We start from the raw sequence: 144,179 nt of genomic DNA on the forward strand, positions 1-144,179 counted from the left end.
TAATCACAGCGCACCAACCCCTTGAACTGAAACCACTCCCATACACAGATGTGCCAGTCCAAAATCGGTTCCCCGATGAGCTAGGTGTAAAATCACAGTGTGAAGCAATGTAAAACAATATAAAACTGTATGATACAATATGAAACAAAATGACAGTTAGATGCTGCGGGTAGCCCAGAGTGCTATACAACACACTACTAATCTAATTCTGGAAGTGCTGCTTTATTCCAGGTGTGCTGTGTAGCTGTGGGAGACATAAAGTGGGGAGGTGGGAGAGAAGCGCAACAACCATAGTGTAGCATGTAAAGTGTAATTTTAATAGAAATATAAAAAAGCAGTGTAGCATCAGGGCCGTCTTTAATATTGATTGGACCCTGGGCAAAACTTTTCTTGGGGCCCCCCATGCAGTTTTACTCTCCACCTGTTCTGAGACATACAATAAATAGCAGCTAGACTCAAAATCAGTTTACTGAATAAGATCAGACAGCCGTTGCGATTGGTTGCCAGAGGTTACAGTATATCATTACCGCTCACTGACTGGTTGCTAGAGTTTACAGCACACATTATGGCTCACTGATTAGTTGCTAGAGGTTACAGCAAATAATTTCTGCTTGTTGATTGGTTGCTAAAGATTACTGTGGATATGACCCTCAGGGGGGCATGATATACATATCAATGCCGCTGGCCGCCGCTATTTACATATGAATGGCGGTAATTTGTGTGTAAACACAGGGTCTGCAGGTGAGTCATCTGTACACAACAATAGGGGAGAGCTGGGCAGCATTAGTAGCAGCACTTCACACTGAGATATTGGGACACAGCACAGGACTAAAACCTCAAGGGACGAGGTAATTTAAACCAGGATACTTGGCAAGTATGAGGCAGCTGCTTTGGGCCCCACAACAATGACAGGGCCCAGGGCAGCTGCCCCTTTTGCCCTGCCTTAAAAACGGCCCTGTGTAGCATGTAAAGTGTAATTTTAATAGAAAATATAAAAAAGCACTAACAAAGATAAAAGAGAGCTAAGCATGACAGTCAGGTAGCCCCTGGGACAGAGATCAGACACGCAACCAGGATGCTTTGCCTTGGCCACTGGCAAGGGAGTGGAGATGGAATCGAAGCAGGGAACCGCTGTCAGTGAAAAGCAAAAGCCATGGATGAAACACCGAGTCCAGGGTAAGACACCACCTTATGTAGTAGGAAAATGCTGGAGCTGGAACCGGAACACTTTTTAAAGCAACCTTGCTTCTTCAGCCTCAGAAGAAGAAGCAAGGTTGCTTTGAAACGCGTTCCGACTCCAGCATTTTCCTACTACATAAGTTGTCTTCCATGGCTTTGGTTTCCAGTGACAGGGGGACCCTGCTTCCATTCCATCTCTGTTTCCTTGCCAGTGGTCAAGGCAAGGCATCCTGGTTCCATGTCTGATCTCTGTCCCAGGGGTTACCTGACTGTCATGCTGAGATCTCTTTTATCTTTGTGAGTGGTTTTTTATCATTTCTATTAAAATTACACTTTACATGCTACACTATGGTTGTTGCGCTTCTCTCCCTTTTCCCCGCTTTTTGTCTCCTACAAGAATATGACAATCTATGCTTGAAAATCATATATCCTAACAGTCATATGCATATATATTTAGTGTATAGTGTTCTGTTTCAGGCATATTTCATGTTCAGAATATCTTAAATGTAAAGATCTGGAGTGTTTTCTGAATGCATTGGGCCTGTATGCAAAATATAGGTTTGGGCCCCACTGTAGGCCCACAACAACAGAGAACCATACCACACTTCTACAACCAACATATGTACATTTTCCAGATTCCCTATACCAGAAAACATTTATAAATAATAAACCACGCCAAATGCTGGGTGAGGCCAAATTCTGCTACCAATGGGTGGGTCTTAAAGGGCATGGTAAATAAAACCTAAGACCAGCAGACAAGTACAACACTCGGCACAATGATTAAAAAAATGAAACCTTTTCATTAAATTTGCATGTAAGCCCACTGTACAGAAAAGCTTTATAAAATAATCAGTGACTACTTAGCAACCGGGCAACTTCTACATCGAGAACCCCTTTTTCCATTAGAAGTCCCCCCTACATCATTGTCCCCCCTACATCAGAGCCTCCCCCCTCCTTACATCAGAGCAGAAAATCCTTACTGCATGGAGCACAGGGGTCAGGAGGAGTTATTGTGCAGAGTACAGGGGTCAGGAATGGTTATCGCACAGAATATAAAGGCCAGGTGTGTGTAACGTACAGAGTACAGGGATCAGGAGTGGTTATTGCTCTAAATGCAGGGTTCAGGGTTGTGTAGTGCACATAGTACAGGGGTCAGGTGTGTGTTACGTACAGAGTGCAGGGATCAGCAGTGGTTATTGCACTGAATGCAGGGTTCAGGGGTGTGTACTGCACACTGTACAGGGGTTAGGTGTGCATAACACACAGAGTGCAGGGGTCAAACGTACAGGCTAATGTACAGGGTACAATCAAAAATGACTCTTTTTCCCAGTAGAAACCCCCAAGTATATATCCTCCCCCAACAGCCCCAATTCCACATCCAGTACAGATAAACTTTCCAGACCACCATCTCAGTACACTTTCCCCTCCAGTACAGTCCCTTTCCTCCCCTCCCCTCAAGTACAGAACCCTTCCCACACAAATAAACTTACTCAACAGATGCAATGCAGACCCCAAATGCAGCAGTCCTCCCTTTGCCTGTGCTGTGTGACCAGAGCTAAGGAGGAGCCTTAACGAAGCATATAACTGAGCCTTAAGGGAGCATATACAGTATGTGTAGGTTCGAATGTTTAAAAAAAGCAATGTGTTATTGTAGGGGAGCTGAAAAAAAGGGTCAGGTGAAATGCAAGGGGCTCAGGAGAGGGTGTGAAATTTAAGCTCCCAGGAGACCAGGAGCGCACACCAAATGTGACTTTACAGGTCTGCAATTTGTATTTTGTCCATAATATGTAAGTTTACCAACTACATTAGCAGAGGGGCTGTGTTCCTGAGTTTAACTGCTTGTTTTACTGCGGCAGAATGGCACAGGCAGGCGAATAGACGTTACGTCGCCTCCGGAGCCGATGCAAGTGACACGGCAAGAAACTGGGATCTCTGTGTGTAAACACACTTGAGGGAACACAGTTAACCCCTTGATCGCCCCCTAGTTTTAACCCCTTCACTGCCAGTGACATTTTTACAGTAATCAACGCATTTTTATACCACTGATTGCTTTATTAATGCCAATGGTCCCAAAAATGTGTCAAAATTGTCCGATGTCCATAATGTCGCAGTCACAAGAATCGCAGATCGCCGCCATTACGAGTAAAAAAAAAAAAAAAGTAATAAAAATGCTATAAATCTATCCCCTATTTTGTAGACGCTATAACTTTTGCGCAAACCAATCAATATACGCTTATTGTGATTTTTATCGCCAAAATTATGTAGAAGAATACATATTGGCCTAAACTGAGAAAAAATTTGCTTTTTTTTTTAAAAAAAAGAGGATATTTATTATAGCAAAAAGTACAAAGTATTGTGTTTTTTTCTAAATTGTCGCTCTTTTTTTGTTTATAGCGCAAAAAATAAAAACTGCAAAGGCAATCAAATACCAGCAAAAGAAAGCTCTATTTGTGAGAAAAAAAGGACGTCAATTTTGTACAACGTTGCACGACCGCGCAATTGTCAGTTAAAGCGACGCAGTGCCGAATCGCAAAAAGTGCTCTGGTCATGAAGGGGGTAAAATCTTCCGGGGCTAAAGTGGTTAAAGACATCCATGCTATGTGTGCAGTCAGTATATACAATATGAGTAGCTTTTTACCATACAATACTTATTGTTCTGTTGTGCTATGAAGAACAATATTTTTTATGTTGGATCTATAGCAGAAAACAACTTCTTTTTTTGATTTACTAACATTGGAAAGTGCAAAATCAGGTGCAGCTCTGCATAGAAACCATTCAGCTTCCAGATTTTTTTCAAAGCTTAAAGGGTTTGTAAAGGTCTGTTTGTTTGTTTTTTTTTAAATAACAAACATGTTTTACTTACCTGCTCTTTGCACAGAGCTGCCCTGATTCTCCTCTTCTGCCCCCCCCCCCCAGTGCTCCTGGCTCCTCCTCTTCTCGAGTGCCCCCACAGAGAGCAGCATTCCATGGGGGCACTCATGCGGGCGCACTCCCGAGTCCTGGTGCTGCGTCCATTGACACAGACAGCAGGACTCGGCCCCGCCCCCCCATGTCACTGGCCAATGGCTCCTGCTGCTATCAATCTATCCAATGAGGGCCTGAGACAGCGGCTGGAGCTGCTGTGCTTGTCCCTGTCCCTGGAACGATCAGGCACAGGTAAGAAAAGGGGGGGGGGTCTAGGGGCATGCTGCACTAGAATGCATTAAGATGAAACACCTCGAGGGTTTACAACCCCTTTAATTGAACAAGCTGTAGTTAGAATCTGATTGGCTACCATGCACAGCTGCACCAGATTTTGCACTCTCCAGTTTTAGTAAATCAACCCCAATGTTTCTGTAGATTTCAAATAACAAAGTAGCCATTACATACACCACATTTCAGTCATGCTAACAACATCTTCTTATTCACACACAGTATGGCATGAGGAAAATTCAAAAACGATTATCAATAAAGAAACAGACAATGGAAAAAATTTAATTTAATTGGTTTCAAAAGACCATTGCATTTTGGTAAGGAGTTACCCAGGTAATTAACAATACCAACATAGGCCAAATTCAAATAAATAGTTATTACAGAAATCAAGTCCATCCAGCTTTATGCTGACCACCATCCAGGGCTGAGTTGACAAAGCCAGTAATTGTACGCTAGTTTCCCAGCCAAATTTTCTATCCAGTGGCTGACTGTCTCCACGTGGAGAACTTTGGAAAGGCCAGTAAGTGCAAAATCAGATACCTGACTACAGTGAAGCAACAACCAATCAAGAAGTTGTCCTCATGCAGGGATCAACCCTGTCCAACAGTATCTAAAGGATAGAAAGTAAATAATTAAAATACTCCCCCACCCAATAGAAAACGTTTTGCCCCATTCAGGAGTCCTAAACACTTTCCAGTAGAAGACCAGGCAGTGTCAAAACTCAAATAAATTCTCCTAAAAAAACCCTGATTCTGCACAAATGATCTCTGGCAAATTTATTCTATCTGGCGATCGCCTGTGTGTAATGACAAGATACATCTGTATATAGGTTAAATTATACAGACTAATGCTGTGTATCCTACATCAAGGCAAGCTCCCTGTAACCTGCATTGAGAAAATATATGGGCTGCTGCTACTACTGAACTGCATTTGAAAATGCTACTAGCCTGGCTGCAGTCACTTTTTGAGTCACTTGCCTACAAAAAAAGTATGCAGATCAGTTCTGACTTTCCTCTGACTATATTAGCTGCATGCCTATTCAAAGTCAGGTACTGAGTAGTGAAGCTAAAAATATCCAGGTTCCTAATCTAGCTTTTAATTCTAGAACAGCCTTTCTCAAACTTTTTACCCTAAAACAGGGTTTCTTGCCCTTTTTACCTTGAAGAAAACCTTTTCAAAAAAGTTTGAGATCTCAGGGAACCCCTGAATTAATGTTCACATCTACAGCGCACAGAACATTGGTGTGATCAGCCAACAACAATTATTTTTAGAAATTAAACTTGTGCTTGCTGTTTTCTGCTAATATGCTTAATTCTTGGTTGAACTTGAAATAAGCAGTGTGTGTGTGTGTGTGTGTGTGTGTGTGTGGGGGGGGGGGTACAGGGAGCCAGCTTGGCAGAGCACAGGGGTTTAGTGGGACAGAGCACAGGGAGTCAGCACGGCAAAGTATAGGGGTTAGAATGACAGAGTAGAGGAGGTTAGCATGGCAGAGTAGAGGAGGTTAGCATGGCAGAGTAGAGGGGGTCAGAAGGGCAGAGTAGAGGGGATCAGCAGGGCAGAGTACAGGGGTCTAAAGGGCAGAGTACATGGGGTCAGCAGGGTAGAGTAGAGGGGGTCTGCAGTGAAGGGTATAAGGGGTTAGTAGGGAAGAGTACAGGGGTCAACAAAGCAGAGTAGAGGGGGTCCACAGGGCTGAGCACAGGGGGGCAGGAGGGCACATTACCTGGAGGGCAGCAGATCACATTACACAGGGGAAACAGGGTACATTACATGGGAGAGGTACCAGACACATTACATGAGGGGCAGCAGGGCACAGTACCTGGTTGTAGTCCTACTCTCCTCCATTTCCTTACAGGCACCATCTCCTCTCATCTTTCTTGTCTCTCCTATTTTCACTCTGTGTTCTCTAAACCAACTTGAATGCAAAACGTTCCTCCCCTTACAGCCTTTTGTCCCTCTTACTCGTATACTTTTTATGGACTACAAATGTCTTTTTGGTATGTTGTTAAGACCTGGCTAGCTTCTCGCCTTCCAAGTGACTGCTTCTCAGGATAGGGACCTTATTGTGGCCTAACAGGGGAACCAGAAGACTATTGCCTCATATGTAGAAAATAAATCAGCAAAACTACACTACAGTGTTAGTAACTGTGAAAATCTCCAGTGAAATAATTGGAAATATATACAAATTGTGTGCAATTGTTATGCCTCAAAAATACTGTACAATATATATGCATATAGTTATATTCCCCAATACTACTGCCCCACTCTATGTGTTCCCACATGTGCCAACCAAATTATATAAAAAACAGTGCCGCACAGTATTATTATGTAGAAACAATGAAATTATACAAACAACGTGTCTATATTTTTTGGAAAAAACTAAACAAAACAAAATGTGTCCATAGTGATAAAAATGTTCTTCAATTATAAAGTAAATGTCCGTCACTATTTCTTGCTACTTATCCCCTGACTCTGTGATGCAATGCATTGGGAGGAGCTGATGTTATGCCATAAAACAGGAAGTTAGTGGGCCACCATCTTGCTTGAGACATTTCCCACTGACTTACTGTACATGTAAACTGTTGTGCACCACATTTTGTGCACAATTTAAGTTAAGTTTTATACTGTTGGCTTAATTTAAAATAAAAAATAGTATTTGGCATGCGGAGGGCACTATCTATTCTATACCTTTCTTGTTTGAGCATTCAAAATAACTGAAGGATTGCTGAGGATGGAGCTGGATTGAAAGACATCTGGACCAAGTAGAGGGGAACAGCACTCTTGGCATACAATACCCTGCTCAAAGGGGAGAGCACATGGGACCTGATGTTTATTGGGTCAAATCACAATGTGAGAGTATTGAAATGTTGGTGAAGGAATTTGCACAACACAAGGTGGAAGATAGGTTTCAGTGAAGTCACAAAATTCTGTTCATAGGTTTTACTTCTTTATCTGCAGTCTTCTCCTCTCTACACCCCTTCAAAAGAGAGATTGTGTTAAAAATCTTTCTTCATCTGTCAAGAGCACAGAGGAGGGGGTGGAGAGGCTGCAGTTACACTGCGTAAGAGCTGTTTGGAGGAAAGGAACATAACACACCCTCCTCCATACAGCAGAACTGTGTTGTAAATAGACAAGCTCCATTCTGAGCCAGTGGTGGCTAGTGTTTTTTTGAGGGGGCGGCAAACAACCACCCATCACCCCCCAGCGATACCCACCCCCATACCCCTGCGCTGTTTGCCGATCGGTCCGGCACTTACCCTATTGTGGCAGGTTGCGGGTGGCAGGCAGTGTGGTGCAGCAGCTCTGTGTCCTCTTCTATATGGTGGCTTCCAGCTTCTCCCCTCCTCCTCCTAGGCATCCAATAGGATCGCCTGTCCTTTCAGTCAATCGGGTGATCGGTGTCAAAACCCGCTTCCTGATTGGCCGGGAGGAGGATCAGTGTTACAACAGTGAATATTCATTCGCTGTTGTAACACACCTGGGTGGGATCGGAGAGCACTCTCTGGCTCTAATCGGTGCTTCAAAAAAACAGTCTCCCTGCATTGAAATCCATGCGCCGGTGTCCTGAAAGGGGCCAGATGGATAGGGGAGGGGGCGGCGATGGACAGGGGTGGGGCAGCGCCCGTGCACCCGAGCTCCCCTCCCGACACAAATTGATCTCATGTGTTCGGAAAACTTATCAGACGTGACTCATGCTGATAACAGAAGAAGGAAGCACCAGAGAGAAACGACACTTAGAGCTTTGGAGAGTGATAAGTAAACTCTACATATATATGTGCTTTTCTCAGATTCCATGAATGAGGTTTACAACCACTTGAAAGGGAGCCGTTAAAAAATGGTGTTTACTACTGGGTCGTGTACAGCTTGATTTAATACTTTATTGAATACAAAAAGAAGTAAAAAATTACTTGAAACTTCCACATTCCCTTCATTAGATATATATATAAATATTATGGTGTCCATTAGGGTTGTCCCGATACCGATACTAGTATCAGTATCGGGACCGATACCGAGCATTTGCACGAGTACTTGTACTCGCACAAATGCTCCCAATGCCTGATCCGATACCTGGTCGGCGGGCGGAGTCAGCGGGCGAACAGAGTCAGTGGGCTGAGAGGGTGGGCGGAGTCAGCGGGAGAAGAGGGTGGACTGAGTCAGTGGGCGGAGTCAGCAAGCAGAGTTGGTGGACGGAGAGGACGGGCAGGGTCAGCGGAATGGAGAGTGAGTCCTCACCTTCCGTGAACTAGCTAGGTAAGCTGTCAGGGGTGCAGGGCGCAGCCATATCAGGATCAGTGACCGGAGCCGTCACATTCGGTCGCTGTCAGCGGCTGAACATCCCGACGTCCATCTTGGTACACCCTGCACTCGGCTGTAGCCAGCAGTGGACATCTTGTTACACCCAGCCCATAGAGTTCAGGCTGGGTGTAATAAGATGTCTGCTGCTGCTTACTGCGGCCGAGTGCAGGGTGTGCCAAGATGGGCGTTGCAGCATGGCATTTCAAAATAAATTCTTTCTTCATGTCATTTATTGCTGCATTTCAGTGCCAGCCATCAGTGCCAGACACCTGTCAGTGCCCATAAGTGCCGCCTATCAGTGCCAGCCACCTGTCAGTGCCACCTACCAGTGCCATCTATCAGTGCCCTTAAGTGCCGCCTATCAGTTCCAGCCATCAGTGCCAGCCACCTGTCAGTGCCCATAAGTGCCCTGCGTCTGGAGTGACAGCTCAGTGCCTATTGTGAATGGAGCATTAGCAGTTTAGGAAGGCCTATTGAACAAGGAATACATTGACAAGAATGCGTTTTTCTGTGATTGCACAGTGATCATATGCTGCCCTCTGCTGGTATAATGAGTATAAAGTGATTATTGACTTGAAAAGTTATAACATTATAATGCCATTATGAAACATGGTGTGAAATACATTTTAAAGATACTACCTTGAGGCTTCAGTTATCACCTTTTGTCATTTTGATCGATTTTTAGACAAAAGTTAGCATAGTATTATAATGTGCTTATTATTGTTAATTTATATTTCTATATGGACTCAAAAAGCACTTTATCTGTTGCTGGAGCAGATGGCGAGGCAGCCATCCTGGGAATGCACATTAGAATATCATACATGGCCAATTTACTTACCATCATGTTTTTCTTTGGATGGTATGAAGGAAACTCACACAAGCACAGGGAGAACATGCAAACTCTATGCAGATAGCGTCCTTGTTTTCGTGCCGCAATACAGAAATGCTAACCATTAGTCCTTTGTGCATATTGTGCAGCAGTGGTGGCAGCAGCAGCAGTTTTATACATACACTGCCTTTAATCATAATCTGTACATATTTTGTGCTTTGATACTTCAGCATTCATCTATCCAAAAATGAACTGAGTTTTATAAAAAGCTGTGCATTTATTTTTTTTACATTGATGTCCCAGAAGGTGTACAATACAAAAACACAGCTCTGGCAGCAATATGTACCTTCTCCCAGTGCAGTCCCATGCAGTAATTTCTTTCCACCACTAGAAGTCCCCAGAATGCCCAATATCATTCAACTGGCTTCTTTTGAGTGCTAAGAGGGGGTAGGGAGTCATCACTACAGCACTCTGCACCCAGCACCAGAGAAGAAGTGAGGAGGAAGAGGAATCTGCTCATCACATGACCAATCCAAAGACATCTAAAAAAAATTAAGTATTTAAAGTTATCCGAGAGAATTTATAAATAATAAATTACCCTTGCAGTGCCCCCCTTCCAGCAAGGCTTCAAAAGTTGTAAAAACTAAGGATTAGAGGAATATTTTAAAAGTTATACCTCAAGCGGAGTTCCAGCCATTTTTCAGTTTATTAAAAGTCAGCAGCTACAAAAAGTGTAGCTGCTGACTTTTAGCCTGAACCTTCGGCTCTCTCCCCGCCTCTCCCCAGCACCGGCATTTGAAGTGTCGGCACCCGGCTGTGACAGCTTGCATTTTTTCAGCCGCTCGCGCACTACGAATGCGCGAGTCGCGCTGCACCTCCTCAATGGCCGGGCAATCTTCTGGGACCTGTGACGTGTCCCAGAAGATTTCAGGGAGGGAGAGGAGAACTTTCACTGGAGCCAACTAGGTGGCCCGAGTGGAAGTGGGAGCTGTTACCTGTCAAAACTAGGTACTTGCTCCCCCCCCCCCCCCAAGAAAATGACATGCCAAATGTAGCATGTAAGGGGGTGAGGAGTGCTTAAAGCTGAACTTCCACATTTCCACTTTTGGGTGGAACTCTGCTTTAACTTATTCAGTGTTCCCTCAGCCACCAGCACTCGTCTCCTTTCTCCAGTGCTCTGGATTGGGAGCGAGCCCTGCATTATACTTCATGGTTTTAGCTTGTGCCTGCTGGCCAGCCAGAGTGCCTTAGAGAAAAGGCTTTGGGGTACCGATGGCACAGATGGAGGGAGTCTGCTGGAGCACGGAATAAAGTAAGTATGAAAATTATTCCTCTACCCCTAGACTTTACCCTTGCAGTGAGGGGCATAGCCCACTGCAAGGATAATTTTCTTTTCCTGCCTGGAGCAGGGCTTTTGAATAAGGTTTGCCATACACGGTGCTAATTTCTTACGAAATTTGTACGAATTTTACAATTCATACAATTCCCCCATTAACACAGGCAGTGTTGACAGGTGAATCAGCAATTGTTGTCTCCCGGCGTGGTGGCAGGGTAAATATTGCTAGTGGCTATAACAGCTGTTAGCGATAATCGCAAGAGAATCTGGCAGGCTGGTTGGTCCCAAGTTGATCGATCAACTTGGTAGATTCAGCCTGCCCATTAATGGTTCAAACCGTGTATGGCTGGCCTAAAGCAGAAAATACACACCGAGGGGAGCTCCAAGGAGGAAGGTGGGACAGCTGGGAACAGAAGAGGGAAGCCTCTGTTTGGTTTTAACCACTAAAGGGTTATTCTCTCTATCTTCATCGTTATTGTTCTATATTATAGTATTCTCACCTTCCCGGTCATCTTATGTAATGTTTTATGTTACACGCCATTTGCTAAATGAGGAAAAAGTTAATATCTTCTGATATATGTACTGTATAAAAGGTTACTCGTTCACAGAAAACTGGAGCACAGATAGATGGAGGTGTTTCTCGAATCTCTTTTTTACAGGTTATGAAAGATCATACTTGATTTGTTAGCTTGGGTCATAGCCCAATTTTTCTTTATTTCGTTTGTGCATAGTTTGCCAAGACAAACACAGGAAAAGTGTTACAATAGTCCCATTGGTAAAAATGTTATTGTATTTATATTGTGTTTATCATAAAAGATTCCTTTTAAGGTGAAGTAACACTTCATTTCCACAATGTGTGTCAATTTTAAATATTTATATTAGTCAAAACAAAATATTAAAACATAGGTAAACACTATGAACATATTTTATCTGGTCCCTTTTAGGGCCCGTTCACACCAGAACACAGTATGGGAAACCCCTTCCATTCCATGTGTGTTTCCTGCACCATGTTCAAAATGCACTGCACTTGCGATCTGCAGCGGGTGTCAATGCAATGGTAATGACACCCCAAATGCAAGTCACAAGCACAGTGTGTTTGCCTGCATCAGATAGCATGGTACAGAAGTACCATGGGTGCTACATCCACCTCCCCTTAAAAAATAAATAGACCCTGTCCTCATGGGCCATAGCACAAAAACATCTCTTGAAACAAGAGTCCCACAATAATAAAGGATAGTGAAAAAAACTTTGTAACAAAAATTTGTATGTGGCATTCCACATATTAAACATTCTCTTAGTCACAGTGTAAACTTTATGTGCAAAAAAAAAGGGACTGGTGCCAGGCCTAATAAGTACCCGCCCTGGAACAGGTCTCTTACAGCAACATTTACATATAAAAATGTATACATATTTAAACAGCCTATCTAGGCAGAGCCCTACCGCTAGCTAACAGTAAATGGTTAGTGCACCAATATCACGAATATGCTATACTGTAGCTGAAGTGCAGATCTCTTATCACCTACAAAAGAACTTAGCATATCAACAAAAATATCACCGTCAAGGTTTGAAGCATTATTTCCTCAGAGATAATCCTTCAACAGATCAAAAGCATAAAATCCTAAATGTACTTTCAAAGTCCACAAACTACTTTACTACTGCCATGCCACCCAGTGGCCTAAAAGTACTATGACACCCCTTGTGGTCATAGATATACAGTACACACAAAATCTAGGCTGTAATAATTACAATATGTACAATAAATACAGCAATATTTACTCATCATCAACTTTTATTATTATACGCGTTTTATATATATCGCCAACCGTTTACGCAGTGTTTTACAATGTATAGGGGGGACAACACAATTACAGTACAGTTCAATACAAAAGGTACAGGAGGGCCCTGCTCGTAGAGCTTACATTCTAAAGGGAGGGGGTGGTGGTACAAAAGGTAATAGCTGCAGAGAATGATTTGATGGGGGTGGATTAACATTCTATCTACAATACCTACATTTATACACTTTCTGCATGGCAGCACTACTTCCTAGCCAGGGGTAAAAACACCTGCAGAAATATTTAATTTCCTAATAGTCACACATTTACATTCCGGCCATTGGCTCTGTAGGCTCAAAGTCCAGTCCAGTGTCCTTTGAGAAAATTGTTTGTTTTCTTCCTTTTGTTAAATTCAGCAAAGCAGAAGCAAGGGCAGAGGGTCCCCTCTCTGCATGATTCAGCAAAACAACAGGAATTTGCAGAGGTGGGTTGTCCCCTACTTTAAGCAACAGTTCAGTTCAACGTGTGGCAACTGCAAAAACAGAATAATTCCAGCAGGTCAGGAATAAGGGCAGAGGATCCCCTCTGCAGGATTCAGTAGGAACAAAAATCAATTCTCCAGGCATGACCCTTCCCTTGACTGGATCAACAGTTCAGTCTGTAATTCAATTTACCTGATAGTCAGCAAATGGTAAACCAGTCCATAAAGCACAATAACAGATGTAGAGCAAACAAGCACAACAGCTCATCCATTTCCATTTTCCAGACAGCACATAGGAATCAGGAGCCTTTTTGCTTAGCTCCCTATGGATCACATCCAGATGCGGTCCCTCTGTACTCTCCCACACTTGAGTGACACATTCCCTCTGTACCAGCACCTCAGGATCTGACTCAGGGGACCACTCAGCATCCTGACATTCTGTGCAATCTCCCCAGGACCACTCTGAATGAAACCCCTCTGAAGTGTCCCACTCTGTTCTGTGCCAAACTTGGGTGACCCTGGATCAATCTCTGTATCACTAGCTTTCCTAGTTGGCTCATCTTGTTCAGCAGCTAACTCCGGCTCCTCTACAGCACAGGACACAGGCATTACAGCTGCCACTGGCTTCTCCATCATTGAATCCATCGCAGCCTTGACCTCACCGGCAGATGCAGGTGACCCTGCTGCTTGTGGTATTAGCCCTGTCCATGGCTGCAGGTGTAACCTCACGTCTTCAATCCTGGCCCTTTAGATGTAGTGACATGCTGGGTGTGTAATATACATTGTGGGGGAGCCTGAAGCGTTGAGAGAGGCCTCTCTTACAGCCCTGGTTCTGGAGTCCCTGGTAGGGTGACGGGGAACGCCAGAGCTCAGGGCACACGAGTGCCTGTAAAGTCTCTTGCTGGCAGGTGCTGACGTGTATCTGGATTGCAGTTATCACAGGACCAGACACGCTGGTGGAGGAGCAGGAGTCAGTGAAGGATGCAGATAGCCTGGTGCGCATGCAGGATAGGCACAAGGCAGAGTCGAACAGTCCAGATCATCATCTAGCGGGCAGATCAGGTTCAGACGGCTGGAGAGTGGTCAGGAGACAGACCAGAGTCAGTAACAGCAAAGCGGATGAGCAGAAGGAGCAGGCAGAAGCGTAATCCAGGGACAAGCCAGGGGTTGAATGAAGCTCTACTCACAGGATCCTGGTACACAATCAGTCCTTAGGTGCAGCCCCTCGTAAAGTAGTTCAGCATTCAGTCCAAATGGCACTAAAGGCAAGCAGCCTTCCTCCTTATCTCCTCAGGGCTCCAGGCTATTTAACAGGAACCCAGCCACCATGTGGGCACACCTCCCCAGGGATTGGCTAGGCCTTGCGCCATATTCAGTCTTGTGATTTGAATTCTCCCTCCTTAAGCTCTAGAAACTTCTTCTAGCAACCTAACTAGGTGGGTGCTACACTAAAAGATTTGTAAAAGAAAAACTATTCCCTTTGAGTGTTGATTAGTATTGAATGTGTAGGCCTGCTTATCAAATTGCCATATGGGTACCCTTCCCCTCCAAAGAATTTAAAGTGGTTGTTAAGTCACATAAGCCCATTACTTGTATCGTCTCTGTTTTATGAAGATCTAAGTACCGTGTGTCAGTTTATTTTATTATAGTCAATAAATACCTTTTCTCACACAGTCGCTCTGCGGTCACGTGATCCCCCTTCGCTCTCCTTCCCTGATCTAAGGACAGCAGTGAGAGGGGCTGAGATTCCCCCCTGATGTCAGCCGACCAGCAGAGGGAGGTCAAGTGACCGCAGAATGGAGATGTGAAAGGAGGTACTTAGGATTATAATTTTTAAAAAACTGACACACAGTACTTTGGATCTTCATAAAACAGAGAGGATACAAGTAATGGGGTTATGTATTGCAGCAGAAATAGCAGCAGGAGGAGAGGGGAGGGGTAGGGAGGAGATCGGCTCGACTACACAGACCGAGCTGACAGGCAGGGAGGGAGGGGGAGAGGGAGAGACTGCAGGATGATGGAGGCACGTAAACTGACCACAGTATCAGGGATCAGCAGCCATGATTACCATGGTCAGTTCACATTATAGAAAGTTAAAGGAGTTGAAGGTCCACTTTCAGTAAATAAAATACTAAAGTTAGGTATTGGCGTTCATTACTTAAACATTAAATATTACCAAATAACCAATGCCGTCCCAGACTATACCAAGCTTGCAATCTGTATCAACAGTTTTACGAACAATGTTTTTATGAGTCCAGTTTACTTCCCAACTTGTCAGGGCTGGGCTCAGCCCTTCCTTCTCTGAGCTGGCCGCTCAGCTGTCGGCTAATTGCCTGCTCCTATCTCTCCACAGTTACTCAGCTGTTTATGATATTCTGCTCATCAGTCCTGCCTACTTAAGCTGTCCAGTCCAGAGGAGCTCTGCCTTTGCCTTGGTCACATGACAGAAACTATCTCCTGCGATCCTGTTCAAGACGTGCTTTGCTGACATGCCTTCTGGCTCCAGATCCTGCTTGCTGTTCCACTACATTGATCCCTGACTTCTGGCTTGGCTGACTATCCGTTCCAGTTACTGAACTTTGGCTATGTTTTGACTACGTTTGTTCTTTTTACTTTTAGTATTAAACAAGTGTGATTTAACTGTACTTCTGTCTCGGCCTGATTTCATGGTTCCTGACACAACTCTAACCTCATTCTTTTGCCATTTATATGATTCATCCCTAATGTTACATTTTTTGTATCTTAACTGTTTCTCTTTTATATAGATACTTTTTTTTTTTTTTTTTTTTGCTGCATCAGTGGTGGCTTCCTGATTGGCCTGGAGGAGGTTCAGTGTTACAAATAGTGAATATTCATTCGCTATTGTAACATACCTGGGTGGGCTCATTTGCATTCTCTGTGCCCCAAGCCCACCCCATTTTGAAGCCTATTAGAGCCTCTGACTCTAATTAGGTGCTTCAAAAAAAACACCCCCCCCCCGTTGGAATTCATGTGTCCGGCGTCCTGCATAGGGGCTGGGAGCATGGACAGGGGGTGGCGCCCGTGCACCCTTAACGGATGGGCCGCCCCTGTGCTGCATTGTTCTTGGTGAATTGAGACAATTTTTATGTTATTATGCTTCCACTTAGATCCACAGAGCTAACAGATCCATCAATATAAGCAGTTTGATCCACCAGTACAAGCAATTAGATTTACAGATCTGCCAATATACACAATTAATAAATTATATTTGATGAGGAAAAATATTTCCAAAGAGTAGAGTCCCATTTTGCCAGTTTCAATTTCATCTGGAGTTCTCTAGCTGTGCTTCAAGTAACATAACACATAACCAGAATGCAACAAGAGTTTTTATGTGAAGACACATGAAACGCAATCAGATGCAGTAAGATCTGAACGATAAATATCAGATATTTTATAACTTTCCACCAAGTGTAGTTAAGTATGGTTATTGGCACTTGCAAAATCAGTTTTTGCTGTTTTCTGCATTCTGTTATTTCAGTGTCCTTACACTTCTCTTAATGAGCACTGAATCCGCAGCAGAAACATTACCAATTAATGGCCCATAGGGGACTGGAGGAAAGATGCGTTTGCCAAGCAGATGTGGGAGATTTTGTTTGCTTTTGTGGTATCACCATCAGTGAGACTAAAACTTTTATACATATTCAAAATTTCACTTTCATATTCTCTATTCCTTTCATAATTAGTATAACAGTATTACAGATTGAATTATTCAACAAAATGCTGACAGTAAATTTTATCGTATAAGTTGGGAGAGCTAGATCTGTTAAATATCCAGATAGTGTTCAAAGCTTCTACTGGAAATGTTATTGTTTCATTTTCTACGTTTTTATCCATGATCAAGTTTGTTCTTAGAATGTTGCCACTTAAAGTGTTATTTCATTTCAACAAAATATAAAGCATCTAGCATAGCTGACAAGAGACAACACATAGCAGCATTACTTGAATTTGACATTTTTATAAACTAATGCAAAAATTACAAATTTTTGCTAATATACTGAATGTTGTACAGTGAAAGTCAGTAATTTCAAGAGGCACAAAGGAAAAACCCAGATTGTTGAGATACTGGTATTTACAAAACATTTACCACCATCACGTATGACTACATTAATACAATTTTATGCAATAGAATGTTAGAGGTGCTGGAGAGACAGGAAAGCCCACTTGGCACAATACAGAGGCACGACAATAGAACAGCTGGAACAGCAGGAAAACTGGAACAGCTGAAACACTCTGGAACAACTGGAACCCTGTTTAGTGCATGCAGAACTTGGCCCCAACAGCAAAGTCTCACAGCAGTTTTCTCCTTTGGCACAGATCAGTGGCCACATGGTCCTGGCAGGCTTTCAGCACTTAAGAGCAACAACTCCCAGCAGCAGCCCTGAGCTCTTGTACATACAGGTAGACATCTTGTGGATCTCTGCAACACTTGAGCCCTCAATTCCTGGGCTCCAGGTGTTGTAATTCCCAGGCATACACACCTTCAGGACACCCCCACTCTCCCTGTGGGTCCCGGCAAAAAACTCAAAGGGAACACATATATATACAGCCAATCTCTGCTACTAAGGTGAGGTTGTAGAAGACAGTTTCATGTCACAGGTCATACACCATGACAAGACGGAGCACAGCAACAAAGACACAGGATACATATACTGAATCAACAAGGTGTCTCCGAGCCAAATATTTCAAAGCAGGGGTTACAAGTTGTGCTGTTCAAGAAAGAAGTACAAAGAAGTGGGAAAAGTTGAGGACAATAGACGCAGTGGTCGGCCAAGGAAAGACACATCATGCTTACTTCCCTTCAACATCGGAAAATGTCCAAAAGTGCCATCAGCACCAAACTCGCAGAAACCAGTGGGACCCAAGTACACCTATCTATTTTTTGGAGAAGTCTAGCCAGAAATGACCTCATCCATCAAGGGAGGCATGTGATTGGCCGCAAATGTATTCTACAGCAGGACAACAACCCCAAACATCCAGCCAATGTCATTAAAAACTATCTTCAGCATAGATAATAACTAGGAGTCCTGGAAGTGATGGCCCCCACAGAGCCCTGATCTCAACATCATATATCTGTCTTGGTTTATATGAAGAGACCAGGGACATGCAGTCAGGGAAGGCAGGTAAGGCAGGGCCTTGAACATAAAAAAAAAAATTGGAGCTTTGAGGATCATAGCTCTGCGTCACAGAGACCCAAAATTTAGGGGGTATGTAGCCTAAGTCCTACCCCACCACTGATAAAAAATTTGGTACTCCTACGACCTATGGTTCCAGAGATATGGGGCTCCTTATCCTTATTCCCTACCCTGCTACACCCAGGAAGGCAGAGCTCTTCAGGCTCTTTTTCCTGCCGCCAGCCACTGCAGGGCCCAGCGCCCAACAGGCATCCCTGCAGTCCATCTCTGGGGCCATCTTACAGCTGTACTCCATGGTCTCCTCCCTATCTGCAGCAGTTTCTGATGTGGAGACCAGAGTGACAGCTCTGACCCGGTGCCCACCCACGACCCTCCCTGACCCGGTCACGGTCCCAGTGCTAGCATCTTCTCCTGCAGGTATGCCAGGGACTACATCTACCACCCTCCTTGCTCACCTTGTCCTAGCATGCCATAGGGCACCCCTGAAGGTCATGTGTTACTTGATGCAGTTAAACAAGTCGTGACTAAGCCAAACAGATGTCTATTGGTTGGGGATCTACCTCTCCACACACCTCACCCTTTTTACTGGCCATATTCCTGGTACACGGCTTCACAGCAGGATTCCACACCGGCCTCATCACTCTACCCCACTCAACTCATAAATGCAAGAACCTCCAGCCAGCGGCTATTGATGAACAGGCCATAGACTCGTTGCTACAGGCTGTACTAGACAGAGGTTTCATCATCTGCCCCTTTCGACAGTCACCATTTCAGACCTGGAGAGTCAGCCCTGTTGCACCTGTCAAAGGCAAGTTCTCCAATAAACTCTGCTTAGGGTACGATTTGTCTGCAGTTCATTCCTCCCACAGCCCGAGTTTGAATTTCCTGATTCCTTCAAGGAATTCTCCCTCAAATACACATCAGTCGACTTGGCCATCATTAAAATAGGTCCCGGCACCTGGCTATCCAAAGCAGACATCTCAGATGCATTCAAGCTTCTGCCTATCGAGCCATCCCTCTGGCGGTGGCACGGCATTAAGTGGAGAGATTCTTATTACTTTGCCACCAATTTGACCTTCGGGTCCAAAAGCAGCCCGTGGCTGTTCAATGTTTTGCCCAGTCCCTTACATGGATTCTATCGCACCAGGCCCTCTGTCAGACGGTCATCCATTACCTTGATGATTTTCTGCTCATCGAACAGCCAGGCACACCCCCGGTAGTCCTAGACAGGTTAAGAGTGGTGTTTAACAAACCTCAACGTGCCCTTAGCCGAACATAAAGTGGAAGGCCCGACACACTCCATCACCTTCCTAGGCATCACTCTGGACACGTGTGCCATGCAGGCCAGCCTGCCTCCTGACAAGCTAGCCCATATCAGGGCGGTCATCCGTGACTTACCCTTCCACACGGGTGTATTAAAAGGCAGCTGCAGTCCTTGTTAGAGATGCTCAACTTTACCATGAGGATCATTCCTCAGGGGTGGTCTTTTTTTTTTACGGCTCTTGATTTTCACACTCTAGTGCAAGACCCAGATCAAGTTCTTAAACTAGACCCAGCCGCGATAGCAAACTTAGCTATGGGGGACGAGTTCCTCACAAACCGGATCAGCATATTGATGTTCATCTTGTCAGCATCAGCTCTGTCACCTCAGGTAGTCACAGATGCAGCAGCCTCCACGGGCTTTTGCAGCAATTTTTGTCCGCCACTGGTTTGTCGAACCTTGGCCCCAGAAATCCCTTTAAACACTAGTTTCACTCTACCCTATTCTTCATCACTGTTCATGCTGTATCCCACCGAGGCAGCTGCCCAGGTCTGGGGTCACACCTGGACAGGACAAACGGTGGTCTACAATCAGGCCACGGCCGACATCATCAATAAGGGCAGACTGGTGCAGTTGTCACTCTATCACCAGTTTAATTTTTAATACAAATAAGTTCCAGGTGAATGCAATATCGCAGCAGATGCGCTGTCTTGTTTCAGTTTCATTTCACTTTCCAGCTGGAACCTGGAACCGACCCACGACTGCTCCTGTCCCACCTTGGTCACTGCTAACGATGGACTGAAGCCACACCTTGCCAATGTAACCCAGCTCATTAACCACTCCTTGGCCCGCAACACACTGAAGGCCTTTCACACTGCTTAGAACACCTACTGCAGGTTTTAGCCTCTGGCACCGGAGCAGCGACAGGTGCCTTTAGACACATCCTAGCCTAACCTAAAAATGGAGTTTATTATGCAAAATATTTTAAGGGGAATCACCATGGGGGTATTGTGCAGTATATAAAGGAGCTGGGGCATGAAAATAATTTTAATAAAGTTAACTTTTCCTACCAGGGACATTTTTAGCCTCCACCATACTTTTATTCTGGCGCGGATTCGTCCCAGCAGTGGTGACGGGTTAAGGTGGATGTACTCTAGCATTTCGGGGGTGACCTGGATTCCTAGATATTTAAAACTAGAGGTTAACTGTATTTGGAGTGCTGCAATGTCCTGGGCATTTGGGTCTGCATCTAGTACCATTAGGGAAGATTTAGTGCAGTTGATTACCAGCCCGGAGTACATTCCAAATTGTACTATGATCTACATGACTGTTCACAGGGAGTCTGATGTGTCTCCCAGTAGCAGCATTTTGTCATCCGCGTATAGCATGATTTTCTCTTGTAGTTCCCCAAACTTGAATTCTTGAACCTGTGGGTTAAACCTGATCAGGGCGGCCATTGGCTCAATTGCCACTGCAAACAAAAGCGGGGACAATGGACAGCTCTGTCGTGTCCCCCTATAGAGCCTAAAGGGTGGGCAGATGTGTCCTGCCTCTCTTATAACCGCCTGTGGGGAGCTATAAAGCAGCTTGACCCAGGGCAAAAACATGTCCCAGAATCCAAACTTGCTCATAACTGACCAGAGGTATTGCCATTCTATGCTGTCAAATGCTTTATGGGCATCTAATGACAGCAGTGCCCTGTCCCCCATATTATCTGGCTGGGCTTGAAAGTTAAGAAAAAGTCTGCGGAGGTTTATGGCGGATTTTTGGGGGATAAATCCTAATTGGTCTGGGTGTATGATGGAGGAGATCACCTTGTTGAGTCTAAGGGCCAAGACCTTTGCCAGGATTTTGATGTCACTTTGTAAAAGCGATATTGGCCTAAATGAGCCCGGGTCTAAGGGGTCCTTCCCCAGTTTCAATATAAGGACAATATTTGCTCTCTAAGGAGATGGGGCAAGATAGACTCGACATATAGTTTGTATATTTCAGTCGGGAGGCTGTCGTCTCCCGGGGCTTTAGAATTAGGGGATAGGGCAATCGCCTCTGTAGGTCCTCTATGGTAATAGGGGCATCTAACAATGCTTTTTGGGAAGCAGAGAGGCATGGCAGCCCTACAGTCTCCAAATATGTCCCCAGTTCTGCCTCTGTATAACCCACTCTGGACCAATAGAGGTCTGAATAGTATTCCACCAGCTCTTGCATGATTAGGTTAGGAGTGTTCACCATCTTCCCCTGCTTTGTGTGAAGAGCACCAATTGAAGGGGAAGTCTGGGAAGACTTCACAATCTTTGCCAGCAGGCGACCGGTCTGCTCCCCCTCCTCATAGTAAGCGAGCCTGTTAAAAAAACTTTTTTGTCAGCTGCTGATGTGGGGATATGGACCACCGCTTCCTGCGCCGCTAGCCATGCCTCCCTGTTTGAGTCGCTAGGATTATCAGTAAACCTCGTCTCAAGCTGGCGTACCAGCTGTTCCCCTTGTGCCCTCATTCTGGATTTAATGCTTGTCACTGCCTTAATGAGAGAGCCCCTCATGGTCCCCTTAAAGGCAGCCCAGGCGGTATTAGAATCAGGGTGGTCCACATTGTGCTCCCAGAATTCTCTAATTGCCTCTAGTAGGCCTTCATGAGAAAGGGGTAGGTTCAACCAAAAGGCATTGAGTTTCCAGGGGGCCCTTTGCAGGGTCGTGGCCGGTTTAGCGACTAATTGGATCAGGATGGGGGAATGGTCAGAGATGCCTCTGCCAAGGTATTAGATGTCCTGTAGGAAGCAGGACGTTTAGACTGTGCATAGGCACATATCTATTCTGGACAGGGATAAGTGTGTCTTTGAGAAACATGAAAACTGTTTCTGCAGTAGGTTACGGTCCCACCATGGGTCCAACCATCCCACCTCCTCAGTGAACTTCCGCACCGCCGTTCGGGCAATTTTGTGGTTGTTCCCCGGGGGCGGGTGCTTGTCCAGGACGGGGTCCATGTAGCAGTTCAGATCAGCCACTGCTATTAGTGGAAGGTCAGGGTGGCTTAATTGGAAGGCCAGGAGGGTTCTCAATGCCTCAGAGTTAAAGGGGGTGGGATGTATAGAGCAGCTGCAATACATTTCAATTGGTACACTTTAGATAGTAGGATAATATATCTCCCTTCAGTGTCAATCAATTGGTCGTATACCTGAAAGTCCACCGACCTGTGCACTAGTACGCTCACCCCCCTGGAGTAGGGGAAGTGCGTAGAATAGTACCCCCCTCCCAGCGAAGCATAGTTTACAATAGATTGCATGGGTGCGTTTCCTAAAAACTATGGATACCATGGTGCGTTGTGAGTGGGTCCTGGAGACCTCTAATGTTCCAGGACAATATGGGGACAGTATTCATCGGTAGGTACAGAAGTCAGCAATGAGACGGTAAGGGGAGACCCAGACCTCTTGTTCTCTGGGTGGTACTTGCTCTTACGTGGCCATTAGTAGAGCAGCCGTAGAGTAGTCATCGGGCATGCACAACATTGTGGTACAGGCACGGTGGGTAGAGGTGAGGTAGATAGTTCTGGAACCATAGCATCAGTTTGATTTGACCGCGAACTGGATTATTAGGCAAAGAACTTTAAAGTCATCATCACACACGTAACTGGACAAACAGTCGCCTGCCTGCGATTTCTGATTGAATCAGGCGGCTGGAACTGCATAGAAAAGTAAGGTGGAAGCCCAAACAACAAACTTAGGGTTTCCCCGGTTGGCATAGCCGGCTTCCCTCGTGGGGGGCCAAATAGTGCTTTCCAATTAAGGTGGTATTAATCGCACAATTCACATTGCTCACAACGCTGGGAGGAAAAAAGTGTTGAGGCTCCCAACCGGGTTGTCGGCATCTTGTACAGGAAACAGAATAAAGACGGTGGTCATATTGCTCACCTCTCTTTCATTGTCTTTGTCGATGGCAGTCAGTCACCCTCCGCTGCGGCTCTCCTGGTCTGGCGGATGGTGTGTTTATTGACATCTATCCATGAAGATGCGTCTGTCGCTGATTCCAAGAAGTGTGCTTGACCTCTAGCTGTGATGCAAAGTCGTGCTGGGAACAGCATGGCATACGGTGCTTGAAGCTGCTGGAGTCGCCTCTTAACGTCAGCGAATCTCGCTCTGCGCCTTTGCACTTCTGCTGAGTAGTCATGGTAAAAAGAGATGCGTACCCCATTAAAAGTGATATTGCTCCTTTCCCTTGGTGGAGTATGATTTCCTTGTCCTTATAATTTAGGGGAGCTTGGCCAGTATTGTGCGGGGTGGATGGCCAGGTGGGGGAGGTCTGGATGGTACTCTGTGAGCTCTCTACACTGAATAAAGTGCGGTGAAAGCTTCTCTCCCGAAGATCTCCAGCAGCAATTTTTCCACAAATTCTGTGGGGTCCCTGTCCTCTGTTTTCTCCAGCAACCCCACTATGCACACATTGTTTCTCCTCATGCGATTTTCAAGGTCATCAGACTTGATCTCCTTTGCCCTGGCCAATCTAGCTGTATTCTGGGAGTCCCTGAGTAATGGAGCCATTTTATCTTCAATGTCACTGATGCGACCCTCTGCTGCGGTGGTGCGTTCCCTTATCTTCTGAATGTCATGGCGGATGAAGCCCAGTTCCCCCTTCATGCCTCCAAACTGCTCCTGTAATGTGTGCACAGAGGCTGTGCAATTGTGCACCGCTCTGAGGATGTCAGCAAGAGTGGGTTGCAAGGGTTCCTCTTCCCCCCTTCCTCCATGTCAGTGTCAGGTGTGCCAGAGTCCCTTGAATCAGCTTGTGTCTGTGAGCTCAGCTCCCCTGCTAGGGCTGCATGCAGTATGGCTGGGGTGGCATCCATGTCTTCCTCCCCTCTCTGTGTTGTTTGCCCCACCATCTTCTGTGTGTAGTATCTCATGTCCCTGGGGGGGTCTTTCCTGGACTGTTTGGGGGTTTTGGGGGGCTTACTCACTTCTTTCTGCATGTCAGCTCCACGTGAGGTCCTGGGGAGCGATGGGCTGTTGCCATCTTGGAAATCGAGCAGGCCTCCAGTCTCCGTCTGTTTGCGGGTCATCATAGCTGCCAGGGTATCCGGAAGAGGTACCGGTGCTGTCTGGGGTAGGTCCTGCAGTGTTTTCGCTGAAATCTGGCGTTTTAGGAGGAGGATTATGTGCGGGAGCGCTGTGAGACACGTCCTCTCACATGCCGCTCTTGGCCACGCCCCGCAAGTGCCATCCTTGGTGACATGTCTAAAATCCTCACACATTCCCCATTTGGGTTTTTTGCCCACTCTAGGCATCCAAGCAGCCATCTACTTGGCCTTCTACGGTTTTTGTGGTCTAGCGAAATCACCTTTTATGGCACTGGCAGTCAGATACTGCTCAGACGTCACCTGACTCACTTTCAAAACCATTACATCCTTCATCTTGCTGTATCCAAAAACTCAACAAACTGGGTTGACATCAGCCTCTTTCAGACTAGTAATGCCTGATGCCCAGTAACGGTACTCGACCGACTACTGTTCCATCTACCCAGCCAATCAGATTGTAGCCCAATGTTGCCTCTTCTGACCTGCCCCCGAGTGGCAGCCAATTTATCAGGCATGTCAGGATCCTTCTAGTCAATTTGGGACTTGACCCTGGTCGGTTCTCGGGACATTCCTGCCGGATTGGAGCAGCCTAAGCGGCATCCCAGCATGTAGTACCAGACCATATGATCAAGAAATTAGGCAGGCGGAAGTCCGCTTGCTTCACCACATACATCCCAAATCCTCAGGTGAAAATGGCACAGGCATTTACCAAGCTTGCGCAATAATGACAGAACCAATAAAGAGTTACTCCCCTCTCCGAGTATTTTTGCCCCCTTTCCCCTCGGTCATAGGGCCACGACTATAAATAAGAAGGCCAGTATGGTGGCCTGAATTTATGGGAGTAGCCTGGGTGGTATTTAACCACTTCCCTAACGCTCATAGTGATATGACGGCGGCAGGAACCCTTTGTCCCTCTGGGCCGCGGTCATATGACGTCTTTTACTTTCTGAGCCTCTAGGGGGAGCGCACCCGCCACGTCACTAGGCACCCGATGCGCGTGCCTAGCGGCCACGATGTCCACCAGGCACCAGCGATTGCCCATGAACTCCTGTCAGAGGAGAGGAGACCGATCATATGTTCCTAGTACAGAGGAACACTGATCGGTCTCCTCCCCTTGTGAGTCCCCTCCTCCTACAGTTAGAAGCACTCCCTAGGATACACATTTAACCCCTTCCTCACCCCCTAGTGTTAACCCCTTCCCTGCCAGTCACATTTACACAGTAATCAGTGCATTTTTATAGCTCTGATCGCTGTATAAATGTGAATGGTCCCAAAATAGTTTCCGAAGTGTCCGCCGCAATATCGCAGTCACAATAAAAATCACAGTTTGCTGCCATTGCTAGTAAAAAAAAAAAATAACCATAAAAATGCCATAAATGTATCCCCTATTTTGTAGACGCTATAACTTTTGCGCAAACCAATCAGTATACACTTATTGCAATTTTTTATTTACCAAAAAAATGTAGAAGAATAAATATCGACCTAAACTGAGGAAAAAATTTGTTTTCGTTTTTCTTTAATGGGATATTTATTATAGTTATGAATAAGTAAAAAATATTGTGTTTTTTTCAAAACTGTTGCTCTTTTTTTGTTTATAGCACAGAAAATAAAAACCACAGAGGTGATCAAATACCACCGAAAGAAAGCTCTATTTGTGGGGAAAAAAATTATTCAAAATGTAACAGCGCTGAAAGTTGAAAATTTGTCTGGGCAGGAAGGGGGTGAAAATGCCCTGTATTGAAGAGGTTAAGCAGCCCATTCGCTCATGCTTCTTGTCGGTTCCAGTGCGCGATACCCTCCCTCCCTTTCCCTTTTTCAGGGCACATCTTAGTACATCCTTCTCCATAATCACCCATTACTTATCTTGGGTATGCCCCCTTTTCTTGGCATACCGATAAGGCGACTAATGCTCCATACACACGATCAGAAATTCCGTCAGAAAAAACTCGGATGGTTTTTCCAACGGAATTCCGCTCAAGCTTGCCTTGCATACACACGGTCACACAAAAGTTCTCTGAACTTTCGACCGTCAGGAACGCAGTGACGTACAACACTACGACGAGCCGAGAAAATTAAGTTCAATGCTTCTGAGCATGCGTCAAATTGTTTCCGAGCATGCGTGATTTTTTGCGCATCTGAATTGCATACAGACTAATGCATTTTCGGATAGGAACTTTTTCCAACTGAAAAATAGAGAACCTGCTCTCAATCATTTCCTGGCTGGAATTCTGCCAGCAAAAGTCCGATGGAGCTCATCGGTCAGAATTTCTGACCAAAGCTCACATACAACTTTTGCTGGTGGAATTTCTGATCGTGTGTACAGGGCATAAGGCACACTTCAGGTCTTTTTATGTTGTAATTCTTGTCGCATGTTTATGTGATCCATATCTGTCTCATAGGGCAACGACCATAAATATATATATAGTATTCAGACCCCCTTAAATTTTTCACTCTTGGTTATATTGCAGCCATTTGCTAAAATCATTTAAGTTCATTATATATATATATATATATATATATATATATATATATATATACAGATTGAAAAAAGATTGAAAATTACTATTAAAATTACGTTAACATTGGGTTTACTTAATTAAAGATTTCACTTAGCAAAGAAGACTCAAGCGCACTTTTGCTTGCACATGATTGAATGACAGATATCAGCAGAGCTTCACCTCATTCGCTAAGCTTATTTGCCTTTAGTAATCAAATCCTATGCTATTGAGGAAAAATGCATCAAATAATCTGTAAATAAAACTATAACAGCTCATTCAGGTGCCAGCTTCCTTTATTCTGCTGCAAAATTGTGGAAAAAGAAAACTGGCAGCAGAACAAAGAACAATATGAACATAAACGTCAACAATAATACAGAGAACAAGCAGAATTCTAAATAAATGGTGCCCTCAAGTAATAGAAAGTCAAACACACTGCTTGCACAAACAGGTTGGAAGGTTTACAGTTATATGTGATTATTTGTGTTTACAAACTTTTTGAAGTTGTAGCCAAATTTAATACACATTTGCTTCATATCCTAGGTGAGTCAGATTTCAAATGGCTGGGAAACTGAATCACTATATAATGTGTATAACATGATGCAAAGCTTATTTTACGAATTACGGGGCTTTATTTCAATATAAATTGTGTGTAGAGATCACGGATAGGGCAATCTGCAGTTCTCCACCGGGCACAGGCAGGGTCGCCTTATTGATATAAACAAATGAGGCAAATGTCCCAGGCTCGCCAATCCATGTGCTGGAAAAACCAAAGCTAAACTAACCATAAGGCCACCTTGATCTCAGTATGGTTGGCAGCACTGTCTGGTTGTCTTTACCAAAACAGCTATTTATTACCTCTGTGTAAATATACGAGGAAGATCAAACACCTCTGTCAGTTTATTTGTTGATTTAATTTACCATTACCTCTTGTTTTGCAAAATTTTGGATTTTCCATCACTTTCTGTCTCAGGGACAATGGTCACCAGGACAAATACTTACGTTCGACTAAAACATCGGTATTATCCCTATAGGGACACAACAAACATGTGGAAGAAGGTGCTCTGGTCCAAGGAGACCAAAATTGAACTTTTTGGCCTAAAAGCAAAATGCTATGTGTGGCAGAAAACCAACACTGCACATCACCCTGAACACACCATGCCCACTGTGAAACATGGTGATCGCAGCATCATGTTGTGGGTATGCTTTTCTTCAGCAGTGACAGGGAAGCTGGTCAGAGTTGATAGGAAGATGGATGGAGCCAAATACAGGGCAATCTTAGAAGAAAATCTGTTAGAATCTGCAAAAGACTAGGGCAGAGGTTCACCTTCCAATAGGACAATGACCCGAAACATACAGCCAGAGCTACAATGGAATTGTTTAGATCAAAGCATATTCATGTGTTATGGCCCAGTCAAAGTCCAGCCCTAAATCCAACTGAGAATCTGTGGCAAGACTTGAAAATTGCTGTTTCTAGACGCTCTCCATCCAATCTGACAGAGCTTGAGCTATTTTGAAAGAAAGAATGGGCAAAAATTTCACTCTCTAGATGTGCAAAGCTGGTAGAGACATACCCAAAAAAAAAGACTTGCAGCTGTAATTGCAGCAAAAGGTAGTTCCACAAAGTATTGACTGAGGGGGCTGAATACAAATGTGCACCACACTTTTCACATATTTATTTGTAAAATATGTTAAAAACCATTTATCATTTTCCTTCTACTTCACAATTATGTGCCACTTTGTGTTGGTCTATCACATAAAATTTCAAGGGGTATGAATACTTTTTCAAGGCACTGTACCTATTTACAGAGCGCTGATCGGCGCTCACATGACCTGCTGCCTCTCTCCTCTCTGGGCCTTATAGCTGCAGCGGGCAGGGCCGAGGATCCCCCGCTGATGTCAGTCAGGAGGGAAGGAGGAGAGGAGGAGAGAGGCAGCGGGTCACGTGAGCACCGATCGACGCTCTGTAAACAAGTATATAGCTTCATTATTTTTATAAGGCACAGACACAGGAGCACTTTACATGAGTAAACAGAGAGGATACTGTAAAAAATGTACAGTAATTTGAGCACCAGGAGGGGAGGGAATGGGCATGGACACAGAGCTGACAGGCAGGGAAGGGGGAGGAGGAAACAGGAGCACAGAGGAGAGCTGTGGATGACGGAGGCATGTAAACTGTAAGGCAAGTAAACTCAGCAGCCATGATAAACCATCGTCAGTTTACATAGGGGAGGACAGAAACTGGCAGGATCAGCCAGGGTTTTTAGGTGTTACAGGGGGCCAAATGACACTGCACAAGCACTGTGCTGTAAAACATGCTTTAAAGGAAAAGGATCTTTTTTTTATTTTTTTATTTTTTATTTAGGTTAACAAACACTTTACGGATTGGGTGGACTTTCTGCAATACTGTCTCTTTGAATATTCGAGTTCCACTCACCTCTAAAACATTTGTTTGGTCTTCTCTTTTTGCTTTCCAGTCACAGACTGAGGTGCTGCAGAGGAAAATCAGGTCTTTTGCCTTGATAGACAGAGTAGATCAATGTGAAGGAGCTTTATAAATCTCTGAAGTGTATAGACATAGGTAGAAAAGCTCCAGCATATATATTTCATCTGTATATTCAGCGTTTTGCTTAGAGTTCAGCTTTTAAGAGATCCTACTTTACTGCAGGTAAAAGAATAATAAATCAAGTATTTGCAGTGTGTGCAGTGTTTTTTTCCTTTCCATTATAATTTTATGGGAAGATTTTTATTGAAATAGTCTGATGACGGGGTCTTTTTAGTATAGAATATAATTATGTAAATGCATGCTGTATGGAGCTTATATGAACTCAAGGTCTCTGATTAGAGATACAACATGGTAAAATCATTAACGCTCAGGCCTATTGAATTATCTTTTGAAACTTTAATTTAGATTTAACCTGATATGGTAAATTGTTTCAGAAAGCAAAGAAACTTCAGAAAGTTTCAGGCAGGAACAAATAAAAAAGTGAAAGTGTGCTCTTGTTATAAAAGGGGACATAAATCGTGTTATGAAATCAGAGCAGGATCGCAACACAGCGGTCTGCAATGGCCTGATAGAGGTAGCGTGCCATTGTCTTCTGAAGTTGAACTCCCACGCGTGTTATGATGGCAGAATTATGAGCTCAGAGTTATATCCCGCAGACTACTTAGAAAAAGAACTATTGAGTGTGAAAAGGGTAATGCTGTTATATAGGCAACATAACAGCTGTAAATAACTCATTGATTATTAAAAACAAACATAAAAAACATAGGATTGTGGCCATAAATACCTAATTTTTCCCCTTTATTGACCTCATTAGTCTAAGCTTTTAACATACTGCATAATACGGAAAAAGAATGTTGCACACCTTGGTTCCGCCTTTGCCTCGTCTAATACGTACATATGTTTTAATAAGTGTGGTTATGCAACATAGAAAAATTACATTTGGTAACCAGAGCAGCAGAGCTTTGTACTGTGTTTTAAATAGATTATATAATTGGGTTTCTTAAAGTGTATTTCCACTTTTGCAGCCAAATTGCGATAACACCTACTTTACACCTTGTTACATGCTTTCATTCACATAGCATAACTTTAAAACAATATTTAAAAGTTACATCTCTTTTTAGATGCTCTTTTCTGGAAACTCCAACACTAAAAAGTCCTACTAGTCCTCTTGGTTTGGGAGGTGGCTGGGGTGCAGTGTTTGCCATGATTAACTATCTCTATACCGTGCTTGCAGATCTCATCTCAACCGTATTTAACCCTTTGTTAGGACAGTGTTTTTTTTTAATTGGGAAAACCAACTTTTATTGAATGTAAATGCACAGGTTTACAATACGCACATCACATCTGTAATTATCGGGGTTTAACATAATGCAATGCATATATAGGCTTCATCCTTCTGATCCATATAGTCAGTAGTAAACATTGTTAATAAACCTTTGGTGCAGTTTCCAGGTACTTCCTGGCCCACTATTGTTTGTAACTACAGATCTGCACACCCCCTTTATTGCACAGTCTTGCCATGACATTTATAAAAAAATTGGGAAGATTTATCATCATCTATGTACATGTCTCTCCATCTTCCAACCATCTGTCCCATACCTTTGAAATTTTTTGTGGGCATCCTCTATGTGAATATATCAGTTTTTTGTACGGTAGAGTATTGTTTATGTCCCTTTTCCAGCTCGATAACGTTGGAGTTATGGTTTGCATCCAGGTTCGAGCTACAACTTTCCTGGCCAAAAATAAAGTTTCGTGTATGAAAGAGGCGTGGAATTTATCTATGTCCGTGTCTGGTAAAAGGCTCAAAATACATAGTTTAGGATCCACTACAACTGGAGAGCCCATTGTATCATGCAGGAATTTAATCACTTGTTCCCAATATACTTGCAAAACGGGGCATTCCCATATCAGATGATGAAATGTTCCTGGCCCTCCATTACATAGAGGACAGGTTGGACTATGTGAGGATTGGAATCCGGCCAGTCTTTTGGGTGTCATGTAGGCTTGGTGGATAATATATAGCTGTGTCAATCTGTCCGAGAGTTTAGGCGACGTTGTTTTAACATTTTCGAATATTTCGTCCCAGTCTGTATCACTGATATCACCCACGTCCTTTTCCCATACTGTTTTAGCCCTCTGAATTACAGTCATTATCCTAGGGATTCGTATAGTGTAATACAAATTTGAGATCAATTTTTGAGGTTCGGGCCCCAGAATTATATCTAGAACCTGAGGGCGATCCAAAGTACTGGTATTGTTCCTAAATTGAGATCGCAAGGCGTGGCGGAGCTGCAAGTATCTAAACATCATGTGCTGCGGAACAGAGTATTCGTCCCTGAGAGATTGGAATGATTTGGGCTGCGCGTCAGTCATAACCTGGTGAAGATACAAAATTCCGTATCTGACCCAGAGTTCTGAGTCTGGCACATTTTTAAGTTCCGGCAGGTGGTCGTTAAACCACAAGGGGGTGTGGGAATGTAAATGTTCCATCTGGAGCTTTTTTAGAGTTATGTCCCATATTTTTTGATGGTGAGTCAGCATACCCACATTGTATCTGGAAAGTCTTTTACGCGTCTGCCCGCCTCTAAAAATAGCTTGTAAGGGAGACGCCACTGGATTCCTTGTATCTTCGCATACCAGTACTCTGTAAAGCTGCATTTCAGTCTTGTTGAAATAATACATATGAGACAATTGTGCTGCTATGTAATATTCCTGTAAATCTGGAAGAGCAGTACCTCCCATAGATGTCGGATTTTTAAGAACATGCCAGGCCAGTTTATGTCTTCCGTGTCCCCAAACAAATGAATTAAGGATGGCTTCCATCTTTTTAAAGACCTTGAGGGGGATATATAGGGGTGCATGCCAAACCATATACAGAATCTTGGGTAATAAAATCATCTTGATGATGTTTATTCGTCCCATTACCCCTAGAGGCAGTCTGGACCATGCTTGCGTTTTGGTTTTTATCATGGAAAACAGTGGTTCTACATTGTTATTAATATAGTCCCTTAACTCCCTGGTGACTAAGATCCCTAGATATTTAATGGTGTTAACTCTAGTTAAGGGTAGCTCTGGATATGTGGGGGGCGGTGGGAAGTGATCTATGGGGAGTATTTGGGATTTGTCCCAGTTTATGCGTAACCCTGAGAAGGTCCCCATCCTTTCAATAATCTGCAACGCCGCTTGAAGTGATGGGCCCTGATCTGCCAGGTATAGAATGGTGTCATCCGCATATAAGCCTATTTTTTCTGTATATGTGCCAATGCATAGACCCTCTATCTCTGGCGCCGCCCGTATGGCAATGGCCAATGGCTCAGCCGCTAGGGCATAAAGGAGGGGGGAGAGAGGACATCCTTGCCTCGTGCCCCTTTCAAGGGGTAACTGCTCTGATAACCAGCCGTTCACGAATACCCTTGCTTTTGGTGTTTGGTATAAAATCTGAACCCACTTGATAAAGTTCGGTCCAAATCCAAATTCCCTTAGACACTCCCATAAGTACGGCCACTCCACCGAATCAAAAGCCTTGGCTGTATCTAAAGCCACTACTACTCTAGTCCCATTATTGTTATGTTGAGCTTGGAGGTTCTTAAATAGCCTCCTGATATTCATGGCCGTATTTTTCCCTGGCATAAAGCCAGTTTGATCAGGGTGTATTAATGAGAGAATGACCTTATTCAATCGAGCCGCGAGTATTTTGGCAAGTAGTTTAATATCCACTTGGATAAGGGATATGGGGCGATAGGATTCGGGATAGAGGGGATCTTTCCCTGTCTTAGGTAGAACTATTATCTGTGCCTGCATAGAATGGGGGAGTGATCCATTATTAAAGATGTTTTGGTATAATTGTTTGAGTTTTGGGATAAGTATCTCTGAAAAGGTGGCATAGAATTCCAGAGGTAGGCCATCTGAACCAGGCGCTTTGGACTTGGCTAGTTGTGACATTGCTTCTAAAATATTGTCTTGTGTTATAGGGGCTTCAAGCATCTTTACTTGTTCAGAATTGAGTTTAGGAAATTGGATATTACTTAAATAATTTTGAATGTCATGTTGGGAATAAGTGCACTGTGATTTATATAGGTCTCCATAGAACAATTGAAATTGGGCCGCTACCCAGGGGGGGGGGGGGCGGGTCAGTGATAATGTCCCCCTGGGGGGTATTCAGAGATATCACCACTGGGGGTTTATCATTTAAGTGCACTAGATACGCCAGCAGCTTTCCTGCTTGTTCGCCATGTTCAAACACACGCTGCTTACAAAAGAACACTTGCTGTCTAGCTTTCTCTATATGTAACTGGGTTGCTAGTCTATTTTGTAGCTTTACTCTTTGGAGGTTTTCATGGCTGGGATCTGAAGCGTACGCCGCCTCAAGCTCCTGCAATTTATCAGTTGTATATTGTAATATAAGTATGGCTGATTGTTTAAATCTATTTATTTTAGACAACAGAATCCTGCGGGCCTGATTTTTAAATGTGTCCCACTCTATACCAGCGTTATCTGTAAAACACATATCCTTTAGTATATATTGCATTTCTTAAGTAATCCCCTCCAGGTCTGGCAACGCCGCGAGCCAAAATGGGTTCAGTCTCCATACCGGAGGCGGTATGGAGACCGTTATCCAGCACGGAGAATGATCCGAAAGGGCCCTGGGGGCGATTCCTGAACCCGTGACCTTGGGTAACAGGGTATTAGATACAAATATAAAATCAATGCGTGACATCGTATGGTGACTAGCAGAATGACACGTATATGCTCTTGCAGATGGGTTGTGCCACCTCCATACGTCAGTCAGGGCAAACTCCGTGAGTATACGGTTTAGTCTAGTGTGTTGATGTACCAGGGGCCCCATCCCCCATCGGTCTATCTAACGCTGGGTTCATGGGCATGTTGAAATCCCCCATCCACACTGCCGGGAGTGCTGGGAATCTGGCCATATATGCTAGTCCTTTCATGACTAAGTCAGACGTGAATGGGGGGGGGAACATAACTCGCCAGCACCAAAAGCGGATTACCTCCTATCAAAGCATTAAGGAATATATATCTTCCCTGCCGGTCCGACTCCAGCTCAACCAACTCAAACGGGACATTTTTAGCAATAATTATTAAAACTCCCCTGGATTGATTTGTGTGTGTGCTGTGATACAACCAGCCAACCCACGGTCTTTTTAAAGCTGTCTGTAAATGACCTGTAACATGGGTTTCTACCAGGGCTATAATACCAGCTTTTTGGGATTTAAGGAATGCAAGGGCGGCGGTTCTCTTAACTTTGTCCCGCAAACCTCGCACGTTCCACGTTACAAATTTAACAGTCGTCATGTGTTTTCTGGAGACATTTCAATGCGGTCGGACCAACAGGGTAAGACCAGGTCAATACACATCTCATAAATGCCACAATTTTGTTCCTGCACATTATATTTCTTCCCCTTGTTATATGCTACTCGTACTCCCGTGCATATTAAATACTTGACTATGATACGTTTCCCATAACTGTATTCCAAACATTTAACACACCCCTTCCCACCCAGCAGCACACCTCCCCAACTTGGTGTGAGCATGTGATCCCAAACTTTCAACATGGAATTTAACGTCCAGTAGAGCAATCTAACTGGAAGCACAAGTCTTGTAATATATGCTGAGTCTGATAAATGTTGAATTACCATTCTTTTGAGGAGCGAACAATTCACTGTCAATTGTGAAGTAGGTTGTGTAAAAGGGAGGTGCAAACAACACAGAGCTCCCTGTATATGAGCTCCCTGCAGCTCTTGCATATATCTGTTGCAGAATATAAGCAGGTTTTAAACCTGAACTTTGCCATGTGAGATACTCCACCATCCGTGTGTTCTCTCTAGAAGGCCGTAAAGTTCCATCAGGGTGTAGACAACCGACTGAGAATGCAGTGCATGACATAACTGCTAACCTGCACATAACATGCATTCTATGCAAAGGTGCCCATGGTCCGGAGGTGTATAAGCAAGGATTTCATGTCTGTTAGGACAGTGTTTAAATCTAGTTTACAACTGATGACATGAGATCTGCTAGCTTAGTATTGAAATGGTTAATTATGGCAAACACAGCACCTCGCCCCCTCATAAAGCAAGAGAACTAGTAGGACTTTTTAGTGCTGGAGTTTCCAGAAAAGAGCATCCAAAAAAAGAGCTGCAACGTTAAATATATATTTTTTAAAGTTATGCTATGAGAATGGGAACATGTAACACAATAGGTGTAAAGTGTTATTCCAATTTGGCTGCAAAAGTGAAAATACACTTTAAGAACCCAATTATATAATCTACGTAAAACAAAGTGCAAAGCTCTGCTTCTCACCAAAGTCATTATTCTGTGTTGCATAAGGGCACCTATTAAAACATATGGACGAGATAGACAAAGCAAAGTCAGAACAGAGGTGTGCAACATTCTTTTTCCATATTATGCAGTTTGGTAAAAGCTTGGACTGATGAGGTCATTAATGGGAAAAATAAGGTATTGATAGTCACAATACTATGTTTTCATGTTTGTTTTCAATAATCAATGAGTTCTTTACACCATACCTGTTACCATCACCATGTAAATCCAAGCACCAAGAGCTGCAAGCAGTAATTTTCATAATCTTCCTCAGGGTGTTTTGTTATGCAATTATCAACATTAAAGCCCAACTCTGGGTTAACTGGTTATTTAGGGGAGAAGAGAAGCACTTGAGGGTAGGTACAGTGTGGTGCTGCGCAGAGTCCAGGTACAGAGATACAGTAGTATGTTGTAATAGAATTTTGGCAATACAACTAACCCAGCAGGAAGGCAATCACAGGATGTAACAGAGATGTGTCAGTAGTAGGAGGTCTCAGGTGTGCCGACAGCAGCTGTTTCGAAGAGCGGAATGTGACCTGGCTGGCCTGTACCCAAGTGGGGAGGCTTTGAGGGAGGATGGCGTGTCCCTGCACTTTTCCTAGTCCACTGGAGCCTTTCCCTGATGCTAAGCACTGTCCCTGAAAGGTGACTGACCTGTCTCTGCTCTAGCTACTAGTAAAATGCTCACCAAATCCAGGAACCAGGGTCTTAGACTCTGCATGACCCAAGATGGCCACCAACGTCACGTGGGGTGCCAGCATCCAGTTGCATAGCTGCCCCATGTGACCCAGGATACTATATAGGAACTAGATTCCTCTTGACTTCCTCTCCCTCTGCAATGCCGCTCCAGTTGAGCGCCACCTGCAGTCAAGAAAGTAGAATGTACCCACCTACAAACTGACCCAAAAACTTGACTGAAGTTAAACTTTATTTTGTGGGAAGATTATGTGGCTTCCAGCAGACTAGATGCATATAGTTGTTGGGGGTGCTTATAGACTTTTGGCTCTTTTCTCTAAGTGTGTAGCTAATATCCTGCTTTATAACTGGAGGAAGACAGGTGTCGTGTACCTGATAGGAGACTTAAATGATGAGGTCAGCCTCTCTTGTATCTCCAGCCCTGGCCCACTAAAAGGTGGAACAGAGGGTATAGAGTGACAGGAGGAACACGAGTGCCTGCAGATGTTAATGGGAGAACTTGCAGCAGGAGATGCGGTTCCAAGGGGACTGGCAAACCAATGGATCAGGAAGAGTAGTAAGGTTCAGAAGCCTAGCACAGGTTAAAAGTGGCACTCCGCTTATGCAGTTGGTTTAGGACATGCAACTAGTCAGAGCAGGAATACTCAGCGGTGCATAGTGCTGGTACAGCAGACAGCCAAATGGCACTTGAGCAAGACAGGAAGCTAGGATCAGACACAGACGCATAGTCACAGGAATAGCCATGGTCATCAACAGGCCAGGTACCAAATTATGAGCAAAGCCGAAGTCAGGAATGGAGTCGGGTCAGGAATTAACGACAGGTCAGGAGCAAGCCAGATCAGCAACAAGGGAAGCATACAGGATAAATGCAGGACACAGGGAACAGCTGAAGATCAGTCAGCACAAAACATAGGCATGAGCATCCCTAAAATAGCCCATCTGGCGCCAACAGGAATTGTGCATGTGCTCGTTCGCGAACATGAATTCTTGTACACGGACATGTGCATATCTGCGCACTAGATTTCTCACAGGGATTCCTTGACAACAGATCAGGGAACATCTTCCCTAAAGGATTTTGCAGCTTTCTGAGAAAATCTGGGGCATGTTTTTAAGGAGCGTAGATGACAAATTTTGCATTGACCAGAAGCCAGAAATAATACTGTTCAAGTATGTGCCTGATACATTAATCATGTTGATCTGATACTCTGCATTGAGAAGTTATTAGTAAATTTCTGAAGCAAGAAGAGAGTTCTTTGTATGCCATTTGAATCCAACAGCACTATAAAAGTACCTGTGCAGGTGGAAGGTAAAATGTGGTTGGGACACTGACTAGTTGTGTATCCTAAACTATTGGCATGGTCTTCAGGATTTGGAATCTGAACTGTAATGGGAGAATATGGATGTGAAAATCCTGAGGCTTTAGGGGATGTGTGATTTCCACCACACTTTGCCTAAGACAGCCCATACATGAATACATTTTAAATCATTCAACCAGCAGGTTGGACGAAAAAACTAAACTAAACTAGACTAAATTCCTCCATCCACACATTCAAGGTGGATGAGGGAATCCTCCCTGCTGAGCTATTGTTTTCTAACATCGGAGAGACTTCCCCGTCTTTAGATTACACTGATGAAGCGGAAAAAGTCCGATAGGGTGGTTGTACATAAATCAAATGGTAGATCGACTTCTATATAACCACCAGTCCCTGCTGAACCTGCCAAATTTTGATCCATGTATGGCTGGTATACGGCCCACTGGACTTGAATTTCAGAGATCAAACCCAGTACTTCTATTCTGTGAAGGTACAGAACTGCCTGGCTCTCCCACTTCCAGCTGTGTATTTGTCTACAATGTACTGAAATGAAAAAATATCTGTCCATTTTCTTGCTGCCTCAGACTTCCCCCGCATTAATTTAGTATTCACATTTCAGGAAAGCTAACAGAATAAAAGGGTTGCCACTAAAAAAAAAAAAAAACAAAAAAAAAAAAAGAGACGCTGAGTAAAAGACCTCACCAGTTCATAAAGGGTAGGTTTTTCAGACAGAGGATGCCTTTAAAAAAAAAGGCTGTCCATCTATTCCTGCATATTAAAAAAAAAAAAAGTATGTTGAAAGCTCTCTTTTGTTTACATTCTCTACCTATGTTTGTAGCCAGTAAAGCCTTCTTAAAACAGAAGGCCTTCCCCTGCCATGAAAATCATTGCTTTGCACCCCACTGGCCAGATGCACATCCAAAACCACTAGCTGGTATAGTACAAATATAGCCAAATATTATAAGCCCATTTAGTCCAAACAGCATACAGCTGTTTCAGGCTTTTTGATTATTATTGGTGTAGTGCAGTGGTCTCCAAGCTGTGGCCGGGGGCTGAATGCAACCCTTTGCTTGCCTTTATCCAGCCCTTGCGGCACTATCCTTCCCACTGAGACACTATTCCTCCCAGTGACATCAACAATAGGGCATAATTCCTGCCACTGACATCAACAATGGGGCAGTATTCTTTCCGTTGACACCAACAAAGTGGCACTATTTTTCCCCTAATTCCAAAGATGGGGCACTATTCCTTCCACTGATGCCAAGACATTTTCTACTCTCACTATCCACAGTTCAGCCCCCCTAAATTCTGAAGAACAGCAAATTGGCCCTTTGTTTAGAAAGTTTGGAAGACCCTGGTCTAGTGTATGGAAACCATGGCTTCTCTAACCTGCATGGTTATACTGTACCAACATGTTTTAAATCTGCTTCCCATCATAAACTCATCATAGGAAAAACATCATTCAGTCCAAATATTCAGCCATCTATCAATTCAGTTTAACTATTTAAAGCTTAATGTCATCTATGGCTGTAGACCACAATGGTGAAAAATGTATAGATCTATGTTTACATTGGCTGCCTCACGCCTGTACAACGTTATGCAGAAGATCTGTATACCAACGGGATTGCATTTAAGACGTGTGATTCTAGTCCACTATACCTAAGCAAGAGTGACTGGACGTTGTGTTCTGACTTTAAGATGTCTAGCCAACAGATGTCTCAACTTACAACTATGCACATCTGTTGCCCTCCATATTGTGTCACTACCTCTGCAGGACATAAATTTCTTAGCAGTGTGATAAAAAAAAATTGCACAGGAGTATTCAAAGGTGCTGTTATATCTGTCATCAGTTTATAACTTATTTTACGTGACAGGAATAGAATTTCAACGTTAATTCTACCTTGAGCTGATATTTAAAGTGGGCCCAATTTTCACTTTTGAGTTTCACTCAAAAGTGAAAATTTGCCATGTTATAGGGAATATCTAGAGATTTGAACTGTGCCTATGCAGTACCCTGAAAAATCTACTTTTTTTTTCAAAATTTCTCTCCCTGGCATGTGAGTGTGCCTAGGCACTACTGTGTCTAAAGCATCATAGATTTATGTCTGCAGTGTGAACAGTGGTGGCCTATGCATTAAGGGCGCACGGGTGCCGCCCCCTCTCTCCTGCCACGCCCTCTATCACCGATAGATAGATTCATGCATTGCATGAATCTAGTCAGGTCCATAAATATTGGTACATTGACACAATTCTAATATTTTTGCCTCTATACACTACCACAATGGATTTGAAATGAAACGAACAAGATGTGCTTTAACTGAAGACTTTCAGCTTTAATTTGAGGATATTTACATCCAAATCAGGTGAACGGTGTAGAAATGACAACAGTTTGTATATGTGCCTCCCACTTTTAAAGGGACCAAAAGTAATGGAACAATTGGCTGCTCAGCTGTTCCATGGCCAGGTGTGTGTTATTCCCTCATTATCTCATTTACAAGGAGCAGATAAAAGGTCCAGAGTTCATTTCAAGTGTGCTATTTGCATTTGGAATCTGTTGCTGTCAACTCTCAATATGAGATCCAAAAAGCTGTCACTAACAGTGAAGCATGCCATCATTAGGCTGAAAAAACAAAGCAAACCCATCAGAGAGATAGCAAAAACATTAGGTGTGGCCAAATCAACTGTTTGGAACATCCTTAAAAAGAAAGAATGCAGTGGTGAGCTCAGCAACACCAAAAGACCCGGAAGACCACGGAAAACAACTGTGGTGGATGACCAAAGAATTCTTTCCCTGGTGAAGAAAACACCCTTCACAACAGTTGGCCAGATCAAGAACACTCTCCAGGAGGTAGGTGTATGTGTGTCAAAGTCAACAATCAAGAGAAGACTTCACCAGAGTGAATACAGAGGGTTCACCACAAGATGTAAACCATCGGTGAGCCTCAAAAACAGGAAGGACAGATTAGAGTTTGCCAAACAACATCTAAAAAAGCCTTCACAGTTCTGGAACAACATCCTATGGACAGATGAGACCAAGATCAACTTGTACCAGAGTGATGGGAAGAGAAGAGTATGCTCATGATCCAAAGCATACCACCTCATCAGTGAAGCATGGTGGTGGTAGTGTCATGGCGTGGGCATGCATGTCTGCCAATGGAACTGATTCTCTTGTATTTATTGATGATGTGACTGCTGACAAAAGCAGCAGGATGAATTCTGAAGTGTTTCGGGCAATATTATCTGCTCATATTCAGCAAAATGCTTCAGAACTCATTGGACGGTGCTTCACAGTGCAGATGGACAATGACCCGAAGCATACTGCGAAAGCAACCAAAGACTTTTTTAAGGGAAAGAAGTGGAATGTTATGCAATGGCCAAGTCAATCACCTGACTTGAAACCGATTGAGCATGCATTTCACTTGCTGAAGACAAAACTGAAGGGAAAATGCCCCATGAACAAGCAGGAACTGAAGACAGTTGCAGTAGAGGCCTGGCAGAGCATCATCAGGTATGAAACCCAGCGTCTGGTGATGTCTATGCGTTCCAGACTTCAGGCTGTAATTGACTGCAAAGGATTTGCAACCAAGTATTAAAAAGTGAAAGTTTGATGGATGATTGTTAATCTGTCCCATTACTTTTGGTCCCTTAAAAAGTGGGAGGCACATATACAAACTGTTGTAATTCCTACACCGTTCACCTGATTTGGATGTAAATACCCTCAAATTAAAGCTGAAAATCTGCAGTTAAAGCACATCTTATTTGTTTTATTTCAAATCCATTGTGGTGGTGTATAGAGCCAAAAAGATTAGAATTGTGTTGATGTCCCAATATTTTTGGACCTGACTGTATCTATGGCCACCACTGCCACCCCCTATTCAGGCACCCGGCCCCTTTCCTGAATTACAGTGGCGGGGGGTGTTTTTGAAGCACCTGATTAGAGCCATATGCTCTAATAGGCTTCAAAAAAGGTGACCTGCGAGCGCCATGCTGGGCGCTCGCAGGTCACTCAGCTGTGTGTTAGAAAAGCAAATGAATATTCGCTTTCCTAACTCTAAACCGCCTCACCGCCAATCAGGTGCTTGGGTCTGTTACCTGTCACCTGATTGGCTGAAACAACAGGTGCCGCTATTGGACGCCCAGCAGGAGGAGAGGACGGGAGATGAGGATAGCAGGAGATGCATGGAGGACCCCGCTCATCGCCGTCACCCACTGCCTCACCAAGACAGGGCAGACGGCGAGCGGGCAGGGGTCACACTAGGGGAATTTAGGGGCACACTGGCAGCATTTAATGGGCACACTGGCAGCATTTGATGGGCAAACTGGCAGCATATGAAGGGCACACTGGCAGCATTTGATGGGCACACTGGCAGCGTTTGATGGGCACAGTGGTAGCGTTTGATGGGCACAGTGGTAGCGTTTGTCACAGTGGCTACCTTTGATGGGCACAGTGGCAGCATTTGATGGCACAGTTACAGCATTTAATGGGCACAGTGGCAGCCTTTAATGGGCACAGTGGGAGCGTTTGGCACAGTGGCAGCATTTGGCACAGTGGCTGCAATTGATGGCACAGTGGCAGCATTTGATGGCACAGTGGCAGCATTTGATGGCACAGTGGCAACGTTTGAGGGCACAGTGGCAGCATTTGAGGGCACAGTGGCTGCAATTGATGGCACAGTGGCTGCAATTGATGGCACAGTGGCAGCGTTTGATGGCACAGTGGCTGCAATTGATGGCACAGTGGCAGCATTTGATGGCACAGTGACAGCGTTTGATGGCACAATGGCTGCAATTGATGGCACAGTGGCAGCATTTGATGGCACAGTGGCAGCGTTTGATGGCACAATGGCTGCAATTGATGGCACAGTGGCAGCGTTTGATGGCACAGTGGCTGCAATTGATTTTTTTTTTCAAAAAATGTTGCGCCCCCCCCGAAAACTTTTAAGCACCAGTCGCCACTGAGTGTGAACCTTTGGTACTGCAGCCTCTGGCTGCTAGTCTCAATAGAATTGCAGAGAGATTTAGTGATGTTACTATTGTGCTGCTTGCTGTTCTCATTGCTCATACCTTCCAACATTAGAACTTAAGAAAAAGGGACATCTCTGGGTGCGTACATGGGAGCAAAAATAGGGTGTGAGTGGAGACTCAGGGAAATCATGTTCCTCTGCACCCTCCACAGGCGTCTGATTGGACACTGTAATTCCCAGTGACCTTCTGCGGCCATTTTGGAGAGACCTTGCTAGGATTTGGCGTGCTTTTGCGAGTGAATACAGTGGGAACGGGACCCGCTTGTTAGAGAATGAGATTTAGCATCAGGAAAGGGTTCCAGTACAGGGAGGACAAGCATAGGGATATCGATGAACACCCATCAAGCACTGGTCAGCAGAGTTGCTGCTGCCACCTTCTTCAAACTCCCCCTTAATCTCCAGCCTTGCCAATCAGTCAGCCCAACTGCAGATGGCATCCCAGTCAAGTGGACCTTACTGCTAGTGTGCCTTACAGTGTTTGACCACAACTACCCACGCTACCTCGGTACCAACAGTGCATGCACCCTCATACTGTTAGGGCCTGTTCTGTGGCTGTATGAAGCATTATACCTACCTGATACTACAAGTGTTACTGCATCTGTAACTGCAAGTGTTATAGTTGAAGGGAGCCTATAGGCAATACCGGTGACTAGTTTTTTGTCCTATGTTTACATTTTTTGAGCATAGCTTTTACGGTTCTTTTTTATTCTAGTTTGACACAGCATTAGGGAGATTTCCCCACAGTAGTCTGTGGCTCCTCCCCATTGTCTAAGACTAAAACTAAGACATGAGCTGCTTGCAGTTGGTGTTTTTGTGTATTCTTTGCTTACATGATACAAAAAAATTTGTTGGATAGAGCATGACAGCATCTTTTGGCTAGGTAAAAGTTGCAGCATTTTAGTATAGTTGAGAATAGAGGTGAAGTTAGACACAAGAAAGCAACAGGTGATTTAAGCTTGTCTGCTCAAGGGTACAATCTGAAAGTATCAATTTTGCATAGATGCAGGCTTTATAACATGACGTTGATAAATGTTCTGTTTTAAATGCCACGTTATGCATTGACGTATCTTAGGTCCAGTCTGTCTAGACAGTAACGGTCCCATGCTGACGTAGCACCATCCACAGGCTGCTTAAATCGGAGTTCCGCCTAAATTTTTGTTTTAGATGCCATGTTATGCATTGACGTATCTTAGACCCAGTCTGTCTAGACAGTAACGGTCCCATGCTGACGTAGCACCATCCACAGGCAGCTTAAATCGGAGTTCCACCTAAATTTTTGTTTTAAATGCCATGTTATGCATTGACGTATCTTAGACCCAGTCTGTCTAGACAGTAACAGTCCCATGCTGACGTAGCACTATCCACAGGCAGCTTAAATCGGAGTTCCGCCTAAATTTTTTTTTTAAAGTCAGCAGCTACAAATACTGTAGCTGCTGACTTTTAAAATATGGACACTTACCTGTCCAGGGTGCCCGCAATGCCCTCACCCGAAGCCGATCTGTCCCTCGGCTCTCAGCTGGAGGCGGCGCCATCTTTGGTAAGGGAATCAGGAAGTGAAGCCTTGCGGCTTCACAGCCCGGTTCCCTACTGCGCATGCGCAAGTCGTGCTGCGCGTACTTACTGGTCCCTGCTGTCTTCTGGGAACTGTGTGTCTCCCAGAAGACAGCAGGGGGGACGGAGGAGGGGCCGGACATGGCGTAGATCGCCGCAGATCCTGCTTCGATCTATGCCCGGAAGTGGATTCTGCTCCTTTAACCACTTCCGGATTAGCCGCCGCAGTATTACTGTGGCAGGTTGGCTTGGCTGGGCAAATCAATGTTACCTTACGTCGCTTTGCCTTTTGGCCACTAGGGGCACGCGCGCACCTGCAGCTCGGCGGGCGCAATGACTGCCGGGCACCCGCGATCGCTCGTGACAGAGCAAGAACCGGGATCTGTGTGTGTAAACACACAGATCCCGGTTCTCTCAGGGGAGAGGAGACAGATTGTGTGTTCATACTAAGTATGAACACCGATCTCTCTCTTCCCCTAGTCAGTCCCATCCCCCCTACAGTTAGAACACACCTAGGGAACACAGTTAACCCCTTGATCGCCCCCTAGTGTTAACCCCTTCCCTGCCAGTGACATTTATACAGTAATCAGTGCATTTTTATAGCACTGATCGCTGTATAATTGTCAGTGGTCCCAAAAATGTGTCAACAGTGTCCAATTTGTCCTTTGCAATATTGCAGTCCTGATAAAAATCGCAGAAAAAGTAAAAAAAAATAATAATAAAAATGCCAAAAATCTATCCCCTATTTTGTAGACGCTATAACTTTTGCTCAAACCAGTCAATATACGCCCATTGTGGTTTTTTTTTACCAAAAGTATGTAGAAGAATACATATCGGCCTAAACTGAGGAAAAAATTATTTTTTTTGAAAAAAAAATGTGGGATATAGTAAAAAGTAAAAGATAGTGTTTTTTTTTTTTTTTTCAAAATTGTCACTCTTCTTTTGTTTATAGCGCAAAAAATAAAAACCGCAGAGGTGATCAAATACCACCAAAAGAAAGCTCTATTTGTGGGAAAAAAAGGACGTAAATTTTGTTTGGGTACAGTGTCGCACGACCGCGCAATTGTCAGTTAGAGCGACGCAGTGCCATATCACAAAAAATGGCCTGGTCATTGAGCAGCCAAATCTTCCGGGGCTGAAGTGGTTAAAGCATGTTATATGACACAGTGCTTGTCCTGTATCATTTGGCCCTCTGTAACACCTAAAAAACCTGGTTGATTCTGCCAGTTTCTCCCCACCCCTTTGTAAACTGACCATGGTGTATCATGGCTGCTGAGACCAGACACCGTGGTCAGTTTACGTGCCTCTGTCATCAGAAGCCTGCTATCTGCTCTCCTCTCTGCTCCTGTGTCCTCCTCCCCCCTTTCCTCTCTGTCTGTGTGTGAACCGACCCTTTCCCCTCCTGCTGCTCTCATAACACTAACCTGCATACACCATCAGCACTTCCTCCTATTGCAGTGTCCCTCTTTGATTTATAAATATAAATGCTGTAAATACCTCATTTAAAACATGGGATATTTTTCATATGGCCAGCCAGCTCTCTCCTCCTCTCCTTCTCCCCTCCAGACTGACATCAGCAGAGGAATCTCAGCCCCGCCTACTGCATCTCTCAGAGCAGGAAAGGAGAAAGCTGGCCAGTCATGTGATCGCAATCTCGGCAGTAAAATTAGGTATTTACAGCATTTATTTTTATAAATCACAGAGGGGGATACTACAATAGGAGGCAGTGCTGATGGTGTATACAGGCTAGAGAGGCTTAACAACCACTTTAAGTCAGTTCCTACTCTGCAGAAATCTGCTGTGATTTTGTGTACAAAACAGACCACAGGTAGGCAGGTGCAGGCTTTCCCCTATCCAGTAGGTGGCACTGCCTCAGTATACAGATACATTGGTGTCTTTAGAGGAAATTTCTCCCTCCGGGACTCCATAGGTGTCACAGAGGTTTCAGCTGTCTGATTGGAAGCTGCAAATTCTAATGACCTCTGGCAGCCATCTCGGTATGGGACCCTATAAATTAGGGTACCCACATCATTGGGGCTCGCCTGGATTGAGTGGTGGGTGAGGGAGAGAGACCCCACTTGTTAGGGAGGGTGTATAGCACAGGGTGATGTTCCTATTTGAGTAGAGTCAGCTCAGGGAAATGGCCTGTACACAGTGAACCTTCTGGTACCCAGACCAATGAAGTGGGGCTCCCCTCAACAGCAATAACATGCCATTTCAGAATACCACAAAATTCCACCCCTCCAAGGGAAGCCATTCCCCAGTAATACAGGTCCAAGCTTGGTGACACCGTATAATTATCAACTGCTATATTGTCTTATACCAATCACTATATTGTCCATTAAAACTGTCTTCATTACAGCGAAGCTACAGTATATTAAATATAAAAAATAAATGACAACATCAAAGACTGTGTGTGGGGTTTTAGCAGCATGTACTAGAACAGTGGTGTCAAACTCAAATTCATTGGGGGCCACATCAGCAATATGGTTGTCCTCAAGGGGCCAGTTGTATATCTAAAACCACTGTATGTATCTACAGTGTTCAGGGTTGCGCTTTGTACAAAGTGCAGGGTTCAGGGTTGCGCTACTCACAGAGTAGTCACACAGATAGTCACACAGGGCTCACGGGTGCGCTATGCACAGAGTGCAGCATTTAGGAGTGGCGCTACGTACAGAGTGCAGAGTTCAAGAGTGCGTTGTGTACAGAGTGCAGGGTTTATGGGTGAGCCATATGCAGGATTCAGGCATGCGCTACTTCTAGAATGCAGGGTTCAGGGGTGTGCTACGTACCAAATGCAGGGTTCAGGGGTGCACTATGTACAGGGTGCAGGGTTCATGGGTGCACTATGCACAGAGTGCATGGTTCATGGGTGCACTATGCACAGAGTGCAGGATTCATGGGTGCGCTATGCACAGAGTGCCGGGTTCAGGGGTGCAGCACATACAGAGTTCCGGGTTCAGGGGTACGTTACGCACAGAGTGCCTTGTTCAGGGGTGTGCTATGCACACAGTGCTGGGTTCAGGGATGTGCTACGCACAGAGTGACGGGATCAGGGGTACGCTACGTAGAGAATGCAGGGTTCAGGGGTGCAGTATGCATCTCATTTCCACCCCTCCTCCTGGGTTTTGACCTCTGAGTCTGCTCCCACTACTTTCCCAACATCCCCCCACCTCTTTACAGATCTGCCCCTACAGCTCCACAGCCCACATTCCCCCCAACTCCCCTTCCCAAAGCTTCCTCGCATCTCTACTAGGCAGTCGCCTCCCTGAGTATTGTGCTCGCGGACCTGTGTTAGCGGACCTGTGTATTCGGCATCCAGCTCCAGTAACAGTTTACTTCTGTCGCCTTGCAGGGAGATCTTTCTGTGAGATCTGGCCCTGCCCTGCCGCTCTGTGCCCAACTGTGAGTGACGCTGTCAGTGCCCACGGGCCTTATGTTTGACACCTGTGTACTAGATGATACTTCCTTTTCATCCATCACCGCCCACAAGCCAGTGGGGGCTGGTGTTTTTTTTTGTTTGGGGGGGCAGCAAACAACTGTCCCCCGTGGCACCTCAACCACTGCTGTTTGCTGGTCCACCAGCACTTACCCGATCGGCAGGCACATCAGGGATCATCGGGCAGGGGACAGGCTGAGGCAGGCATTTTGCAGCATCTTCCGTGTCCTCTTCCCTTCTGAAATCACGGCAGCTTCCGTTTGCGTCTCCTCCTGGGCATCCAATAGGATCGCCTAACCTTTCAGCCAATTGGGAAACGGGTAACAGACCAGTGCTTCCTGATTGGTGGAGAGGCGATTCAGTGAAAGAAAAGCAACATTTGGGTGGACTCTGAGCGCAATGCTCTGTGCTCTGAGTCCACCCTATTTTGAATCCTATTAGAGCCTATGACTCTAATCAGATGCTTCAAAAATACACCCCACCACTGTAATTCAGGCGTTCGTCCTCCAAAAAGGGGCCGGATGCCTGAATAGGGGGTGGCAGCGGTGGCCATGGATAGATTCATGCTATGCATAAATCTATCCATCATTCATAGAGGGGGGTGGCGAGGATAGAGGGGGCGGCGTCCGTGCGCCCTTACTACACGTGACGCCACTGCCACAAGCTCTCAGGACTTAAAGTAAAGTGCTTCTATGCTCTGAAAATATCTAGTAGAAGAGGGGACTTCGATACAGTATTATTAAGGAAGGAAAAATCCTAGATCTTTAGGCTTGGGACCAAATGAGTCTAAAAGTTTTTCTGGAACCATAAAATAAAAGAGGGAATATAATGCTTTTTCCTTGAAAAATAGTCTCCATAGGCTAGTTAATGTTAGTTAGGGATAAGCTTGATGTTCGGGTCGAACACAAGTTCGACTTGAACATCGGGTGTTCGCCAGTTTGCCAAACAGCGAACATTATGGGCATTCGCTGAAAATTCGAGCACTGCGGAATGCCCCATAATGCTCTGCGAGATCGCAGTGCATTGCTGTATGATGATTGGCCAAAGCATGCACCTGACCTGCATGCTTTGGCCAATCACAGCGCATTCTGCTGAGAGAGCCATAATTGGCCAAAGGCAGGGTGCCTTTGGCCCATCATGGCTCAGGGGGACTAAGACTGCGCCCCACACTATATGAGGCTGCTTACACGGCGGCCGTGTGTAGTGTTGTTGGCGTGGACAGAGAGATAGCTTGAGTTAGATTAAGCAGGCAGGTTATTCAGTTAGTGGCAGTGTATTTGATATATACCGTATTTATCGGCGTATAACACGCACCGGCGTATAACACGCACCCCAATTTAGGAGGGAATTTTAAGGAAAAAAAACTTTTAGGAGGGAAGTTGAAGGGAAAAAAACTTACATTTAAATGCCCTTCATTGCAGCCTTGTCAGTGCAGCCATGTCAGTGCAGCCATGTCAGTGCAGCCTTGTCAGTGCAGCCTTGTCAGTGCAGCCTTCCCCAGTGCAGCCTTGTCAGTGCAGCTTTGTCATTGCAGCCATGTCAGTGCAGCCTTGTCAGTGCAGCCTTGTCAGTGCAGCCTTCCCCAGTGCAGCCTTGTCAGTGCAGCCTTCCCCAGTGCAGCCTTGTCAGTGCAGCCTTCCCCAGTGCAGCCTTGTCAGTGCAGCCTTCCCCAGTGCAGCCTTGCCAGTGCAGCCTTCCCCAGTGCAGCCTTGCCAGTGCAGTCTTCCCCAGTGCAGCCTTGTCCCAGTGCAGCCTGGGATCCCCTGTCCCTGCTTCCAGGGCTTCAAAATCGCGGTCCGCGATTTGAAAATGGCGCCGCCGGCGCCGAAGTACACAGAGCCGGTCCTCGGCTCTTTCCGGCGGCTCTCGTTTACGTTCGGCTCCACTCGTAGTCCCGAGCGGAGCTATCCGAGTAGGTTCGGATAGCTCCGCTCGGGACTACGAGTGGAGCCGAAAGTAAACGAGAGCTGCCGGAAAGAGCCGAGGACCGGCTCTGTGTACTTCGGCTCCGGCGGCGCCATTTTCAAATCGCGGTCCGCGATTTTGAAAATGTGACAGCTCGGGATCGGCGGGGATCGGCGTATAACACGCACCTGCGACTTTCCCCTGATTTTAAGGGGAAAAAAGTGCGTGTTATACGCCGATAAATACGGTATATATATACATATATACAGTCAGTCAAGTATTTAGCATAGACTAAATATTCAGTGTTTACTCGATATTCAGTCAGTGCAGGCAGTGTATTAAAATATATATATATATGTAGCTCTAACTCTTGGTGGATCTGCTGGTTTAATCGGGCTTGTTACCTTCACTCTCCTTCCCTCTGTTTTACCGGCACTAGGTCTAGGGGTTCCGTTGAGTTTACCTCTGGACGATACACGCACCAACACTTGAGTACGTTTTCAATGCTTTATTGAACATTTTACTAAGGAAATAGCAGGAAAGAGGCAGAAGGGAAACTGCAGAAGAAACTCAAATATCTTCTCATAAGGTTCATGACAAATGTCCTGGTAGGATTTGAATATTATAATAGAATGCGCTCCCCTCGTGGGACACACTCCTTGCTCGCCTGGATAGGCCTCTCTCACTTGCCTAGCAGCCAGTACGTATCACGAACAAAAGTCTCTGCCACAGACTTGTTTGGGGATAAACCGGTACGATCCTCTGCCACAGGATGTATTGGTTTTCTGCAATGAACGTCAGTCACAGTGCTTGAACCTTTAAGCCAACCCAGCAACACTATACTGTATAGTTACTTTTGGGATACGTCCTCCAACCGAGTCACCAGGCCCCTCTCCAGACCAGCACGCTGCGTGATCCTTCCATGACGGGTCCTCCCCTAGGATCTCCTCGGTTGTCCAGCTTCCTCCCTTTGGATAGACAGCTCAGGACCATTCCTCGGCTGCTGCGATAGGCCCCAGACAAGCTTCTGGGCCCACCCCTGCGCCGTAGCCGGAGGCCCACAAGATTGCCTCTCTAACGCATACCTGTCGGCCAGGAGGGCCAGCAGGTGGCTGTAAAAGGAACCCCACAATATGGCGTCTGTCCCATAAATGCCCTCGCCCAGAATGCAACTCGGAGGACCACCTCCACCAAGTTGTCTCCGAGACAGAAGAGCATCCATACCCTTCGACACGCTGCCTTTACAACACTGACCAGTAACAACAGCGATACCCACCGGTCAGTCCGGAAACACACATAACGTCAGCCAAGCTGGAACAGAGGCAAACTTAACCTATTTAACGAACAAGTTACTAAATTTACCTAACATATGGTAGATCGCGAATCTACCAGTGCTACATACTCCCCCCACTACAGTAGACGTTGTCCCCAACGTCTGTCCAAAAACAGTAACAGTAACTCCCAAGCCTGGGAGTAAGTATTTTTTTTTTTTCAAATATAATTTTTATTGAATTTTTGACAAGGAAAAGAGAAAACAAAAACAAATAAGAAAAAAGAAATTTATAATAATAATAATCAATATAATACATCCGTGGTCTTTCTATTAGCATTCTGACAAATACCGTCATCATATATCCTTTCCATTAAAGTGTTCCATTCTATCTGCATGGAAACTGACCTATGACATCATTTATCCTCTTTAGATTCGTGAATCCGTCTTGTAGTCCATAGGTATATCAACCACCCTACAGTATTACAATATAACCGGAATGACATCTTCCCAATATTTGGTTATTCTTACATATTTCCATCATAGTTGGTGTGAATAGAAAGTTGTCTGTTACTGAAATAATAGACCACTTATTGCACAGAAAAAAAAAAAAAAAAATATATATATATATATAAGAAGTAAGGGCAGAGTGGAAGGGGTGAGAAAGGGAGGGGGGGGGGGGTTTATAGATAGACGCTAGCGCGATGGATCCGGCCAAGGTTCTATCCCGTAGCCGCTACCTAGTTAAGGGGTTCTCAAGAATTTAGTAAGGTTTGTCCTTCATCTGAGAAAATATATATGTTCCAGGATAACCAGTTTCTGGAATGTTTGTCTTGTTTGTGTTGGGCAGTCAGTATTAGGTCTTCCATCTTTTTGATTTCTTCAACTCTACGTAGCCACATTCCCACCGTAGGGGGTGTACTCTGTTTCCACAATAGTTTCTTATAACTTTGATAGACAAAGATAGAGGAAAAGACAGTGGAAAGATACTAGAAGACTTACATCTATAAAACACTATGTTCACATCCGCAAACAAAACCATCCTACGATTGTGCATAACCTCACTATCTATCTTAGCTGAAAAGCCTCCCAGCTTGACAGGAGATCCCATAATTCTTGAAAAGGAAAACTTATTAAACACACACACATATATACATACTGTACAATATTAGGAGCAAAGCCTAATTTTTGGAGAAAATGAGCCTCTCTTCCTTTTATCCATATCGGAATAAACTTAAGGAGTCCATCCCTGTACTATGATCTCTCCAAATAAAGGAAAAAAAATAAATCCGGCTAGCAAAAAAGAAGTCCTTGGATTTAAAACACCGAGCAGAATATGTAAATCTTGACCACGCAGATTTCTATACACTGACACTAACTAGCTAACTACTTGCAAAGTTCTTTTGTCCAGAATTACCAATAAAACGGGGGATCTGGCAATGTCAGTCTTTTTCCCGTTTTATCCACGGTGGTAATGAAATAAACAACATCATCTTTTACGGGCCTGCAGATAACCACCTTGTCAGCATAGATGTGCCGACCGAAGTTCCAGTGCATGAAACATCCACTAAAACATTCATCCATCTTAGCAGAACATCCAGTCTTTCGGAAAGGCTTAGGCACAGACAAATAGTCCCTAACAGCTTCACTGTACCAAAGTTCCCGATTAGTTTCAATCACCTGCATTATGTCCTGGGGCACATAGGGGAACTCCAAACCATACCTGGCAGCGACACGCTTCTTTAACATCCTCTGTAAACGTGCAAGTTTGGGCAAAGATCTGTCTCTCCCCATACCAGGCGGCACACAAGAATCCAATGATTTGCTCACCATAGACCCAGCCGGTGTCTGTAGTGAACAAGCATTTTTTGGCAAAGTCCCGGTAACTTTACTGTGCGGCTCCACACAGCGTGATGTCTTCCCAGAACTCAGGGCTGTCCATTCAGGGAAAGTCATAGCAGAGGCAACATCTTCACTTTGTGACCATAACAGCTCTTGTGACATAGTCTCAAATAAGTCATCATCCCCAGAAAGATCCGACATGGATTCTATTTCCGAGTCTCCCAACTCTTCTGCTGGTAGATATTTACTCACAGTCCCAGATACATTCCCCATCAGTGGCTTACCTGTTCCTGACGTGGACTCTGGTAGCTCTGGTTCAGGTAACCTCTGAGGTAGACCTCGACCACGGCCGCGGGAAGCCTTCACATATCCCACCTTCCTTTGAGTAGGTACGACAGGAGTACGTGTAGTGGACGCAGAAATCAAAGTAATGTCCCCTGACGAGACGACAGCAGCAGTGTCTCTTTCCGGAACATTGTCAGTAACAACAGGCGAAGCGACGGCCTGCCATTCTCTCTCTGTAGTAGTAGCAGCTTCTACTGTGGCGATACCTGTTGCCCAATCCATCCCATAAGCACGGGGCGATGTGGTAGGTTTCTCCACCACAAACAAGTACTCTCCACATTGCGGACATTGGCCAAATGGACGGAGATGCACGGCCAATCTTTCACATCGGTGGCAGATCATGCCCAATCCCTCAATATCTCCTGAGGTATACAGGACAAACCTCCCCTGCGGCTTCAAACGAACTCCAGTATCCGTAAGCAGAGTTCCAGATAGCACAGTATTCATCACGGTGCTTGTAGGGAACATTCTCGGTCCCATGATTGGCTGCATCGCTGGAAAAGACATGGCCACACTCTGATCTTCTCAGCACGATCACGAGGCCTTTCCTCTCCACTGGCGCCAAACTAATACACGCGTCCCATGCGGTAACAAGTAGGGTAGGCTCCTCCCACTTGTTCTTCTGGTCACATAGCTCCTGGGCCTTCACTGGCGCCCGCCATCTACGCATTCAGAAATAAAGTCCTGCAGTTTAACCTTTTCTCTTCCTGAAGGATTTTTTCAAAGTCCAGCTCTCTCCGTAAACTACCGTTAAAACACTTCTCTGGGTTGCGAGAATTGACGGTCAACAAATCCCAGACGAGCCCCCACATGTAGCACTAACTCTTGGTGGAGCTGCTGGTTTAAGCGGGCTTGTTACCTTCACTTTCCTTCCCTCTGTTTTACCGGCACTGGGTCTAGGGTTTCCGTTGCGTTTATCTCTGGATGATACACGCACCAACACTTGAGTACGTTTTCAATGCTTTATTGAACAATTTACTAAGGAAATAGCAGAAAAGAGGCAGAAGGGAAACTGCAGAAGAAACTCAAATATCTTCACATAAGGTTCTTGACAAATGTCCTGGTAGGATTTGAATATTATAATAGAATGTGCTCCCCTCGTGGGACACACTCCTTGCTCACCTGGATAGGCCTCTCTCACTTGCCTAGCAGCCAGTACGTAGCACGAACAAAAGTCTCTGCCACAGACTTGTTTGGGGATAAACTGGTACGATCCTCTGCCACAGGATGTATTGGTTTTCTGCAATGAACGTCAGTCACAGTGCTTGAACCTTTAAGCCAACCCGGCAACACTATGCTGTATAGTTACTTTTAGGATACGTCCTCCAACCGAGTCACCAGGCCCCTCTCCAGACCAGCACGCTGCGTGATCCTTCCATGACGGGTCCTCCCCTGGGATCTCCTCGGTTGTCCAGCTTCTTCCCTTTGGATAGACAGCTCAGGACCATTCCTCGGCTGCTGCGGTAGGCCCCAGACAAGCTTCTGGGCCCACCACTGCGCTGTAACGGTGTGGGCCTCCGGAACGGAGGACCACGAGATTGCCTCTCTAACGCATACCTGTCGGCCAGGAGGTCCAGCAGGTGGCTGTAAAACGAACCCCACAATATGGCGTCTGTCCCATAAATACCCTCGCCCAGAATGCAACTCGGAGGACCACCTCCACCGAGTTGTCTCCGGGACAGAAGAGCATCCATACGCTGTGACAAGCTGACTTTCCAACACTGACCAGTAACAACAGCGACACCCACCGGTCAGTCCGGAAACACACATAACGTCAGCCAAGCTGGAACAGAGGCAAACTTAACCTATTTTACGAACAAGTTACTAAATTTACCTAACATATGGTAGATCGCAAATCTACCAGCGCTACATATGTACACACACACACAGTCTCATATATATATATCTATATCTATATATATATATATACTCTGCATCTGGTGTAGCCTATATCTACTGTGCATTCTGTGGTGTACTGTTTCTAATACACCTCAGACAAAAACTCAGCGCTCGTTTGAGGAGAGACCCTGGACACAAATCAAATAAATGCGAGTCTCTCAATAGGAGGGACAAAGTCCATAGCAACAATCTCTAAGATGAAGAGGGAGAGAAATACATGTACCAGCACTAAGGGCAGCCAGTGTGAAGAGCTAGAAGCAGTCTCTGCAATGCAACAAAGGAAAAGAAACACAGCGCCTCTAAATGCAGTATTGGTAAACCATTTAATGACAAGTCAAAAGTGAAACTACTCACAAAGGGAGCATAAACACAAGCATGATAGTAATCCTGAAGCAAAATCCGGGGGTGGTTTTCTCCTAAACGTCGGGTGTCTCTGAAGTGCAGCTGACAGCTTTGCAGTGAGCTCAGCTCTCCTCCCCCTGTTTTCTAAAAGCTCAGACAAGCTTTATAAATTATGGACTTTGAATGGATGTAGAAAAGAGAACACTGCAGATAAACAGGTACAACTTATGTAGGAGGATTCATCTATGTGTATCACCTGAGGCCAGTCCATTCACTGGGTATATGTAAGAGTTTACAACCACTTTGGGCAAAGCAAAACATGGTAAATCACAATGTACAGATCTGTACTAAAACGGTTTTTCTAACGCTATAATGCAATTTATCAATAAGTTCACATCGGCATAGTACCCATCCACTATTTGTATGTGATGAGGTTTCTCGGAAGTATCCGCAGACTGACCTAGCAGAGTTTAATGAAATGTGGGGATTGTTACAATGAAAGGAGTAGGCCAGGCCTTTCTTATTAGGGAGGATCGTAGAGAGAACTGATGATGGAAACAGTGAAATTATATTCAGTTCATGCTGCCAAATTCTTCCTCTGGATATAAAGATAAAGAATCAAGCTGTGTTCAATTGTTATTACAGGCCGCTCTAGAGACCAGATAAAAGATCATGAGCATGTTTGGCATAAGATAGGTCCATTCTATTAGGAATACATTTTATTCTATTTCCTGGCCAGGGATTTTAAGGCTACAGCAAAATAACTAAATGTTACATGTGAATGCAGCTCCCTGGATTTTAAATATACTAAATATATACATATATTTAGATTTAATAAATGTTATGCACTGTACAGTATACTGTATGTTCATCATTTAATTTACCCATACATTTTTGCTGTGCAGTCAGTATTTTTGATATATCTGGCACTAAATACCAAACCCAGTCCTGGTAACAGTTCTCTTGGGCTGTAGTATGGCTGATGAGAGTGTGGCTGATCCCTCCAGTGTCAGCATCTTCCCCTTACTTAGCCCATAGTGACTGATTGACAAAATGAAATCGCTAGGGCCTAGTCAAGGGCAACCGATGCCCTAAGCACAGCCCAACAATAGTACCCTCCCACAGCCCACTCCATTGTTTAACATTGATATGAATATTCTTAGTACATTTGATGACTTGATGAATGTCATTCAAAAGTACTTCAACATTTTGACATTTTGTTTGCTTTCATTAGATTTTGAAAGGTGTGTAATTTCCCTAACAAACAGCACATACACTCTTAGAAATTTGTTTGAGAATAAATTATATTAATATTATATACATATATATATATATATATATATATATATATATATACACACCTTGTGTGTGAACTACATTTTGAATTGCAGTGGAGCAACATTAGGAGTATCTTTTTAGGTTAACAGAGGAAAAGGAGTGCCTACATTGTAAGCATAAAAGCATAACAGACTAATTATACATATAATGATATGACTATAGTGGCAGCCCCGGCGTGCGCAAGCGCCTCCTATTGCTCTTTAAGTGGCCGATGTACACCTACGGCAATTTGCGCAGCCGTGCCAACCTTCCACAGTATAATGACGGCGGCTGGTCAGCAAGCGGTTATGCAACTGAGGATCAGAGACCATTAACCCCTTCCCGCCGACCGTACGCAGATATGCGTACTCGGCTTTCCGGGGTTATACCGGGATGATGCCCGCAGCTGCAGGCATCATCCCAGTACCGTTGTTTACAGCGGGCGATCGGCTACCCGTGTATAACAACCGATGCGGCTAAAAGCCGCTCGGTTGATATACCGGAGGAGCGGGAGGGGACATCCCCCCCCTCCCGCCGCCTCCCGTCGCTGTTACCGGGCCTCCCGTGCGATCAGGAGGCCCGGAGTCCAATCGGGTACCTTCGGCGGCTGGGGGCGGGCTGGAACGAAGCTGTGAGCGGCTTCGTTCCAGCCTACTCGTTGTAAACGCGGAAGCGACGTCATGACGTCACTTCCCGTTTACTCAGCTGCCAATGGCGCCGAATTTAAAAAAGTACACAGTATTCAGAATCGCCGTTTTCGGCGATCTGAATACTTTGAAGTGTAAAGGAGGGATGGGGGGTCTTTTAGACCCCCCATCCCTCCATAAAGAGTACCTGTCACCACCTATTACTGTCACAAGGGATGTTTACATTCCTTGTGACAGCAATAAAAGTAAAAAAAAAAAAAATTTTTTAAAAACACAATTTATAAAGTAAAAAAATAAATAAAATAAATAAAAAAAAAAAATTTTAAAGTGCCCCTGTCCCCGCGAGCTCGCGCAGCGAAGAAAACGCATACGGAAGTCGCGCCCGCATATGTAAACGGTGTTCAAACCACACATGTGAGGTATCGCCGCAATCGTCAGAGCGAGAGCAATAATTTTAGCCCTAGACCTCCTCTGTAACTCAAACCTGGTAACCGTAAAAAAATTTTAAAGCGTCGCCTATGGAAATTCATAGGTACTGTAGTTTGTCGCCATTCCACAAGTGCGTGCAATTATAAAGGGTGACATGTTTGGTATCTATTTACTCGGCGTAACATCATCTTTCACATTATACAAAAAAATTGGGGTAACTTTACTGTTTAGATTTTTTAAAATTCATGAAAGTGTCCCTTTTCCAAAAATTTGCGTTTAAAACACTGCTGCACAAATACCGTGTGATAAAAAATATTGCAACAATCGCCATTTTATTCTCTAGATTCTCTGCTAAAAAATATATATATAATGTTTGGGAACTCTAAGTAATTTTCTAGCAAAAAATACGGATTTTAACTTGTAAACACCAAATTTCAAAAATAGGCTTAGTCATGAAAGGGATTATACTGCATTAACCTCATGTGTCTCTTTTCACTCATTAGAGGCAATTTTTTCTATAGTCTGGAAATCTGTGCATGCATTGGATTTTCTGTGTATTGAACTTGCTTAGGAGACTACAGGGACTGTCGTTTCTAGAATTATCCCTGCTGCTGGATTTGTTGTGCTGTTATAGACTGTGTTTGATTTCAGCTGTGCAGAGATAACTAATTACTGCATATCTTGCGACTGCCTACAGATATAGCTACACTACTCACATTTACGCAACATATTTGAACAAGAATGTGTGCATCCATTACAGTCAGACAGTGAGCAACCTTCTGTTCCCCAAGAATAAGATGAAGCTTATCCGCTAGACCCAAATGCACAGCCAAGTCTTCCCTAATGGCCCATACACACGATCCGAACATTGTACGACCGTTTTCGCTTAATAGTCACAAGCAGAATTTGAATAGGTAGATAAAGTAACTATACTGACTAAACGAAAATCGCACGATCTGGAATCGTACGAGGAAGATTTTCGTGCATGTGCGATCGAATAATATCGGATAAACTGTCATGATCGGATGTCGAAAGTAGTGTACACACGATCCGAAAATCATAAGATTCTTCCTCGGACGACCGTTTTCGCCCGATATTTGGATCGTGTGTATGGGCCATAAATCTTAAAGCATTAGCCCGCATTTACAGAAATAATGTAAAGGTGAACGAACACTGGACACCCTACCCACACCCCCCCTGGTCTCCGCTGTACTTACCTCCAGGGTTGCTGGGCTGTCAGCAACCCTGAAGTTGCTCCAGCAGTCCATGGATTTGAAATTCCTGTTCTTCTCCCTCTTTTCCGGACTACTGGAGTGGCTGTGGGGGTGCTGACAGCTCGGTAAGCCTGGAGATGAGTACAGCAGGGACTGGGGGAATGCGGGTGGGATGTGCTGTATTCATTCATTCACCTTTACATTTTTTCTGTAATTAAATGTAAACTAACTTTTTAAGATTTAGGGAAGACTTGGCTGTGCATTTGGGTCTAGCGGATATCTTTAACTGTTGAAAAAAAGCTTCATCTTGGGGAACAGAAGGTCAGAAGGTTGCATCTTCCTGAATGAACCAGATCGATTTTGTTTGGACAGCGCTGTCACTGTGACCGATGTCAACCAATTAAAATCATTCTGGTCTGGAAGCACTAATGGAGAAGAGCAGGGATATCAAAACCCCAGACTACTGAAGTGGCTGTGGGGGTGCCGGGGGGGGGGGGGGTGGGAGTGTCCAGTGTTAGCTCACCTCTTCATTTTTTCTGTAAAGGTGAAATAACACTTTAAGAAGCAAACAAGGCATAAATTATTTATCCAATCTGTGGAGTAGGACTATGCAATACATAACATGCTGATGATGAAACATGTAATGTTGCAAAGTGACCAAACAGTACACTTGCAAAGCTAAAAAGAGATCATGAAAGCTATAAGAGACTGAGAAATAATATTTACTTCTATCAAGTATTACAACAGAAGAAGAGTCTCTTCAAGAGTTAAAGGGGTTGTAAACCCTATGCATTAAGGTGAAAAACCTTCTGACACTGACCAGCCCCCTAGCCCCCCCGTTTTACTCACCTGAGCCCATTCATTCCCTCGGCGGAGACACGCTCTTCCTCTCTGCCCGTTGTCTCGGCTCTCATCAAATCCAATGATGTGGGTGCCGGGGGCAGGGCCGAGTCCTGCATTCTGTGTGAATGTACACAGATGCAGGACTCAGGAACGCGCCCGCACGGGTGTCCACCTTAGGCGAGCCTTCTCCAATGTGGACACTCGATGCGGGGAGGAGCTACCAGCACCACTGTGGAACCCCAGAAGTCGAGGATCGGGGCCACTCTGCGCAAAATGAACTGCCCAGTGGAGGTAAATATGACATGTTTGTTTTGTTTTTTTTAAAAAGAGGGTTTACAACCCCTTTAATATAGCTTTACTGCCCTTAGCAAAAAAAAGACACTTTGAATTTTTGAAAGGCCAAGTCATTGATAGACGACAAGATATCACTACGCCATAAAACTTCATCCCATCACTCAACCTCTTTCAAGCACTCATTTTAGAGATCTCTATGGTCCCACCCACTCTAACCATTTCTATGATCATGCTTTCAGCAATCCTCATTTGGTAGTCAACCCATAGTGGTCTATTTTGAAGCAGAAGCAGCAAAGTCAAAAGTTTATTGCATTGAAAGGGAAGGGGCTCTTAAGGCCAAACTGCAGAAGCACCAGCTTAAGCTCAAAAAAAAAAAAAAGGTTGTAAAGACTAAGGCAGAAGCATAGCTAGAAGTCCTTCAAACAAAGAAAGGACAGACTAGGCTTAGCCCAGAGTTTTTGAACAAATCACACAGGAAGAAGAAGTCCAATGCCCTATTTTGACAGCCCCTGATTACCCTGCAAGATGGACCCTGCAATTCCTCCAAAGCCAGAACAATGAGCAGTGAAGGCTCACCATTGCAGCTTTGCCAGTGGAGGCTCACCAGTGGAGGCTCACCAGTGCAACCTCACCATTGCAGCCTCACCAGTGCACCCTCATCAGTGCAGCCTCACCATTGCAGCCTCCCCATTGCAGCCTCGTCAGTAGAAGCTCACCAGTGCAGCCTCATCAGTGCCCATCAAATATTACAGCAGAGTACAGTGTGTATAATATATAATTATGGGCCTGTGTCTATAGTTCGGTAGTAATTAAATAAAGAAAGTAGGGGCAATTAGTTTATCTGTTGTAGCTGGAGAGGGGAGAGATTTTGACCGGTGTGTATGGTGAGGGGAGGGGAGGGTGGATGATATCTATACTTGGGAGGCACTTTTGCATTTATACACTCCTGACCCCTGCACTCTGGGTATTACATACTCCTGACCCCTACACTCCGGGTATTATATAATCCTGACCCCCACACTCCGGGTATTACATACCCCTGACCCCTGCACTCTGGTTATTATATACTCCTGACCCCTACACTCCAGGTATTACATACTCCTGACCCCTGCACTTTGGGTATTATATACTCCTGACCCCCACACTCCGGGTATTACATACTCCTGCACTCTGGTTATTATATACTCCTGACCCCTACACTCCAGGTATTACATACTCCTGACCCCTGCACTTTGGGTATTATATACTCCTGACCCCTACACTCCGGGTATTACATACTCCTGATCCCTGCACTCTGGGTATTACATACTCATGACCCCTATGCTCTGGGTATTACATACTCCTGACCCCTACACTCTGGGTATTACATACTCCTGACCCCTACACTCCAGCTATTACATACTCCTGACCCCTGCACTCTGGCTATTACATACTCCTGACCCCTACACTCCGGGTATGACATACTCCTCACCCCTGCACTCTGAGTATTATATACTCCTGACCCCTACACTCTGGGTATTACACACTCTTGTCCCTATAAGTCCCTCCCACTGTTAGCTCAATTTGGCCATAACCACTATTCACCTAATCATTTCTCACCTCAGACTCAGAAAAACTTGAATAATGCTACATATTGTATTATATCTAGTATGTGTTGTAATGTTGTTCATTGTGGTAAATATAAGCAATGATTTTCCTTGCAGCCTAAACATACTGTATGACAATACTGGAATCTTTGTGGCTTTGTGCTGGTGAGGTGTTCTTCAGAACTGTCTGGAAAGACCACACACATTCCATTTCATAACCCTCTTGATGGAAAACTTGTTCTTGTTGTTTAGAAAAATGAAATGTCAAACACTGTCTTTTGATAACAGTTGACATTGTCCTGTAGACTGTGAAACTTCAGCTCATCACCATTCACCACCCAAAAAACACACCTCATTAAATAACAGTAAGACTAATTTCTTTCCCAGAATATGATATGAAACAATGACTATTGAGGAGATCTTAAAATGTGAATTGTTACATCATCCTTGTGAATGTCTGGGATCACTGCCCCAGGCCATCTTATCCTGTGCTGTACAAGATGAAACAACAAGTACAACTAATCACTAAACTGCAGATGTTATCCCTGAAATACTGCGGCTGTGCCAAAGCCACAAACCATACATTAAACTGAAGGCTTTCCCATATACTTTATTTGTTATGCTAAAGACTAAAAAAATACGATTTAGATTTATTTTATGTATTTATTTATTTGTTTGAAGCAAGGTCAAATTGAAGTACTGCATATTAATTTTTACTTCTTTATGTCTTGTAGTAAGAAAATGGTACACTTCGGGCAGTTCTTTACACTTTGGTGAGTCATTTTGCTTCTTTTTTGTGAATAGCCTGGAGTAATTCGATCTCTTTCAGTTCTGCTCTATTTACATCATGTACACAACTGAATGATTCACATGGGGTACATACCGGGCCTCCCTGACTCTAGCTCATATGCCCCATGTGGGTTAGAGACAGTAAGCTCCATTCACGGGAACCAGATCGCATGCGTTATTCAAGTGTTTTCCCAAATTCGGACATTGTTGAGACTGTTCCAGGCCTCCCTTCAGCCACTTGTAAAGTGGTCTGGAGAAATGTTTCTTCAAAGAGACTCACCAACAGGCACAAAGATCTGGCATGGATGGCAATCCAAGGGGGGTTGCCAATCAGGACATTCATGCATGCCAGAAACCTGTGCAGATACAGGCACTGCCCCTTTTGCATCATCCAGGAGGAAACTGCTTTGCATGTTTTCTGGGAGTGCCCCTTTGCACAGGACCTGTTGAGGGCCCTGGAACCTGAACTCAAAGACTTTGTGCCACAGACTGCTATCACACACTTTGATGTGTTGAATGGACTCTTCTGTGGAACTCATTCACAGGAGGACATTGACGGTGCCTGGCGGGTGCTGTGTTGCTTTAAGGACGCTTTGTGGTGCGCCAGAAAGCGCCTCATCCACCAGCGGGAGAGGATGTCCATCGAGGACTGTCGCAGATTGGTTCACAGTCTGCTCAGAGACTATCACTTGATGGACTTCAAGGAGGAAGAGGAGGTCTGAAGATCCTCCCCCCGTGTATTATTTGGCAGTTCAATAAAGCTTCGGGTCTGTGAACTCTTTTTTCCCTCCCCTACCCCACCTTCTCCACCCCCCACCCCCCCATCACACCCGTTGCCCATTTTGAATGTTACTAGACTGTATGACCTGACTTTTTGTGACATGTTGTTGAAGTTATGCTTTCAGGGTAATGCAGCGTCATGCATAATGTGATGTTTCGGGGTATTAGTACTCTGCACAACACATTAGGCATCATACCGCAGGATGAAGGTAATTTATTTGTATGCTTGGCAATGTATTGTTATGTAGTGTATTTATACGCTGCGTCGCAGTACAGATTGGAATGTACCCTGTTTAAGTACTTGTTTTTTGTATATTTTCTTGCAAAATAAAGTATACATTTTCAATCAAAAAAAAAAAAAAATTCAAGTGTTTTCCCAAATACTGCATGCGAGCCTGAAAATGTCACTATTGCTTTATGTGGTATTTACTGCAGAAATAAAAAATGCTTAGTAAATACCACATAAAACAGGAGTGAAAGTCAATACACAAAAGAAAAAAACGTAACAACAACAACATGGTTGTTAAGGACACCGGCGGCCGTCTGCTCCTTAAAGAGGAGTTCCACCCAGGGGGGCCGTCAAAAAAAAAAAAAAATTAAAAGTCAGCAGCTACAAATACTGCAGCTGCTGACTTTTAATTGGACACTTACCTGTCCCTGGGTCCAGCGATGCGGGGGATCGAAGCCCCGCTCGTCCCACCCCTCCGCTCGTCGGCGCCGGCATTTCAACTGTGGGCGCTGGGCTGTGGCTTCACAGCCTGGCACCCACTGCGCATGCGCGAGCGGCGCCGCGCGCCATGATTGGCGCTCAATCACCTGGGACCTGTAATGGGTCCCAGATGATTGACAGGAGGGAGGGAGCAGAGCGGAGCCCTTCCTGTGCCTGGGGGGAAGTGATGTCACCAGCCCAGGCAAAGGAACAGGCAGATTACGAGGGACCACCTAGCAACAGGCATTTAGAGGTAAGTGAAAAAAAAAAAAATATCCAAATGTTTTTTTGTTTTTGTTTTTTAGAATTTTTCCAGGTATTTTTGTTTTTTGGGTGGAACCCCACTTTAACAACCGGCAACACAGGCTTTCACTACTGAAATACCGCATGACTTCATGATGTTTAGAGATAACAATTGTACAATCATACTAACATTTGTATAGAAATATCATATAAAATATAACAATGTATAATTTAATCCAGTGGTAGAGTATTTTACTAGTAAAACCAACAAGATGGCTTCGTCATCAGCCGATCATTATCACAATAATCTATTTAGAAATACTCTGAATTGTGTAGAAAAATCTATTCTTTAATTTGGGAAGAAGAATGAGATTTATTTGTGGGTCTCCAAGGAATGCCCTTAGAAATAAGTATAGTAACAGAAATGAAAAGAAAAGAAGAAAAGGAGGATAAGTAAAAAAGGGAGAGAGGTATTAACTATTCACATTTCTCTATGTATTCAAGGTCTATCACTATATGAAAGTGGCAAAAAACTTTTTGGAAAACGCTGTGCGGCATCTAACTGCATACTCGGATGTAGTAAGATACCGTTTTGTGAATGGAGCCCACTGATGGGCAATCTCATTAGAGCTCAGAATGATCTTTATTGAATATTTTTTTTGTAGAAAAAGAATTTGATGAAGTTCACTGTAGAGATCTTTCTCACACACTTACAAAGTTGGGTTTCGAGGGTACTATACTACTAAAACTGGTGTGCAAAATTTGGTGCAGTTGTGCATGGTAGCCAATCAGCCTCTAACTTCAGCTTGTTCAATTAAGCTTTGACAAAATAAAACCTGGAAGCTGATTGGTTTCTATGCAGAACTGCAGTAGATTTTGCGCTCTCCAGTTTTAGTAAATCATAAATCATAAAACAAAAGATACATGATATTTGACAACTCAATTCCCTTATGGGGCGTACACACGGTCGGGCTTTTCGGCTACAAAACGCCGACGGACCAAATCCGGTGGACAATCCGATCGTGTGTGGGCTTCCCCGGACTTTGAGCGGACTTTTCCAGTCGCAAATCTGACGAAATTTAGATTTGGAACATGCTTCAAATCTTTACCTCGTAACTCCGCCGGACCCAGAAATCCGCTCGTCTGTATGCTAGTCCGACGGACAAAAACCCACGCTAGGGCAGCTATTGGCTACTGGCTATCAACTTCCTTATTTTAGTCCAGTGTACGTCATCACGTACGAATCCGTCGGACTTTTGTGTGATCGTATGCAGGCAAGTCCGTTCGTTAGAAAGTCCGCCGCAAAGCCGCCAAAAGTCCGTTGAAAGTTTGTCGGATGGGCTGTCAGACTTTTGTAGCTGAAAATTCCGACCGTGTGTACACCCCATTAGATTTGGGCCCAACATAAAATAAGCTACCTTGGAATTGCTTTTACTATACCCTCCTTATCATTTGCAGAAAATAGCAAATGTTTACCTGTCAGGGAATCAACACTCTTTGAAGATACTGGCTGGTTTCCCACCTATAAACACCTTCTATAAAAGCTTTGGATGGAAATTTTAAATTCAACAGATCATCCAGGAACATCGCTGAGTAAGGTGGCCCTCACTGCTGAGCCTGGAGATCGAAGGTGTCTGCTGAATATTAGAAGGTGGACGGTTCATGGAAAGTCATCGTCTCTGGTTGATCTGAGTCCAACTTGGCCCGTAGTGGCCGCTGCTAGAGGTGAGAGGCTGGGGGAACAGGTGGCGCACTGCGGATGGGGATTGGATGAAGTGGACATTAATCGCTCTTTTTTGCACATCGATTTTTTTTTGCACTTTGCACTTTTTTCACATATGAACTGTCTTGAAGATACTGTACACATTTATTTTGTTGGTTATTGTATCACTGCGGATGGGGATTGGATGAAGTGGATTGCTCTTTTTGCAAATTGATTGTTTTTTGCACTTTTGCACTTTCTTCACTTATGAACTGATTTGAAGATATTGTGTATTTATTTATTTTGTGGGATATTGCATCATATCACTGTTTGGGATTTATTTATTCACTTACAGCAACTTCTAGGACACTTATTGGCCATTTATCTGGTCATTTTTTGTTTGCACTTTGAAGATTTTTTGTTTCAACATTATTATTGTGTTGATTTTTTTTTGCTCGAGTTTGCACTATTGAGGCTTCATTATTGCCTTTGATTTTATGTTATCATCGCCAGGTGATTGGATTTACACATCTAGTATTCATTTTGAAGTTTTGAAGATTCACTGATTTTTATTGATTTGGTCAGCTAGCGCCACATAATGTATATTTTTAAATCTTTACCTAGCAACTTTGAGGAAAGCCCTGAGCCTAGGTTCACACTGACTGCTGGAATTAAATTGTGGGAGTTCAGCTGAAGTACATCTGTGCGGGTGTCGATGCAAATGGAAATCGCATCCCCAAATAGCCAAAAGTAGTACAGAAACTACTTTTGGGAATTGGTGCGGCCCTGCAAATGCTGCGTCGCATGGATTCGGATGCTGCCATTGCCGGCAAGTGCTGCCGATTTGGCATGCGATTTGACATGTCAAATCGCATCAACGTGAACCAGGGCTAAATAACAAACTAATTATAATGGCTCGGAAGATTGGCAGTTTTTAAAATGACTCTGCCCCAAGCGTTATATATTCCTCCTCCCATGAGTTATTTCATAGACATTAAAGTGACGTTAAATTTGATTATAAAAATTAAGATAAAATCTATTAAAGTATGTATTCCTAACTCAAAAAAGTACCTTCAATAAGATACAATCATCTACTCAGAGCTAACTGTAATTTGGCTGCATTGGGTTACTGCACTTTGCATATCCCAATCTTAATTAACCAATAAAAAAGGAAGTCTGATTATTCCATCAGAAGCTGTCATGCAATGTCATGTCTAATGACTACCCATATGGGAACATGCACTAGGGCTAGAACAATAAGAACTGGCCAACAATTTTCCAACTCAGTTTGTCAGCTTCCCAGAGATGAGAGCTGTACAGATTGTATGTGTGATTGAATAGCTTTTCTTTTTTTTTGTCTATTAGAACTTAATTTAAGATATTTTTAACTCCACTGAATACACTTTCTTCTAATTAGGGTTGCAGAGATCATACTGAATTAAAAGGCGGCTTTATTACTTTATGCATCAATAAGTTCTGATGTCTGCTAGCCATCAGTTATACAATACAGAACTGTGCATGGGTACAGCGGGATATGGTCTATGTTGATTTCCTGCAGATACCTGGTATTTAATTGAATGATCTCATGCTATTCACCAGACATTGTGCAACTTCTCAACAAGAAATTCATTGAAACTGTATCAATCTCACACATCAAATGTCTTCTGTAAAAAGCCATTTTCTATAAAAAAAAACTTGATTGAACTAATTTTAGAACTACATAATCTCTTATAGTTCATACTGGGAGCACAGCTGAATATTATGAAAGGTACATTTTTGAATTTGTCCTAGGGGGAACAAGCTGGAGTGGAAAAAGAGGACACGTTGCATAATGGTGCACAAAACTCACTTCAAATACAAGTGCTGTGTGTTTTAACTTAAAAACTTACCAACTATAATAGATATATATATTGTGCAAAAGAGCAAAAAAAAAAAAATGAAACATAAGAATACTTATAGAGTCTAGGGATGGGCTCAGGATCGTAGTCCCAACCCACCTGAGCAATCCCTCCAGGAAGCTGTCCCTGCACACCGCTAATCGTAGGCAGCGTGTGTATGTGCAGCTGCATGCTGGGAAATGCCTCACTGCCTATGATTGGCGGTGTGCAGTGAGAGCTTCCTGACGGGATTGGTCAGGTGGGTTGGGACTATGATCCGAACACACCTGAGCTCATCCCTAATAGAGGCTAGTGTTACAGTTGTTGAACAGCCACAGGTGGTGACTGACTGATATATTTCCATATGTAGCTGCAGCATTGTTGCTATGGGAGACATCAGCACAGCTTTACACTAGATTGAGGACATTTTGCAATCTGTGTATTGACACATTGAGCCCTGGTTCACACTGATGTGTTGCAGGAAATGCACAAGATTCACTCGGTTCCCTGCATAGCATCGCACTGCAAAGCAATCACACGACACCCATGCGATCTGCTGCAGGTGTCCAAGTTAGATTAATGGCACCCTGAAATAAATCACAAAAGGCAGTGCGATTGGTATGTGTGCGATTCAGGTGCGAGGGAAAAAAAGGTCCTGCGATTTAAGCCATACTAAATGTATGTGTAGCACCCTCCTAGTATAGGTGCTAGGTGTAAATAGTTAGATTAGTGTAGTTTGCCCCTCTGTCTAATGGTGAGGCTAGAGGTAAATCTAACCTCAGCATTTCTGCTTAACGAAATGCTGCAATTAATTAGTTAGGACTGCTCCTGGTGTTCTGGTGCTGTTCAGTTTATAAAAGATAAATCGTCCAGCTTGATATTTTTAGAACCAGGTCTGTAGGTGATGTGGAACTGAAATCTGGAGAGAAACAGAGCCCACCTTGCCTGCCGTGGTTCAGTCTCTTGGCCGTTCTTAAATACTCCAGGTTTTTGTGGTCGGTATAGACCAGAATGGGATGTGCAGCACCCTCCAGTAAGTAACACCACTCCTCCAGGGCGGCCTTGATGGCCAGAAGCTCCCGATCTCCTACATCATAATTTTTCTCCGCTGTGGAGAGCTTTTGTGAGAAAAAGGCTACTGGATAAAGTAGGCCTTGGCGCCTTGCCGCTGAGAAAGCACAGCTCCCACTGCAAACTCTGATGCATCCACCTCAAGGACAAATGGCAGGGCAGGATCCAGGTGTTTCAGGATGGAAGCAGAGGTAAATAGTTCCTTAAGTTTTTCCTGCTCTGTTAGTGGGAAAATTCTTCCAAAGGGGACTTCAGTTCCTGGCAGAAGCTCTATCGGGCAATCATAAGGTCTGTGGGGAGGAAGGGTCTCTGCCCGCTTCTTGCTGAACACATCAAGAAAGTCCCTATAGGGAGCAGGGATTGCCTGCTGTGATTCGGTGTCAATGTCCAGACAGAGGAGCTGAGTGGGTTTTACGGAAGTGCTGTGCAAACAGTGCTGTTGGCAATATCTGGAGAGGAACTTAATTTCCCCAGTGGCCCAGTCAATGCTAGGATTATGGGCCTGTAACCAAGGCATTCCCAGGATGATGGGGAAGAGCGGAGAAGAGATGGCATCCAGGCGTAGAAGTTCCCAATGGTGAGTGCCCATCATTTCCATCAAAGGGACAGTCTCCTGGATGACAGGACCAGAACAAAGGGTGGAGCCATCAGCAATGTGTACAGCAAGTCCCTGAGTCTTTGATTGGAGAGGAATGCGGTGGTTAGCAGCAAAAGTCAGGTCAGTGAAGCAACTGCATGCTCCGGAGTCAATTGTGACTGAGACTGGAAGATCCTGTTCTGGAAGCTGTAGGATAATGGAGAGAGCAAGATGAGTAGCAGGATTAGGCAAGGTAGATGCATACTTAGGAGAGGTTGGAAGGGACTTATGTGTCTTGTTAGGGCAAGATCTCACGTAGTGACCCGGTTCCCCGCAATACATGCACAGATTGTTGACACGTTGGCGCTACCGTTCTTCCGGAGTGAGATGGATGGAGAAGACCGAGCTGCATAGGTTAGGGGGTGTCGAGGACCGGAGAAGATGGTGCACGAAGACATTGTCCGACAGAGCTGTTAGCACTAGGGACCTTAGGGAGGACCCAGGCAGGGCAAAATTGGCTGGTGGACCTCTCAGAGCGGCGCTCCTTTAGGCGTTGGTCTATTTGAACAGACAGATTAATAAGGTCATCCGTGCCAGCTCGTCTTTAAGCGAATCGGATAGCCCCATACGAAATTGATAACGCATGGCAGCGTCATTCCAGTCCGTATCACAACTTCAGTGCCTGAATTCCAGCACATAGTCCTCTGCAGGTCTATGCCTTTGTTGTAGAGCATGCAAGGCGGATTCAGCTGTAGCTTTTAACTGGGGGTCATCATATAGCTGGGACATAGCAGCAAAGAAGGCATCCAGACTATCTAGAGATACTGACTTTTGTTCCAGAAGGCGATGGGCCCAGGTCTGTGGTTCACCAGACAAGAGAGAAATCACAAAGCCCACCTTAGTCACTTTCAAGGAAAAGGTACGTGGTTGCAAAGCAAAGTAGAGTTCGCAGGCGTTGCGGAAGGACCTGTATTTACTGCGCTCTCCGGAAAATCTTTCGGGTGTAGGGACCCTAGGCTCAGGAGGTAGCATTACTACTTAGGGTGCAGGTGAGAGTCTGGCAGCAGAAGCACCTCGAGGGTTAGCAGGTGAAGAAAAAACCTGGACTCGTTCTTCCAACCTAGTATAGCCTTCCTGAAGGCTCTTCTCAGCTTGCATGAGACCCGCCAGGTGTCTATACAGTTCCTCCATGGGAGAGGTTCCCTGCTCGGGCTCGGACATGGCTGTCCGATACTGTCAGAATTCCACGTACCTGACCGATGAGCCCGATACAGCAGGGGAAGGTCTCCCTTACGCGTCTGGTTTGTGGCCCCTGGTAGTATGAATAGGAGGCACGGAAGCACAGAGTGGTATGAGAGCCTGGCGGGTGACTTGCGGAAGTAGAGGCCCAGGATCCTGATGCAAGTGGGTGGGAGATCACTAGTCAGCTGGAACACAGGCAGTAGATGCAGAGCAGGAGCAGAGCAGGCAGGTCCAGTCACAAGCAGAGTTGGCAACAGGCGGGCAGCACAGTACAAAGGAGCAGGCAGGTTCAGAGTCCAGGTCACAGGCAGAGTTGGCAACAGGCAGGCAGCGTAGTACAAAGGAGCAGGCAGGTTCAAGGTCAAGGACAGGCCGGGGTCAGATGCAGGCAGAAGAAAGAGAGTATCCAATGGACAAGCCGAGTAGTAAGGAGGTCAGACGTCAGACAGGTTAACGGGAACACAGATACTGGGAGCTGCAGATCGGACAGCACCGAGCAAAGTGCACAGGCAGCTTAAATAGGGCGATTGGCGCCAAGCGCCATGTGCGCGCCGATGCACACAGGTGCGTGCACATGCACACCTGCATGCGCCCACATAATAGTGCGCATGGGTGCGCGCCTGCGCACACCAGCACGCATCGGCTCACACCAGCGTACCCGGCACTGAGCCTATTCCGGAAACTTCTCTAACACCAAGCCTCTTTAGATGTACTTTGTTTCACTCCACTTGAGAACATCAACAAGTGCAACACCTTAAAGTCAGCCAAGGTCTTAAGAGCTCCATCTATACTCAGGACTCTGGTCATAATACTAGTGGATACAGGTTGTGGGTTAATTCGGTGCACTGAGTCAGGTATTGTGTTTAAGCAGGCCTGCTGGGACTGTGGTGCTGGGGTGCAGAAGGGAGACAATAGCCATAGAGAACAAAGTCATTCCTCTGTCCTCCTTCTGCCTGGACTTAATTAGCCCAATTTAAGTAGAGTTAGCAGATAATTCATTGAAGTAACATCCCATCTATAATCTGTTATTCTTGTGTGTTTACCTCTGCTCTCTGGGTCATTTCACTTAAAAGAGTGCCCTGAAAGCAGACGGATTTGATCTTGGAGATTTCATATTTTCTTACTACTCAATATTACTGTTATTGTTTGTTTCATTTTCTTTAAGCAAGTTGACAGATACTTTCTGTGTTCACTATAACCTGCATCCATAGTATTTACACTACATTGTTGCCAGGTGTGCCAGTAGGGTTGAGTCTGTTCTTAGGGTTGAAGAAGCAGAGTAAAGTACCAATAATATTCAAGTGGCTCCTGCGGGGGTAGCCCCGCATATCTTTAGGTTAGATAGCAGGTGCATGTGTGCTGTATGCATATTTGTAATACTGTACTCTGTATGTCTTGTTTTCCTACAATTGTAAGTAGTTTGCATGTGCAGTATTCTTGTTTAGTAAATGTACATTAACCCCCCTGGCGGTATTCCCGAGTCTGGCTCGGGTTGGATTTTTCATACCAAAAGCGGTAACCCCGAGCCAGACTCGGGCTTGCATCGCAGGATCCAGGAAGAGCATACTTACCTTGTCCCCTGGTTCCTGCGATGTCTCCCCGCTGTGATCGGCGAGCCGCTGTGTCTCGCTCGATTCACAGTGCCGAGCTCCGTTCCCTGCGAGCGTTGCGACGCACGGGGACGGAGTTCGGCGGTAAATTCAAAAGTGAAACACACAGTATAGATACAGCATACTGTAATCTTACAGATTACAGTACTGTATCAAATAACTACACATCCCCTTTGTCCCTAGTGGTCTGCCCAGTGTCCTGCATGCAGTTTTATATATATAAAACTGTTCTTTCTGCCAGGAAACTGGAGATTGTCCATAGCAACCAAAACTGTCTCTTTACATCAAAAGTGGTTTTAGACCAGCTAGAAAAAAGCGATAATAAATTAGAATCACTCGCAGAATTGAGCGATAGTGATTTGTGAGGAGATCCGTCATCAAACACTAAAAGTAACAAAAGCTAAAATTCTGCAACTGAGCAAATTTCAGTGTTTTTGATTTGATTACATTATTGAATAATTTTTATTATTATTATATTATTATTTGTTATAATTATTTATAGTTATTTATTATATTATAATTTTTTATTTCGTTTTTCAAACTTTATCATACCCGGGATGTCTACTAGACTCTTGTTTGGACAGATTCAAGTGAACTATTCCTAAGAATTACAGGCCTACAATATAAAACGCCAAATTTCTGTGCAAAATAATTGTACCGCTTTCAGCACCTAAAATCAGAAATAATCATACCGCCAGGGAGGTTAATACACTATAGGGTTTGCATTTTATTGCTTTACTGAAAAGTAACTGAAAAAGATACAATCAAAGCAGGCAACCAATCAGCTTCTATCCTTCATTTTCAAAGCTTAAAGTGGAACTAAACTTCGCAATACTTACCTTTCTTCTTAACAGTCCAACGTATTTACTAAAATTTTAAGAAAATACTTTTTTTTTCTGCTGTGTTTTCTGTGGGTCAACAAATCCTTATTATAACAGCATAAATTAAAGCGGTAGTCCGCCCACCACTGGAAAAATTAAAAGCCAGCAGCTACACATACTGCAGCTGCTGACTTTTAATAATTGGACACTTACCTGTCCTGGAGTCCAGCGATGTCGGCACGCAGCTGATGTTTCCATCAGCTGTCGGGTGCATGCCACCTCCATTGCGAGTAAGGGAACCCAGCAGTGAAGCCTCATGGCATCATGCTGGGAACCCTACTGCAAATCCGCGAGGCTCCGCTCCTCTCTCCTACTGGCCCAGCGGCTGGGGAAGGAGGAGGGAGGAGGACAGAGGCCAGGCGGTGATGTCAATACCCACAGCTGAGGCTCCCGGAAGTGGGAATAGGATACCTGTATTCCTGTTCCCCCCTCCCCCCTCCCCCCGCCCGAAAGGTGCCAAATGTGGCACCAGAGGGGGGAGGAGTACAACGAGCAGAAGTTCCACTTTTGGGTGGAACTCCGCTTTAAAATAGGGCTGATTTACTGGAGAGTGCAAAAGCTAGTGCAGCTCCACAAAGAAAGCAATCAGCTTTCAGGTTTTTTGTCAAAGCAGTCAGGAACATCTAGCACTCCTGCTCCTCATTCCAGCATCTAGGTTTTTGCGAAGGCCTTCCCCATGTCTTTTTCGACCTACAGGCTGATTGATATGGTCAGTCTCTGGCTGGAAACTCAAACCTGTTATAAGCCAGCTAAACCCTCATTTGGATGCTTGTGATAGAGTGTGATACGTGTGTTGTTCCTGATCAAGCTCCCTGTCTGTCTGCCCTGCTCTGCTAGATTAGATTTCCCTATGTATGACTTTGGACCGGATTTTGGACTATTCTTTGAACTCAGCCTGCCTTTTACCTGGACTGTCAAACAACCACGCTATCTGTCTGCTAACCGCAAGTATCTGTTTACTTTGCTCAGTTCGCACCTGCCCTCGTGTGGTGGCCAGGCACTATAGCATGGTGGATAAGTCCTGGGGGCAACTGAGTATCGATAGGCCTGCTTGCCTTATCTGACAGGGGGCTGCTATAAGTGAAGAACACAGTAGCCAGTTATAGTGTCTGACCACCTGCGTTGGGGTAGAGGTGACAAAAGCTTAATTGAACAAGTTAAAGCATTTGTTAACCCAAAAAAATTGGATCCTGCATGTTAAATTGCACAGTGATTGTCCTGTGTCATTTGGCCCCTGTAACACCTAAAAAACCTGGCTGATCCTACAAGTTTCTACCCTCCCCTCTGAAAATTGACCACGGTGTATCATGGCTGCTGAGCCTGATACAGTTTACGTGGTCAGTTTACGTGCCTCTGTCATCTGCAGCCTGCTATCTGCAGCTCTCCTCTCTGCTCCTGTGTTCTCCTCCCCCTTCCCTCTCTGTCTATCTGCTTGTGACAGTGCCGCCCCTCCCCCCTCCTGCTGCTCTCATAACACTAACCTGTATACACCATCAGCACTGCCTCCCATTGCAGTGTCCCCCTCTGTGAATGATTTTTAAATATAAATGCTGTAATTACCTAATTTAAGAGCCGAGATTGCGATCACATGACCGGCCGGCTCTCCTCTCCTCCTCCCCTCCAGACGGATGTCAGCAGGGAAATCTCAGCCCCGCCTGCTGCATCTCTCAGAGGAAAAAAGGTGAAAGCTGCCTGGTCATGTGATCGCAATCTCGGCTGTGAAATTAGGTATTTGCAGCATTTATTTCTATAAATCACACACAGAGGGGGATACTACAATAGGAAGCAGTGCTGATGGTGTATACAGGTTAGAGTGGCTTAACAACCACTTTAAGGTTAGGAGCTGAATGGCTATGCACAGCTGCACCAGATTTTGCACTCTCCTGTTTTAGTAAATCAACCCCAATGTGTTCAACCATTATATAAAATAAAACATACTACATCACGAAAATTAGGAATGTTTTTCCATTGTAGTACTGCAGGCACAGAAGGGGGAAGAGGAAATCTGAAAGTAGATGGAATAGAGCATATAAGATTACTGGAACACCCAGTGGACAGTCACAGCAGGTCCACAAAATGGGAATGTTATTCGCTTCCCCTTCTCACAATTTCAAGCTATTATTTTAGGAATAAAGCCATCACCTTAAATACCAATGTACTGAATAAAATCTACATTGAATAGACAATAGGAAAATAATGAATATTTTATGCACAGGTGTTAAACTATACAGTATGTGCAATAATAAATTGGCCAAAAAAAATGACATTCTGTTTATCTGGCATCCTCTCTTTTTGGCTATATTACTGAGACCTTGAACGATGGTTATCTGCAGATTTTATGTTTCCTTAATGTAGTGCCACAAAGTATAATTTTACTATACTGCAAGTAGCCTAATGTAATAAACCACTGGATACAACTATTGAGACCTGATATTAAAGATTATCTTGCAAATGCAAATTGCACCTTGGGCAAAACTTTTTTTTCTTTAGTTTTGAATAGAGTGGAGAGGGGTGAGATGACCTGTCAGGCTTGTACTGCTGTTTATGTCCCCACTGTGACCATGAAAGAAAGACAAATTTTAAAACTGTACACAGAACAAGAGGCAGGGGGCAAACACCTGTTCCAGGGACAAATCTCTAAGGCTCGATTCACACAGGGGCAACACGACTTCAACGCGACTTTGCAACGCGACTTCAACGCGACTTGTGGATCCGACTTTGCCCTGCGACATGTGTCCGACTTTCAATGAACGGGGATCCGACTTGGATCCCCGCCACTGTGTTTGGTATTAATCTTTAGGGGGAACTCTGCGCCAAATTTTAAATAAAAAACCGGCATGGGTTCCCCCTCCAGGAGCATACCAGGCCCTTGGGTCTGGTATGGACCTTGAGGGGAACCCCCTACGCCGAAAAAACGGCGTGGGGGGTCCCCCCCAATCCATACCAGACCCTTATCCGAGCACGCAGCCCGGCCGGACAGGAATGGGAGTGGGGACGAGCGAGCGCCCCCCCCCCCTCCTGAACCGTACCAGGCCGCATGCCCTCAACATGGGGGGTTGGTGCCTTGGGGGAGGGGGCGCGTTGCGGGCCCCCCCCCAAAGCACCTTGTCACCATGTTGATGAGGACAAGGGCCTCTTCCCGACAACCCTGGCCGTTGGTTGTCGGGGTCTGCGGGCGGAGGGCTTATCAGAATCCGGGAGCCCCCTTTAATAAGGGGGCCCCCAGATCCCGGCCCCCCACCCTAGGTGAATGAGTATGGGGTACATCGTACCCCTACCCATTCACCTAGGGAAAAAGTGTCAATTTAAAAAAAAACACTACATAGATTTTTAAAGTATTTTATTAGACAGCTCCGGGGGTCTTCTTCCGACTTCGGGGGTCTCTCCGGTTCTTCTCCACGCTCTCCGGATCTTCCTCCGGGCTCCTCCGCTCTCTTCTGCCGCTCTTTTGCTAAAGCGGAGGAGCCCGGTCTTCCGTCTTCTGCCCTCTCCTCTTCTTCTGATGTTGACACGACGCTCTCTCCGGCTAGAATGCTCTCTGTGCGCTCCGCTCTGACTTATATAGGCGGTGACCCCGCCCCCTTATGCCGTCACAGTCCCTGGGCATGCTGGGACTATGACTGCATAAGGGGGCGTGGTCATTGGGTGATGACCACGCCCCCTAAAACGTCACAGTCCCAGCATGCCCAGGGACTGTGACGGCATAAGGGGGCGGGGTGGTCACCACCTATATAAGTCAGAGCGGAGCGCTCAGAGTGCATTCCAGCCCCAGAGAGCGTCGTGTCAACATCAGGAGAAGAGGGCAGAAGGCAGAAGATTGAAGACCGGGCTCCTTCGCTATAGCAAAAGAGCGGCAAAAGAGCAGAAAATAGCGGAGGAGCCCGGCAGAAGATCCGGAGAGCGCGGAGAAGAACCGGAGAGACCCCCGAAGAGAGGAAGGCAGCAGACCGGGCTCCTCCGCTATAGCAAAAGAGCGGCAAAAGAGCAGAAAATAGCGGAGGAGCCCGGCAGAAGACCCAGAGAGCGCGGAGAAGAACCGGAGAGACCCCGAAGTCGGAAGAAGACCCCCGGAGCTGTCTAATAAATTACTTTAAAAATCTGTGTAGTGTTTTTTTTTTAAATTGACACTTTCCCTAGGTGAATGGGTAGGGGTTCGATGTACCCCATACTCATTCACATAGGGTGGGGGGCCGGGATCTGGGGGCCCTCTTATTAAAGGGGGCTCCCGGATTCCGATAAGCCCACAGACCCCGACAACCAACGGCCAGGGTTGTCGGGAAGAGGCCCTTGTCCTCATCAACATGGGGACAAGGTGCTTTGGGGTGGGGGGGGCCGCAGCGTGCCCCCCTTCCCCAAGGCACCAACCCCCCCATGTTGAGGGCATGCGGCCTGGTACGGTTCAGGATGGGGGGGGGCGCTGGCTCGTCCCCCACCCCCATTCCTGTCCGGCCGGGCTGCGTGCTCGGATAAGGGTCTGGTATGGATTGGGGGACCCCCCACGCCGCTTTTTCGGCGTAGGGGGTTCCCCTCAAGGTCCATACCAGACCCAAGGGCCTGGTATGCTCTTGGAGGGGGAACCTATGCCGGATTTTTATTTAAAATTTGGCGCGGAGTTCCCCCTCAAGATCATCTGAGCACAAGTCGCATGCCGAAGTCGGATCATGCGAGACGGCGATCCGACTTCAATGATAGTCAATAGGCTGAAGTCGGATCAAAGTCGGATTAAGGTAGTACAGGAAGTACACTCTGAAGTCGGAGCGACTTCAGTAGTGTCTATTAAGACGCTCCCATTCACTTAAATGTGAATCTCTTTCTGGGGCGACTTGGGGCGACTTGGGGCGACTTGAGGGCATACAAGTCGGATCCCAAGTCGTCCCAGTGTGAACCGACCCTCAGAGAGGAATAACCATTACTTTGGGAGAATCCCTTTACCTTGTTGTGTGTCTGGTACAGACTGGGAAAGGAAACATCTCCAATAGTACATGTAGCAAGATCCCAGTCCTCCTTTAGTCTAATGAGAACCTCCAGAGCCAAGAGCTGCTGACATCCTTCTGTATAGAGTGGGTTGTAAGACATAGTGGGTGTAATGCAAGGTAGATTCATGGGCGCCAGACAATTCTTGAATGCAAAGAGATTTTATTTCTCTTGAACAGAACTTTGGGAGAGAGGGTTAGGGCCGGGACACCATTAGGCAGTTGCAATGTTAATTGGCAGACTCAGAGACTTCTTTAGGTAGACAGCCATGCAGGGAAAGGCATCCAGCAAGACACCACATCTGCATGTGTAGGAATGCTGTCTCCTATGGCAACAGTCTTAGAACAGTTCCTAACACAAGTTGTAACAAACTTCTTTACTTTCTCTACAGTCACTTCTTGTACTGTAGGTTCTCAACCCACTGAGCTCCCAGTCTCTCTCACTAGACCTGCTGATTCACTGCCATCGAATCCCTTGAGCTCCTCCAATCTTCTCTTAAGTACCCTCCTCAAGCGTCACCCCTGTTTCTCTGCTGGGTCCCTAGCTTGACACTCCAGATACTTCTCATGCTACACCCAACTGGCCTGCTCGGTCCCTGGCTTGACACACAAGGCTACTCTGCATGCGTCACCTTCCCTGGCTGGGTCCCTGGCTTGACACCTGCTGAAGTTTCCCAATTCTTCACCGTCCCCGGTTGGTGAGAATACTGCTCCAGTACTTGCTTCACCTACTCACAGTGGTCCCTGGTAATAAGGTGGCTGGTCCCTTAGTGGCGACAGGTTCCCCTCTACCTAAGACCACAACAGGTTCTCCAGCCGGCGGAATCGTCACTTCTGGTTGGACTGCAAGCCGCAATCCCAACCCTACGCTGTTCTCTGGCTTCTGGATAGGCCCTCAGGAAGCCTAGCAGCCAGATGTGCCCGGGATAGGCCCAAACCCTGGCCTAGCAGCCAGGGCAGTATAACACACGTCCACCCAGACAGCCATCCAGGTGGCACAGAACCCCGATCACCTGACTCCACCCAAATATATATGTTCTCCTAGCAGGCCAAGGGATTTAAGAAAACCCCTGCCCATTGGCTGAGATACCTCATACACTCCTAATCTGTCCTTGCTTTACCCTTTTTGTATCTAATGTCACCAGGTACCCTGCCATCTAGCGTCAGAAAAGTGCAGCAATTCCAGACTTAGGGTGAACTCAATTGATCCCTAACATTGAGCCAGGTTAACTACACCTGACAGGTAAATTTAGGGGCAACCTGCCTAAACATCAGGGTACTACATCAACAAACAGCAGAAAAAAATAACCCTTCCTTACTCTTTTGCGCCATACTTCATACAATTATCTAGAAAGGTCTTAAAGCAGACCTAGCTCCAAAGGGTCCGCTTAATAAATCTTGGCCCACTACCCCTTCTATAAACACCCCAATACCCCTTGCACCTTATACTCTGATGTGGCACCTAGACAAGGGAGACAATCCTTTCCAAATATTGCAAGATGAAAACTACAGTACTACTTAAATGTCTTTATGTGAGATTTGAGATACACACAGTTCCCAGGATCTCACAGGAGGACCATGACATGATACTCTACTGTGAATAACTCAGTTGTATAGTAAGTACAATATATTTTTTCAATTTTCTCCACAAGTGTTTTTTTAGTATAGGTTTAATACAACACACTAGAAAGCGTGCGCAAATATTTATTGAGTGGGCCATTTATATATTTAAGTGTAAGGTCCACTTTTATTTTATTAGATATTGCCAAATTTGAGGCATACAGTATGTGCATGAAATGGCACAACTTGCCAGTTAATCGCTTTGTAACTACAACTGAGGTGGATTTTTGTGTTAGGTTGAATAGGGCAGGATTCAAACCCAACTAGATGTTTAACATTCTTTGTGACTCTGTGGAAAGTCTCTTCCCATTTCCATATGGCCATGCTTAGCTTTTCAGCCAAGAATGACCTGTCCCCAACTTAGGATTTTTAGTTTGGACATATTACTACAGTGAATAAACAATAGAGCAACTTACACCAGTGCTGTGTCACCCACCCTCTAGAGTAGTGGTTTCCAAACTTCGGCCTGGGGGCAAGATGTGACCCTTTGCTTGCTTTTATCCGGCTCTTGGGGCACTATTCCCTCCACTGTCAGAAACAGTGGGCCATACTGACACCAATGATGGGTCACTAATCCTCTCACTGACACTATTGCTCACACTGACACCAATGATGGGGTACTAGTCCTTTGACACTAACAATGGGACACTATTGCCCCCACTGACACCAACAATGGGTCACCAATCTTTTCCCGACACCAGTGATGCGGCACTATTCATACCACTGACACCTATGATGGGCACTATTCTTTCCACTGACACCAATGATGGACTATTTTCCTTCCACTGCTACCAACGATGGGGCACTATTCCTCCCACTGACACCAATGATGGGCACTATTCATTCCAATGACACCAATGATGGGGCACTATTCCTCCTTCTAATACCAAAGATATGGAACTGTTTGCTCCGACTGACACCAGGTAATTTTCTACTCCTACTGACCGGCCCCCTAAAGTCTGAAGGACAGTACACTGGCCCTTTGTTTAGAAAGTTTGGAGACCCCTTGGAGAGTTAGCTTTTATAGCTATTATGAGAAGTCCAGCTGAAACAGCAGGTTTTACAGGATCCTAAGGACCTTTAAATACCTGGTGGAATGTACCGTTTTTTTGTTTTATACTTAATAAAAAAGTTTGTAAACAAAAAAAATAAATAAATACCTGGTGGAAACGAAATGTAATAATCCTTTTCCTTTTGAATCATGCTTTAAAGAGAATTATCAATCATGGTTTTATTATTATTTTTACTATTTACCTACATTTTCTTCCTGTCAGGGCATAAGTGTCAGGATTGGAAGCCATGGAGATCTGCCTCCTACTTGAGCTGAATGCTGACAACAGATACTCAAAAAAAAAACCTGTCATTTCAAAAAAGTTGTGTCAGATCATATGAAAGAGGGTGAAAAGGATGAGTTTCCTGACCTTCCTCAGCAGCAGCCAAGGTAGTATTTCAGTTATCAGATTTGAGCTCAGGCAGAAGTCAACCTCTGTGAAGACCTTACACCCTGACTGACACTGAGCTGACATGTTTGCTGCAAAGGGGAAAATACACAACTATTGCAAAAAAGGAAAGTCTGCACTAGTGTAACAAACTTAACTTAAAGTGGAGTTCCACCCACTTTTACAACTCTTCAGCATCCCTCATTAAACTGTGCACTGTAAACGAATTGGATATTTTAAAAGAAAAATGTTCTCAGCACCTACTGTATATCTGCTCTATTCATTTTTCACATCCTCCTCCCTGGCCGTGGCCTATCGCATCATTTCCTGTTTGCAATGCCTCCTGGGAAGGCAACTTCCTCTGACACTGCCATTGCTATGGAAACCTGACCTGAAACCTATTACACTGCTTGTGCTGCACTGAGCATGTGCGAGATCTGCAAGGATGAGATCCAGGAAGAAATACAGTCTGGCTTCAAATGCCCACACTTAAGATGGCCACGGCCTTCTGTAAGTTTATAAAATAACAAACTACTGCTATAAACTAACAAAACAGACCTTAGTTTACAGACTAACTTTACTAGAATACATTAAGCTTGTGTATTATAGGGGTATTTTTATTTAAAAAGTATAATTTCGTCCGGAACACCGCTTTAAAGAGGAACTGCAGTCTGCTCACATAATTTGTATTAAAAACATCTTTGCCATTCTGAAGCTTCCATCCAACCACTTGCATATTATTTTATATATACTGTAATTCTATACCTGCCAAATATGCTGCAGAAATCTCCCTCCACTAATGCCGCGTACACATGATTGGATTTTCCGACGGGAAATGTTCGATGGGAGCTTGTTGTCAGAAATTCCGACAGCGTTTAGGCTCCATCGGACATTTTCCGTCGGAAATTCCGACAAACAAAACTTGAGATCTGGATCTCAAATTTTCCGACAACAAAATCTGTTGTCATAAATTCCAATCGTGTGTACACAATCCCGACGCACAAAGTTCCATGCATGCAGGAATCAAGCAGAAGAGCCGCACTGGCTATTGAACTTTTTTCAGCTTGTCGTACGTGTTGTACGTCACCGCGTTCTTGGCGATCGGAATCAGAAAGATTTGTGTGACCGTGTGTATGCAAGACAAGTTTGAGCCAACATCTGTCGGAAAACCACGGATTTTGCTGTTGGAATGTGCGATCGTGTGTACGCGGCATAAGTCTGGCTGCTGCCATTTTATCTGTGGGCAGCTGAAGCTGCTGCCTGTTCACTTCCTGGATTTACACAGACACTCAGAGGCACACCTCCAGCTCTGCAGCTCTCAGTGGCCCTCTTATGGCTCATCCCCCCTCTCTTCCTCAAGGGTGACAGAGAGAGCTGTGCATGATGTCATAAGCCTAGGCTAATTTTGAGACAAGAAACAGGAAGTGGGCTGTACAAGGTATTTACTGGCAGAAAAAAAATGTTTTACTATTCAATGTTGTAATCTATACTGCTATTGGATACAATAGCCATCTCAGGTGTATGAGCTGAGTATGGCAATCATTGTTTATAGGCACACCTGGTGCATCCGTGGTTCTGATACCTCAACACCAGATCACACACCAGATATTAACCTATACAACATTTTTTAACATCTTTTACATAAGGATGAATTGAGAAATACTAGTGACAATTAATCCATAATAGCAATGATAGCAAAGGGGTAACTCGATCTTGTACAGCCTACACAGTACAATACCTTTTTAAGGTATTGTACTGTGGGTGGTCACATTAAAATGCTCCATTGTTCATAGGTCAAAGGGCAGAGTTCTCAAAGAAATAGGTTCCTCTGGTAAAGTATAACCTTTAAGACTGATTTTGACCAACCAGACATCTCCCAGATATGGCTCACTGATTTAAATGTCTGGGTAGAGTAACAGAAATATGTTCTACCATATCTAATTCTAGCAGATAGATCTCTCACATACAATTACACCAAAAGTATTGGGATGCTTGCCTTTACACGCACATGAACTTTAATGGCATCCCAGTCTTAATTCGTAGGGTTCAATACTGAGTTGGCCCAACCTTTGCAGCTAAAACAGCTTCATATCTTTTGGGAAGGCCAGGCTCGCAGTCCCCGCTCTAATTCATCCCAGAAGTGTTCTATCAGGTTGAGGTCAGGACTCTGTGTAGGCCAGTTAAGTTCCTCCACCCCAAACTCGCTCATCCATGTCTTTATGGACCTTGCTTTGTGCATTTGGTGGAGGAGGGATTATGGTGTGGGGTTGTTTTTCAGGGGTTGGGCTTGGCCCCTTAGTTCCAGTGAAGAGAACTCTTGAAGTGTCAGCATACCAAACATTTTGGATAATTTCACGCTCCCGAGTTTGAGGGAACAGTTTGGAGATTGCCCTTTCCTGTTCCAATGTGACTGCCTACCAGTGCACAAAGCAAGGTCCATAAAGACATGAATGCGGGAGTTTGGGGTGGAGGAACTTGACTGGCTTGCACAGAGTCCTGACCTTAACCTGATAGACCACCTTTGGGATGAATTAGAGTGGAGACTGCGAGCCAGGCCTTCTTGTCCACATCAGTGCCTGACCTCACAAATGCGCTTCTAGAAGAATGGTCAAACATTCCCATAGACACACTCCTAAACCTTGTGGACAGCCTTCCCAGAAGTACATTGTACCCCTACCAATTCACAAAAAAGTGTCAAAAATAGTAGAAATGACAAGAGACACTTTGGGAAAAGTTCTTTGCCACGTGACGTCAGAGGAAGGTGGGTCACCTGTTTCGTTCCGTCGGGTGGCGCGAGATGGATCTACATTGTGGGACATTTTTCTTTTTTTCTTTTTTAATAAAGGACCTGTCCCAAAGTGTCTCTTGTCATTTTTACTATTTTTTACACTTTTTTTTGTGAATTGGTAGGGGTACAATGTACCCATTACCAATTCACATGAGGGGGCGGGATCTGGGGGTCCCCTTGTTGAAGGGCCTGGCATGGATTTTGGGGGGACCCCCATGCAATTTTTTAAAAAAATTTGGGTTCGGGGTTCCCCTTAATATTCATACCAGACTCAAAGGGCCTGGTAATGGACTGGGGGGGGGCATGCCGTTTTTTTCAATGAGTTTTTATCTATAATACATTACAGCCGCAAGCAGTTTTAAATTACTTTTTTTTCCTTTAGAAATGTCATTTTGCTGTGGTATTGTTTTAAACACAGGAAAAGTGTTTACTTTACAGGCATACTATAGACATAGCCCAGGCACGATATTTAAAGGAATATTTCATTTTTATTGTTTCACTTTAAGCATTATTAAAATCACTGCTCCCGAAAAAAATGTCAGTTTTTAAAACTTTTTTTTGCATTGAAACATGTCCCCTGGGGCAGGACCCAGGTCCCCAAACAATTTTTATGACAATAAATTGCATATAAGCCTTTAAAATGAGGACTTTTGGTTTTTCATGTTAGTGTCCCATAGACTTTAACGGGGTTCCGCGGCTTTCGAATTTGCCGCAAACACCGCATAATGTTCGCTGTTCGGCGAACACCTGATGTTTGAGTGGAACTTACGTTCGACTCGAACATCGGCTCACCCCTATTCAGGACAAGGTTATAAGATATTGCTCCTTTGGGCAGTGTTCTTTTTCTTGTTGAAGACCATGTAGTTTTATGCGTTTCATAAATGGGGGTTTAGCAAGGGTTTTCTAGCCTGGATAACAGTTCCAAACGCCGAACCTACTGCGGCCATTAAATACACTGGATTTAGCTTGCCCAATTTCCCCATACCTCGCAGAACTGGACAGGGCTACCCCCTGTCCCCAATTCTCCTAATTTTGGCCTTGGAGCCACTTGTGGCTGGCATCTGAAATAACCCATCTATTCATGGATTTTGCCAATGTCCACCACATGATCATGGTGTCTGTGGATGACATTTTAATACATTTCTTCTCCCTACACCTCACTTTAACCTCCCTGGCGGTCTGATTATGTCAGTATTTTTGAATGTCAAAGTGGTACATTGTTTTGCATGGAATTTTGTTGTTTTATGTTGTAGGCCTGTAATGCCCCGTACACACGGTCGGACATTGATCGGACATTCCGACAACAAAATCCTAGGATTTTTTCCGACGGATGTTGGCTCAAACTTGGCTTGCATACACACGGTCACACAAAGTTGTCGGAAAATCCGATCATTCTGAACGCGGTGACGTAAAACACGTACGTCGGGACTATAAACGGGGCAGTAGCCAATAGCTTTTGTCTCTTTATTTATTCTGAGCATGCGTGGTTCTTTGTGCGTCGGATTTGTGTACACACGATCGGAAATTCTGACAACGGATTTTGTTGTCGGAAAATTTTATAGCCTGCTCTCAAACTTTGTGTGTCGGAAAATTCAATGGAAAATGTGTGATGGAGCCTACAGACGATCAGAATTTCCCACAACAAGGTCCTATCACACATTTTCCATCTGAAAATCCGACCGTGTGTACGGGGCATTATTCTTAGGAATAACTCACTTAAATCTGTCCAAACAGTAGATGTCCTGGGTATGATAAAGTTTGAAACACAAATAATAAATTATAATATAACAAATAATTATAAAAAATAATAATATTAAATACATTTTATTCAATAATGTAATCAAACCAAAAACACTGAAATATGTCCAAACAAGGGTACAATATTACTAGTCAATGTAATACTAGACACTGCATATTGGTTTAGTAAACATCCCGGGTATGAAACATTTTGAAACTTGGGACTGCACAAAGTCTGACGTCACAATCAGGACAATGGAACCTGGTTTCCTTTCTGATTTTCATTCCACTGTCATCTTGCTTCAAGCAACAAACCACACATCCTTGTAGCTGCTGACTTTTTCTCAGTTGGTGGTATGTAGTCCATGAAGTGACGACCAGTCAGGCGTTCCGGGTTGACAACGCCAACAGCACGATGTCTAGCTCTATTCACAGCCATTGATGGTGTTTGGTGGTTCACAAAGATACATTCGGCAACTTTCCAAATTAAGTCAGAATAAATCACAGGCTTGTCACTCTTTTTTTTAGCAGAATGTAAGCATTCCACAAGCATTGCTCAAGATACCTGAAGATCTTCTTGTAGTACTTCTTTTGCTGTTTCCTCATTGCTGGGTAGAATGTCATTGCTTGGTCTGCTCTGTCGACACCTCCCATGGTGGAGTTGTAGTCTATCACTACTTGTGGCTTCGTGATTTCTTTCCCACCTTTCGTTCGTACCATAACAATGGAGGTATTATGAACTGTACTCACGCCATCGCAGTGCCATAATTTTGCCTTTCTGCCAGGCAACCATTTCTCCAGTCTTCAGCTTCTTATTGCCAAACATTGGCGGCACGTCGCGTCGGTTAGCCCTAATGATTCCAAAGGCATCTGTTTTGTTTTACATAAGAAAGTCATAAAGTTCAGGAGATGTATACAAGTTGTTGTTGTTACGCAATAGCCCTGATTTAGCAATGGCTCAATGAGTGAAAGAACGGAAGATGTTGCCATTCCATAGTTGCTGTATTTTGGATTTAATTTTGTTCCTTTTCCAGTGTATATGACTACATTCCAAATGTAGCCAGTTGACAATTTGCATAGCATGTAGAATTTTACGCCAAATCGGGCTCTCTTTGTTGCCATTAGACTTTCATCTATGCTAATATCTCTTTCTGGCACATAGCTCCGTTGGACATTCTTTAGAGTTATTTGAGATACTTCCCAAACTTTCTTTAGTTTTGGTGAAGGATGAGTAGTTTCATCAAATTCTTCATTGTTTTCGAAGTGTAAATATTTCATGATCAGGGAAAATTTGTACTCTGACATGACCGTGCCAAAGAATGTAGTGGCAAGTAATTTATTAGTTGTTCAATACCACTTCTGCAGGGGTTTCCCCACCACTCCCTGAAGAATTATTAGACCCAGAAATTTACAAATGTCATCTTTGGTCACTGGTTCCCACTTTCTGCTTCTTGGAAACTTCAGATGCGTAGTAGCTAATTGTTGCTCTTTGTACCGGTTTGTCTTAGTAACAATTTTTTCAATAACCTCATCGGTCAGAAATAATTGTAAGTATGCCAAGGGGTTGTCCTGTTCAACGTTTACTTTCATACCAGATGCTCCAGTAAATGGGAATCTTGGGGGCGCTGCCTGATCCGTACCACAGTCAATAGAGCACCAAGTTCGCACATCACTGAGCTCAGTTGCAGAATCTTAGTTGTCGTCACTTTCAGTGTCTGATGACTAATTTCCCCAGGAATCACTATCACTCAATTCTGCAAGTGATTCTAATTCACTATCGCTGTTTTCTAGCTGGTCTAAAACCGCTTTTGACCTAGAGGGACACTTTTTGGATGCCATGGACGTTATCAGGTTTCCAGGCAGAAAGAATAGTAAAAGAGCATGCAGGTCACTGGAGAAAGCACTATGGATATTAGTTTGATACAGTAATGTAATCCTAACAGATTACAATGTATTGTGTGTATGTCATGTTTTGAACTTTTTGGATTTACAGCCCTGTTCTGCCCCCCCTGTGTTGCGGTGCTCACAGGGAAGGGAACCCAGAAGACGGATGCCGGCATCAGCCAGAGGACGAGTGTGGCTCGGGGTTACCGCTTTTGGTATTGAAAATTAACCCCGAGCCACACTCGGGATTACCGCCAGGGAAGTTAACAACCTTTTTTCAAATTCTCTCAGACTCTCTGACTGTCAATGAGGCCAATTCAAAAGCCTTGAATATCACCTTAAACTCCCATTCACATAACCTAACTTAAGAGATTTTCCACTTTCCCTGGCCTTCAAACCCTTCCCTGCTTGGGCGTCCATATCTCCTCCTCCCTTGATGCCATCTACAAAGCAATCTACGTGTCCCTATTTAGAGAGCTCTCACTCCTACCAACCACCTGGAGATCATATTCACTCTCCTGGTTCGGTAGGATTTGTACGATTAGGATGTCCTATCCCCACAAAATTTTTGTTATTTTTTGATTCTCACGATATTCATCCCTGCCCACATTCTCAGCGTTGAGAAATGGAAAATGTTAAAGTGTATCTGGGGTCATTGCAGGCCTCCTCTAGCGATTCATATATTATACGGCTGTAAAACACTTGATGGCCTCAGTGTCTCCAACTTATCTAAATACTACTTAGCAACACAAATAGTTCGCTAAGCATCAATCCATGCCACCCTCAAACTCCCAATATGGTCATATCTGGATATTATTTACTGCTCTCCTATACAGATATTTAACTTAATATGGATTCCCCCTAACTTTAGGCCCCCTATCAATGACTCCACGTTTTGGCACTCATTGCAACTTCAGGTACTCTGGCCCTTATTTCACCCCACTTCCCACTCTCTGTTTTTTTACATAACCCTATGTTTTCCCCGGAGTCAGATACCCTTTTAGCTTTTACCTGGTAGTCCACTAGAGGTATTAAGTACTTACATGACCTTTACTTGTTAGTTGGTGTTAAATCCTCCACATATTTGCAGGGACACTGGAAACTCCCCATCAAAGAACTCTAGATTTCTAGAATCTCCAACTTTGCAGGTACGCTCTTAAAAGCGTTAGTCCAACTCTCAACTTTTTTTCAAAAGCAAATGCAAAAATTTCTCACGTTCAAATGGCATGATCTCTCTTTTATGCACAGCTCTGACCACTACTAGGCATGATTTTAAACCACACTATATATAACTGGGAACGTGACCTAGGCCAATCACTTGATCTCTCTGACTGAACAAAATCTGGTCAGGTGCTGCCACATTTTTAACTTAAATTATAGCTCAGGAAAATGCCCATAAGGTGCGGTTTAGATGGAACATGACTCCGGAGCAGATGGATGGATGTTGGGAAGTTTTCTTTGAATATTAAAAATGAATTAAATAGAATTTTTAGTTTGTGGTGTTCAGATGCAGTGCAGTTCTACTTTGATACTGGAAGGCTGACTCCTCTTCTCCTTCAATATGTATAGAAAGAGTATGAGGAATGAAAAGAACTGTCAAGTACCTTGACTGTGGAGATCAAGCTGGAGAGGGGGCTTCCCTTGCATCTTTTATTCAACACACCTAGTAGTGGTTACAGGAGATGTAAGGACAAAGTGGCATGAGGGTGGATGTATTGGGCTGCATGAACTGTCGGTTGCTGGACACAGATGACTGTGGACCACCAGACAAGGACCAGAGGGTGGAACACGGTGACACTTGAGGAGAAGCCAGGACACAAACCAAAGGTCATTAACAGTCGGACAGTGAGACACAAGAATGTAAGGCAGAGGCACAGTCAGGATACAAGTCGAGTTTAGTTCACAGCCGGGCAGCAAGGTACTGAATCAGAAGACAGGATAAAGAGTCCAATCACAGGCCAGAGTAACAACGGGAATTCAAGGACAGGTCACAAGCAACCAAGGTCATACACGGGAAGGCATACAGTATGTAGTCAGTCAAGTCATGTCAATAGGTAAGTCAGGAATTAACTGAAGACCACTGAGCAATCTGTTCTTGTCACAATTCAGCTTAAAGAGACCATTTTGCGCCAGTATCATGACGAGCGTGCATGTACACCTACACACACGCTGCTTAATGTGCACCCTAATATATGTGCATACGCATGTGCTTATACACGCTATAGTCTTCTTGTGCATACTTTACTTACAAAATTGGTATTGAAGGCCTAGTTGGTAAAATAATTAGCAGTTTCTTTGTGCTAAAGTAAAAATTAGCTATTTGTAGGACTGTTGGAGTTACTGTAGGAGTTACATTTTTCTCTCTTTTTTTTTTTTTTTTTTTGCTTCTTGAATATATTTCTTTGTATATATGTTTATTGTTAAGGTGCATATAATTAAATTGTTTAATTATAGCTCATGGCTTCTCATTTATTCTTACTTAATTGTGTTTATTTCAATAGCTATGCCTTTGAAAAATGTGAGGTTTAAAAAAAAAATATATATATAAATTGTTAACGACATGAATTTTTTAATGAACCCCGCCCAGCAGTTCCAGAAAAAATAGTTAGGTATGGTAACATATTGCAGCAAACTAAACGTTAGAGGCATAAGTGTTGACAAAGTGTTGTCAAAGTGAATACTGGATATGTGTAGTGTGACAATCAACGCCTAGATGGTTCGTGGATTGGCCTGGGACAGGAGGTATCTGTTGCCAGGGTGATAGAGGCTTGTTTGCTAAAATAGGCTCTGAAAATTGATTTTACTATGAATCTGGACCCTGTTCTTTTGAGCTCTGGGGCCTGGGCAGGGAGATTGAGAGTGGGCTCCTTGGCCACCATTCCATGTAGCTTTAAACCAGGAAGTGGAGGTTTTAGAATGGGGTTGTACATCTGTAGGTTCATTAGTGATGTGAAACAGACAAAGAAAAAGCTCTTTGAACAAGTATACTCCTACATTTATGTACAGTATGTCATGTTGGATATATACCTGCGTGGGAAGACAACTGTATGCACTGTTTTGCTGAAGTAATAAAAGTGGGCTGAAAGGACCCACAGAAAATCTCTATACTAACCAGAGCATCAGATGCTACAGACAAATTAAGGGGTTACGTTTTTTAAAAATCTATTAGTACCTATACTAATAAAAGACATTTCCTTTAGTAGAGACCCCGACAGTCCAAAATATTATCCCATAGGATCAGGCAGACCACCAATAAGCATACACAGTCTAGCTATTCTACTTGGAAGTGGGTTACTATTTTCTTAAAGTGGGAGTAAACTCCCATGTATGATTTTTACCTATAGGTAAGCCTATAATAAGGTTTATCAATAAGTACAGTAAACATCTCCTAAACGTGCACCGTTTAGGAGATATTCACTTTAGATGCAGCCAGTGACATCACCAGCGCATGCGCTGTAAAGGAATAGCATACCCGTGCCATTCCTTCAGAGCCATGGTGTAAACAGCAACTCCTGCATGCATGACGTCATGGCCAGCTCGGCCATTCATATCGGCAAAGTCCGTAAACCTGAAAGGAAGACTGGGTGAAGATGGAAGCGCCTTCAGCGGTGACAGCACGCAGCTGGAGGGCTTCGTTTTCAGGTAAGTCTGTCATAATGTGCTAGTAGGCGATGCCTACTAGCACATTATGACTTAAACTGCCTGGGGGCCTATTTTTTTTTTTAAGGAAGTTTGCTGCTTTTTTGCTTTACAGTAATGTGTTGGAAAAAGTAAAAAAAAAAAAAACTCCTCCAAGCATGTTTTCATTACAGAACCAATACTGAAGATGACAGGCTCCTTCTTTGTGGTGATGTTGGCCACATGGAGTGTTCAGTTATAAGTTGCCCAAACCTCAGCTATCCAGTTTTTTATGGACACCAACAAAAGTGAGCCCATTCCAAGACAGGGAAAGTTTTGGATGTTACAATTAATGTGGCAAATAACAATTATTGTCATTTGTCAATCTAGCCACATTTCTCTGGAGGATCGGGGTGTGAAATGTTGTTGTGGCAGTGGACAGGGGAAACCAGGGATGTGGGATATGTGGGTAATAAAGGGGTGAGTAATTGGGCAATACAGTGAAAGAGGAGGGGAGTGTGAGTACACCTGTAACAGGGTGCCCATTTACTCACCATGCTCCAGATGCAGGTCCTTTAACTTGATTTCACAAAACTCCCTGGGTTCCTGGACATGCTTAGGGGAGATACATTTCTCTGCTTCCCTCCTTCATCAGATCAAAGAGGCCACACCAAATGAAGCAGAGGTAGCTGGACAAGTAATCTGCAGACAGATGAGAGGCCCTCCATTGTCAGAACCGATGTGTGGGAAGCCAGGTGGGAACTTAATAGTAACTATGCAGCTTCTCTGGAAGACCCAAATGATCTTTTGGCTGATACCTGTTCTTTTAAACACCTAAGGTAGAATCTGTTAGCATACAAAAACAGGTTATAAGGGACTTTCAAATGTGCACCTCATGAAAACCTCAAGTAAATTGACATAAAAATAAAATCAATAGTTATAGTTATAGTTATTTTTTATTGCAATACATGTTAAAGGGTTTGACCCACGTGAACATTGAAAAACATAAGGACTAACATATACATCTACAGTATAAAAGAAATCAGAACTATCCCTCCACGATCACAGACATGAGTAGTCTATGTGTTTCGCGGGTGTTCCGCTACTTCAGAACGTAGGATGTATTCACATGTAAGTACTTACAGTAAACTCAGTCTATCTATATGTAGAGCCTACCCCACATTTCCAGGGGCCTGGTGGTGACCCCCAGAGACAGGGAGGGCCAACATTCCTCCTCAGGGATGCTTGAACAAAGAGAAGTTTATTTCTCACAAACAGGAAAATGTGGGAGAGAGGGGATGGGGCACAGGACACCCTAAGTCTAAAATAGTAGTGATCAGCAGACAGGCAGATTGGCAGACTCCTTAGACAGAAAGGTGAGATAAGGCAGAGAGCAGTACAGGAAAAGAGCCTTTAACTTGAATCAGCACATCTGTACTTTGTAGAATAGGCTGTCTCCTATCCTATAGAAACTGAACTTAACTCACGGCACCATATGCAGATTCCTTTAGATGAGTTCTCTATTGAAGTCCTCCCAGCCACTTCATAGTCCCCTCATGAAGAGTCACCTCTGGTGCTTCCTAAGAACTCCATCCATCTCAGCATTGCCTCCAAGTAGTGAGCAGGCTCTTCCTTGCAGAAACTTGAGCACACTGTCAGGCCTCAGGCTTTAGGCCTACCCAGCAGCAGCTGTTCCTCACACACCCACCCAGACCGCAGTCTGGGCGGAGAAGACCTAGATCACCTGACTCTATCCAAATAAATACCTTCTCCCAGCATGCATAGCGGCCAATACTGATTGGCTAATGTCCACCTTACCACCTGCCCTCTGGATCATGTTCCTTCACATATGCTATGTTCACCCTCTGGCTCTATGCTACACTCTCTAACCCACATCTTCAATCTCTCCCTCTCTTCTGGCATCTTCCCCAACTCTCTAAAACATGCACTTGTCAGACCCATACTTAAAAAGCCCTCACTGGACCCATCCAATCTTAACAACCTACGCCCCATCTCCTGGCTCCCCTTCTTATCCAAACTCTTTGAACGTCTGGTCTACAACCGACTGAGTGTCCACCTTGCTGATAATAGCCTTCTTGATCCCCTTCAGTCTGGATTTCGTCCTCAACACTCCACAGAAACTGCTCTCCTAAAACTAACGATCTACCAACGGCCAAAATCAATGGACACTATTCTGTACTCCTACTCCTGGACCTCTCTGCTGCCTTTGATACAGTTGACCACCCCCTCCTCCTCAAAAAACTCCACGCCTTTGGTCTCCATGACTTTACTCTTCGTTGGTTCTCTTCCTACTTATCCAACCGCACCTTTAGCGTTTCCTACAACTCTACTTCCTCTTCTCCTCTTCCTTTCTCAGTTGGGGTCCCCCAAGGTTCTGTTCTTGGACCTTTCAAACTATACCTCCTCCCTGGGTCAGCTGATAGGCTCCCATGGCTTCCAATACCACCTCTATGCTAAAGACACCCAAATCTATTTCTCTACCCATCAGCTCACTCCCTCTGTCTCCTCACGTATCACTAATTTACTATCAGATATATCAGTCTGGATGTCACACCACTTCCTCAAACTAAATCTATCCAAAACCAAGCTTTTATACGATCCCTGAAAAACCCTCTCTTCAGAGAAGCCTACCCTACCCACACCTAACAACAACTGTTTTTTCATTTTCTCCATCAGCTCACCCCTCCACAGTTATTACCTTTTGTTTCCACTTGACCCTCCCTTCTAGATTGTAAGCTCTAACAAGCAGGGCCTTCTGATCCCTCTGCATTGGTTTGTATTGCACGTGTACTGTCTGCCCTAATGTTGTAAAGCGCTGCGCAAACTGTTGGCGCTATATAAATCCTGTATAATAATATTAATTGGCTGAGAAAGGTATGTTTATTCCTAACCTGAATTCACTGTAGGTCATCATACTAATGCCAAAGGCAACAGTGCCACCTACTGGCAAAAGGAAGAAACCACAGCTGAAACAGGCTTAGGAGGAAACCCATTTGATATCTAAAGACTACAGATTAGCCAGGCTAGATAACACCCAGCACAGCTAAATGTATCTGTAACTCTGTTTTAGGATGAGGATGCTACATATAACAATAATAAATAAGTAAACAAACATTCAAGAATATATGTGACCCATAGTTTATTAGTGTGCCGCTCAGGCTCGATTACTGTGGGGAGTAGTGTGGGTGATGTCGCGGTGCCAGCAAGAGATGGAGCTCGTCCCAGCTCCTGTAGTCACTGGAAGGAAGAGAGGAAAGATCCCTGGTACTGCACATCCACAGAGTCCTATGGTGGTAACTAGAGAGACAACCTCAACCTGGGCTCCCGCCAGGCCATGCCCCCAATGCGTTTCACTGTGCCCCCAGAGCTTAGCCCATGACTAAGCTCCTGGGGCGGAGTAAAACGCGTTGGCAGCATGGCCTGCCAGGAGCCCAGGCTGAGGTTTTCTCTCTCATTCCCACTATAGGACTTCGTGGATGTGCAGCACCAGGGATCTTTCCTCTCCACATTCAAGAATATATCACATTCTACATATTGTAAAGACAAAACATATCATATTAACTGTCTGATATGTTGCGGTATGGAACGAAAAAAAAAAAAAACTCACAACACCAAGGCCGGCCATAGACGGTTCGAATTCTCAGCTGGTTCAATAGGAACAGATTCAAACTATGTATGGGCAGGCTGAATGTACCAAGTTGACCGATTGATCAACTTGGGTACAACCAGCCTGCCAGATTTTGCATGCGATTATTGCTAGTGGCTGGTATAGCCGCTAGCAATAATCACTGTCTTCTCCTGGCGGGGAAGGCTTCCCCTGCTGGGAGAATACAATGGCTCGGTGGGAGGGATTCCCCTGTGAGCACTGTCTGTGTCGATGGGGGAATAGAGCAAATTTCTTTCCTGCAACCTGTGGTTGCAGGAAAGAAATTTGCTTTGTTTATGGCCTGCAAAACATTGCCAAACCACATCCATACATACTTTTATCTAAAAACACACATTTCCAAAATAAGGCCAGCAAAGAGATAGCAATAATAATCCCCCTTCCCCCTGACCTGTGGGGAGTCTTGAGGAAATAATTAAATGTACAGTAAAACCTTGGATTGCGGCCATAATTTGTTCCAGAAACATCCTTGTAATCCAAAGTACTTGTATATCAAAGCGAATTTCCCCATAAGAAATAATGGAAGCTCAAATGATTTGTTCCACAACCATTTTTTCATAAGTCCTTCATTTTATAGCAATGTGATAGGTTGTGTAACCATAAAATGTCCATCCACAAATGAAAGTCTCCACAAGGGGATTAGAAGTAAAATCCAGCAGGAGCTACAAAGTATAAAAGAAAACAGAGGCGCCTCTAAGTGTAGCAATATGGTTACATTTAATGAAGGTACAACATTTAGCAACTCACATGGTTGATGATTAAAAGAGGCACGTCTAAGTATGCAGGCATCCGGGGTAAAGCTGTCCACGTCCTCCGCAACGCCGGCTCTCACAGCTGTCAGTCTGCAATCGTGACTGGGAAGACTACAGTAGACTAGTAGTAGAGCGACCTGAAAGCAAGACTTGAACCGCTCGTGGAACGCAGCGTGGAGGGGATAATGTCAATGGCGGTGAGGAGGATGGTCTATGTGGACAGCTTTACCCCGAATGCCTGCATACTTAGATGTGCCTCTTTTAATCATCAACCATGTGAGTTGCTAAATGTTGTACCTTCATTAAATGTAACCATGTTGCTACACTTGGAGGTGCCTCTCTTCTCTTTTATACTCAGTTGTGACATGACGCTACTTGTATATCAAGACATCGCTTGTATATCAAGTCAAAATGTATTTAGAAATGTTGCAAAAGACTCTCAAACCAAGGTTTTACCATAATAGGGTAAAGGAAAAGGAAATGTTAGCTAATATCTCCATATATAAAATGATCTGAAAATGGGAATAGTAGATATACTGTATATAAACACCAACAAAAAGGTAAATAGCACTTGCTTATAGCGAATGTATCTCCGAGAGTCAGTAGTTGTAAGAAAGAGCACCTCAAATGTCAGTGTCCAACATGCTGCACATAGAGAGGTGTCTCCCTAACTTTCATATGCCACTATAAATACAAACTGGAGGAGATCCACAAATATGGTAATATGGTATTATAATAATAATAATAAAAAATGGTGCGCTAATTCAAGAAGCTAAGCAGCAAAAATAAACAAATATGCAAGAATGACTATCCCTAATTAAAAAAAAAAAGAAGCAGTAATATGTGATAATATGCGATAATGTTGTGAAACAATAATGAAGCACACTAATTCAAGAAGCTATGAAGCAAAAATAGACAAATAGGCATAAATGACTATCCCTAATTTCAGAAAACAAAAAATGAAGTAATATGCGATAATATGTGAAACAGTAATACAGTGCGCTAATTCAAAAAGCTATGCAGCAAAAATGCATGAATGACTATAACTAAAATAAAAAAAAAAAATGCAGTAATATGCGATCATTTGTGAAACAGTGATAAAGTGCTCGGATCAAAAGCAGATATTCATCTGAATGTACATAAAAAATTATAATAAAATAAGTCCCAGATAGTAAAGTGCACGTGTATCAAAAAGTGATGAGATGGGAAGATCAAGTGCCCAAAAAACTGTTCTTGAAAGTTGTGAACACAATTACTCCCACCATCCAGGTATCCACCAGGAGTGTGCCCTAGCAGCTCACCTTAAACAAAGACCCCAAAAGGTCTAGTGGAGCTTTGGTATACATATCCTTAACAGCAGTTCACGTTCCACTCTTCTCTCCTGTCCTGCATCAAAATCCACAGTGGGTCTGACAAGGCTTTAATATATGGATCCTTTATGGATCCACTCTTCTCTCCTCTCCTTATTGCATAAATCCAGGGATGTGGTATATGTCTCAGTAATCGGAGATAAATATCCGCTATGCTGTATTAGATCTCCTCCTCTCCTCCATTCACAGGCCATACAAGACAAACAAGAACTCCATAGTGTAGTAATTTCACAGAAGAAATGGTTTTATTAAATCAGAATACCTTATATCTAAGTTAAAAGCAGGCAGTATCAATAAAATCCCTACTTCCAATCCCGGCCATGACCGGAAGTGATGCTCCTCCTACTCGTTACGTCACTGGTCGCGTGCCTTTTTCAAGGATCATTATTATACAGGATACAGTTTGCGCAGCACTTTACAACATGAGGGCAGACTGTACAGTTACAATACACTTTAACCACCTCAATACAGGGCACGTACACCCCCTTCCTGCCCAAGCCATTTTTCAGTTTTCAGCGCTGTCGCACTTTGAATGACAATTGCGCGGTCGTGTTACACTGCACCTTAATTAAATTTTTATCATTTTTTTCCCACAAATAGAGCTTTCTTTTGGTGGTATTTGATCACTTCTGCGGTTTTTATTTCTTGCGCTATAAACAAAAGAAGAGGGACAATTTTGAAAAAACACAATATTTTTTACTTTTTGCTATAATAAATATCCAATTTTTTTTTTTTTTTAACAAATTTTTTCCTCAGTTTAGGCCGATACGTATTCTTCTACATATTTTTGGTAAAAAAAAATTGCGATAAGCGTATATTGATTGGTTTGCGCAAAAGTTATAGCGTCTACAAAATACGGGATAGATTTATAGCATTTTTATTATTTATTTATTTTTTACTAGTAATGGCGGCGATCTGCAATTTTTATTGTGACTGCGATATTGCGGCGGACACATCGGACACTTTTGACACATTTTTGGGACCATTCACATTTATACAGCGATCAATGCTATAAAATTGCATTGATTACTGTGTAAATGTGACTGGCAGGGAAGGGGTTAACACTAGGGGGCGCTCGAGGGGTTAATGTATTACCTAAGGAGGTGATTCTAACTGTGGGGGGAGGGGACTGACTGGGGGAGGTGACCGATCGCTGTCCCTATGTACAAGGGACACGCCATCGGTCTCCTCTCCTCTCTGACAGGACGTGGATCTGTGTTTACATGCACAGATCCACGCTCCTGCTGTGTTACCCGGCAATCGCGGGTGCCCGGCGGACATCGCGGCCGCCGGGCACGCGCACCGGGTCCCGAGTGACACGGCGGGCGCGCTCGCGCGCCGCCGGCGGCGCGCGCGCGCCCCCTAGTGGCTCGGGAAGGCGAGGACGTCATATGACGTCCTCCCAGAATAACAGAAGCCTCGTCCAGCCGTCATATGACGGTGGGCGGTGGCTTAGTGGTTAATACTGCTTTTTAGAGCTTACAATCTATGAGTGGTATTAGTATATACTGTATCGTTAAAGGGGTTGTAAACCCTTGTTTCTTTTTTAAATAACAAACATGTTATACTTACCTCCACTGTGCAGTTCATTTTGCACAGAGTCCCCCGGCAACACTGGTAGCTCCTCCCCACATCGAGTGCCCGCGTTGGAGAAGGCTCTCCTAAGGTGGACACTCGTGCAGGCGCGCTCCCAAGTCCTGCTTCTGTGTCCATTCACACAGAATGCAGGACTTGGCCCGCCCCCAGCACCCGCGTCATTAGATTTGATTGACAGCAGTGGGAGCCAATGGTTGCGCTGCTATCGATCTAGCCAATTAAGAGCCGAGACAATGGGCAGAGAGGTAGAGAGAGTCTCTGCCTTGTGAACTAATGGGCTCAGGTGAGTAAAACGGAGGGGCTGGTCAGTGTCAGAAGTTTTTTTTTCAACTTAATGCATAGGATGCATTAGGGTGAAAAAACACGAGGGTTTACAACCCCTTTAATAACATATAGGAGCAGAGGAGGTATCAGCGTAGGACTCTAGGAGGACAAAATAGTGTCCTCTGCTCTTTGTACTGATTGACTTATTAAAGTACAGATTTCATGGATTGACTTTACCCCATTTTAGTACCCCAGTGTGACAAGTGAGCTACAAACCATATAGGTTTTCCACAGTGTTTTTGACTTCAAAAGAGCTTGTTATCGCCATTAGAGTTTCCAGTTTGTTGTACAGTCAGTGTGTAATAAGCACCAATGATTACCACAAAAAAAGTGAATAAGATGTTATCTACTTGTGCACGCTACTTGGTCACAAGGTAATACATAGTACAAACGTTGTGAAAATTGGACGAAAAATACCGATTGCAGAGCAATTGTCCGATAATCTGATAATTAGTACAGCTTGAAAGACGATCACGACAGTTTATGCAAAAATATCCGAAGGGACAAGCGTGCAAAATTTTCTCGTACGATACCAAAACATATGATTTTCGCAGTACAGGACTCATCTGTAAAAAATTGGAAGACCAAGACCACGCATGCTCGGAAATGAAAGAATACAGTACAATACAGTACATTACATCTCTTCCAAAGTTGTATTTTCTTGTATGAGAACTTTTGTAACTTTAGTAACCTATTGGTTTTTGATATGAGACTAGCATACAAAAAAAAAATGGACGATTATTTGTCCGATATTCTTATCGTGTGTACAAGGCTTAACACCGAGGACTCATTGGGTTTGAGGTTGAGCAGATTTTTCACTATTGTCTCCCTTGTTGAGACATTTGCTAGTCTTTTATATTGTGTATGGCCACCCTATGAGCTCCCCACGGCTTTACAGGCATCTGTTAATCCTTCATGATGATAAGATGTGGAATATAAACAATATGAAGTATAAAACCAAAACCGTAAACCCTCGATTTCTAAAAGCTGTGCTTTTCTACTATGGTGTACATTACCGCAAATCCAAATCATTCACTATGCAAGTGCCAATTTCTTGTCAGTCTTAGTTCATGCAGGCTGTATGTAATTTAGATAAAAGTCAGGAAAAACAGTGTATATAGTTTACATATATGCTGCTAAGTATATCTGATTACACAAGGGCTCTCTGGCATACACAAACACTACTCTATTTGAAATTCAATTTTACTTTCTTTCCCTGCCAGTCCTAATAAGCCTCACATGGCCAGACCTCAGCAGAGAATACTCTTGAAAAAAGTGAATGGAAAAAACAAGTTTGATTCTCATCTCTTCTGTACATATTCCATATTTTTCCTTGCCCAGTCCTCCACACATCATGTCCCTTATAGAATATCAATAGAAGACCAAAGGGTAAACGTTATCCAGGGTTGCCAACCTCCCGCAGCATTTTTTACTGACAAAACATGGAAAATTTACTGGCGAGGCACATTTTTTACTGGCAACCTGAGAAATTATAGAACTCCTATTGAAAACTAACACAGTGAATATTTGAACAGTATAAACATACTATGGAAACACTGACAATACCTATAACAAAGTAATTTGCTTGATTTACATTTAAAAAGTCAACACAGCATGAAATTATTAGCCCCCTGATATTTACTGGCAGTTGTAAAAAAAATTGCAAATTTTTACAAACTGTCAGTAAATTTACTGGCGGTTGGCAACCCTGGCGTTATACAGGAAACTATCTTTTTTCGCACATAGAAGCTGTGAGTTTGTTTTAAAAAAAAAAATCCGGGTTGAACAATATACCATGAAAAAGGCAAGAAGATAAGGAGAATTTTAGCTGTTCAATTTAATGCAACATGTCCCTTTTTTTAGTGCCAGCGATAACAGTGGAAATTCAAAGTCTCCCTTCCCATACCCCACAGCCATGATCTTCTCCTGCAGCAAAAGTAAATACCAGCCTGCTCCTGTGACAGGTACTCATCAAAAGTCACGCCTGCCCTTTCCGCCCCTGTCCTTCATTCATAGAACCTGCATTATAGCTTCCATGAATGAAAAGCGATATATGAATGAGGACAGAAGGATGAATGAAAGGCCATCCTCCTCATTTTTATTTTATGAAGCTATAGTACACCTTCTGTAAATTGAGGGGGGGGGGGGGGGCTGAAAATGACAAGCATAGAAAGCATTCTTGATGAGGTCCAGCACTGGTATTAACTCCTGCCGTACCTGAAGATTATGGCTGCAGACAGGGCCAGGACAAGGGGTGGGCACTAGGGACGGCTGCCCTGGGCGCTGTGGTATCATGTAAGGTGGGGCATGCTGCATAAAGAGTGCCTACCCCCAAGCTGGCAGGAGTACTGAAAGAGAGGGAATATTTGTTTGGGGAGAATTGTGGCTTGCAAAGGGAACTTATGTTTGGGGGTACTCATGCAGATTAGTGGTCACATTTTTTTGGAGGGGAGGGATGGGATTTTTGACAAAATGCTCATACATTTTTTAGGGGGGGGGGTTGTCATTTGGCATCTTTGCCCTGGGCGCTAGATGACCTTGTCCCAGGACTGGCTGCAGGGTATGTGGGGTGGGGGGTGGGGGGGCAGAAAACTTCAGATTCCCACTATTACAGCCTGCAGCATCACAAGCAGTGCTTTGGATTACATGCAAGTGGTGAGGTTGATTTACTAAAGGCAAATAGACTCTCTTGTCTCTTGTGCTAATTTTTTTAAAACATTTTTTTTACATAAACTTAGGTTTTAAATGAACAATAGTTAAACTTTAGATTGCCCAGAAAGAAATGTCTAGCCATTAATGGAAGCTTTGTCCATTGCTGACTTTTGAATAGTTTTCTTTCATTCAAGTGGTACAATTTTTATGAGAAAAAAGGTTACATAATGAAATATATAAATATGTACGAAAAGTGCTGTGTGCGTTTTTTAATACGTCAATTTTTTTTATATCCGTAATACTGTACATAACTCTTACAATTACCACAATGTATATTCTTTAAAACTTTGAAGACAGAGGCCATCCTAGGATAAAATCTGGTTTTAATTTAACATCCAGGCACTGGGTTATATAATTCTATTGTCTTCTTGGTGCCCATTATGAGGATATTGTGGATGCTGAATGCCAGTGAAGTGACTGTCGTTTTGGTTGAGGCACAAATGCACATGTTAAGTAATGAAAAATTCCAGTTTCTAGCAAGCCTTAACCACAAGTGAAAAACATTGAACTGCCAGATAGATAGATAGATAGAACACACCCTTTGCATACTAAACCCACTGAAAAAAAATATATTATTTCTAAAATATTATCTTATTTATTTAGCCTTTCACTGATTTCGTTCAAATATAGGGATATTAAACTCAAAAACAAATACGTCATATATTGCAGCTTGTCAATCCTTAAAAGAGATGTATGGGGTTTATTTTATTTAAGAATCATACCTAGTTGGATGCACCATCGATCCGATGCTGCATCTGTCCCCCATGCACCAATAAAGACTGAGAAACAAGCGATCTAACACCGCAGATCGATCGGTTCTCCCAGCTCCCGACTCTGTCAGTCATCGGCTCTCTGCTCTGCCCCCCTGCGCTCACTGGAGCGCTGGGCTGTGGAGGGTGCGGGAGAGGCCAGCTTCGGCTCTCAGGAGCTTGCTGTGAGGCTGAGCTGAGTGCCGGTCCAGGCAAAGTGGGCAGATCCCGACTCCATTGTCTCGATCTTTCATGAGCTCTGTGATATCAGCAGACAGCGTACTTCAGCCCACTGTCTGCTGAAAACGGGTCACAGGAATGCATAACGAACAGCTCTCCTGTGATCGACAGGAGGAGTACAACCAAATAAGCTTTGGCTGTATACTTCTCCTTTAAATGTGGTGGCTGCATTAGTTTTCTTTTTCATTAGCCTTTTTCATTTATTTTCACCCAGTGATCTGGGCAGTAATACACTTCCTGTCTTAGGGTGTCTCCACTCTGCAGAATTGTCCCCCAAGGAAGAGGATAGTGTTAGATGTACTAGCAGATTTGGATCAAATTGACTAACAAATTAAAGCTGAACTCTAGCTAACACTTAGGGTTCATGCACACTGGGCTTAAAAACCGCTGCTTTTACCAGCATTTGGCTTTTTTTTTGTGGTGGTATATAGAAAAGTGAGTACACCCCTCACATTTTTGTAAATATTTTATTATATCTTTTCATGTAACAACACTAAAGAAATTACACTTTTCTACAATGTAAAATAGTGAGTGTACAGCTTGTGTACAACTTGCCACCCGCCATATAGCAAAATGATGTCGGTATAGTGGTTGTATTATCCTGATCGGACGTCATATGACGTCTTTCAGGATAACAAGCCAATGCGCACCCCCGGGGGTGTGCATCACGGCTGACACACTGCAACTCCGATCTAGGTAAAGAGTCTCTGATGGAGACTCTTTACCATGTGATCAGCCGTGTCCAATCATGGCTGATCACAGTGTAAACAGGAAGAGCCATTGATTGGCTTTTCCTCACTCACGTCTGTCAGACGCGAGTAGAGGAGAGCCGATCGGCTGCTCCTCTGACAGGGGGGGGTCTGTGCTGATTGATTATCAGCGCAGCCCCCCCCCGAGGATGCCCACACTGGACCACCAGCACCACCAGGACCACCAGGGTTGCCAATCAGTGCCTACAATGGATGCCAATCAGTGCCAAACAATAATGCCTGCCAGTCAGTGATGCCCATCAGTACCATCTATTAGTGTACATCAGTGCCACCTATCAGTGTTCATCCATGCCCATCAGTGCCCATCCATGCCGCCTATCAGTGCCCATCCATGCCGCCTGTCAGTGCCCATCAGTGCTGCCTTTCAGTGCCCATCAGTGCCACCTTTCAGTGCCCATAAGTACCACCTATCTGTACCTATCACTGCTGCATATCAGTGCCGCCTATCAGTGACCCATCAGTGCCGCATATTAGTGCCCATCTTCAGTGCCACTTTATCAGTGCCCGTCAGTGCAGCCCCATCAGTGCCCATCAGTGAACGTGAAAACATACTTATTTACAAAGTTTTGTAACAGAAACAAAAGTGTACGACAGTGTATGACTTTGTCATTCAAAGTGCAACAGCGCTGAAAGCTGAAAATTGGTCTGGACAGGAAGGTGTATAAGTGCCCTGTATTGAAATGGTTAATGTCTAAACCGCTGGCAACAAAAGTGAGTACACCTCTAAGTGAAAATGTCCAAATTGGGCCCAATTAGCCATTTTCCTTCTCCAGTGTCATGTGACTCATTAGTGTTACCAGGCAGTGTTGCCAACCTACCAGACTGAAATTTACTGACACAACACCCAAAATTTACTGGCGCGGCCAAGTTTTTACTGGCATATCAAAAAGTTACAACATGGAAGTTTTAAGTGCAAATTTCAGTTTTTTAGGCTAGAAACAAGTACAATATGCAATTAGCAAAGTGATCTAAGGTAGATATTAAGGCAAAAACATATTTCTTATTTTATTTTCGATATAGTAAATAAGTAGCTCAGGGACAGGAATTGAGAGGGCAAGAAATTAAAATGGGCGAGACACACACACATGAAATTGACTCTCACAGTGACACTGACAGCAGTGTGCAGTAGCACAGATGATGATGGCACCTCACCAACATGACACGTCCCCTCCTGAGTCACAGTGACCCTTTCTCCATGCCAGGTGGTCCATTCAGTCCACTCCCGATTTGTCTTCCTCCCGTTTCGCAGACCTGCACATGAGGCTCTGGCTGCTCTGTTCTCTTTCACCATGACTTCACATAACACACTGCCGACACAGTCCAAACACACTGTAGCAGGCACTCGGATGGTCAAATTTTTTACTGGCAACCTTCTTCTTTCACTGGCATTTACTGGCAGGAAAAAAGTGTCCATTTTTTACTGGCTGCCAGTAAAAATACTGGCGGTTGGCAACACTGTTACAAGGTCTCAGATGTGAATGGGGAGCAGTTGTGTTAAATTTGGTGTTATTGCTCTCATTCTCTCATACTGGTCACTGGAAGTTCAATATGGCACCTCATGGCAAAGAACTCTCTGAGGATCTGAAAAAAAGAATTGTTGCTCTACATAAAGATGGCCTAGGCTTTAATAAAATTGCCAGGACTCTGAAACTGAGCTGCAGCATGGTGGCCAAGACCATGCAGCGGTTAAACAGGACACTGAGGACAGGTTCCACTCAGAACAGGCCTCTCCATGGTCGACCAAAGAAGTTGAGGGCACGTGCTCACCGTCATATCCAGAGGTTGTCTTTGGGAAAAAGACATATGAGTGCTGCCAGCATTGCTGCAGAGGTTGAAGGGTGGGGGGTCAGCCTGTCCATGCTCAGACCATACGCATCAAATTGGTCTGCATGGCTGTCGTCCCAGAAGGAAGCCTCTTCTAAAGATGATGCACAAGAAAGCCCACAAACAGTTTGCTGAAGACAAGTAGACTAAGGACATGGATTACTGTAACCATGTCCTGTGGTCTGATGAGACCAAGATAAACTTATTTGGTTCAGTTGGTGTCAAGTGTGTGTGTGGTGGCAACCAGGTGAGGAGTACAAAGTCAAGTGTGTCTTGCCTACAGTCAAGCATGGTGGTGGGAGTGTCATGGTCTGGGGCTGCATGAGTGCTTCCGGCATTGGGGAGCTACAGTTCATTGAGGGAACCATGAATACCAACATGTACTGTGACATACTGAAAGCATGATTCCCTCCCTTCAGAGATTGGGCCGCAGGGCAGTATTCCAACATGATAATGACCCCAAACACACCTCCAAGATGACCACTGCCTTGCTAAATAAGTTGAGGGTAAAGGTGATGGACTGGCCAAGCATGTCTCCAGACCTAAACCCTATTGAGCATCTGTGAGGCATTCTCAAATGGAAGGTGGAGGAGTGCAAGGTTTCTAACATCCACCAGCTTTGTGATGTTGTTATGGAGGAGTGGAAGAGGACTCCAGTGGCAACCTGTGAAGCTCTGGTGAACTCCATGCCCAAGAGGGTTAAGGCAGTGCTGGAAAATAATGGTGGCCACACAAAATATTGACACTCTGGGACCAATTTGGACATTTTCACTTAGGGGTGTACTCACTTTTGTTGCCAGCAGTTTAGACATTAATGGCTGTGTGTTGAATTATTTTGAGGGGACAGCAAATGTACACTGTTATACAAGATGTACACTCACTACTTTACATTGTAGAAAAGTGTAATTTCTTCAGTGTTGTCACATGTAAAGATATAATAAAATATTTACAAAAATGTGAGGGGTGTATATATATATATATATATATATATATATATATATATATATAGTATGTTAAGTTAAAATGTGTGTCTGAGACAGGGGGATCCAGAGTCTAGTCTAGGGAGGGGCACTGCCAGAAAATATGTTTTTTTGCAGGCAATTTATTGGGGAAATGGCTGGTGTTGGCGCTTCAATCATCCTGGCACCATGGTTTATATGGTGTCAGGATGATTAAAACGCATTATTTATATTATTACATTATTATATAAAATGAAATAGTTCAACTCACCATAATGCAGAATTAGTGGGAGCCTTTAGTGTGTCACTTGCCACTGTCACCTGCTAGAAGTTGCGGATTGTCACTTGCCACATCACCTGCCACACGTTGCGGATTGTCACTTGCCACGTCACCTGTCAGCAGATGCAGATTGTCACTAGCCACATCACCTGCCACACGTTGAGGATTGTCACTTGCCACGTCACCTGCCACACGTTGCGGATTGTCACTTGCCACATCACCTACTGTCACCAGATGCAGATTGTCACTTGTCACGTCACCTGCCACACGTTGCGGATTGTCACTTGCCACGTCACCTGCCACACGTGAATTGTCACTTGCCACGTCACCTGCCAAAAGTTGCGGATTGTCACTTGCCACGTCACCTGTCACCAGATGCATATTGTCACTTGCCACGTCACCGGCCATGCATTGCGGATTGTCACTTGCCACGTCACCTGCCACACGTTGCGGATTGTCACTTGCCACGTCACCTACCACACGTTACAGATTGTCACTTGCCTGCTACAATTGTAACTTTCTGTGTCACTTTCCTGCTAAGGTGTGGATTGTCACTTGCTGTGTCCCAGAGTGAAGTCAGGCAGCAGAGAGATGATGTATAACAACAAAACCTGGGGAATGCCCAGGAAAAAACTCCAAGCCTACTTACCACCAACTAACAGACAACCAATTAACCTGTCTAACAGTACGCGTTAAAAACAGAGGTTCAGTCCGCACGCATTTACAAACGCATACGTAAGCCACAGAGCCACGTCAGGGCACCCTGTAATCTGTGGTCCTAACACTAAAAATGTGGGAGTCCCCACAGTGGAGGCACATACATTCTTATGGTTAAGTGAGGGCAGGTGGACTGAAGGCAGCCCACCCCTTCTTAAAGGTACAGGACACATCAGACACCCAGCTAATAGCACAATGGCTGCAAAGGTGCTGGTGCGTTGCTGGACCAATACACACCCCAACGTGATTACAAAAACATTGCCACCACCCTCACTTATAGCTGGCTATTGCAGTAAGAGGCACTGGAAGGCCACAAACAGATATGATGTAATCTCTCTGCTGCCCGCAGCTGCCTGCACATTGAGGGCAGAACTGCAGGGATGCAGGGCGGGCACCAGGCAGTAAGAGATGATGTCCTCTCTCTGCTCCCCCACCCGCTGACCCGCTGATTGGCCAGCAGCTTGCTCAACCAACGAACCTCCCGCACGCTCACCCACTGAGCCGCCCAGCTGCCCGCCCGCCAAGCCTAATGCCGCTTCACCCACCGAGCCGCCCGCCTGCTCACTCACTCGTCCACCGAGCTTCCCCCCTGGCCGAGCAACTAATTTCTCAGGGGGGGGCAATTGCCCCATTGCCCCCTCCCTGGATCCGCCCATCGTCTAAGAAGAAACATATGCAATACATGCACATTTCCCGTGTTATGTCTCATTATAAATACTGCAAGTACAGAAAAATACCTTTTGATCTCCCAGAAATCCATTGAGCTCCTAATTTCCTGTTTGAACTGACAACACAGTGCCTCTACTCCCAAGTAATGTTGTCATCCCTATCCAGTTCTCTACTTTTATGCAATAGAACAAATCCACAGAGGTGTAACTATAACCTTCAGTGCCCCAGTGCAAAAAAAACATGAAGAACCCCTCTGACCGTCAGGACCCTTTCCATCAGTCCCAGGGCCCTTTCCATTGATCCCAGGGCCCTTCACACTGCTTGCGACTTATGACACATAAAGTCCCATGACATGTCAAAACACATTAATTTCAATGGGTGTCATCTTAATCAATGCAATTCAATTTGCAGTAACAAAAAAAATGTTTCTGCACTACTTTTCTGCAACTTTGGTAGGATTTGAGTGCTATAGACTGCAATGTTAAATCACAAAAATCACAAGCAAGTCGCAAGGAAGTTGCAAGCAACTTACAAGGAAGTCACAAGGAAATCACAAACAAGTTGCAGGACTTTTGGGTCACAGCAGTGTGAACTAAGTCTTACGGTCCCACAGTAGAACCCTTTCACATGTTCTGCAGTGGACCCCCATCCCTGCTGCCCCCCCCCCACAGTGGCAGAAAACCAGGGCCCAGTCGCAAGTGCCCTGGTAGTTCCCCCACTGCAAATCCCCCCATTCTCATATCCATTTCATAAGAAGGAAGTGTTCTGTAATCCACTAGGAGCATGCACTTTACCACTCCTTTGCCTCTGTTCATTAACTATTTTAATACCGGACACTTTTAGGCCCGTTTCACACTGACATGACAAGTGTTCCGACTTTGGAGCACTTGTCACATCAGAAATCGGTTCCCATTCAATGCAATGGAACCGTTCTAATTGACTTGAGTCTCTCTGACTTAGAAAAATGTTCCTGCACAACTTTTGGTCCGACTTTGGTCCGACTTGCATTGACATATTAAAGGGGTTGTAAAGGTATACATTTTTTCACCTTAATGCATTCTATGCATTAAGGTGAAAAAACTTTTGAAAATACCGCCGCCCCCAGCCCCCCGTTTTACTTACCTGACACCTCGAAACTCGGCCGCTCGCTCCCGACCTCCATTCAGCCGATCAGCCTGGTCACTGGTTGGCTATAGTGGATGGATTGAAAGCAGCGCAGCCATTGGCTCGCGCTGCTGTCAATCACAGCCAATGACGCGGCGCGCCGGGGGCAGGGCCGAGTGATACAGCGAGCGGCTGTAGCCGCCGGCTGTATCACGGGAGCGCGCCCGCAATAACTAACCACCATGCGAGAGAGCTCGCATTAAGATGGTTAGTTATTGCGGGGAGGAGCTGAGACAGCCGCAGAGGGACCCCAGAAGAGCAGGTTCGGGGCCACTCTGTGCAGAACGAGCTGCACAGTGAAGGTAAGTATAACATGTTTGTTATTTAAAAAAAATAAATAAATTACCTTTACAACCCCTTTAAAGAAGTCGCATGCAAGTCATGCAGAAGTCGCTTTGTGGTTCGGCGTGACTTTGAAGCCACAGCAGTGTAAACCTGGGCTTACCCCCTTCCAGCCCAGGCTAATTTTTAGCTTTCGGCACAATATTAGGAGCAAAGCCTCATTTTTAGAGAAAATGAGCCTCTCTTCCTTTTATCCATATCGGAATAAACTTAAGGAGTCCATCCCTGTACTATGATTTCTTCAAATAAAGGAAAAAATATAAATCCGGCAAGCAAAAAAGAAGTCCTTGGATTTAAAACACCGAGCAGAATATGTAAATCTTGACCACGCAGATTTCTTTACACTGACACTAACTAGCTAACTACTTGCAAAGTTCTTTTGTCCAGAATTACCAATAAACATTTTGTTTTTCTTCTTTTCTGTTATAACATTTTGCAAATAAATAATCTTTCTTCATAAATGTAGGCCTAACTGTATTCTGCTACATTTGTTTGGTGAAAATAACCCAAATCAGTGTATATTATTTAGTCTGTAGGAAAGTCCACAAACTATGGTATATACTATATCTGAAAATCGATCAGTCCTGATGTACTGATGGCCTATCTCATTTCTTGAGGCACGAAAATGCCAGGACAATACAAATATCCCCCAAATGACCCCTTTTTGGAAAGTAGACAGTCAAAGGTATTTAGTAAGAGGCATGGCAAGTTTTTTGAAGTTGTAATTTTTTTGTCACAACTTTTTGGAAAATGAAGAAAGTAAAAAAAAGCAGGTAACAGATCGTGCTGAAGCATGGCCTTGTGCGTTTCTGGGAAGATGTCACATGACATCCTCCCAGAATAATGGTGCTCCCGCCCAGCCTATTGTAATATGAGGGGTTAAAGAGGTTGTAAACCTCTCTGTGGAAGTTGTACCTATAGGTAAGCCTAGAATAAGGCTTACCTATAGATACTGTAAATATCTCCTGAACGTGCGCCGTTTAAAAGATATTTACTGTGTTTTGCGCCGATGATGTAATCGGCGCATGCACTGTAAAGAAATGACCCTTTGTGGCGTTTCTTCACGAGGGAGTGCCGTGACTGCTGTGACTGTGACATCACGCGGTTCGGACCAGTCACAGAGCCGGAGTCTGTGGCCCCGGAAGCAAGAGGGACAAACATGAATGCAGTCTGCAGGGGACGGGGACGGGTCAGGCTTCATTTGCAGGTAAGTGTCACATAATGTGCTAGTATGCAATGCATACTAGCACATTATGCTTTTACTTTGCGGGGCAGCTCTGGAAGGTTTACCCCCCTTCATGACCAGGCCATTTTTTGCGATACGGCACTGCGTTACTTACTGACAATTGCGTGGTCATGCGACACTATCCAAATAAAATTTATGTCCCCTTTTCCCCAAAAATAGAGCTTTCTCTTGGTGGCATTTGATCACGTCTGCGGTCTTTATTTTTTTGAGCTATAAACAAAAAGACAAACAATTTTGAAAAAAATAAACAATATTTTTTTACTTTCTGCTATAAAACATATCCAGTAAAAAATATAAAAAATCAACTTTCTTCATCAGTTTAGTCCAATATGTATTCTGCTACATATTTTTGGTAAAAAAAATCCCAATAAACGTATGTTGCACAAAAGTTATAGCGTCTACAAATGATGGGATAATTTTATGGAATTTTTATTTATTTATTTTTTACTAGTAATGCTACGTACACATGATCGGAAATTCGGCCAGCAAAAGACCGATGAGAGCTTTTGGTCGGAAAATGCAACCGTGTGTATGCTCCATTGGACTTTTGCTGGCGGAGTTCCCGCCAGCAAAAGATTGAGAGCAGCTTCTTAATTTTTCGGTCGGAAAAAGTTCCTATCCAAAAATGCGATCATCTGTACAAATTCCGATGCGCAAAATTTCTACACATGCTCGGAAACAGTTCGACGCATGCTTGGAAGCATTGAACTTAATTTTCTCGGCTCGTCGTAGTGTTGTACGTCACTGCGTTCTTGACGGTCGAAATTTCAGAGGACTTTTGTGTGACCGTGTGTATGCAAGGCAAGCTTGAGCGGAATTCCGTCGGAAAAAAAACATCCAAGTTTTTTCCAACGGAAAATCCGCTCGTGTGTATGCGGCATTATGGTGCCGATCGGCGACTTATAGTGGAAGTGCGATATTGCAGTGGATAAATCGGACAGTGACACTTTTGACACTTTTATTGGAACCAGTGACACTAATACAGTGATCAGTGCTAAAAAATATGCACTGTCACTGTACTAATGACACTGAGAGGGAAGGGTTAACGTCAGGGGAGATTAAAGGGTTAAATGTGTTTCTAGGGAGAAACACAAGATCACTGCCTTTCCTTGTCACAGAACGGCAATCTGCCTTGTTTACATAGGCATATTGCCGTTCTGCCTGTGCCTCCAACAATCGGCGGGTCCCAGCGGACATCGTGTCCACCAGATCTACTGATTGGCTCCTACTGTGTCCAATCACAGCGGGAACGGGTCGCCAGCAACCCCAGACCCAGAAGTGCAGAATCACGTACTCCCCAGGACTCTCCCTTTCCACTGGCTGAGACAGCAGCAGACGCCATTGGCTCCAGCTGCTGTCAAAGTCAGTGAGCCAATGAGGAGTGAGGGGGGTTGGGCTGGGCCACAGCTCCATGTCTGAATGGACATACCGAGCAGCAGCTTAGCTCGGGTGACCCCATAGCAAGAGCTGCTTGCTGTGGGGGTACTCAGCAGGATGCAAGGGCCAGGAGTGTCAGCGATGGACCTGAGAAGAGGGGTATTGGGGCTGTTCTGTGCAAAACCACTACACAGATCAGGTAAGAATAACATGTTTGTAAAAAAAAAAATGAAACTTTAGTATCACTTTAACTAGAAAGACATTTATTCCCTGTACCCCTCCTTTGGGAGGGAGGTTAGGAGAAATGACCCTCTCCAAACAAGATAGTGCGCTACTTGTATGTAAATAAGAGAAATAAAACCTTTACTAAGTGGAAGGGTGGGCTTGATAATGAAGTTGGCAGTGTCTTCACCCAGGACAGGCCTCTGTGAACAGAGAGGATTCCTTTCCTGAGATATTAGCCAGTAACCTAATGTGTGTGTGTATATATATATATATATATATATATATATATATATATATATATATATATATATATATATTTATATATATATATATATATATATATATATATATATATATATATATATATATATACCCAGAAGCTACTGAATGGGCAACAAAAGTAAACTAATAAATATAGGAACACTTGCCTAATAAACCATGCTTCTGCTCTGGATTAGTAGCAGTAGCAGTTTAGAATATTAAAAAATTAGTATCAGCTCCTTACTAGTACAGCATGTGGTCTCGGATCCTCTTTTTCTATTTACTTCCTCCCTCTGGGGTTTCTAACCCAGCCCCACAGAGATACAGGGGAGTGATGTACAGAAAACAACTCAGTGACATTAGCATCACGGCCACTTACAAATACACACAGTAGATGGCAGCAGATTCTTACTTTCCTATTCAACCATTCCGTATTAACAAAGCTGATTATATATTGGTGTCCTGGGACCTCAGCTCTCCTGCAGAAATTAATGAACATCAGCAAAAAGTAATTCTCTGTTAGAAATAGTGACCATAAGCAACCCGATCTCACCCCTGATAACCCAATGCAACACTTGGCAATAACAAGTGCTTCTAACATTAGAAGACCTCGCTATTTTTTCCTACACCATGCAACAAGGCTGATCCTTCTTAAAGAGGAAGTAAACCCTGATGGCATTTCTTTTAACAAGCAGCCTAGCTTACCATGGGTGATCTCAGGTAAAGGTTCAGACTTGAAGCCCTAAACTCTTATTTGAAATTAGAAACTGAACTCTAAGCAAACAGAAGAAAAGCCTATAAGTGAGCTCTTGTACTTGTCAAAGCATTTGCATTTCTATTCATCCTGTTGTGAGATTACACAGCACAGCCCTTTCTGGCAGGGGGGAACCCATTTTTCTCTGCTGCAGTTCAGTATCATATACAGGTCTTTTTCTTCCCCCACCCTTGGGTGAACAGTGAATAGAGAAGCATCAAGCTGATGGAATCATCTCTGTACCCTCCTCCTATCAGCATGCTCCTTACACTTCAGCAGTTTTGCTGTACTCAGACTGCAAGAGGATGATATTGGTCAAATTCAGCTGCTTACGCTGTTTGTATTTTAAAGTTTTAGAGATGCATTAATTATTACAGAGTTGCTTCGGTTTGTGTCTTTTATATGTGCCAGGAGTTCCTCTTTAGTGAATTGAGTGCTGTAATCAGTGAACAGTTTCCCCTTTTCAAACAATCCACTCAAAGGTACAACATAATATTTTATATTTACGTAGATTCTGTCGTGTTGAACCACTCATTCAAAACAACATTCCTCTGACAATCGTCTTACAGACATTCAGCACATCCACACTAAATCCACAAAGAGCACACTGACGTTTCTGAAAGACAATAGTGTTATATAACGCACCGCCTTGGCTTTAAATCAAAAACACATTTTATCCTTTAAAGCAAAGCTGTGCAGTTGTAACAGATTAACAACAGGAACATAGATATGATGGCATAAGTTGTGTGCACTTTTCTGGTATTTTAACACTTTTTCATTTTACTTCACCTGGAGCCCCTTTTGCCATATTTTTCATATGCATGCCCCTGATATACATCCCACAGTGCAATGCTCGGGCCCTGACAGACATACAGTAAGGCATGGGGGTCAAACTCAATTTCATCAAGGGGCCGCATCAGCAGTATGATTGCCCTCAAAGGGCCAGTTGTACCTGGGGTGTACTACATGCAGAGTTCAGGAGTGTGCTACATACAGAGTTCAGGAGTGTGCTATGTACAGAGTTCAGGAGTGTGCTACATACAGAGTACAGAGTTTCAGGATGAGCTACGTACAGCGTGCAGGGTTTAAGGGTGTGCTATGTACAGAGTGCAGGGTTTAGGGGTGCGCTACATACAAAGTGCAGGGTTTAGGGGTGCCCTATGCAAAGAATGCAAAGTTCCAGGGTGTGCGTCATGCAGAGTTCAGGGGTGCACTACGAGATTGCTCTCTAACGCATACCTGTCGGCCAGGAGGGCCAGCAGGTGGCTGTAAAATGAACCCCCTAATATGGCGTCTGTCCCATAAACTGCAGGACTTTATTTCTGAATGCGTAGGCGGCGGGCGCCAGTGAAGGCCTGGGAGCTAAGTGACCAGAAGAACAAGTGGGAGGAGCCTACCCTACTTGTTACCGCATGGGACGCGTGTGTGTGTGTTTGGCGCCAGAGGTGAGGAAAGGCCTTGTGATCGTGCTGAGAGGATCGGAGAGTGGCCATGTCTTTTCCGGCGATGCAGCCAATCATGGGACCGAGAATGTTCCCTACAAGTACCGTGATGAATACTGTGCTATCTGAAACTCTGCTCACAGATACTGGAGTTCGTTTGAAGCCGCAGGGGAGGTTTGTCCTGTACACCTCAGGAGATATTGAGGGACTGGGTATGATCTGCCACCAATGTGAAGGATTGGCCGTACATCTCCATCCGTTTGGCCGATGTCCGCAATGTGGAGAGTACTTGTTTGTGGTGGAGCAACCTACCACGCCGCCCCGTGCTTATCGTATAGATTGGGCAACAGGTATCGCCACAGTAGAAGCTGCTACCGCTACGGAGAGAGAACGACAGGCCACCACTTCGCCTGTTGTTACTGGCAATGTTCCGGAAAGAGACACTGCTACTGTCGTCTCGTCAGGGGACATTACTTTGATTTCTGCGTCCACTACACCTACTCCTGTTGTGCCTACTCAAAGGAAGGTGGGATATGTGAAGGCTTCCCGCGGCCGTGGTCGAGGCCTACCCCAGAGGTTACCTGAACCGGAGCTACCAGAGTCCACGTCAGGAACAGGTAAGCCACTGATGGGGAATGTATCTGGGACTCTGAGTAAATATCTTCCAGCAGAAGAGTTGAGAGACTCGGAATTAGAATCCATGTCGGATCTTTCCGGGGATGATGACCTATTTGAGACTAGGTCACAAGAGCTGTTATGGTCACAAAGTGAAGGTGTTGCCTCTGCTATGACTTTCCCTGAACGGACAGCCCTGAGTTCTGGGAAGACGTCACCTTGTGTGGAGCCACACAGTACTGTTACTGGGACTTTGCCAAAAGTTGCTAGTTCACTACAGACACCGGCTGGGTCTATGGTGAGAAAGTCATTGGATTTTTGTGTACCGCCTGGTATGGGGAGAGACAGATCTTTGCCCAAACTTGCACATTTGCAGAGGATGTTAAACAAGCGTGTCGCTGCCGAGTATGGTTTGGAGTTCCCCTATGTGCCCCAGGATATAATGCAGGTGATTGAAACTAATCGGGAACTTTGGTACAGTGAAGCTGTTAGGGACTATTTGTCTGTGCCTAAGCCTTTCCGAAAGACTGGATGTTCTGCTAAGATGGATGAACATTTTAGTGGATGTTTCATGCACTGGAACTTCGGTCGGCACATCTATGCTGACAAAGTGGTTATCTGCAGGCCCGGAAAAGATGATGTTGTTTATTTCATTACCACTGTGGATAAAACGGGAAAACCACTGACATTGCCAGATCCCCAGTTTTATTGGTAATTCTGGACAAAAGAACTTTGTAAGTAGTTAGCTAGTTATTGCCAGTGTAAAGAAATCTGCGTGGTCAAGATTTACATATGCTGCTCAGTGTTTTAAATCCAAGGACTTCTTTTTTGCTAGCCGGATTTATATTTTTTCCTTTATTTGAAGAAATCATAGTACAGGGATGGACTCCTTAAGTTTATTCCGATATGGATAAAAGGAAGAGAGGCTCATTTTCTCTAAAAATGAAGCTTTGCTCCTAATATTGTACAGTGTATACATATGCGTGTGTGTTTAATAAGTTTTCCTTTTCAGGAATTATAGGATCTCCTATCAAGCTGGGAGGCTTTTCAGCTAAGATAGATAGTGAGGTTATGCACAATCGTAGGATGGTTTTGTTTGCGGATGTGAACATAATGTTTTATAGATGTAAGTCTTGTAGTGTCTTTCTACTGTCTTTTCCTCTCTCTGTGTCTATCCAAGTTATAAGAAACTCAAATACTTACTCCCAGGCTTGGGAGTTACTGTTTTTGGACAGACGTTGGGGACAACGTCTACTGTAGTGGGGGGAGTATGTAGCGCTGGTAGATTTGCAATCTACCATATGGTAGGTAAATTTAGTAACTTGTTCGTTAAATAGATTAAGTTTGCCTCTGTTCCAGCTTGGCTGACGTTGTGTGTGTTTCCAGACTGACCGGTGGGTGTCGCTGTTATCACTGGCCAGTGTTGGAAACGCAACGTGTTGAAGCGTATGGATGCTCTTCTGTCCCGGAGACAACTCGGTGGAGGTGGTCCTCCGAGTTGCATTCTGGGCGAGGGTATTTATGGGACAGACGCCATATTAGGGGGTTCGTTTTACAGCCACCTGCTGGCCCTCCTGGCCGACAGGTATGCGTTAGAGAGCAATCTCGTGGTCCTCCGTTCCGGGAACGCCGCGCAGGGGTGGGCCCAGAAGCTTGTCTGGGGCCTACCACAGCAGCTGAGGAATGGTCCTGAGCTGTCTATCCAGAAGGTAAGAAGCAGGACAACCGAGGAGATCCCAGGGGAGGACCCGTCATGGAAGGATCACGCAGCGTGCCGGTCTGGAGAGGGGCCTGGTGACTCGGTTGGAAGACGTATCCTAAAAGTAACTATACAGCATAGTGTTGCCGGGTTGGCTTAAAAGTTCAAGCACTGTGACTGACATTCATTACAAGAAAAAACGGTACATCCTGTGGCAGAGGACCGTACAGGTTTATCACAAACAAGTCTGTGGCAGAGACTTTTGTTCGTGCTACGTACTGGCTGCTAGGCAAGTGAGAGAGGCCTATCCAGGCGAGCAAAGAGTGTGTCCCACGAGGGGAGCGCATTCTATTATATTATCCAAATTCTACCAGGACATTTGTCAAAAATCTTACAAGAAGATATTTGCGTTTCTTCTGCAGTTTCCCTACTGCCTCTTTCCTGCTACTTTCTTAGTAAATCGTTTAATAAAGCATTGAAAACGTATTCAAGTGTTGGTGTGTGTATCGTCCAGAGGTAAACTCAATGGAACCTTAGACCCGGTGCCGGTAAAACAGAGGGAAGGAGAGTTAAGGTAACAAGCCCGCTTAAACCAGCAGCTCCACCGAGAGTTAGTGCTACATAATTATAACAGAAATCACCCAAATGGTCCTGATAAAAAATTTACATACCCATAGTTGCCAACATTGTAAAAAAATTTATAGGGACACTTTTTTGGCTGTAGGAGGAGTCTTATTATAATTATGGGGCGGGGTATGCATTTGTAGGCATGACATAGAAAAAACAGAAAAATGCGGTGTGGTTTACATGAAACAGTGGGCGTCGCTTATATGGGCATGGTTCAAATGGGGGTGTGGTTAGAGTCTGAGATGAATGAGAGATGGAGAAAGAAAGGGGAAAAGAGGGAGGGAGGGAGAGAAAGAAGGAAAGAAGGAAAGAAGGAGGGATGGAGAGAGAAGGAAGGAAAGAGGGATGGAGGCACAGCAGGCCCAGATCCTACACCACAATAGAAATGTGTATTCCAGAGTTTAACAAATCAGCAGAAAAAGATAACCATTGACCCCGCCCCTTATGACATCACAGTCCTGGGGCATGATGGGACTGTGACGTCATAAGGGGCAGGGTCACGGGTGACATCACCCGGTGATGCAAGTAATTGCGCACCTCGCACACAGCATTACAGCGGGAGAGAGCGTCGTGTCAACATCGGAAGAAGAGTAGAGAGAACAAGACGATGGAGAAGACCGGATCACCGCTAGCAAAAGAGCGGCAAAAGAGCAGAATATAGCGGAGGAGCCCGGAAGAAGAAACGAAGAGCGGGAGAAGAACCGGACACCAGGAGAAGAGGCCAGAGAGTGGGAGAAGAACCGGACACCGGGAGAAGAGGCCAGAGAGAGCGGAGAAGTTAGAAGACCCCCAAAGTCGGAAGAAGACCCCCGGAGCTGCCTAATAAATTACTTTAAAAACCTGTGTAGTGTGTTTTTTTATTGACACTTTTTCCCCCAGGTGAATGGGTAGGGGTACGATGTACCCCATACTCATTCACATAGGGTGAGGGGCCGGGATCTGGGGGCCCACTTATTAAATTCCGATAAGCCCTCCGCCCGCAGACCCCGACAACCAACGTACAGGGTTGTTGGGCAAAGGCCCTTGTCCTCATCAACATGGGTACAAGGTGCTTTGGGGTGGGGGGCCGCAGGGCGCCCCCCTGCCCCAAAGCGCCCCCCCCTATGTTGAGGGAATGCAGCCTGGTACGGCTCAGGGGGAGGCGCACGCTCGTTCCCACCCCCTTCCCTGACCGGCTGGGCTGCGTGCTCGGATAAGGGTCTGGTATGGATTTTCGTTGGGACCACCACGCTGTTTTTTTGGCGTAGGGGGTTCCCCTTAAAACCCATACCAGACCTAAGGGCCTGGTTTGCTCCCAGAGGGGAATTCCCTCTCACGCTCGCTGCAATAGGAAAATGTGTTTTTCCTATTGCAGCCAGCGCGAGATGTACAATACCCTGTCGCCGAGAACCAGCGCGATGGGATCGTGCTGGAAACATTCTCGCGGGCAGGTACTGTAGTTTGTACAAAAGTCCGATGGAATTGTGTACACACGATCGGACTTTGCTTCATCGGACTTTTGTTGCCGGAAAGCTTGTCCGTTCGCACAGCCAAGAAAAGTCTGATGAAAACCGAAAAAGTTTGTCCGATGGAGCGTATACGCGGTCGGATGTTGCCCCAAAACAGCTAATTTGCATGTTTGTTGTCAAAAAGTCCGATCGTGTGTACGGGCCTTTAGAGATGAACATACACTGTGTACACTTGCACTGCAACTGTTCTCCAGTTAACCCTCAGGTCCCTGTATTGCCCTGTACACATGGTCGGATTTTCCAATGGAAAATGTCCGATCGGAGCGTGTTGTCGGAAATTCCGACCGTGTGTGGGCTCCATCGGACATTTTCCATCGGATTTTCCGACACACAAAGTTTGAGAGCAGGCTATAAAATTTTCCGACAACAAAATCCGATCGCGTCAATTCCGACCGTGTGGCCTGTTCCGACGCACAAAGTGCCACGCATGCTCAGAAGAAATTCCGACACGGAACAGCTCGGTCTGGTAAAATTAGCGTTCGCAATGCATACAGCACTTTCGTCTGGCTGCAATGTTAGAAATGGTTTAATACAGCGCACTCTCTTCTTCTTTATAATGTGACAAGAATTAAGTAGTTGTGCTGCTCATATTCACACAGACTACTCACAAACTTATTTCTTTACTATTTATCGGGATTCCCTCAATATATTTTGATTTGTCACATCTGACATCATTATTTTGGTGTTTTTTTTAATTTTTTTTGTTTTTAAGGCCGATTATTTTTTTTTGGTTTGTATTTTTTTCAAGGCTTATTTTTTTTTTTTTAGGGATTTTTATTTGTACTCCTGAAAATTTTTGTGTGTGTTTTTTGTGTCAAGTTACCACAACACCATTGATATGTTGTTCTATTTATTCTGTAGGAGATTGTTTGGTGTTGTTGTCCCTTGTTAATTTCACATTTTATGTTAGAAATGTACCTGAATCGTCACCAACAAACTGTCCTTTTTGGATGAAAACACACAGGAGAGTATAATTTCCCAAAATAAAACTTTTATTAAGGGCTCACAACTAAACAAAGAGGGAGGCAACGCTGGAGAAACTGCAGAAATTGGCGAAGCCTTGGACCCCCAGGGCAGACATCAATTATTTTCTAGCAAAATTGGTGGCCTGAGGAGTCCTTATCTAAGGGAATGCAGTCTAGTCCATCAGTCCCAGAGATCCGGAAAGCAGCAGATGACATCTGTGTCCCCAGGCTGTGGTCATACGAGAGACTGCAGCTTTGGTCAGACCAGACTGAACCCAGGGTCATCACTCTCTGGTCTTCCTTCCACGCTTCCTTACACACAGTGGCTCTGGTGGTGGAGTTGTGGCAGCAGGAGGAGGAGGATGGTCCAACTCAATCACGTCGGTCTTGGTTGTTAGTTCCCCACTCACCCCCTTAGTTAGGACTTTATAAATAAGTTGCTCACACAGGAGGCGTTGACCCTCCTGCATGCCCTGCAGTTTGGTGGCAGCCATGCAGGCAAAGGCCTCTTCAGGAGTGGGTAAGGCTCGGAGGGACGCAGAAGCCTCCTGAATGAGCCTGAGCGCTGAATCCTGCATGGGAGTCGCCTTCCTTGCTCTTTTATATGGAAGGCGGAGGGGAGGAACCTGCGATTCAGTCAGGCTGCGACTGGTCCCAGGCTTCTCCTGGCTGCCACTAATCCCCGCCTCCTCCTGACTGCCACATTCCACAACCTCCTCCTGGCTGAGGTCTTCCTGTGTATAAAAAAGGGACATAGTTTTAGTTTTTTATTCATCAATCACACACAATTTTCACCTCATGACTGTTGCAAATTGAATGTTAACAAATATAACAGACTATCCTTCTGAGCCCAGCATTTTTCATTCTTGTCCCAATTATTTTTACCCATTACTGTCTATTAATATGTAAAACACTTTTTTCAATCAGCAATTAGTGATCAATAATAACATCTAGTAAACATAATGTATTTATTGACCAGAAATCAGTAGAACAATGCTATATCTGGCTCAAGCTGGGCTCCTCCATTTCTTCCTGGCTGGAAGGCCCAGGTTGGACATCGGAAGCCTCATCTGGGGTGGAAGGAAGAGTGGAAGGAAGAGTGGAGAGGGATTCCCTGACTTCAGTGTGGTCTGACAGAAATCGCAGTCTCTCATAGTACCACAGCCTGGGGACATAAACGTCATCTGCTGAAGCTCCGGACCTCTGGGAATCTGTGACCTTCTTGCGCTCCCTAAGATATGTGCTCCTCAGGCCACCAATTTTGGTTTTTAAATAGGGGATGGTTGCTGTGGGGACCACCGGCTTCACCAACTCCAGCAGTTTCTCCAGCGCTGCCTGCCTCTTTTGTTTATGATTATAATGGGGATGTCTCACCTGCCACAGACAGGGCAGCTCCCTGTATTTGCCTATGAACAGGGGGAGGAAGTTGTGGTCATTGAAGCCATCCATTTTCTCTGCAAGACACAACACAAGAAAAACCCTAAGGTCAGGCCAAACTCCCCTAATCTGGTTACAATATAGGCTTCCATTTCGAAGCAGTATAGGCCCAAGTTTAGATCTTACCTCACGATCGGCGCTTTCTATGCTCCTTCCTCCGCTCACAGATCGTACGTAATACGCACGCGTGTTACGCTTTATACACACTGCGCATGCGTGTAACTCCGCCTGCCCCTGAAGTTCTTTCTAGTCTATTCCCCGCCCCTTTTCGTTCTGCGCAGTGGGGGAAGAGCACATGGCGGATACACAGCAGGTGCGTGATAGTTATAGCAACGAGGAGGAGGGGGAGGAAAGCCTGAAACGTCACGATCCAGAAGGAGACGATTTAAGGCATCAAATATGTCCTTTTGGGAGATGTTGGAGATGGTGGACATCCTGAAGAAGGCCGACTATGACGGGAAGTATGGACCTTACCCCAACCCCAATGTCAGAAAGGCCAAGATAATGCGAAAGTGGTCAAGAGTCTGCACCGGAAATTCGGGGTACGATGATCGAAAGATCAGCTCAGGAAACGGTGGTCGGACCTGAAATTACGAGAACATGAGCAGTACAGAAAGATCCGGAGAGTCCTGCAAAAAAGTAAGTAGTTGTCCTGTGTTCCTATTCTTTATGTTTCTTACGTTCGTGCTGCTCCATGTGCTTTTCTTACAAGTGTACATTTTTAAATGGCAAATTTCATGTTCATGGGTACATTATTTGTTTGTATCAAACATTTTTCTTTCGGCCTATAAAACACCATTGTTTAGGCCATATGCATTTGGCCACAATTTTTACGCCCTACTTGTCTGAAACTATTTTGGTTGTGTATATGGCTTTGTTACTAGAATGAAATGCAAACTAGATTCTGTGTAAGGAGAGGACACTCAGCAGCTGTTTTCACATCTGGACACTGGAGCACTAGTGTGGGACACAAGAACACCATTTTTATTAGGGGGCCACACAGGTGCTCCAGTGTATACTATAGGGGGGGCTACATCTGTGAGGCTTGTACCAAACAGGTAAAGTATTGAAGCTTGACAAAGGACACCGAAAATGCTACATTTTGGAACTCTGCCAAAATAGACAATTGTACCCCACTTCCAAGCAATGTTTCCTATTTATAGTTCTGCCATCAAATCACTGTGTGCCAAGTATAGCATTTTTGTTTTACATAGGGGAGAAAAGACTCGGAGGACACCCCTCATCCGAGGGTAACAGAGACCCCCCACCTCTGGAAGAAGGGGAAATATCCCCAACCCAAGAAGTGCAGGAGGAGGAAGAAGACGGGGTGGAACTAGTCACCACAACAGGTGAGTGTCTGCGACCACAGGCTCAGGTAAGAGATGGATGCCGGCATATTTTTGATACCTTTTTTTTTGGGGGTTTCTCTCTTTTTAGGTGATCGTAATGTTGTGGATCCAGATCCTTTCACATCAGAAAGTGCCCAGATCCTGATCGGGGAAATCATGGGGTGTAATTTACAATTGGAAAACCTCAAGAAAAACATCAATGACGTTATTCAAAAAAAGAGAACATCATCGATGTTTTGGGGTGAGTTTAAAACCCCCTCCCAATCCCTTTGTTTTTTGGTGTGCTACAATGTTCAAAATGTTTTCGTGATTTTTAGAAAAGCCTAATTTGGAGGATGCACACAGTGTGCCAACATGTGCTATCTGCCATCACGGGAGATCAATGGACGCGTTTTGGGGGTGCAACCCCTTCCTCAATAATAAAGTAGCTGAGAGGAAGGGGTTTCTCCCCCAAAACACGTCCCTTGATCCCCCGTGATGGCAGCTAGCACATGTTGACATTGGGAAATTTGTGTGCATCTTCCAAATTTGGCTTTTCCTGGGGTGACTTCACCCCATCTAAACGCAATATCAAACACACTTCCTAAATACTCATGTCTGATATTGCCTTCAAGTTCTACCAAATGTGAACTTTGTAAGTTCAAGATTTGTGTCTTTCTTGTTGTTTTGAAACATGCCTGTTTTATCTTAAATGGACATTTCTATTTTTTAGAATGCTACCCCAAAAATTGTTATACAACAAACATGTTGGTTTGTTTGAAAAACCTTTTCTAAATGCACATGTGATTGTGCAGGTATTAAAGAGATTGTTAAGCAAGAATGTGTGGATTATTGTGTCAACGCTAAAACACTTTGGTGGTGATGTAATTGGTGTTTTCTGTGAAAATGGGGGTTATTTCCTAAGGGCAAATCCTCTTTGCACTACAAGTGCAGTTTCAGTGCAGTTTCAAGTGCACTTGTAGTGCAAAGTGTCTTTGCCTTTAGTAAATAACACCCAACAGTGCTTTGTATAAGGTTACACAATCACGCCATTTTCTGGACTCAACACATTTCTGTCAGGGTCAGCTAAAACAAACACAAGCAGTAAATGTCCACAAAGATTTTCTTTTTTTAGTTTTTTTATTTGATAAAGGCTTCACAAATTTGCTGGCATATTGATGGCCCCCCTACCTGCAAAGAACTCCAGGTATCGTAACCGGACATCACGGGCACTCAGGGAGGGCAAGCCAGGACGGCCACTTTCAAGCGCCGTCAGTGTTGTTTCATGTATCATTCCAGCCTCAGGCCCAACTGAGCCAGCATAGTTGGCCGAATGTTTGCGTAAAAAGTTATGGAGAATACAACACGCCAGGATTATATGATTAAGTTTATACTCCGCCATATGGATGGGTGTCAGAAATAGGCGGAACCGGCTGGCCAGGATTCCAAATGTGTTCTCCACCACTCTTCTGGCTCTGGCCAGCCGGTAATTAAAAACTCTCTGTTCTGGGGTGAGGGTCCTCATAGGGAATGGCCGCATAAGATGGTCCCCCAACGCAAACGCTTCATCAGCAACGAAGACAAATGGGAGTCCTTCCACATTGTCCTCTGGAGGTGGCAAGTCCAAGCTGCCATTCTGGAGACGCCTGTAGAACTCCGTCTGGGCGATGACTCCACCATCTGACATCCGGCCATTCTTCCCCACGTCCACATACAAGAAGTCGTAATTAGCCGACACCACCGCCAACATCACAATACTATTGAACCCCTTATAGTTGAAATAGTACCACCCCGAGTTGGGTGGTAGGACGATGTGGACGTGTTTCCCATCGATTGCCCCTCCGCAGTTAGGAAAGTCCCACCGCTGGGCAAAGTGGGAGGCCACAGTCTGCCATTCCTGTGGTGTGGAAGGAAACTGTTGAGGAAAACAAAAATAAATTAATATTTTTGCACATAAACATGACAAGCAGATTAGACACAAACATTCTTGGCCAACCTCCAGATAGCATTTATTAAGGGGAATTTAACAACACCAAAGTATAAGGTACACCTATCATATTCCCCCTCCACCCCCCTCTCATGGGCCATTTCGAACATTATGGGGGGGGGGGGGGATCTTGGACAGGTAACCCTCTCCACTTCATTGAGACATGAATGCTTAAATACAGGGTATTACTTGGAACAGCCCCTCCTTAGTTACACTATTGGCAGCCCACTGGACAGGTAAGAAGTGTCATAATACAAAGATATAAATACACACTGTACACATTTGAGGACATTTGGACATTCTGCTATTACCTGTCAAGATAATAATAGGATAGAAAAACTTTAAACAGTACCATTTGAAAGTATACAGGCAGGCCCTTGCACTACATGCTTTGGGGAATTCATCCATAAATCTGAGCACAAAAGAGATGGGTATAGTGTGTATGGGTTTGGCAAAGTCAGCAGATAGATGATTGAGGATAGATAGAGAATTGGGATCAGCTGACTTAGCAGTTGGGGGGAGGGAGGGTTCATAAAAATGATTTGAGGACACCAAAAAAAAAAAAGTCTTGGGCACTCTGCCTGAATTTAAAGCACAAATCACATTTCTAAACATTTTAGGGGGTGTTTGGGGTAAAGCACTACTATGGAGCTGATAAAATACATTGTTAAGTGACTACATGAGGTGAATATAGGGGCAGGAGAGCATGCTGGGGAGGTTATTGAAGGCCAATCTGTATGAAGGACTAAAAAATTAATTACAGAAAAATCCAGCATGCATGAGGACAAAGGGGACATTCACAGCATATTACAATCATGGTAATTAGGGAATGAGGAAAGAAATACAATATGTTATCAAACATTCAATACAATAAAATGTGATATTAAAGGATAAAAATCTTACCTTCATATACTCCTTCTGCAGGACCTGGATGATGGCAGAACAGGTCTCTGGGATAATGATCCCCAGAGCCTGGGGGGAGATGCCTGTCAAGAACTTCAGACTTCTCCCTGTCGCCAAGTACCGCAGGGTAGCGACGAGCCTCTGCTCCGGAGTGATGGCTTGCCTCATGCAGGTATCCTGCCTGCTGATATAGGGGGTCAGCGAAGCCAACAAATGGTGAAACACGGGGTCCGTCATCCTGAGAAAGTTCCTGAAATCATTAGGATTATTCTCACGGAGCAAAGGCATATGAGAGAACTGGTCACGCTGAAGCAACCAATTCTTGGTCCATGAACTCCTCCCCACCCTGTTCATGGACTGGACTTGTGTCAAGGTCAGGACCCCAACACCAAGCCCCCGCACAGCACGAACTCTACGAGGAGTACGTATACGCAACATGGCTAGAAAACGGTCGGCTGCTCAGAACGAAGTAACAGAACGCACTGAAGAACAGCAAGGCCTGTGAAGAGCGACCTGAAAAACAGTAACGAACTAACAAGAACACAATGACTACTTAAAGTCACGCGGAACTTGCTTGCACGCACTGAAGAGCAGATACAAACCCACAAGCATAAACTGAACCGCAGAAAACGATCTGAAAGCCACGAGTCTGAAAAAGCGCGAATCGTCTCTCACCAAACTTTTACTAACACGAGATTAGCAAAAGGAGCCCAAAGGGTGCCGCGCTTGGTTCTGAACTGGCCTTTTCTAGTCTCGTCGTACGTGCTTGACGTCACCGCGTTGTTGGTGATGGGAAATTCCGACAACTTTGTGCGACCGTGTGTACGCAAAACAAGTTTGAGCCAACATCCGTCGGAAAAAATCCTAGGATTTTGTTGTCGGAATGTCCGAACAAAGTCCAACCGTGTGTACGGGGCATATCAATGTATACCTTCTCCATAAATTGTATTAAGGAGGGACATGCTAGGCCTTGTCCACATCCACCTGTCCAGCGTTTTCCTCAACCATTCGCCAGTAGCGGAGTGGGCCCCACAGTGCACCTGGCAGGGGCTCCACACATGCACTCGACTTAATGCTTGAACTTGTACCTCTGTGCAGGATCGGAACCTCTGTGGCACAAATCCACTCCCGTTGCTCTGGAAAAAAGACCCCTAACCCTCTGCAAAGGTAGAGTCAATGTAAATACAGGAGTCCATCAGAGGCATTCTCCAGCAGCTGGTGTCTTGATGACTTTACATCCAGGTAGTAGTGAGTGACATTTTTCTGCTCCTCACAGGTGCTTTTCTCCATCTCCTTCCCTTACAGACATCAGGTCTTTCTCTCACTTTGCTAGGGAAACTCTCTCTCTCCATCCACCATCCACACCAACTCTGGACCATTGTCCCATCCTTTATAACACAGGACCAGTAGGTCAGGCCCAGCAAAAAACTAAAAGATCAAAGGGACCAGGAAAGAGGGGCCCGGAGTACAACCCAAAGCCATAACGGAGGACCCGCATGACAGGGTTTAATGAGGCTTTAGGTACCTGGGGTTAGGGAAGCAGGGGGAGTGCAGTGGGTGTTTAGGTGGGCAGAGCCCTGGAGGAGGAAGTGACGTAGGACCAGGAAGGAAGGTGGCATCAGTCTGCAGGGGAAAGAGAGAGGAACAGCTTCCCACGCTGTCCTCCGACGGACCAGATACGACGCAAGGGCAGGGTATTGCATCTCGCGCTCGCTGCAATAGGAAAAACAAATTTTCCTATTGCGGAGAGCGCGGGGCATACCATGCCCTTAGGTCTGGTATGGATTTTAAAGGGAACCCCCTACGCAAACGGTGTGGGGTCGCCCCTAGAATCCATACCAGACCCCGATCCGAGCACGCAGCCCCATTGGTCAGGAAAGGGGGTGGGGACGAGCGAGCGCCCCCCCCTCCTGAACCGTGCCAGGCCGCATGCCCTCAACATGGGGGGTGGGTGCTTTGGGGGAGGGGGCACCCTGCGGGGCCCCCCCACCACAAAGCACCTTGTCCCCATGTTGATGAGGACAAGGGCCTCTTCCCGACAACCCTGGCCGTTGGTTGTCGGGGTCTGCGGGCGGGGGGCTTATCGGAATCTGGGAGCCCCCTATAATAAGAGGGCCCCCAGATCCCGGCCCCCCACCCTATGTGAATGAGTATGGGGTACATGGTACCCCTACCCATTTACCTAGGGAAAAAGTGTCAATAATAAAACACACTACACAGGTTTTTAAAGTAATTTATTAGACAGCTCTGGTTCCTCTTCTCCCGGCGTCCGGTTGGTTCTTCTCCGCTCTCCGCCCCCTTATGCCGTCACAGTCCCAGCATGCCCAGGGACTGTGACGGCATAAGGGGGTGGGGTCTCCACCTATATAAGTCACATCGGAGCGCTCAGAGAGCATTCCAGCCAGAGAGACCGTCGTGTCAACATCGGAAAAAGAGAAGAAGAGAAGAAAAGAAGCCAAGAAGCCAAGAAGCCCAGAAGCCCAGAAGTCCGGGCTTCCGCTGGCAAAAGAGCGGCATGAAGACAGCGGAGGAGCCGGCAGAAGAACTGGAACACCGGGAGAAGAGGCCAGAGAGAGCAGAAGAACCAACCGGACGCTGGGAGAAGAGGAACCGGAGGGACCCCCGATGTTGGAAGAAGACCCCCGAAGCCGGAAGAAGACCCCCCCTGGAGCTGTCTAAGAAATGACTTTAAAAACCTGTGTAGTGTGTTTTTTTATTGACACTTTTTCCCTAGGTAAATGGTTAGGGGTACCATGTACCCCATACTCATTCACATAGGGTGGGTGGCCGGGATCTGGGGGCCCTCTTATTATAGGGGGCTCCCGGATTCCGATAAGCCCCCCGCCCGCAGACCCCAACAACCAACGGCCAGGGTTGTCGGGAAGAGGCCCTTGTCCTCATCAACATGGGGACAAGGTGCTTTGTGGTCTGGTATGGATTCTAGGGGCGACCCCATGCCGTTTTTTCAGCGTAGGGGGTTCCCTTTAAAATCCATACCAGACTTAAAAGCCTAGTATGCCTGCGACGGGGCTCGCAAGGTGTCAATCTCGCCGATAAAAATGGCAAGATTGACTTCCCTTTCTAGTCCCGTCGTACCTGAGTCACGTCTGAAAGTCCGGCGTAACTCTGGCGAAAGTCCGTCAGAAAGAGGGGCGGACCTAGCCTGCCGGAAAGTCCGGTCATGTCAGGTCGTCTGTAGGCAAGTCCGTCCGTTCAGGTAGTCCGCCGGAAAGTCTGGCGGAAAGACCGTCAGACCAAGACTGCTGGAAAGTCCGTTCGTGTGTACGAGGCATAAGATTGTATCCCAATTTATATCTTCTACCAGGGTTTGTAGTTTAGGGAAGTTGGCTCTTTTGAAATTCAGTGTCTTTGTGTTCCCCTTGTGTTTCCTATTTGTGTGATTTATACTAAAGCCAATTGACCTGTGATTGCTGTTTCCTAAATTGCCCCGTATTTCCACATCTGTGATCAGGTCTGTATTGTTGGTAATCAGTAGATCTAGTAACGTCTTGTTTCTAGTTGGTGCGTCTACCATCTGACTCATGAAATTGTCCTGCAAGACATTTAGGAACTTAGACAAATCAGTGGTTCCCTCCGCCCAATCTATGTCTGGATAATTAAAATCCCCCATTATGATAAGACTTCCCATCCTTGCTGCTAATCCAAATTGTAATAGGAAGTCCATCTCCCCCTCCTCCCTCAGGTTAGGGGGCCTATAGCATACTCCCAGTATTATTTTCCCCTTAGATTCATCCCTTTGGAGCTCTACCCATAAGGATTTCACCTCCTCCCTAGCTCCCTTATTAATTTCATCTCTCATATTCACTTATACATTATTCTTAATATATAGGCACACCCCCCCCCCCTTTTTTTCTATCCTCTCTATCCCTGCAATAAAGGAAATACCCTTGAATGGTTGCCAGACAATCATGAGAGCTGTTGAACCAGGTCTCTGAAGTTCCCACTAAATCTAAATCCTCCTTGTTCAACAGTATCTCTAGTTCGCCCATCTTGTACTAATTTAAAGAGGATTGAGGATTATACCCTGACCAAATTAACTAACAACTAGCTTGCTGACACTGGTTACATCTTTTATAACAGTTATTTTTGACCTGCCAAAATTTGCAGCCCGGAAAGATGTTTATTGAGACTGATAGATGATGAGGAACTGGACACTGCCACAAAGCTGTTTCTTCACCTTCTGTTCTTCTATACACAGAAAGTAATTGTAATTCAGTTGATCCACTCTGATCGGGTTGGTATTGAGGCATGGAAAAAATGAATTGAGTCGGAACTGTATTTGTATAGAATGACCTATGAGGCCAGGGGCTGTCCCAAGAAATTTCATAAAATCTGGTTAAGGTGGATAGATTCACAGGATACCCTGGAAGCCAATTGAGAGCAATGTGCTTGGGGGGGAGGGGAAGCTGGACTCGTAGGTTATCTGGTTCAGCGTTTTTGTGGATAGGCCGGACAGCGATTCTATACCACAGGGATCATGCCACACACTGCTTTGTAGAAACTGAGTGCACGCCACACAGTTTTTTTTCTGTTTTTTGTTTCGTTGACTAAGATTAAAAATATATATATATATTTTCCTGTTATTGATTTCACAAGTGAGGACTGTGAGGTCAGGTACATCGGGGTGAGTTCAGGACTCTGTGCAGGCCAGACAAGTTCCTCCACCCCAAAATCGCTCATCCATGTCTTTATGGACCTTGCTTTGTGCATTGGTGTACAGTCATGTTGGAACAGGAAGGGGCCATCCCCAAACTGTTCCCACAAAGTTGGGAGCATGAAATTGTCCAAAATGGACATACTTCCCAGAAGAGTTGAAGCTGTTAAAACTGCAAAGGGTGGGCCAACTCAAAATTGAACCCTACGGACTAAGGAGGTGGGGCTGTATGTGACGGTGAGTGCGGGGGAACATTAAGCAATTCAAATAAAAGCTGTTACAGCGATGTTCCCCACTCTCTGATGATCCGGCCGGCAATCCTCTTCCTCTCCTCTTTTGCTCTGCACAGGTGAAGCAGCATTGATGGACACAGGTAGGCTGCATTGTTGGGCACAGGTGAAGCAGCATTGATGGTTACAGGTAGGCTGCATTGTTGGGCACAGATGAAGCGGCATTGATGACACAGGGAGGCTGCATTGTTGGACACAGGTGAAGCGACATTGATGGTTACAGTTAGGCTGCATTGTTGGGCAGAGGTAAAGAAGCATTAATGGGCACAGGTAGGCTGCATTGTTGGGCACAGGTGAGGCTGCATTGATGGACACAGATAGGCTGCATTGAAGGAAACAGGTAGGCTGCATTGATGGGCACAGGTGAAGCAGCATTGATAGACACAGGTAGGCTGAATTGTTGGGCACAGGTTGGCTGCATTGATGGACAGAAGTAGGCTGCATTGTTGTACAAAGGTAGGCTGCATTGATGGACACAGGTGAAGCAGCTTTGATGGACACAGGTGAAGCAGCATTGATGGACATAGGTAGGCTGCATTGTTGGGTACAGGTGAGGCTGCAATGATGGACAAAGGTAGGCTGCATTGTTGGACACAGGTGAAGCAGCATTGATGGACATAGGTAGGCTGCATTGATAGACACAGGTAGGCTGCATTGATTGGCACAGGTAGGCTGCATTGATAGGCACAGGTGAAGCAGCATTGATGGACAAATGTAGGCTAGATTGTTGGGCACAGGTAGGCTGCATTGATGGACACAGGTAGGCTGCATTGATGGGCACAGGTGAAGCAGCATTGATAGACACAGGTAGGCTGCATTGTTGGGCACAGGTGAGGCTGCATTGATGGACATAGGTAGGCTGCATTGATGGACAAAGGTGAAGCAGCATTGATGGACACAGGTAGGCTGCATTGATGAGCACAGGTAAAGCAGAATTGATGGACAAAGGTAGGCTGCACTGTTGGACACAGGTGAAGCAGCATTGATGGACACAGGTAGGCTGCAATGATGAGCACGGGTAAAGCAGAATTGATGGACACAGGGAGGCTGCATTGTTGGTCACAGGTGAGGCTGCGTTGATGGGCACAGGTAGGCTGCATTGTTGGGAACAGGTAGGCTGCATTGATGGACACAGGTAGGCTGCATTGTTAGGCACAGTTAGGCTGCATTGATGGACACAGGTGAAGCAGCATTTATGGACACAGGTAGGCTGCATTGTTGGGCACAGGTAGGGCAGCATTGAGGGACACAGGTAGGCTGCATTGTTGGCACAGGGGAAGCTGCATTGATGGACACAGGTAGGCTGCATTGTTGAGCACAGGTGAAGCTGCATTGATGGGCACAGGTGAGGCTGCACTGATCAGCACAGGTGAGGCTGCACTAAAGAGCACAGGTCAGGCTTCATTGTTGGGCACAGGTGAGGCTGCACTGATGGGCACTGATAAAGTTGTTGTTAATATTTATTTTTAGAACTTATTTCTGCATAAAACATTTGTTTGGAATTAGGGGCAGGCAGGGTAGGGGTTGGGTGGGGCAACTGGTGGTGAGTAACCCTTGAGGCCTGGCTAGTAGCTCAGGGCTTGAGATTATATATATATATATATATATATATATATATATATATATATATATATATACAGTGCTGTGAAAAAGTATTTGCCCCCTTCCTGATTTTTTTTTTAATTTTGCATATTTTTCACACTTAAATGATTCAGTTCATCAAACACATTTTTATTATACACAAAGATAACCCAAGTAAATCCAAGATGCAGTTTTTAAATTATTATTTCATTTATTAAGGGAAAAAAGCTGTTCAAACCTGCCCTATGTGACAAAGTAATTGTCCCCTCCCATGATGAATCATGAAAGAACTGTGATTAACCACGATTTTTTGGAAAGCTGAGTTAAATTTCACTTGCCACACCCAGGCCTGATTACTGCCAGACCTGTTGAATAAAAAAAAAAATACTTAAATAGAAGCTGTCTGACAAAGTGAAGCACACTAAAAGATCTCAAAAGCAACACATCATGCCATGATCTAAAGGGATTCAAGAACAGATGAGAAACAAAATCATTGACATGTATCCGTCTGGAAAGGATTACAAAGCCATTTCTAAGGCTTTGGGATGCCAGCGAACCACGGTGAGAGCCATTATCCACAAATGGAGAAAAATTGTAACAGTGGTGAACCTTACCAGGAGTGGCCGGCCAATCAAAATTACTCCAAGAGCACAACGACGACTCATCCAGGAGGTCATAAAAAAACCCAGAACAACGTCTAAAGAACTGCAGGCCTCACTTGCCTCAGGTAAGATCTGTGTTCATGATTCAACAATAAGAAAGAGACTGGGCAAAATGGCACCCATGGGAGAGTTCCAAAGCCAAAGCCACTGTTGACCAAAAAGAACACAAAGGCTCATCTCACATTTACCAAAAACATCTTGATTATCCCCAAGACTTTTAGGCAAATATTCTGTGGACTGATGAGACAAAAATTTTACTTTTTGGAAGGTGTGCATCCCGTTACATCTGGCATAAAAAGAATACAGCATTTCATAACAAGAACATCATACCAACAGTCAGACATGGTGGTCCTAGCGTGGTGGTCTGGGGCTGCTTTGCAGCTTCAGGACCTGGACAACTTACCATAATTGATGGAACCATGAATTCTGAGCCTTACCAGAAAATCCTAAAGGAGAATGTCCGGCCATCAGTTTGTGACCTCAAGCCCAAGTGCACTTCGGTTACAAAGCTGGACAATGATCAAAAACACAACAGCAAGTCCACCTCCAAATGGTTCAAACAAAGCAAAATTTAGTTACAGTTGTTGCCGCAAAGGGTGGCTCAACCAGTTATTAGGTTTAGGGGGCAATTACTTTTTCCGATAAAGCCAGACAGGTTTGGACAGCTTTTTGCTTTAATAAATTAAACCATCATTTAAAAACTGCATTTTGTATTTACTCTGGTTATCTTTGTGTAATAATACAATTTGTTTGATGATCTGAGTCATTTAAGTGTGACAAATATGCAAAAAAAAAAAAATCAGAAAGGAGGCAAATACTTTTTCACAGCATTGTATTTGTTTATACAGTTGCCTCTCAAAAAATGTGAATATCATCAAAAAGTTCATTTATTTTAGTAATTCCATTCATAAAGCGAAACTCATATTTATATAGACACGTTACACACAGAGTGATATATTTCAAGTATTTCTTTTTTTTTTATTTTGATGGATATGGCTTACAGCTAGTGAAAACCCAAAATTCAGTATCATAGAAAATATAAACCAATAACAAAAAGGATTTTAATACAAGTTGGCTGACTGAAAAGTATGTCCATGTATAGTATAAGAAAATGGAAAAGCTGCACTAATACATAAAAGGGTGATATTCAATAAATTGAGTGAACAATTATAAAATTATAAGGTAATTAAACCACACCAAACCAAATTGGGTGATGTGCTAATAAAAAGTCCAAAAATTTTTTTTTAGTTCAGAATTGACACTCAATAACTTGGCATACAGCCAAGTTATTGAGTGTCAATTCTGAACTATTTGAACTTAAACTTTTTTTTTTACTTTTTTTCCTTCTCTGGGCTGGCCGCTCAGCTGTCGGCTAATTGCCAGCTCCTATCTCTCCACAGCTACTAACCTGTGGATGATTTCCTGCTTGTCAGACCTGCCTACAACATCACAGAGACTCCTCCATTCCTGTTTAAAGACTTGCTTGGCTAACATCCCTTCTGGCTCCAGATCCTGCTTGCTGTTCCACTACACTGATCCCTGACTTTCTGGCTTGGCTGACTATCTGTTCCGGTTACCGAATTTTGGCTATGTTTTGACTACGTTTGTTCTATATACTTTTATTATTAAACAAGTATGATTTAACTGTACTTCTGTCTCGGTCTGATTTCATGGTTTCTGACAGTAGGCGAAGGCCATGAATTCAGAAGATACAGTCAATCCACTTGTTGGTAATATTTTTTCCAGATTGGATGAGCAGGATCACCGCATGAATCAGTTTGCCATGGCGTTACAAACGCTCCTGAGTCGCACGGCTCTCCTGGAATCTTCCATTGTGGCTGCTCCGATACAACCTGTGTTGCAGGCCATCCCTGTTGCTGCTCCAGCATAAGAGGTATGTCTGGTTTCGCTCCGCTTCCCCAACGATTTTGGACCGATCCAGTCCAATGCAGAGGGTTTCTCAACCAGGTTAAGATATACTTTGAGATGCTGCCCCAGGCGTTTCCCACGGACAGAAGCAAAGTAGGTTTCATGATATCTTTGCTTTCTGAGAGAGCCTCGGCCTGGGCAAACCCTCTATAGGAGACGCAAAAACCTGTTCTCTTGAGTTACCCTGAGTTTGTGGCCTCCTTTAAAAAGGTATTTGACGTTACCGCATGCTCCGCTTCTGCTGCCTCATGTCTATCAAACAGAGTACGAGAACTGTTGCCAATTACACCATTGAATTACGTACTCTGGCAGCAGAGGTTTCTTGGAACAATGAGGCCCTCGTGGCTGCTTTTTCTCATGGTCTCTCGGATACCATCAAGGATGAGATAGGAGCCCAAGATATACCCACTGAGCTGGAGAAGTTGATCACGTTTGCCATCCTTATTGACTCCAGACTCAGAGAAAGTCTCTCTTTTAAGGAGCGCTTGCAGAAGCCTCCTGTCCGTTTGTCTCCGAGCTTTGCAGTCCCACCCGTGCCTCCCTCACCTCCCATGCTTCCTGGTACCAAGTCTGTCAGTGAAGGTGAACCCATGTACTTGGGTTTTACGCGTCTCTCTACGGATGAGAGAACCTTTAGGAGGAGGGAGAAACTGTGCCTTTATTGTGGACAGGCAGGTCACTTTTTGAAGTCTTGTCCTACCCGTCCAGGGAACGCCCGAACCTTGAAGTCCTGTCACGGACAGACCTTAGGTGGAATTGTTTCATCCCCAGTTATCCAGAAGGATAAGCCCTTGGTTTCGGTCACCCTTTCTTGGGCTGAGTCGCTCATCAAGATGATACAGGCCACAATCGACTCTGGGGCTGCAGGCCTGTTCATTGATGCTGCCTTTGTATTGAAGCACTCGATTCCGCTGCAGCTGCGTGACACTCCACTTGCCATTGAGGCTCTTGACAGGAGACCTCTACATCCTGCACATGTGACTCATGAGACTGTTCCGTTGTCCATGGCCATAGGAGCTCTTCACCATGAGATAATCCAATTCCAAGTTATTTCCTCACCTAAGTTTCCGCTGGTTATTGGTTATCCTTGGTTACAGAGGCACAACCTCTCTTTCGATTGGCTCCATGCTGAAGTTCTCTCTTGGTCACCACAATGCAGTAAGACATGCTTCCAGAAGGTAGCCAAGGTCCTGTGCACCTCTTTACTCTCCTCCCTGCCGGAGGAGTACTGCGATTTTAGCGATGTCTTTGTCAAAGGACAAGCCAGTAGTTTGCCTCCACACCGGTCGTCTGATTGCACAATTGACCTTCAACCTGGTGCCATATCCCCTCGTGGCCGGGTTTACCCTTTGTCGGTCTTAGAGGATAAGGACATGGAGCAGTATGTTGCGGATGCACTTTCTCAAGGTTTCATCTGCAAATCCTCAACTTCCGCTGGTGCTGGTTTCTTCTTTGTGAAGAAAAAGAGTGGTCAACTGAGACCTTGTATTGATTATAGGGGTCTCAATCGTTTCACGATTAAGAATGCCTATCCGATTACGTTGATTACGGAGTTATTTGACCACCTCAAGGGAGCAACATTTTCACAAAGCTTGATTTGAGAGGGGCATACAATGTCGTGAGGGTTAAGGAGGGCGACAAGTGTCAGTTTTCCAGGATTTTATTAACGATGTTCTCCTGGATTTGTTGCAGTTATGTGTGGTGGGTTATCTCGATGATATCCTCATATTTTCCAAGTCACTGGAGAGCCACCACACAGATGTCTATCGTGTGCTTCAGAAACTAAGAGAGAACAATCTCTAAATTGGAGAAGTGCGAATTCCATCATGAACAGATTAAATTCCTCGGTTATGTCATTTCCACTGCTGGTTTTTCCGATGGACCCAGAGAAACTTTCAGCAGTCCTACAGTGGCCCCTACCCGTGGGTTTACGTCCTCTGCAGTGTTTTCTGGGCTTTGCCAACTATTATCGGAAGTTTATTCGGAACTTCTCATCTCTGGTCAAGCCCCTGACTGATATGACCAGAAAGGACGGTAACCCACAGAGTTGGTCTCCAGAGTCCGTTAAGGCCTTTGAGAGTCTCAAGGCTGCCTTTGTTTCTGCTCCTGTGTTGGCACATCTTGATCCTATGTTACCTTTTATCCTTGAAGTTGATGCTTCTGAGACTGGTGTTGGCGCCCTTCTGTCTCAACATCCTACCTCTGAGAGCTCAATGCATCCTTGTGGCTACTTTTCCAAGAAATTGTCACCTGCCGAGTGCAATTACGAGATTGGTGACAGAGAGCTGTTAGCGATCATTTTAGCCCAGAAAGAATGGAGACATCTCCTCAAAGGCACCACTGTACCGGTTCTCATTCTTACTGACCATAAGAATCTCACATTCTTGTCTGAGGCTAAACGCCTCTCTCCCAGAAGGGCGCGATGGGCTCTTTTCTTGTCAAGTTTCAATTACATTGTGTCAGGGCTGGGTTCAGCCCTTCCTTCTCTGAGCTGGCCGCTCAGCTGTCGACTAATTGCCAGCTCCCATCTCTCTCCACAGTTACCCAGCTGTTGTTGATTCTGCTCGTCAGTCCTGCCTACTTAAAGCCGTCCAGCTCACTTGATCTCTGCCTTTGCCTTTGTCAACTTCACCATGACTTTCTCCTCTGTTCCTGAGGAAGACTTGCTCGGCTGATGTCCCTTCTGGCTCCTGATCCTGCTTGCTGTACTACTACGTTTATCTCTGGCTCTCTGACATTGGCTTGGCTGACTACCCGATCCGGTTACTGAATTTTGTCTTGTTTTGACTACGCTTTCTCTGTTTAGCTTTTAATTATTATTATTATTATTATTATTATTATTATTAATAAACAAGTGTAATTTAACTATACTTCTGTCTCAGTCTGATTCATGGTTCCTCAAAGTTTGAACCTAGAGTGTCAGAAGGGTCGAGGGGCTTGCAAGGTCAGGGTGCCTCCAGGGGACAAGCATCACTATGTGGCCCCTCTGGGGGTAACACTACTCTAGATAGAAAACAACGTTGCAAATAATGTTTTGCAATGATGAAACATTTATACTGAGTTACAGTTATGTTATTCTCTATGCATATTCATGTGTTTTATGCCAAATCCAGTTGTCACTGGATTATCATAATTACAAGTGTTTTCATCCAAAAACTTATGTTAGATCACAAGCATGTGAAACCTAATTGACACTAGCAGTACTCAGATTTGTGTGTATCTCATTAGGTGGTCAGATGACATCATTCAATGTTTGACAGTCACTAATGAATGCCAGGTAAACCATACACACATTTCCAGCATAAGATTTTGTTTCAACAGTAAAAAGTCCTTAGAATTTGTTGAGTAAAATATACAGGTTTGCAGTTGTTCTGCACACAGAACTGTAGTGCCTTTGGTTATTAAACTGTGTTGGCAGGGCTGATGTTGTTGTTGTCATAATGAGTAGAATGTTCCGCATGACTGTGTCATAGAAGTCTAAAATCATGTGATGGTGTAATGTTTGTCAGATGCATCTCCTGATCCTCCATCAAAAGTATTTTCTAAAAATTCCTGCTAGAGGCAGAGAGTAAATAAAGCATCTCTTTAGCACAAATCTTATGTGACTTATTTATCAAGGAAGCTGTAAGATTAATTTCCGAGAGCACGGTACCTGTATATCTGGAAAGATTTTTGCAGATATTGCAGCAGATTTATCAAGTTATTTGTAACACATTTTCATTAAAAAATAAGTGGACATGTTACCCAGACAACTACTGTTGATCTTTAGAGGGGATTACACGAGTGGAGACCCTGTCTTGGTTATGCTTAATTGGTGACCTGCAAATCTGAGGTTCTTTTTGCCCTCCTTTACATTCCCTCTGGACAAGCTTTTGTGATACATGTGGGGAAAGGTTAAACTTTTTTTTTAATCCCAGTTTCTTTGCAGGTCATGATAAAATCAAAGTGCAGCCAGTGCTGCATACAATGCTACTACTGTGTTGCATCTCGGTATCATTATTTTTAAGGAGCCATAAAGGAAACCTAAGAGAAATATGAAAGCTGCCATTGCTGGGGGAGCAGGGGGCGTGGAGAACTGTCCCTGCCAAGAGAACATAGTGATTCTTGCTAGAGGCTATAGCCGCATCCTAAAAAATCAAAAATTCTGGTTGTACCCAAGTCAATCGATTGATCGACTTGGGTACAATCAGCCTGCCCATACATGGTTCGAATCTTGGCCAGTCCCTGCTGAACCGGATGAAATTCGAACCATCTATAGCTGGCTTTAGACAAAGTTTTAACTGTGTGTCTATATTCTGTGTGCAGAAAAGCATATGTAGCGCCTCCCTGGGTGCTACATATGCAAAGGACGAGCTAGCATTTACCACAGGGCTGAGTCCGTGGCTATAATGGGAAGTTTTAGGCAAAAAATTGGGTGCCAGTGATTTTTGATCTTTTCAAATCTTTAATGTAGAACTTGAAAGAAGGCAGTAGGAAAGAGGGTTAGGGGGTCTCAGATACCAGTAGCAGATCATTTACAGACTCCTTTGGAGCCCAAATATATATCCCCTCCCAGAACGCACCAGTGCCCAACCTCCTACTGGGCTGACTGGAAGAAAAATAAATATTCATAACTCAACCTAGTTGTACTATCTCATACTGGCCTGTGGTACCAGTGACACCTACTGGCGACAGTGAGAAATGCACAACCTAAGTGAGATTAGGGAAAGACCAGATAAACTGTACAATCAATCTGAGCTGCCTACAGCCCAGCCAAAAACGAAATTTACAAAAACTAAATTTACATGATAGCTCCAGTTTAAGACCACGTAATGAAAGAGTTTAATATTGAAAATATGATCCTTTGACCTGTGGCAGAGTAAGTGAGGCATATTTTGTGGGTACTGCAGTCTATGTGTGCAGTGTACACAGTGTGACGACTCAGGCTCTTTATTAACAATGACCTTTAAGTCCCAGGAACTGTTCTGCACAATGTGGCTACATGTGCTGGTTTTCTCCCTTCAGTGTGCCCAGGTGTACCTTAGCTTTTAGAACCCTGGTAATAACCCTGCACCAGATTCAAAATTGCTTAGAGGCAGTTATGGAAAATCCAGTCCTCCAGGGGAATATCGTGAGGGTCATTCCTGTTCTACGATTTTTGACTTCATAATCGTGTATTCTAATCTTCCTAATCGGATGGAAAAGGACCTGGGGGTCCTAGTAGATGACAGGCTCAGCAATGGCATGCAATGCCAAGCTGCTGCTAACAAAGCAAACAGAATATTGGCATGCATTAAAAGGGGGATCAACTCCAGAGATAAAGCGATAATTCTCCCACTCTACAAGACTCTGGTCCGGCCGCACCTAGTGTATACTGTCCAGTTCTGGGCACCAGTCCTCAGGAAGGATGTACTGGAAATGGAGCGAGTACAAAGAAGGGCAACAAAGCTAATAAAGGGTCTGGAGGATATTAGTTATGAGGAAAGGTTGCGAGCACTGAACTTATTCTCTCTGGAGAAGAGACGCTTGAGAGGGGATATGATTTCAATTTACAAATACCATACTGGTGACCTCACAATAGGGATAAAACTTTTTTGCAGAAGGGAGTTTAACAAGACTCGTGGCCACTCATTAAAATTAGAAGAAAAGAGGTTTAACCTTAAACTACGTAGAGGGTTCTTTACTGTAAGAGCGGCAAGGATGTGGAAGTTCCTTCTACAGTCGGTGGTCTCAGCGGGAGGCATCGATAGTTTTAAGAAACTATTAGATAAGCACCTGAACGACCGCAACATACAGGGGTATACAATGTAATACTGACATATAATCACACACATTGGACTCGTGTCTTTTTTCAACCTCACCTACTATGTAACTATGTGTAGGCAACAATTATTATTATTAAAGCATGCACTGTATGTATATGTAAATCTTGGTGTTGTTTGTGTTTTTTCTTACATATCTGTTCAGTAATCCAGTGTTTTGTTATCAGGAAGCTCCTGCACAAAAACTCTGCTTTTGTGCAGGAGCTTCTTGATAACAAAGACCAGTCACTGCTGCTCTCTTTCTATGTGCAGGGTGACTGGTCTTGTATCCACCCCTCCTGTCCTTTTCTGCAGGTAGCCCATAGTGGGTGGGGCCTGCTGGGCCCCTCCTACAGCTGTGCTTCTGCACAGGCTATGTACAGTACAATGACAATATCTGGGCTTATAAAGGCATTTGGTGGTCACAAAGCAATATTTTTTTGTGGCTATAGAGGAATATTCTTAAAGTTTTTGTGCCCGGAGTTCATCTTTAAATAGGATTTGAATATTTGAATGGAGGGTTTGTGATTAAGCATAAACTTCAGCTGTAAACAGAAAGTATTTCATTCTCCAAACTTGTAGCTAAAATACCTTTTTATACTGAGAACATATTTCTTAGGACTACTCTAGACCACACAATTTCAGTTTTTATATGACATATAAAGAAAAGTCAAACATAGCCTGGCTTATGGTCATCTGACATGTTTCCAATAATAAAAATTTCAGAATTTCGGGAAGAAGGTAGATATCACTTTCTGGCTCGTCCAAGAATCACATGCAAACAATTTCAATTATGCCTAGTTATAAAAATGAAACAAAATTATGGACTCCTGCCTACCGTCCTGACATAAACCCTTTCTTTATCATTTAAATTTGGGCTTTATAAATGAAATTGTAGCTGTTTATTTATTCTACTTGAAATTCCTTGGAGAGAATACAGGAACAGATGGTGCATAAACCAGACTGTTACTTAGCATTCATTCTTTGAGGACACAAAAATGTTATTCTTCACTTTCGTACACTAAAGTCCCTACTGGCGGCATAAAAATGACAAATAACTCCGGTCACACACACAGTTATCATTTCCATTTGCATTCTGGAGTCCTGCTATTTTGTATCTAAATTTTGGTGTGTCATCTTTACAGAAGTCAGAAGCTGTGGACACAGCCAAAGCTGTGTCCATTTTTTAATAACCATTTTTATACATTTAGGCATGTAATTGTATTATGTGGAAGCTGCTACTGAGGGCTAAAGCTAGAGCTTGGGGAACAGTTCAATGTCCAAGGTAGGTTGCTCTCATGAAAAGGCTGCATAGTTGCATTTTCTTAGGTCAATGGAAGAGAGAAGCAGAATACTGTGCAGTCCCTGGGCCATGGAAATAAGGAAAGGACAACGTTTATTAACCTGATCCTCTTGTTTCCCAAGAATCCTGTTCCAGGTTGTTGTTCTCTAATCTGTAGACAAAAGCTGGATCAGGATATGACCATCCTTGTCTGTTGGGTATCTTACACTGCACATAAAGTTAGCCAGGAGCAGACATAGTCTGCGCAGCTTGTACTATATAATATACACAGGGCTCAAAATTTCAAGTCCTGAGCTACTAGCCAGGCCTCAAGGGTTACTCGCCACTAATTGCCCCGTCCAACCCCTACCCTGCCCTGCCCCTAATTCCACCCCTAAACACGCCCTCATAAATTATCTCATAAAATTACACTTAAATGTTTATGCAGAATTAAGTTATAAAATGAAATATTAACAACAAATTCATCCATGCCCAATAATGCAGCCTGCCCGTGTCCACCAATGCAGCCTGCACATGTCTACCAATGCAGCCTGCGTCTGCCAATGCAGCCTGCACCTGCCAATGCAGCCTGTGCCACCAATTCAGCCAGTGCCCGCCAATGCAGCCTGTGTCCGCCAATACAGCTTGTGCCACCAGTGCAGCCTGTGCCACCAATGCAGCCTGTGTCCCCGATGCAGCCTGTGCCTAACAATGCAGCCTGTATCCCCAATGCAGCCTGTGTCCACCAATGCAGCCTGTGTCCGCCAATGCAGCCTGTGTCCGCCAATGCAGCCTGTTCCCGCCAATGCAGCCTGTGTTCGCCAATGCAGCCTGTGTCCACCAGTGCAGCCTGTGTCCGCCAGTGCAGCCTATGTTTGCCAATGCAGCCTGTGCCACCAATGCAGCCTGTGTCACCAATGCAGCCTGTGCCACCAATGCAGCCTGTGTCCCCATGCAGCCTGTGCCACCAATGCAGCCTGTGTCCCCAATACAGCCTATGCCTAACAATGCAGCCTGTGTCTGCAATGCAGCCTACCTAAGCAGGGGAAGAGAAAGGAGAGCCGCCGCCGGGGAACTTTGATAGATAGATCACCCTTCCCAGGATTGGACGGGTGATCTGTCTATCAAAGTGCCTGGACAAAGAGGAGGGCTGTTATGTTCCCGACACTCTTACCATCCAGGCAGCGGCTCTTCTCTTTCTTCCCCTCCGATCGCTGGGAGAATGGCACCCATGCAACCCACCTGCCAGCGGGGTTCACCCCCCCCATCCCAGGCAGCAAAAGCTCGTCAGCCGTCAAAATCCACTCGCAAAATGCGAGCAGGCGAGTGGAATTTTTGAGGGCTGATATACAGCATATCGCACTTGGGAAAGAGGAGCCAAAATATGTCACCTCCTCACCTCTCCACTTCATCCAATCAAAGAACACTTTGCATTAATTGAGAAATTTCCTGTTCTGAGAATGCTGCTCATGACCCCCTTTATTCATTATGCAGCAGTGCAGCCACTCGGCACAGGATCTGGAAGATTGCGGTGATCACTGCAGTAGTGGAGTTTGGTATAGTGATTCTCAGCTTCCATAGGAAAACCACAACTATGTTATATGCATACTTACATTGGTCAAAGCTAGATCAATGCATCAATGCATAACTATGCATAAAAGCCAAACCTGAAATTCAGCTTTAAATACAAGTATAAAATGGCAATAAAACTCACATCACATTGGTGCATAAAGCACTATGAAAACTGCTATGAAGAGTAATTACAGAAAAAAGGAGGCTATCATTACTGACCACTTTTGATAAATTAAAATTGCCTGGCCTCAGAAAACGCAATCAGCAAATAAAATCAGAGTGAAGTCAGAACTCCTGATTAATATACCTGTATGGGTCAAAGACTGGGCGACTGGGCCAGCATGACAGACAGGCAACTCACATTTTCAGCAGTAGATGTTAGCAATGGCCTCCTCCACGCTTCTCTCATTACACTTTTTGTGTGGTATAAGCAATGCTCATGCACAGCTTACATCCAATGTTTAAAATGAATTAAAATATAAATTTATAA

Source organism: Aquarana catesbeiana, linkage group LG01, assembly GCF_042186555.1.
Source record: "Aquarana catesbeiana isolate 2022-GZ linkage group LG01, ASM4218655v1, whole genome shotgun sequence".
Taxonomy (NCBI): Eukaryota; Metazoa; Chordata; class Amphibia; order Anura; family Ranidae; genus Aquarana; species Aquarana catesbeiana.